Source organism: Dendrobates tinctorius, unplaced genomic scaffold, assembly GCF_039654945.1.
Source record: "Dendrobates tinctorius isolate UK_male_01 unplaced genomic scaffold, ASM3965494v1 ptg000040l, whole genome shotgun sequence".
Lineage (NCBI taxonomy): Eukaryota > Metazoa > Chordata > Amphibia > Anura > Dendrobatidae > Dendrobates > Dendrobates tinctorius.
The window spans coordinates 7,648,610-7,792,788 of NW_027361708.1; positions in this window are offsets into that span (position 1 = coordinate 7,648,610).

Here is a 144,179-nt window from a genome sequence, read left to right on the forward strand (position 1 = left end):
CAAGATTTCACAATGGGTGATCCTACCCAGACAAACCAATATTATCAGGTAACATTGAGGGATGAAGAGGATGATGAAAATGAGGAGGGAGAGGACTTCTTTTTCAGTGGTTCCGAGGGGACACGTCATGCTACAGAGGGGAATCCAAACCCCAGCTTCATGTCTGTCCAGCATGGGTGGGCTGAATAGGAGGAGGTGGAGGAGGAGAGTCAGTGTGAGGAAAGGATGGGTATTGTTCCTCCATCAGGGGTAACTGAACAATTGACTCTCTGCAGCTTGCCACACATGGCACACTTCATATCTGACTGTGCCAAGACCCTCGCATAATTTACATTTTCAATAGCAACCTATACTGGTTGGCCACCTTTCTAGACCCACGGTACAAGGACAAATTTCCTTCGCTACTGTCTGTTGCAGACACCAAGGGGTTTCACAATGGAATCCTTCAAGAAGGCCGTTGTCGATAATTTGATGACAACAGCACCCTCAGACATCACTGCTAGCAGAGATACCAGCTCTGTGCAACAGCATGCATTAATGGGGAGAGATACGCCAAGCAGGTCCAAACTGGGCCATGTTCAATAAACCGGCTCATCACCAAGGACCAGCTGGAACAGAAGCAATGTCAAGGAGTGAGAAGTTGAGCAAGATGGTCAACCACTATCTAAGTGACCATACCTGCGTCCTTCCTGTCGCTTCTGTACCGTTTAATTACTGGGTATCCAAGCTGCATAGTTGGCCCAACCTCTCCTTCTATGCCTTGGAGGTGCTGGCCTGCCCTGCTGCTAGTGTGATGTCAGAGCTTGTTTTCAGTGCCGCTGGGGCAATCATCACAGATACACGCACACGGTTGACAACAGAGAATGCAGACATGCTGACTCTGATAAAATTTAACAAAAACTGGATTTTGCAACAGCATTTAAGCCCTCCAGATGACAGTATCCCAACCTAAAGTCACCCTACATGTTTTTTTTTTTTTAAATGGTGATCACATCCATCCCTTCCCATACAAGCCCCTTTTCTCCTTTCTACACATGTTTTCAAAAACTGCTTCTGACATATGTACCTCATGGTCAATAAGCTAAAAACAATTTTACTTTAAATATTTCCCATCGGAGGCACTTGTGATGAGAGTGAGACCCCCTTCTTCCTTCATCAACCATGGTATCAATCATGCCCCTTGGGCTAACTTTTGGAGACACTATGGCTATGCCTCGACACTGGGCATGGCCACCTCTATGCTAGTAGTCCTAGCTTTATCTTAATTGTTTGGCCCTTCAGACCTGCCTTGCTTCCTTCATCAACCATGATACAGCCCCTAGGGCTAATGTTTTGAAGACACTATGGCTATGCCTGGAAACTGGGCATGGCCACCTCTATGCTAGTGGTCCTGGCTTTATCATAATTGTTTAGCCCTTCAGACCTGCCTTGCTTCCTTCATCAACCATGATACAGCCCCTAGGGCTAATTTTTGGAGACACTATTGCTATGCCTGGACACTGGGCACGGTCACCTCTATGCTACTAGTCCTAGCTTTGTCTTAATTGTTTGGCCCTTCAGACCTGCCTTGCTTCCTTCATCAACCATGATACAGCCCCTAGGGCTAATGTTTTGAAGACACTATATCTATGCCTACACATTGGGCAGTGGCACAACAAGGACGGTAATCCAAGCTTTTTAATTGTGAATCCCTTGTGATGATAATGATGATGATGATGATGATGGGTGGCTTCTTCCTGCGTTAACCATAACACAGCCCCTAGGGCAGATTGCTCTTCTTTCACACTTAACTGTGAGAAGATCGCCTCCATCATCTCTTACTCTTACGGTACTTCTGATATCACTGGCACTGCGTAAGTGGCTTATGAGTCCCGCTCTTCCGGCAATAAACCACAGGACTTCAAATAGTGTTTGTACATTCTAGTGAAGCAGTGGTATTAAAACAATCGTGCAGTCCCTGACCAGGTGCCACCATGCTATATTCATTTGTTTCCAGCATACATTTTTTAACATTAACACATTTTTTAGCCTTTTCCTCAGCCCCCAGACCGCTTTGTAGGGTACAGCAGACAATTACTCGCATTTTCCATTGACTATCATTGGACTCGCTATTTGTACTGAATACCCGAGTATTAGGGTATACTCAGTGCGAGTATAGCGAGTCCGAATACTTCAGTACTCGCTCATCCCTAGTGATACTTGCTCTTTGTTTGGTGTTGTTGTTGTTCTGCTGCAGGATAAGTTTAGAGCAAATCAGATGCCTTCTGGGTGATACTGCATGATAGATAAGTATCTGCCTGAATTTCTTACATTGTGGACACCATTAATCTTGACAAAATCCCATTTGCTGAAATGCAGTCCTAAACTTGCAAGTTGCGTCCACTGTGCTTCCTTATTGCCTACAGACATTTATTATTGTACTTCCCTCCAATCCTTTGCAGCACAAACTGCCTTCTGTTACAGGCAGATATGTCACATTTTGACTCTTCTGTCCATTGCACCGACTGACACTTTTTCTGCACCCTCAATTTAATTTTGTTTCTGAATCACCGAGTCCCTTTTGGATGAAATTCTTCTATGAAGACCACTTCTGAACAGAGTTTTCTGAACAGTAGATGGGTGTATCTGTGTCCCGCTGATTGCTGCCAATTATGAGCTGAAGGCATTTCTGATTTTTTTTGTTTTAATTTTGAAATGAAATAAAAATATAGGGGGGAGAGTTATAAAACTTTCTAAAAGGAAAATGTTTTTATTTCCTATAGCAACAAAATCACAGTGCAGCTTTAATTTTTCAAGAGCAGCATTTAAAATGAAAGATACAACGTGATTGGTTGCTATGAGAAATAGGGACACATTTTCTTTTGGACAGTTTCATAAATCTTAAATAATGCTTGGATTGGTGAGAGAGGAGAAAAGACTTCAAAAGACAGATGAGTACAAAGGTCCTTTCCAGAGATGCTTGTACAGTACAGCGGTGGATGTAGTCACTGGAGCTAAATGGGACTATCTCCTAGCATGCTGCCATCCCGGCCGGTGACTAGCGAGCAGCTGGAGATGTGGAGCGGCAGGCTGTAGGGGTAACAGTCGCCGCATGCAAAAACAGGCCTGCAAGGTGCAAAAACACTGAAGGACCTTGCGTGACATCACAGTCATGTGGTGTGTCACGTGACAGGCAGGAAGCGCTATGGAGCCCCTCCATGGGCCCCTTTAGCGCTCCATAGCGCTTCCTACCTTTCACGTGACACACAACGTTACTGTTACATCACGCAAGGTCCTTCAGTGTTTTTGGACCTTGCAGGCCTGTTTTTGCACGCGGCGACTGTTACCCCTACAGCCTGCCGCTCCACATCTCCAGCTGCTCGCTAGTCACCGGCCGGGATGGCGGCATGCTAGGAGATAGTCCCATTTAGCTCCAGTGACTACATCCACCGCTGTGCTGTACAAGCATCTCTGGAAAGGACCTTTGTACTCATCTGTCTTTTTTTGAAGTCTTTTCTCCTCCCTCGCCAATCCAAGCATTATTTAAGGTAATCTTTTCCCCTATACGGCAGTTTTTTTTTATTTTATGTTGATGATGCTCTCCCTTTTCCAGTAGGGCACAGGTCATTAGCGCAAGATATTTATTTAAGGCTAATATATTGTAGATTTTTTGGGACAATTTGAGTGGTGTGTTGTCCTATTACTTGAAGCTCTGTGCTCTTTTGTTTTCACGCGTAAGCGCCATTGGCTATATATATTTTTTATTTAGTTTCATAAATCTCACCCAATTGACCATAACTGTAAGGCCTCTTTCACACATCAGGTTTTCGCCGTCAGGCGCGATCCGGCGCTTTTGACAGAAACCGGATCTGGCGAAATGCAATGCCGGATCCAGTTTCCCCCCCATTGACTTGCATTTGCGCCGGATCGCGCCGGATGGCCATGCGTTTCATCCGGTTTTCGCCGGATCCGGCAATGTGTCGCGATCCGGCGTCTGGAAAAAACGGCTACTGTAATGTTTTTTGTCTCCGGCGAAAAAGCCGGACACGCCGGATCCGGCGCGTCCGGCTTTTTCACACAATGAAAGCCTATGAGCGCCGCAATGCGCCTGATCCGGCGAAAGCCGGATCCGGTGGCCGGATCCGGTTTTTTTGGTCTGAGCATGCTCAGTAGCTCTGCCCACAAGACATATATAAAAGCAAGACAGTGGGACCCACAGCCACACCCAACATGCCACCCAAGAAAGCAACCAAGTGCAGCAGGAGAAGGCAGGAGACCACTGCAGCACCATCAGCACCACCACCACCCCAAATGGAGCAGCAAATGGAACATGCTGAGGAGGGGAGGCCAGCAGCAGATGAGAGACGGTAATTATCAAATCCCCCATTCCTCCAAACTAGGGCTATTGAATATCAAGATATTCATTGGCCCTTTGTTTCTCTTTATTCAACAGCCGCCCAATAGATGCAGCAGCAGCAGCAGCAGCAATAGCAGCAGCTGGAACACCACCCACAGGCATGGAGTGTGGCCACCAGGAAGACAGCACATCATCTTCTGGGAGCCCTCCCTCGCATCGTCAGCGTTTGACGGTAAGTTTTTATTTCCAAAATCCATCATCTCTGTAATATATGTCTATTCATTGCCTTTTATTTCAAAACAGGATTCACAAGATGAAGAGGAGCTCCCAGAAGAAGAAGGAAGGGGTGGACAGACACTTGGAGTGGGCTCACAATTGGTAAGTTTTTTGCATCAAACGCAGAAACACAACATCACACTACACACAACACATAGAAAACAATGTTCTGCAGACTACACACAGCAAACAAATGCCTACATCCAAAGACATAACATTTTCTGTTTTCTTCTCTAGTCTTCCCAATCTGGTGCTCGGCCAAGAGGTCCTCGCAGTGCCTCCCAGGGTCGTCAGCGACAGCAACGCGGTGGTCACCAGCGTGTAAGTATAAATATTTTTGCTTTGTTTTTTTGCACTTTTTATTTCATTTCTTTTGTGGAGGCTAATTATGTTATTTTTGTCTTTTTCTTTAACAGCCTTCACAGCGTGCTCCCGACTCTGACGGTGAGGATGGAGGACTCGATGTGGACCACCTCATCGATCTCGTCAGAGAAAGGGAGCCGCTCTGGAATATGGCTGACCGCCGCCACGCTGACCTTATCGTTACCCGACGACTCTGGGAGGAAATCTGTTCGCTCCTTGTGGGCCGCTGGGAGGACCTCGATGTTCGGGCCCAGATTAAAGAGCGTAAGTATATACAGTACCGGTTGCTTGATGTAAACCAGTGTTTCCCGAACTCCAGTCCTCGTGGTCCCCACGGATCATGTGTTCAGGATTTCTATTTACTATGGAAATCCTGAAAACATGACCCCTGGGGACCATGAGGACTGGAGTTTGTGAAACACTGATGTTGTATACTAACCACTCCTTTCTCGTTTCAGGGAACAGAATTGTGAATCGGTGGCGGTCTGTGAGGGATCGTTTCAAGAAGGAGTTCAATAAAGAGATGCGGGCCCCGAGTGGATCTGGAGGACGCAGGAGCAAGTACAAGTACGCACAAGCCCTGTCGTTCCTCCGGGAAACAATGGTCACTAGAAGGTAAATATTACACACCACATGTGAAAAAAAATGTTAGATGTAACTTTTTTTTTTCAGCCAGGGCCATACCATGTCAGTATTTTAATTGTTTTTTTTTCTCTTTATTCCACAGCACGGTGAGCAGCACTCGGGAGCCTGCACAATTGGACCCTTCTGAGGCGATCCCTGAGGAGACCGGCACTGAGGGACACTTTGACCGCCCCGGTACATCTGCACCTTCCCAGCCTTCCCACACATTCGACCCATCTGTCCCATCCACCAGCACAGGAGCATCGTGGCCGCCTTCATTACATGAAGCTGCTGGTGAGGAGATCGCTTTCCCTTTACCCCACCCTTCTGCCCCTGCCACCTCTAGTACACCTGCGGGTACTGGGCGGCAGCGGCAGAGGGGTCAGGAAAAGAGTTATGCGCCAGAGTTCTTGCATCTGAATGCATCTTTCCAGAACTGTCTAAAAGTCTTGTCAGAGCAAATCTCCGCAGGCTTTCAGCAGATCAACTCCAGCATTCTGGAGGTGAAGACACTTCTGCAAACCATGCATTCAGAAGCAAGATCTTCGCCAAACCACACCTTTTTCAGGTCTGTTGTGGAGCGCATGGCAACACTATCTCCTACCCAGCAGATGCATGTAATGCATTCGTGCCACGGTGCTCTACAGCAGGTTACCTCCCAACCTCCACCTCCCACCACTGTAGTTCCTCCACCTGCACCCCCTCCAGCCACTTTCCATCCTCCCCCTCCTATTACATCTGCACCCCCTCCAGCCACTTTCCATCCTCCCCCTCCTATTACATCTGCACCCCCTCCAGCCACTTTCCATCCTCCCCCTCCTATTACATACCAGCAACCTCACCAGTACCAGCAACCTTCCCAGTACCAGCAACCTCCCCAGTACCAGACATCTCCCCACTTCCAGCAACCTGCCCCGTACCAAACTCCTTCCCCGTACCAAACTCCTTCCCCGTACCAAACTCCTTCCCCATACAACTTTCCATCAACATCATCTGCTCCTACAGTCCCTGCCCAACCCTCCACTCCACCGCCCACCACCTCTTCTGCCTCCCACATGTCCACCCATTCTGTAGCTTTTTCCACACCATCACCTCTAACTGTTCCTTCCCCACCATGATCCCAGTCCTCTCTCCACACTCCCATTGTCGAAGTGTCCCGCAGCCCCTACAGCAGTATTTCCACCCCACACTACACCGAGTTATAATGTTTTTTTTGTAATAAAAATGCCCATTTGGTTGGTTTCAAACCTTTATTAAAAAAGTTTTTTTAACTTTAAAAACAGTTTACACATAAAAAAATATTTTAAATAAAAGTTAAATTATTGTTTACACTGGTTGTCTGTCATTTCTTTCTGCGGCGAAATATGTTTAAAAAAAGGTTAAATACAGGGTATTTAAAAGGTAAAAAGGTATTCAAAACCAGGTATATAACTGTGGGTAAATTTTAGCTTTTTGCCACAGTTGTGTTCCTGGTTGTGTTTGAAGCAAAGTATTTCACCTGAAAAGTTGTGTTTATTGTTGGTGATTTCCTAACAATGTACACAACTTTTGTTAAAAGGTGAAATACTTTGCATAAAACACAACCAGGTACACACCTGTGGCCTAAAGCTAAAAATAGTAAGACCATGACAAGATAGCCAACTTTGGTTGGCAAAGGTATATACTGTTGGTCCAGAAGGTACACAAGTTTGGTTAGGGCACAAATCTTTCACACTCTGTCATCCTGCCAGTGTACTCTGCCTTGAGGTGACATAAAGTATAGTGCAAAATTGTCCCTCATTACTGAAACCGTCACAGAACTTCTAGTGGTAATATTTCCAATGACAACATCCATCTTCGCCAGTAACTTGCTCTTCTCTCCAACCTGCGCTTTCTCCTCTACAACCTGTCAAAGAAGGGCTGTAGGAACATGCTATATATAGTTTTCCAGTAGCCAATCCCGTTCGGAAGGCCACAAGGGTCAATTTTAAAAACCGGATCCGGCGTAATCCGGCGAAAAACGGATAGAAAAACGGATGAACCGGATGAGACGGATCCGGTTTTGTCTGTCAAGAACAAGACGGATCCGGCAGAAAACCGGATCCGGCACATCAGGTTTTACAAAACATTTGCCGGATCCGGCATTCCGGCACGACGCCGGATCGCGCCTGACACCGAAAACCTGATGTGTGAAAGTAGCCTAATCCATTATGCATAATATTTGTGTATCATCTGTTGCTGCCCTTATTTTCCATATATGGATCTTTCTTAATCACTGGTACAATCATTTAATTGTAAAAAATATTGATATCTTATTTTGAACCTCGTTTTTTCCTGGTATTTTATTTGGTATTCTATTACATACCCTCAAGTTGCTTTATTTTACTTGTTAATTATGAATAAATCAACGATGACCTGACCAGAATTCTTTGCCATAACAGACATTTAGGAATTAGTTTTGAAATGGTAGATTTGTCTTTTAAAATGTTATGGAAGGAAGTGTTATAGATTCTTTACCAACGAGTCACGACATAATTTGATTTATTAGATTACCTTATATTTGACTTAAAGTTTTAGAAAGTAGGAAGAATTTAATTAGCTTGCTGGCAATATGTTTTAAGTAATATTTCCTGAAGGCTAAAGATTGCTAAATTACATTATCCTATTAATATGAAATTAAAAAGAAAACCATATGTAATTTGCAATTACTTATAAATTCATGGATTGGTCATGGCAAGAATAGTTAATTTCATAACTCAAAGACAAGACTAATAATATGATTTGTAAAAAATAGACAAGAAGTGGTGAATAATGTAAAAAGAGATGAGTGAATGTGTTCGGAGAACGTTCACCAATCTCAAATTCAGCACGAACGTAGCACATTCAGATTCGCGTTCGCTTTCAGAAGCATTTTTACTCAAAGTCGGCAAAAGTCAGCCACATTTCGGTAAATGATCGCATTTCCACTAATGCTTTTGTTACTACTTTGCCTCTAATAGTGGTGCTGTATGATGAGCAGGGTGGTGGGGGGTGGAAGGATGAATTTGATGAGGGGAGAGGGGTGTGTCTAGGTCAGAGGCTACAGCACCGGCGCACGCTTTTTTTTTTCTTTTCTTCTGGGTCGCCCTCCATTAGGCCTAACAATTTTTAAGAGGAAATGTGGCCTTCTGATTCCTCACTGCAACACGATTTTTGCCCAAGAAATTTTGATTAGCAAATAGGGCCTCCTGAGACTGCAACACTAGTTAGATGCTAAAAGGCCGCTTTCACACTGGACAGGATACTATTCAACTAACTGACAAGTTCACATTCAGCAGCAGCAACAGTAGCACGAGCAGCCTCTCTGCACTGTGATACTAAGAATATGATAACAGCAAAACAGGATGCTCCCTTTTTTTAAGGACAGAGACATGTGACTTCGGAAGCCAATCACAGAAGACCTTGTGTCATGACGTTGTGGCTGGTTTCTGCACCCTGATTGGATGCTGGAATGTACACACATTAAGTTATTAACCCCTTAACCTCAGGTCAATTTCCATTTTTGTGTTTTTGTTTTTTGCTCCTCTTCTTACCAGAACCATAGCTTTTTAATTTTTCTGCCAATATGGCCATGTATGGGCTTGAACTTTGCAGAGCAAGTTGTACTTTTAAACGACACCATTGGTTTTAACAAATCATGTACTAGAAAATGGGAAAAAAGTAAGTTCCAAGTGCAGTGAAATTACAAAAAAAAAGTGCAATTCCACAGTTGTTTTTATTTTTATCTTTTGTTTTTATTTACCATGTTCACTAAATAATAAAAAATGACCTCCCATTATGATTCTCCAGGTCAACACGAGTTCACAGACACCAAACATGAATTGGTTCTTTTTTATTTAGAGTGGGTACGGAAAGTATTCTTACTCCTTTAAATTTTTCACTCTTTGTTTCATTGCAGCCATTTGGTAAACTCAAAAAAGTTCATTTTTTCTCATTAATGTACACTCTGCACCCCATGCAGAAGTGTAGATTTTTTTTCAAATTTATTAAAAAAGATAAACCAAAATATCACATGGTTGTATGTATTCAGATCCATTGCTCAGGCAAGCATATTTAAGTCACATGCTGTCCATTTCCTTGTGATACTCCTTGAGATGGTTCTACTCCTTCATTGGAGTCCAGCTGTGTTTAATTAAACTGATAGGACTTGATTTGCAAAGGCACATGCTTGTATATATAGGCCTCTTTCACACATCAGTTTTTTGCCATCAGTCGCAATCCAGTATTTTTGGAAAAAAAACGGATCCATCGTAGATTATGAAAACTGATGCGATTAATCCGTTTTTTCACTGGATCTGACTGCCCAATCTGGTAATAATGTTCAGTTTAACAAAAAAAATGGAATCTGTTGCTGGACTCTGTCATTTAACGGACAGCGATGGATCCTGCGTGTTAGGCATCTGGTTTCTGTCGCTGCACAGCAGGAATCCCAAGCCTTGCCTTCGGCGGTCTCCCATTCCTCTCCAGCTGCAGAGGAGGCTGCTCAGCGCTTATCGATCCCGGCGCTCTGCTCAGACTAGCACTGTGGATTTGGTTGCTGCTGCTGCCACCTCTGGTCCAGTTGTAGCAATGCATGCTGGTCAGCAGTGAGCTACTCCAGGGACTAAGTCCTCCTTTCGGTCCACTGAGCATGCCTGTGGGATGATCTCTTATTGGAGATCGGTGGTCACATGCTCAGGTCCTCCTCCAGCTCGGATTGGACCATCAGGAAGTCCCAGAAGGATGCTGCTATAAAAGGTTTGCATGGCCGCTTGGCCATGCACTAGTATTGACAGTTATTGTAACTTGTATGTGTGATGATGGATATATGGAACTGGTGATTGACTCATTAGGAAACCCCTTCCTTTGATTCGTATGTTGTAGGGTTTCTTAGTCTGAGTCAGCGCCTTGTAGTGGCTAAGTCTAGAGCCACAGTGCTTCCTATCCACAGCACGTCTCTTAGCGCCATATTGTGCCATCTAGAACTAGTCACCTAAGTAGCTGCATCCGCCAGCGCGGCGCTGTGCGCAGGTTGCGCTTTCCTTACCCAGTCAGGGTGGTTAGTGGCATCTGCCAGAGTGGTGCAGTGCAGTGTGTTAAATATATTCTGTTCCTCTCTTGCTGGCACTGCTGCTGCGGCGCCGGGCGCTAGTGGACTAGAGGGACTCTCACCCCTTGTCCTTGGGACAGAGGCCTGTATCTGTATCCTTGCGCTCATTCAGCCAAGCCCTGTGAGCTTAACAAGTTTCGGTATTTACTCTGTGCGGCACCACGGTTCTGTGAAGGAACAGAACTCACTCCTGTACACACCAGGTGACACTAACTCGCGTGTGTTCACTTATTATTTGCCGTAAAGCCTCCGCCATTACTGAGCAGCAGTTTTCCATCTCTGCATGGTGGACCCCGGGCTGCGAACGCACCTTACACCATCTTCATTATTTGGTGCGTTCCACCAGCTCCTAACACTACACCCATAGGCTTCCATTAGAGCCAACAACGGGCGGTGCTGGATCTGTCGCTGTCCTACTTTTCAACGGAGACAAAAAACATTACTTTGTCCGTCATCTCGGCCCGACGGACACAAAATTACCAACGGATCTAGTGAGCGACTGACAAAAGGTGAGGCCATCCGTCGCAATTAGTGTTGAGTATTCCGATACCGCAAGTATTGGGTATCGGCCGATATTAGCTGTATCGGAATTCCGATACTTAGTTCCGATACTTTTTTCATATTGAATACCGGAATCGGAAGTTCCCATAATGCTAGGAGCCCGCTCGATTTGATTCAGCCAATGGGGATCCTCAGAAGTGTGGGCATATCCTGTTAGGCATGTAGGCATGTTAACTACTGGCATGGCTGTGATTGGCTGCTGAAATGATGTCATGATGCACTATAAAAAGCGCTGCAGCCGCCATTTCTGGTCACTCTGCTGTGAATTCAGTTAGGGACAGGCTGCTGTTGAAGACTGTGAGGGACAGTTAGAAATAGCGATTCCACAAAACATAGTGCTTAACCCAGGCTACATAAACCACCACTGTAGCTTGCTTTTCCCTAGCAGCGCTGTTTTCACAGCTGTCTGCAAGGGCTGTGTGAGTGCAGACCCACGCTGTGTAGTGTGTCCTGCAGGCACGTCTGCTTGTAGGCCGGCCAGCGTGTCTCTGCCTCATACACATTTTTCTTTTATTGCTGCTTTTTTTTTCTCCTGTATAGTGTGCTTCCATACGTATCCATATACGTTGGTTGCAAACACTAAAGGAGTGGACAGCGGAGCCTTTCAGCAGCCTTTCAGTGCTATAGCCCATTTCTCTGCACTGTTTTTGGCTGTCTGATAGGTCTCTCTGTGTGTGAGTGCAGCTCACGTTGCAGTGTGTTCTACAGCCACCGCTAGCTGTAGTCCGCTCAGCGTGCGTCACTGCCTCATACATAGTCCTTTTTTTGCAGCTAATTTAGCCAGATTTTTGCTCCTATATTAGTGTGCTTCCAACCGCATCCATTGTCATTGGTTGGTTGCAAACACTACATAGGATTAGATAGAGGAGCCTTTTTGCTGGCTTGTGCCCTTCAGGGCCAGCCAGGCTAGTATCACCCTATTTTTTGGAGCCTCATCAATTGCATTGTAGGTTAGCTTCCTGCATTGTAATCGCTCCAAAAAGTTTGTGATACTATAGCTTTCAAACTTTGGTCACATCGTTTCCTTTCCCCCCACCCAAAAAAAAGGAAATAAAGTTCACCAAACACTCCACTTTACAGTTGTCTAGGCCACATTAGATCATATTAAAGTATAGTACACACACTCTTAGCCAAATTAGTGTTTCTTATACTGGTTAGCAGGTGTTCAGGAATAAGAACACTAAGCCACCCCTTTTTTACTTTTCTGCCTATCTTTATCAGTCTACCAAGATGAAGAAGGCAGGGAGTAAGGCACGTGGTCGTGGCCGTGGAGTTTCAGCAGGGAGAGGACGGGGGATTCAGCAGGGAGAGGACGTGGGGATTCGGTGTCTGCTGCGGCCACCAGTGACCCGGCATCCCCCACTTTTACCAGGCAACAGTCCTTCATGCGCAGCTTTGTAGGACCTCGCCGTACCCCACTGCTATGTGACGAACAAATTGAAGCCGTTGTCGGATGGATGGCAGCTAACGCATCCACTTCAATGACTTCCGCATCCTCCCAAGGCCAGAGCACTGAAGAGCAACCATCTGTCTCTTCACCACCTGCCAATTTGCCCAGGCAGTCTGAGAGCCCTGGACAGGAGCCATCTCAATCTTTACTTCGGTTCTCAGAATCTGTTGGCTTGGAAAGAGGTGGCCAGCCAAGCAGCATTCTAGAGCGTGAAGAAGAGGGAGTATGCAGTGATGCGCAACTGCTTTGTCCCTCTGAATTTGAAGAGGCGGGTGGGCCAGTGCCTATGGTCAGCACACCTCAGTATGCATCAGATGATGATGAGACTCAGTTGCCGATTTCTGGTGCGTGCGGTGCTGGCGAGACAACCCAGGACCAGCCGGTGCTTGAAGAGGGGAGTGGAGATGATGAGGTCCTTGACCCATCATGGCGTCAGCCACAGGAAGGTGGTGGGAGCAGCTCTGAGGAAGAGATTCCCCGAATGGCCAAAAGAGGAGGGAGAGGGCGGGGGCAGACTTGGTTGCCTGTAGCCTCCACTTTGGCACCCGTGAGGAGCAATCCTCTTCCAAAACAGAAAACGGGCGTTCCCAGGACTTGCAGTGCGTGGTCTTTTTTTGACACAGTTGCAGATGACATTTGCTTTGTCAAATGCAAGCTGTGTCATCAGAAAGTGAAACGAGGGAAAAATGTGACCAACCTCAATACCACAAATATGTGGAAACATGTGCGTACCAAGCACAAGGTGGAGTTACACAGACACACTGAAGATGTAGGCCAACCTTCAGCAGCACCTACCACCTCTTCAGCTCGTGTTGGGGCCTCTTCCTCCAGCTCACACACAGCTGGTTCGGCTTCCTCACTGGAACGCCATGGAAGAACCACTGCCACTGTTGTCCAGAGACCCAGTGAAATTCCACCCACTGAACCACGTTCGCAGTCATCAGCACACTCCCAGGCCACTCACCAGCAATCGGTAGCACAGGCATGGGAGAAAAAGCTGCCATACTCGGCAAACCATCCCCGAGCACTGGCTCTGAATGCCGGCATTGCCAAACTACTGGCCCTTGAGATGCTGTCATTCAGGCTGGTGGAGACTGACACCTTCCGGAACTTTATGTCATTGGCAGTTCCACAATACAATGTGCCCAGCCGCTTTTATTTCAGCAGGCAAGCTGTCCCTGCCCTGCAAAAGCATGTGGAGGGAAAAATTAAAAATACGCTACTAAATGCCGTCAGTAGCAAGGTCCACCTGACCACCGATGCGTGGACCAGTAGCCATGGACAGGGACGATACCTTTCCCTCACTGCCCATTGGGTCAATGTTGTGGAGCCGGGTACAGATCTGGAGAGTGGCTCTGTACGTATTCTGCCAACTCCAAGGATTGCAGGAATGCAGTCTGTACATATTGAGTCCTCCTCCTACTCTAGTTCCTCGGAATCAGCACTGCGTGAGCCTGTTAGGCCAGATATGAGCACAGGTGTGGCCAAACGTCAACAGGCCGTCCTTAAATTAATTTCTTTGGGGAATCAGAGCCACACAGCACAGGAGCTCTGGAATGCCATCAAGCAGGAGAGCGATGTGTGGTTTGTGCCAGCGAATCTCCAGCCAGGTTTGGTAGTGAGTGACAATGGCCGAAATCTAGTGGCAGCTCTGGGCCTAGGCAACCTCACTCACATACCATGTCTGGCACACGTGCTCAATTTGGTCGTGCAGAGCTTTCTGAGGGACTATCCGGATCTTGATGCACTGCTGCACAAGGTTCGCCTAGAGTGTGCTCACTTGCGGCATTCCAGCATGGCAAGATCGCGCATTGCATCTCTGCAACGCCGATTCCGCCTGCCAGAACATCGCATCATATGTGACCTCCCCACCAGGTGGAATTCAACGTTACATATGTTGGAGCGGTTGTGTGAGCAGCGGTCAGCAGTAATGGAGTACCAGCTGCATCAGGCGCAAACAAGTCGGCGCAAACAGTGCGCCGGACACACTTCACCACCACTGAGTGGGCCACTATGAGGGACATCTGCCAAGTTTTGCGTGCCTTCGATGACTCCACGCGGATGGCCAGTGCAGATGATGCACTAATCAGCATGACTGTCCCCCTCATCTGTCTGCTTCAAAAAACCTTACAAGCATTAAGTGAGGAGGTTTTTGAAGAGGTCGAGGATGAGCAGTCAGAAATGCCATCTGCTTCTGGCAAGTCTGCGCAACGTGCTTCCACACAAAGGCCCAGGCAGGGGACACTTAGTGAGGAGGATGATGAGGAGTCAATGGAGGAGGAGGAACACATCTCTCCAGAGGAGGGAGGTACACAAGGCTCTAGTAGTCAGTGTGTACAGCGAGGGTGGGGTGATGCTGAGCAGGCAGAGATGCTGCCTCAAGCTGGGGACAGCGTTTCCGGTCCAGTTGGCAGTCTGCAGCACATGGTTGATTTCATGCTGCAGTGCTTGTTAAATGACCGCCGCATCGCCAACATTCTCCACACGGCTGATTATTGGGTGTATACCCTCCTAGATCCTCGCTACCAGGACAACTTACAAAGCCTCATACCACAGTTGAACCGGGAGTGAAAAATGCGGGCGTACCAAGAAACACTTGTGCAGGCCATCATGTTCTCCATTCCCCCCACAAGTGTTGCTGGTAGTGCTTTTCAAAGCAGCCATGTGGGTAGAGGCAGTGGAGGAAGCTCTGCACAAAGAGGTAGCAGAGGCAGTGCCGCAGGACAAGGCAAGGCCAGTATGGCCCAAATGTGGGAAAGTTTTGTGGGACCGCCACAAACGGCTACACCATCACAGACGGCTCCAGTCAGCAGGAGGCAACGTTTCCGTCAGATGGTGACAGACTACTTATTGTGCCCTGTTAGTGTTCTCCCAGACGGCTCTTCCCCTTTCAAGTATTGGGTCTCTAAGCTGGATACATGGCCAGAGCTTAGCCAGTATGCATTGGAGGTGCTGGCTTGCCCTGCTGCCAGTGTATTATCGGAACGTGTCTTTAGTGCTGCAGGTGGTGTGGTAACAGACCGTCGCACGCGACTATCCGCCGATAATGTTGACCGGCTTACTTTTGTGAAAATGAACAAGGCCTGGATCTCACCTGAATTTGCCAGTCCTCTTCCAGAATAAATAATTGGCTGGCAACAGGATCCAGGTCTCCTGTTGTGTTCATGTTTCTATGACCTGAACTTTATTTCCTGGGCTACAGCAACACCCGTTGTTGCTCAGAAGTGCTGTCCACACAGACAAAACACTCGCTCATGTGTAAGTGGGGTTCGGTAACGTCAGCTGATCCCCTGCTGTGTGTACGGCAAACTCTCCTGCTGCCTACAACTTCTGACTACCTCTGATTTAATATGTTCTCTGATTTGCCCTCTGTCTCCACTCTGTTTTGAGTATTTCCTCCGGCCTACAACACGGCCTGTTTCTGCTCTCAAGTGCCGTCTGCACAATCCACACTTGTTCCTGTGGTACCTGGGTCCTGTAACATCTGCTCATCTCCAGAGTTGAGCACGGCAATGTCTCCTGCTTTGTCTACATTCCCACTGCTTGTAGTGGAAATGTGGACAGAGCAGGAGACATTGCCTGACTCACCTCTAGGGAGAAGCTGCTGTTACAGAACCCCAGTAACACAGGAACAAGTGTGGGTTGTGCAGACGGCATTTCAGAGCAGCAACTGGCGTGGTTGGAAGCCAGAGGAAATACTCGAAACAGAGTGAAGACAGAGGCCTAATTGGAGTACGTTGACAGTTAGTAGTAGTCTAGAAACAATCGCAAACTGCCACCAAGTAGGCCTCGGCCTACTACCTGATTTTCCCTGGGCTCCGACACCGCCAGTTGGTGCTCAGAAGTGCTGTCCGCACAGACAAGACACTCGCTCATGTGTAAGTGGGGTTTGGTAACGTCAGCTGATCCCCTGCTGTGTGTATGGCAAAGTGTCCTGCTCCCTCCACAGTCAAACAACCTCAGATTTACACCTGGCTCCAAGTAGGCCTCGGCCTACTACCTGATTTTCCCTGAGCTCCGACAATGCCAGTTGGTGCTCAGAAGTGCTGTCCGCACAGACAAAACACTTGCTCATGTGTAAGTGGGGTTCGGTAACGTCAGCTGATCCCCTGCTGTGTGTACGGCAAACTCTCCTGCTGCCTACAACTTCTGACTACCTCTGATTTAATATGTTCTCTGATTTGCCCTCTGTCTCCACTCTGTTTTGAGTATTTCCTCTGGCCTACAACACGGCCTGTTTCTGCTCTCAAGTGCCGTCTGCACAATCCACACTTGTTCCTGTGGTACCTGGGTCCTGTAACATCTGCTCATCTCCAGAGTTGAGCACGGCAATGTCTCCTGCTTTGTCTACATTCCCACTACTTGTAGTGGAAATGTGGACAGAGCAGGAGACATTGCCTGACTCACCTCTAGGGAGAAGCTGCTGTTACAGAACCCCAGTAACACAGGAACAAGTGTGGGTTGTGCAGACGGCATTTCAGAGCAGCAACTGGCGTGGTTGGAAGCCAGAGGAAATACTCGAAACAGAGTGAAGACAGAGGCCTAATTGGAGTACGTTGACAGTTAGTAGTAGTCTAGAAACAATCGCAAACTGCCACCAAGTAGGCCTCGGCCTACTACCTGATTTTCCCTGGGCTCCGACACCGCCAGTTGGTGCTCAGAAGTGCTGTCCGCACAGACAAGACACTCGCTCATGTGTAAGTGGGGTTCGGTAACGTCAGCTGATCCCCTGCTGTGTGTATGGCAAAGTGTCCTGCTCCCTCCACAGTCAAACAACCTCAGATTTACACCTGGCTCCAAGTAGGCCTCGGCCTACTACCTGATTTTCCCTGGGCTCCGACAACGCCAGTTGGTGCTCAGAAGTGCTGTCCGCACAGACAAAACACTCGCTCATGTGTAAGTGGGGTTCGGTAACGTCAGCTGATCCCCTGCTGTGTGTACGGCAAACTCTCCTGCTGCCTACGACTTCTGACTACCTCTGATTTAATATGTTCTCTGATTTGCCCTCTGTCTCCACTCTGTTTTGAGTATTTCCTCTGGCCTACAACACGGCCTGTTTCTGCTCTCAAGTGCCGTCTGCACAATCCACACTTGTTCCTGTGGTACCTGGGTCCTGTAACATCTGCTCATCTCCAGAGTTGAGCACGGCAATGTCTCCTGCTTTGTCTACATTCCCACTACTTGTAGTGGAAATGTGGACAGAGCAGGAGACATTGCCTGACTCACCTCTAGGGAGAAGCTGCTGTTACAGAACCCCAGTAACACAGGAACAAGTGTGGGTTGTGCAGACGGCATTTCAGAGCAGCAACTGGCGTGGTTGGAAGCCAGAGGAAATACTCGAAACAGAGTGAAGACAGAGGCCTAATTGGAGTACGTTGACAGTTAGTAGTAGTCTAGAAACAATCGCAAACTGCCACCAAGTAGGCCTCGGCCTACTACCTGATTTTCCCTGGGCTCCGACAACGCCAGTTGGTGCTCGGAAGTGCTGTCCACACAGAAAAACACACTCGTTCATGTGAAAGTGGGGTTCGGTAACGTCGGCTGATCCCCTGCTGTGTGGAGGGCAAAGTGTCCTGCTCCCTCCAAAGTCAAAATACCTCAGCTTTACAACTGGCTCCTAGTAGGCCTCGGCCTGCACCATGATTGTCCCTGGGTTCCAACAACGCTAGTTGGTGCTCGGAAGTGCTGTCTACACAGAAAAACACACTCGTTTGTAACTACTTCAGATTTAAACATTCTCTGATTTGGCCTCTGTCTCCACTCTGTCTCTAGTATTTCCCCTGACCTCCAACACCGCCAGTTCCTGCTCACAGTTGCCGTCCACGCATTCCACACTTGTTCCTGTGTTCCTGGTGTTCTGTAACGTGAGCTGATCCCCCAATGTGTGCCCGGCACTGTCTCCTGCGCTGTCCACCTTCCCACTGCAAGTGGTGGGAATGTGGACAGAGCAGGAGACATTGGCAGACAAACATCAGGGGATCTGGCTCCAACAACGCCAGTTGGTGCTCGGCAGTGTCTTTGGCACGGGGACTCCCTGTTGCACAGCCTGGTTCCAGCACGCCTGCTGTTTCCGGGTATTGTCAAGGTCACTATGCCACCAATCCGTTGTCCTGTTGTCTTGCGGCCGGGTTAGCCGACTCTACGGTGCCTGCAGTTTAGGTGACTCCTATGTGGGCTGCGGGAACTGGCACTGAAGGCTGGATCCGTAGTGCCAATGGGACATGGACCCCCTGTAGGACTGTGAGTTTCGGTAACTGCGGCCGGCTTGCGGCCTGGCTACTTTGCTTTGAATGGGTACCTTCTGCTACCCACCCGGGTTCCAGCACTGTCTGCTGGTTCTCGCCAGAGCCTTTGGCCTATGTGCCTCCATCTCGGTATCCGAGGTCCAGCACCGTCAGCTGGTCCTTGGTAGTGCTTTCTAGCACAGGTACCTCCTGCCTAGTAACCGTGGTCCAGCACTGTCAGCTGTTCCTCGGTAGTGCCATTGGCTCTTGTAGCTTTTGCTACCCATCTTGGTTCCAGCACCGTCAGCTGGTTCTTGGCAGTGTCTTTGGCATGGGTACTCCCTGTTGCCCAGCCTGGTTCCAGCACGCCCGTTGTTTCCGGGTAGTGTCAAGATCACTATGCCACCAATCCGTTGTCCTGTCGTCTTGCGGCCGGGTTAGCCGACTCTACGGTGCCTGCAGTTTAGGTGACTCCTATGTGGGATGCGGGAACTGGCACTGAAGGCTGGATCCGTAGTGCCAATGGGACATGGACCCCCTGTAGGACTGTGGGTTTCGGTAACTGCGGCCGGCTTGCGGCCTGGCTACTTTGCTTTGAATGGGTACCTTCTGCTACCCACCCGGGTTCCAGCACTGTCTGCTGGTTCTCGCCAGAGCCTTTGGCCTAGGTGCCTCCATCTCGGTATCCGAGGTCCAGCACAGTCAGCTGGTCCTTGGTAGTGCTTTCTAGCACAGGTACCTCCTGCCTAGTAACCGTGGTCCAGCACCGTCAGCTGTTCCTCGGTAGTGCCATTGGCTCTTGTAGCTTTTGCTACCCATCTGGGTTCCAGCACCGTCAGCTGGTTCTCGGCAGTGTCTTTGGCACGGGGACTCCCTGTTGCCCAGCCTGGTTCCAGCACGCCTGCTGTTTCCGGGTAGTGTCAAAGTCACTATGCCACCAATCCGTTGTCCTGTCGTCTTGCGGCCAGGTTAGCCGACTCTACGGTGCCTGCAGTTTAGGTGACTCCTATGTGGGCTGCGGGAACTGGCACTGAAGGCTGGATCCGTAGTGCCAATGGGACATGGACCCCCTGTAGGACTGTGGGTTTCGGTAACTGCGGCCGGCTTGCGGCCTGGCTACTTTGCTTTGAATGGGTACCTTCTGCTACCCACCCGGGTTCCAGCACTGTCTGCTGGTTCTCGCCAGAGCCTTTGGCCTAGGTGCCTCCATCTCAGTATCCGAGGTCCAGCACCGTCAGCTGGTCCTTGGTAGTGCTTTCTAGCACAGGTACCTCCTGCCTAGTAACCGTGGTCCAGCACCGTCAGCTGTTCCTCGGTAGTGCCATTGGCTCTTGTTCCTTCTGCTACCCATCCGGGTGCCAGCACTGTCTGCTGGTTCTCGCCAGAGCCTTTGGCCTAGGTGCCTCCATCTCGGTATCTGAGGTCCAGCACCGTCAGCTGGTCCTTGGTAGTGCTTCCTAGCACAGGTACCTCCTGCCTAGTAACCGTGGTCCAGCACCGTCAGCTGTTCCTCGGTAGTGCCATTGGCTCTTGTTCCTTCTGCTACCCATCCGGGTGCCAGCACTGTCTGCTGGTTCTCGCCACAGCCTTTGGCCTAGGTGCCTCCATCTCGGTATCCGAGGTCCAGCACCGTCAGCTGGTCCTTGGTAGTGTTTTCTAGCACAGGTACCTCCTGCCTAGTAACCGTGGTCCAGCACCGTCAGCTGTTCCTCGGTAGTGCCGTTGGCTCTTGTAGCTTTTGCTACCCATCTGGGTTCCAGCACCGTCAGCTGTTCTCGGCAGTGTCTTTGGCACGGGTACTCCCTGTTGCCCAGCCTGGTTCCAGCACGCCTGCTGTTTCCGGGTAGTGTCAAGGTCACTATGCCACCAATCCGTTGTCCTGTCGTCTTGCGGCCGGGTTAGCCGACTCTACGGTGCCTGCAGTTTAGGTGACTCCTATGTGGGATGCGGGAACTGGCACTGAAGGCTGGATCCGTAGTGCCAATGGGACATGGACCCCCTGTAGGACTGTGGGTTTCGGTAACTGCGGCCGGCTTGCGGCCTGGCTACTTTGCTTTGAATGGGTACCTTCTGCTACCCACCCGGGTTCCAGCACTGTCTGCTGGTTCTCGCCAGAGCCTTTGGCCTAGGTGCCTCCATCTCGGTATCCGAAGTCCAGCACCGTCAGCTGGTCCTTGGTAGTGCTTTTTAGCACAGGTACCTTCTGCTTAGTAACCGTGGTCCAGCACCGTCAGTTGTTCCTCGGTAGTGCCATTGGCTCTTGTTCCTTCTGCTACCCATCCGGGTGCCAGTGCTGTCTGCTGGTTCTCGCCAGAGCCTTTGGCCTAGGTGCCTCCATCTCGGTATCCGAGGTCCAGCACCGTCAGCTGGTCCTTGGTAGTGCTTTTTAGCACAGGTACCTTCTGCTTAGTAACCGTGGTCCAGCACCGTCAGTTGGTCCTCGGTAGTGCCATTGGCTCTTGTTCCTTCTGCTACCCATCCGGGTGCCAGCACTGTCTGCTGGTTCTCGCCACAGCCTTTGGCCTAGGTGCCTCCATCTCGGTATCCGAGGTCCAGCACCGTCAGCTGGTCCTTGGTAGTGCTTTTTAGCACAGGTACCTTCTGCTTAGTAACCGTGGTCCAGCACCGTCAGTTGGTCCTCGGTAGTGCCATTGGCTCTTGTTCCTTCTGCTACCCATCTGGGTGCCAGCACTGTCTGCTGGTTCTCGCCACAGCCTTTGGCCTAGGTGCCTCCATCTCGGTATCCGAGGTCCAGCACCGTCAGCTGGTCCTTGGTAGTGCTTTTTAGCACAGGTACCTTCTGCTTAGTAACCGTGGTCCAGCACAGTCAGTTGGTCCTCGGTAGTGCCATTGGCTCTTGTTCCTTCTGCTACCCATCCGGGTGCCAGCACTGTCTGCTGGTTCTCGCCAGTTTCTCAGCCTTCTTGTACCTTCTGCTACATTTCCAAGATCAAGCTTTTTGAAATTGTCTTTGGTAATCCTTATTGATCTCCATGACGACGACCCTGATGACGACGACCCTGAAGACCACACCAAAGAAGACCAGAAATATGACCCTAAATAATAAGACCAAGAGGACAAAGAACATGAAGACAACCACCAAGATACAGAACAAAAGACAGAAGAACAAGAAGCAGAAGAAGCAAAAGCAGAAGAACAGAAAGCAGAAGAACATTAAGCATAAGACTAAAAATCAGCATAGAAGAAATCAAAATTATAAGCAGAAGAAGACTAAGCAGTAAATGGGGGTGAGTCCGTTCCTCCTCGTGGTGCCCCTGGAAAATGCCTGCTGCTGCAGGCCAAACTGAACGCGGACAAATCCTGTTGTAAATCTTTAGTGACAGGCAGAACGTAAGGTGTAATCTTATAACTTTTATAGATAAGTACTACAGGAATGCCTGTCACCATAAGAAAATGAAGACAAAGAAGAATAGGAAGAAGATGAAGAAATAGCATATTAAAATTGATAATAGCTGAATAAGAAGAATATGAAGAATGGAAAAAAAAATTAATGGGAAGAAGATGAAGAAGAAGAAGATGAATAAGGTGAAGAAAAAGTTGATGAAAAAAATGCTACTGCTGCGGATCATGAAGGAGAAAGTGTGGGAGAAGTACAAAAGAACGTGAAGAGCATGGAAGTTGTGAAACATACATATCTGACAAAATATAAAAAAGGTTAACATAGTCAATATCTTTTTAACTCCGAACGTACTGAAAAAAAAAATTGGAATTAATGCTATGCCATGTGATTTGAATAAACCACTATGCTTTTAATGTCTCTTCCACCTCCCACAATACATTCTACATGATTCTTATTTGTTTTCAATTATGTAGAATTAGCCAACAAGGAAATAAAGGGCTTTTTTTAATTCTGATACCGGAAGTCCCATTGACTTGAATGGGACTTCCGGTATCGGAATCGGCGATACCCGATATTTTTTTTTGCATTGGGCGACACCATCCGATACGATATTTTTGGGTATCGAACGGTATCGCTCAACACTAGTCGCAATCCATCGCTAATACAAGTCTATGAGAAAAAAATGGATCCAGCAGCAGCAGTCGCTGGATGTTTTTTTCTAAAAACGACGGATTGCGACTGATGGCAAAAAACTGATGTGTGAGAGAGGCCTAAGATCTCACAGCTCACAGTGTATGTCAGACCAAATGAGAATCATGAGGACAAAGGAACTGGCCAAGGAGCTCAGAGACAGAATTGTGGCATGGCACACATCTGACCAAGGTTACAAAAGAATTTCTGCAGTACTAAGAGCACAGTGATCTCCATAATCCTTAAATGGAGGAAGTTTGAGACCACCAGAAGTCAATTCAGACCTGGCCATCCAGCCAAACTGAGCAATCGTGGGAGAAGAGCCTTGGTGAGAGAGTTAATGAAGAACCCGGATCACTGTGGCTGAGCCTCACAGATGCAGTAGAGAGATCGGAGAAAGTTCCACAAAGTTAACTATCCCTGCAGCACTCCACCAGTCGGGCATTAATGGCAGAGTGGCCCGACGGAAGCTTCTCCTCAGTGCAAGACATATGAAAGCCTGCATAGAGTTTGCTAAAAATAACACATGAAGGACTCCCAAACTATGCGAAATAAGATTCTCTGGTCTGAAGTTAGAACTTTTTGGTGATAATTCTGATATGTGTGGAGAAAACCAGACACTGCTCATCATCTACCCAATACAATCCTAACAATGAAACATGGTGGTGGCAGCATCATACTTTGGGGAGACCGTGGGTGGGCTGCAGAGACCGCGCCAGGGGGGGGTCAATATGATCTCTGACACCCCCGCTCCCCCTCCCCTACCGACCCCCAGGTATATGACTCATGTATAAGCCGAGAGGGGGACTTTCAGCCCAAAAAAATGGGCTGAAAATCTCATCTTATACACGAGTATATACGGTACTATTTAAATGATATAATAAAGGATATATTTAAATTTATATCTAAACCACTTAGTTACAGGTGTTAAATCCTACTGACTGATTCCTTTACGAGACTTAACATACCTATCACGAGATTTGACATACCTATATATCATGGTCGGAAAGAGGATCTCAACTAATGTCATATAAGGTACATCAAGGTAATCATGCATAGCACAGTAACTGTGCTTGTGCGGATGCCGCTGGGAGCTAAGCCCTGGTTCTCTCAGTCGGGAGTACTGACGCTACCTGTTTAACCCACTAAATGCAATTATCTAAATCGATTGCAAAATTTAGGAAGCTATGAGAAGGAGGGGGCACTGATGGTCATCATGGCAACTAGAGGTTATAAATATGACTATAACTGAGCAAATCTTTACAGGTTTGGTTTGGTTCGGCGAACATCCCGATGTTTGCCAAACACACCCGAACCCTATCAAATTCAATGGGAGGCAAAACCAAACACATAGGCAATACCATGAGGGGGCAAAAAGCTTCCCAAACAGCTCAAATTAGGAGCAGACACCAGGAAATGGGGCATCAATTGACCCAGAGTACAAATTGTATACAGTGGGTACAAAAAGTATTCAGACCCCTTTAAATTTTTCACTCTTTGTTTCATTGCAGCCATTTGGTAAATTCAAAAAAGTTCATTTTTTTCTCATTAATGTACACTAATGTGCAGAAATGTTGACAAATGTATTAAAAAAGAAAAACTGTAATATCACAAGTAGTGTTGAGCATTCCGATACCGCAAGTATCGGGTATCGGCCGATATTAGCGGTATCGGAATTCCGATACTTAGTTCCGATACTTTTGTCATATCGGATTCCGGAATCGGAATCGGAATCGGAAGTTCCCATCATGCTATGAGCCTGCTTGCTTTGATTAAGCCAATGGGAATCCTCCGAAGTGTGGGCACATCCTGTTAGGCATGTAGGCATGTTAACTATTGGCATGGCTGTGATTGGCTGCCGAAATGATGTCATGATGCACTATAAAAGCCACCGCAGCCGCCATTTCTGGTCACTCTGCTGTGAATTCAGTTAGGGACAGGCTGCTGTAGAAGACTGTGAGGGACAGTTAGAAATAGCGATTCCACCAAACATCTAGTGCTTTACCCAGGCTACATAAACCACCACTGTAGCCTTCTTTGCCCTAGCAGCAGTGTTCACAGCTGTCTGCAAGGGCTGTGTGAGTGCAGCTCACGCTGTGGAGTGGGTCCTGCAGCCACGTCAGGCTGTAGGCCACCCAGTGTGATCACTGCTGCCTCATACATCTTTTATTTTTTGAGCTGCATTTTTTACATAATTTCAATCTAGTGTGCTTCCATCCGTATCCATATACGTTGGTTGCAAACACTAGTAGTAGACAGCGGAGCCTTTCTGCAGCCTTTCAGTGCTAGTGTCCACTTTGCTGCACTGTTCACGGCTGTCTGAGAGGTCTCTGACTGTGTGTGAGTGCAGCTCACGCTGAGTAGTGTGTCCTGCAGCTACGTCTGGCTGTAGGACGCTCAGCGTGCATCAGTGCCTCACACATATTTTTATTTGAGTGCAGCTCATTTTTTCTTCTATTAGTGTGCATCCATCCGTTTCCATCTACGGTGGTTGCAAACACTATATAGGAGTACACAGCGGAGCCTTTCTGCAGCCTGTCAGTGCCAGTGCCCACTTAGCTGCACTGTTGACGGCTGTCTGAGAGGCCTCTGACTGTGTGTGAGTGCAGCTCACGCTGAGTAGAGTGTCCTGCAGCTACGTCTGGTTGTAGGACGCTCAACGTGCGTCACTGCCTCACACATATTTGTCTTTGAGTGCAGCTCATTTTTTCTTCTCCTATTAGTGTGCATCCATCCGTATCCATCAACATTGGTTGGTTGCAAACACTATATAGGAGTAGATAGAGGAGCCTTTTTTTCTGGCTTGTGCCCTGCCGGCGCAGCCAGATTAGTATTACCCAATTTTTTTGGAGCCTCATCTTTTGCATTGTAGGTTACCTGCCTGCATTGTAATAGCTCCAAAAAGTTGGTGATACTATCAGTTTCAATTCTTTGTTCACATACTTTGAGTTTGTTTCCAACAAAGAAACCACAAAAAAAGTTCACCAAACACTACATTTGGAACTTGTGTAGGCCACATCAGCTCCTATTAAAGTCTAGTCCACACACACACACTTCATAAAATTAGTGTTTCTTGTACCTGTAACCAGCTGTTCAGGAATAAGCACACTAAGGCCCCACTTTGTACTTTTTTGCCTATCTTAAGCAGTCTTGCAAGATGAAGAAGGCAGGGAGTAAGGCGCGTGGGCGTGGGCGTGGGCGTGGAGTTTCAGCAGGGAGAGGATGTGGGGATTCTGCAGGGAGAGGACGTGGGGATTCTACAGGTAGAGGACGTGGGGATTCTGGGCCTGCTGCGGGCACCAGTGGATCAGCATCCCCCAGTTTTAGCAGGCAACAGTCCTTTATGCGCAGCTTTGTAGGACCTCAACGTACCCCACTGCTGCGGGAGGAACAAATTGAAGCCGTTGTCGGATGGATGGCAGCTAACGCATCGACTTCAATTACTTCCGCATCCTCTCAGGGTCAGAGCACCGAAGAGCAACCATCTGTCTCTTCACCACCTGCCAAAGTGCCCAGGCAGTCAGAGAGACATGGACAGGAGCCATCACAGTCTCTACTTCTGTTCTCGGAATCTGTTGGCTTGGAAAGAGGGGGCCAGCCAAGCAGCATTCCTGAATGTGAAGAAGAGGGAGTATGCAGTGATGCGCAACTTCTTTGTCCCTCTGAATCTGAAGAGGCGAGTGGGCCAGTGCCTATGGTCAGCACACCTCAGTACGCATCAGATGATGACGAGACTCAGTTGCCACTTTCTGGTGCGTACGGTGCTGGCGAGACAACCCCGGAGAAGCAGCTGTTTGAAGAGGGGAGGGAAGATGATGAGGTCCTTGACCCATCATGGCGTGAGCAACAGGAAGGTGGTGGGAGCAGCTCGGAGGAAGAGGTTCCCCTACCGGCCAAAACAGGAGGCAGAGGGAGGGGGAAGACTTGGTTGCCTGTACCCTCCACTTCGGCACCCGTTAGGAGCATTCCTCCTTCCAAAGGCAAACCGGGCGCTCACAAGAGTTGCAGTGCGTGGTCCTTTTTTGACACAGTTGCAGATGACATTTGCTTTGTCAAATGCAAGCTGTGTCATCAGAGAGTCAAAAGAGGGAGAAATGTCAGCAACCTCAATACCACAAATATGTGGAAACATGTGCGCACCAAGCACGAGTTGGAGTTGCAGAGACACCCTGAAGACGTAGGCCAACGTACAGCACCACCTACCACCTCTTCAGTTCGTGTTGGGCCCTCTTCCTCCAGCTCACACACTGCTGGTTCGGCTGCCTCACAGGATCGCCAAGGAAGAACCTCTGCCACTGTTGTCCGGAGACCCTGTCAGATTACACCCATAGCAGCACGTTCCCATCCATCACAGCCATCGGTAGCACAGGCATGGGATAAAAGGCGCCCTTACTCGGCAAACCATCCCCGAGCACAGTCTCTGAATGCTGGCATTGCCAAACTTCTGGCAGTTGAAATGCTGTCATTCAGGCTGGTGGACACTGACACCTTCCGGGACTTAATGGCATTGGCAGTCCCGCAATACAACGTGCCCAGCCGCTTTTATTTCAGCAGGCGAGCCGTTCCTGCCCTGCAGAAACATGTTGAGGGCAAAATAAAACATGCGCTACTAAACGCCGTTAGTAGCAAGGTCCACCTGACCACCGATGCGTGGACCAGTAACCATGGACAGGGACGATACCTTTCCCTCACTGCCCACTGGGTCAATGTTGTGGAGCCGGGTACGGATCTGGAGAGTGGCGCTGTACGTGTTCTTCCAACGCCACGGATTGCAGGACTCCAGTCTGTACACATAGACTCCTCCTCCTACTCAAGTTCCTCAGAAACAGCAGAGCAGGAGCCTGTTACGACCGATATGAGCACAGCCGTGGCCAAACGTCAACAGGCTGTACTCAAATTAATTTCTTTGGGGAATCGAAGCCACACAGCGCAGGAGCTCTGGAATGCTATCAAGCTGGAGAGCGATGTGTGGTTTGGGCCAGCGAATCTCCAGCCGGGCTTGGTAGTGTGTGACAATGGCCGAAATCTGGTGGCAGCTCTTGGCCTAGGCAACCTCACACACATCCCATGTCTGGCACATGTTCTTAACTTGGTCGTGCAGAGCTTTCTGAGGGACTATCCGGATCTTGCTGCACTGTTGCACAAGGTCCGCATAGAGTGCGCTCACTTGCGACGTTCCAGCACGGCAAGATCGCGCCTCGCTGCTCTGCAGCGACGATTTGGCCTTCCGGAACATCGCATCATATGTGACCTACCCACCCGGTGGAATTCAACGTTACATATGTTGGAGCGGTTGTGTGAGCAGCAGGCAGCAGTCATGGAGTACCAGCTGCATCAGGCGCAAACAAGTCGCACTGTGCGCCGTTCACACTTCAGCACCATTGAGTGGGCCTCTATGAAGGACATCTGCCTCGTTTTGCGTGCCTTCGATGAATCCACGCGGATGGCGAGTGCAGATGATGCACTAGTCAGCATGACTGTCCCCCTTATCTGCCTGCTTCAACAAACACTGCAAGCACTAAGGGATGAGGTTTCAGAAGAGGTGGAGGATGAGGAGTCCCAAATGCCATCTGCTTCTGGACAGTCTGCGCTACGTGTTTCCTCACAAAGGCCTAGGCAGGGGACACTTTGTGAGGAGGATGAGGAGGAGTCGATGGAGGAGGAAGACATCTCTCCAGAGGAGGGAGGTACACAAACCTCTACTCAGTATGTACAGCGAGGGTGGGGTGATGCAGAGCAGGCCGAGGTCACGCCTCAAACAGGGGACAGCGGTTCTTTGGCAGTTGGGAGTCTGCAGCACATGGTTGATTTCATGCTGCAGTGCCTGAGAAACGACCGCCGCATCGCCCACATTCTCGTCTCGGCTGATTATTGGGTGTACACCCTCCTAGATCCTCGCTACCGGGACAGCGTACAAAGGCTCATACCAACGTTGAACCGGGAGCGTAAAATGCGGGAGTACGAAGAGTCACTGGTGCAGTCCATAATGTTTTCCATTCCACCCGACAGCATTGTTGCTAGTGCTTTACAAAGCAGCTCTGTGCGTCGAGGCAGTGGAGGAAACTCTGCACAAAGAGGGAGCAGAGGCAGCGCCGCAGCACAAGGCAAGACCACTATGGCCCAAATGTGGCAAAGTTTTGTGTGTCCACCACAATTGTCTACACCATCAGCGACGCCTCGAGTCAGCAGGAGGCAACGCTTCCGTCAGATGGTGTCAGACTACATGTCTTGCCCTGTCGCTGTACTCCCAGATGGCTCTTCCCCCTTCAAGTTTTGGGTCTCTAAGCTGGATACATGGCCAGAGCTTAGCCAGTATGCATTGGAGGTGCTGGCTTGCCCTGCTGCCAGTGTATTATCGGAACGTGTCTTTAGTGCCGCAGGTGGTGTACTAACAGACCGTCGCACGCGACTATCTTCCGATAATGTTGACCGGCTGACTTTTCTGAAAATGAACAAGGCCTGGATCTCAAAAGACTTTGCCATTCCTCTTACAGACTAAATTAGTGGTTGGCAACTGTATCCAGGTCTGCTGGTGTGTTCATTCTTCTACCACCTGAACTATAATCCCTTTGCTTCAACACAGCCAGTTGTCGCTCAGATGTGTCGTCTGCACAGAGAAACACACTAGCTCCTGTGTTAGTGGGGTTCAGTAATGCCAGCTGATCCCCTGCTGTGTGGACGGCAAAGTCACCAGCTCCATCAACATTCAAACCACTACTGATTTTTAACCGTGCCCAACTTAGGTCTCTGGCTCCACTGTCTCTACTATTTCCCCTGACCTCCAACCCCGCCATCTACATCTCTGAAGTGGCGTCAGCACAATCTACACTTGTTCCTGTGTTCCTGTGGCTCAGTCCCATCAGTTTATCCCCTGATGTGTGTCCGGCAAGGTCTCCTGCTCTGTCCACATTCCCATAACCAGTAGTGGGAATGAGGACAGAGCTGGCGAACTTGCCGGACAAACATCAGGGGATCAACAGACGGGACTGAGCACCAGTAACACAGGAACAAGTGTAGATTGTGCTGACGCCACTTCAGAGATGTAGCTGGCGGGGTTGGAGGCCAGGGTAAATAGTAGAGACAGTGGAGCCAGAGGCCTAAGTGGAGCATGGTTAGAATCAGTAGTAGTCCACAACCTCCATAAAAACCGCTGCCCATTGGCCTCTGCATGCGGCATGCGTAATCCTGGGCTCCAACAGCGTCAGTTGGTGTTCAGAAGTGTCGTCTCCACAGAGCCAAACACATTCGTTAGAGTGTTAGTGGGGTTCAGCACTGCCAGCTGTTCCCCTGCTGTGGAGATGGCAAGTCTCCTGCTGCCTTCACCTGCCAAAATCCAGTAGGCCCCAGCCTGCTCCTCGCCTAATCCTGGGCTCCAAAAGCGTCAGTTGGTGTTCAGAAGTGTCGTCTCCACAGAGCCAAACACATTCGTTAGAGTGTTAGTGGGGTTCAGCACTGCCAGCTGTTCCCCTGCTGTGGAGATGGCAAGTCTCCTGCTGCCTTCACCTGCCAAAATCCAGTAGGCCCCAGCCTGCTCCTCGCCAAATCCTGGGCTCCAACAGCGTCAGTTGGTGTTCAGAAGTGTCGTCTCCACAGAGCCAAACACATTCGTTAGAGTGTTAGTGGGGTTCAGCACTGCCAGCTGTTTCCCTGCTGTGGAGATGGCAAGTCTCCTGCTGCCTTCACCTGCCAAAATCCAGTAGGCCCCAGCCTGCTCCTCGCCAAATCCTGGGCTCCAACAGCGTCAGTTGGTGTTCAGAAGTGTCGTCTCCACAGAGCCAAACACATTCGTTAGAGTGTTAGTGGGGTTCAGCACTGCCAGCTGTTCCCCTGCTGTGGAGATGGCAAGTCTCCTGCTGCCTTCACCTGCCAAAATCCAGTAGGCCCCAGCCTGCTCCTCGCCTAATCCTGGGCTCCAACAGCGTCAGTTGGTGTTCAGAAGTGTCGTCTCCACAGAGCCAAACACATTCGTTAGAGTGTTAGTGGGGTTCAGCACTGCCAGCTGTTCCCCTGCTGTGGAGATGGCAAGTCTCCTGCTGCCTTCACCTGCCAAAATCCAGTAGGCCCCAGCCTGCTCCTCGCCTAATCCTGGGCTCCAACAGCGTCAGTTGGTGTTCAGAAGTGTCGTCTCCACAGAGCCAAACACATTCGTTCAAGTGTTAGTGGGGTTCATCATTGCCAGCTGATCCCCTGCTGTGGAGATGGCAGTCTCTCCTGCTGTCTCCGCATTCCAAAGACAGTAGGCCTCTGCCTACACCCTCCTATTTCCTGGGCTTCAACTCAGCCAGTTGTAGCTCGGAAGTGCCGTCCACATGGAAAGAGATACTTGCTCCCGTGTCTCAGTGGGGTTCAGTAACGTCAGCTGATCCCCTGCTGTGTGGATGGCAGTCTCTCCTGCTGTCACCTCATTCAAAATACAGTAGGCCTCTGCCTACACCCTCCTATTTCCTGGGCTTCAACACAGCCAGTTGTAGTTCGGAAGTGCCGTCCACACGGAAAGAGATACTTGCTCCCGTGTCTCAGTGGGGTTCAGTAATGTCAGCTGATCCCCTGCTGTGTTGATGGCAGTCTCTCCTGCTGTCACCTCATTCAAAATACAGTAGGCCTCTGCCTACACCCTCCTATTTCCTGGGCTTCAACACAGCCAGTTGTAGTTCGGAAGTGCCGTCCACACGGAAAGCGATACTTGCTCCCGTGTCTCAGTGGGGTTCAGTAATGTCAGCTGATCCCCTGCTGTGTGGATGGCAGTCTCTCCTGCTGTCACCTCATTCAAAATACAGTAGGCCTCTGCCTACACCCTCCTATTTCCTGGGCTTCAACACAGCCAGTTGTAGTTCGGAAGTGCCGTCCACACGGAAAGAGACACTTGCTCCCGTGTCTCAGTGGGGTTCAGTAACGTCAGCTGATCCCCTGCTGTGTAGATGGCAAAGTCTCCTGCTGCCTACACAGTCGTACCACTACTGATTTTTAACCGTGCTCCAATTAGGCCTGTGGCTCCACTGTCTCTCGTATTTCCCCTGTCCTCCAACCCTGCCAGTTACAGCTCCGAAGTGGCGTCTGCACAATCCACACTTGTTCCTGTGTTACAGGTGTTCAGTCCGGTCAGTTAATCCCCTGATGTGTGTCCGGCAATGTCGCCTGCTCTGTCCACATTCCCATAATGGGAATGTGGACAGAGCAGGCGACATTGCCGGACACACATCAGGGGATTAACTGACCGGACTGAACACCTGTAACACAGGAACAAGTGTGGATTGTGCAGACGCCACTTCGGAGCTGTAACTGGCGGGGTTGGAGGACAGGGGAAATACGAAAATCAGTGAAGCCACAGGCCTAAGTGGAGCTTGGTTCAAATTAGTAGTCTACAACCGATCTTAAAATTTCTTCAATGCAGCCTCAGCCTGCTCCGTGCTTGTCCCTGGGCTTCAACACAGCCAGTTGTTGCTCGGAAGTGCCGTCTTCACAGAGTAAAACACTAGCTCCTGTGTTTGTGGGGTTCAGTAACGTCAGCTGTTCCCCTGCTGTTTTGATGGCAATCTGTTCTGCTGCCTCCCAATTGACAGCACATCAGGCCTCAGCCTGCTAAGTGCTTGTCCTGGGCTCCAACATCGCCAGTTGCTGCTCATAACTGACTTTGGCACGGGTACTCCCTCCTGCCCAGCTTGGTTCCAGCCCTGCCTGCTGTTTCCGGGAAGTGTCAATGTCAGTTTGCCACCCCAAGTTGCCATGTCGTGTTGCGGTTGGGTTAGCCGAGGCTAGGGTGCCAGCAGTTTAGGTGCTTCCTATGTGGACTGCGGGTTCTGGTAAGAAAGACTTGTTCCATAGTGCCAGTAGGACAAGCACCCCCTGTAGGACTGTGTGATTCGGTAACTGCGGCCAGCTTGCGGCTTGCCAACTTTGCTTTTCAGGGGTAACTTCTGATACCCCTCCGGGTTCCAGCACCGTCAGCTGGTTCTCGTCAGAGCCTTTGGCCTAGGTGCCTCCATCTCGGTATCCGAGTTCCGGCAACGTCTGCTGGTCCTTGGTAGTGCTTTGTAGCACAGGTACCTCCTGCTTAGTAACCGGGTTCCAGCACCGTCAGCTGGTCCTCGGTTGTGCCATTGGCTCTTATTCCTTCTGCTGCCCCTCCGGGTGCCAGCACTGTCAGCTGGTCCTCGCTATTTCCATTTGCTCTTGCAGCTTATGCTACCCCTCCGGGTTCCAGCACCGTCAGCTGGTTCTCGTCAGAGCCTTTGGCCTAGGTGCCTCCATCTCGGTATCCGAGTTCCGGCAACGTCTGCTGGTCCTTGGTAGTGCTTTGTAGCACAGGTACCTCCTGCTTAGTAACCGGGTTCCAGCACCGTCAGCTGGTCCTCGGTTGTGCCATTGGCTCTTATTCCTTCTGCTGCCCCTCCGGGTGCCAGCACTGTCAGCTGGTCCTCGCTATTTCCATTTGCTCTTGCAGCTTATGCTACCCCTCCGGGTTCCAGCACCGTCAGCTGGTTCTCGTCAGAGCCTTTGGCCTAGGTGCCTCCATCTCGGTATCCGAGTTCCGGCAACTAGAGTTGAGCGATACCGTCCGATACTTCAAAGTATCGTATCGGATGGTATCGGCCGATCTTTAAAAAAAGTATCGGTATCGCCGATTCCGATACCGGAAGTCCCATTCAAGTCTACGGGACTTCCGGTATCGGAATAAGAAAAACCCTTTCCTGCCCTTGTACAGCCTCTCTGGGGTCTGTACGGGCCTTTCGGGGGGCTGTGCCGGCCTGCCAGGGGGTCTGTGCAGGCTCCGGTGGTCTGTGCCGGCCTGCCGGGGGGCTGTGCAGGCTCCGGTGGGCTGTGCCGGCCTGCCGGGGGGCTGTGCCGGCCTGCCGGGGGGCTGTGCAGGCTCCGGGGGGCTGTGCCGGCTTGCCGGGGGGCTGTGCCGGCCTGCCGGGGGGCTGTGCAGGCTCCGGGGGGCTGTGCCGGCCTGCCGGGGGGCTGTGCCGGCCTGCCGGTGGTCTGTGCAGGCTTCGGGGGTCTGTGCAGGCATCGTCCGATGGGACTACAAGTCCCATCGGGCGATGCCTGCTACCATGACAGTGATTGACACATTAGCCAATGATGGGACAGTAGTAGTCCCATCATCCGGCTAATGTGTTAAATGTAAAAAAAAAAAAAAAAAAAAATTACGTGCTACATACATACAACATGCATACTACATACATGCTACATTCATACTACATACTACATACATGCTACATTCATACTACATAAATACTACATGCAACATACATACTACATATATACTACATACATACTACATATATACTACATGCATGCTACATACATACTACATGCTACATACTACATACATACTACATGCATGCTACATACATACTACATGCTACATACATACTACATATATACTACATGCATGCTACATACATACTGCATGCTACATACATACTACATATATACTACATGCATGCTACATACATACTACATGCTACATACATACCACATACATACTACATACATACTACATACATACTACATGCTACATTCATACTACATAAATACTACATGCAACATACATACTACATATATACTACATACATACTACATATATACTACATGCATGCTACATACATACTACATGCTACATACTACATACATACTACATGCATGCTACATACATACTACATGCTACATACATACTACATATATACTACATGCATGCTACATACATACTGCATGCTACATACATACTACATATATACTACATGCATGCTACATACATACTACATGCTACATACATACCACATATATACTACATGCATGCTACATACATACTACATGCTACATACATACCACATACATACTACATGCATGCTACATGCTACATACATACTACATATATACTACATGCATGCTACATACATACTACATATATACTACATGCATGCTACATACATACTGCATGCTACATGCATGCTACATACATACTACATACATACTACATACATACCACATATATACTACATACATACAATACATTCATACAATACATACATAGACATACAGTACATATAACATAGAGTAACATACTTACCAATACTTGTCACATTGTTCCCCGAAGCCATTGTCGTCTACGGAATAAATATTAACATAACAAACCACAAAAATACTCACCCACGATCCGAAGCAGTCCACGAGTGTGTCCCACGACGATCTTGGGTAGAGAACTGCAGCATCAGATGATGCTGCCGTTCTCTACGGGCTGCAGGAATCCAATGACGGAAGGTAGGTATCCTTCCGCACTGTATTCCTCCGCCACTTAAAAAAAAAAAAGTCCCTAGTCTCACTTTATGCCATTGCTGTGTGGGAATTTCCCACGCAGCAATGGCATAAAGTGAGACTAGGGACTTTTTTTTTTAAGTGGCGGAGGAATACAGTGCGGAAGGATACCTACCTTCCGTCATTGGATTCCTGCAGCCCGTAGAGAACGGCAGCATCATCTGATGCTGCAGTTCTCTACCCAAGATCGTCGTTGGACACACTCGTGGACTGCTTCGGATCGTGGGTGAGTATTTTTGTGGTTTGTTATGTTAATATTTATTCCGTAGACGACAATGGCTTCGGGGAACAATGTGACAAGTATTGGTAAGTATGTTACTCTATGTTATATGTACTGTATGTCTATGTATGTATTGTATGAATGTATTGTATGTATGTAGTATATATGTGGTATGTATGTAGTATGTATGTAGTATGTATGTAGCATGCATGTAGCATGCAGTATGTATGTAGCATGCATGTAGTATATATGTAGTATGTATGTAGCATGCATGTAGTATATATGTAGTATGTATGTAGCATGTATGTATGTGGTATGTATGTAGCATGTAGTATGTATGTAGCATGCATGTAGTATATATGTAGTATGTATGTATGTATGTAGCATGTAGTATGTATGTAGCATGCATGTAGTATGTAGCATGCATGTAGTATGTATGTAGTATTTTTTTTTTTTTTTTTAACATTTAACACATTAGCCGGATGATGGGACTACTACTGTCCCATCATTGGCTAATGTGTCAATCACTGTCATGGTAGCAGGCATCGCCCGATGGGACTTGTAGTCCCATCGGACGATGCCTGCACAGACCCCCGAAGCCTGCACAGCCCCCCGGCAGGCCGGCACAGCCCCCCGGCAGGCCGGCACAGCCCCCCGGAGCCTGCACAGCCCCCCGGCAGGCCGGCACAGCCCCCCGGTAGGCCGGCACAGCCCCCCGGAGCCTGCACAGCCCCCCGGCAGGCCGGCACAGCCCCCCGGCAGGCCGGCACAGACCCCCACAGGGTGCACAGACCACCGGCAGGCCGGCACAGCCCCCCGGCAGGCCGGTACAGACCCCGGGCAGTCCACACAGCCCCCCCGGCAGGCCGGCACAGCCCCCCGGCAGACCGGCAGAGACCCCCGGAAGGCCCGAAATGACGGTGCATCATGATGCGCACACACCGCGCATCATGATGACGTCAGTCTGTCAATCAACTTTGAACTTCCGATTCCGATGCCGAATTCCGATATTGAAAAAATATCGGAAGTCGGTATCGGAATTCCGATACAGCAAGTATCGGCCGATACCCGATACTTGCGGTATCGGAATGCTCAACACTACCGGCAACGTCTGCTGGTCCTTGGTAGTGCTTTGTAGCACAGGTACCTCCTGCTTAGTAACCGGGTTCCAGCACCGTCAGCTGGTCCTCGGTTGTGCCATTGGCTCTTATTCCTTCTGCTGCCCCTCCGGGTGCCAGCACTGTCAGCTGGTCCTCGCTATTTCCATTTGCTCTTGCAGCTTATGCTACCCCTCCGGGTTCCAGCACCGTCAGCTGGTTCTCGTCAGAGCCTTTGGCCTAGGTGCCTCCATCTCGGTATCCGAGTTCCGGCAACGTCTGCTGGTCCTTGGTAGTGCTTTGTAGCACAGGTACCTCCTGCTTAGTAACCGGGTTCCAGCACCGTCAGCTGGTCCTCGGTAGTGCCATTGGCTCTTGTTCCTTCTGCTGCCCCTCCGGGTGCCAGTACCGTCAGCTGGTTCAAGAGGACAAAGAACAGGAAGACAACCACCAAGATGCAGAACAACAAGAGAGAGAAGACAAAGAAGCATAAAAAAAACAAAGCAGAAGAACATTAAGCATAAGACTAATACTCTGAGCAAATGATATTATCTTATTTATAAGCAGAAGAAGACTAAGCAGTGTATGGGGGTGAGTCCGTTCCTCCTCGTGGTGCCCCTGGAAAAGGCCTGCTGCTGCAGGCCAAACTGAACGCGGACAAATCCTGTTGTAAATCTTTTGTGACAGGCAGAACGGAAGGTGTAAACTTCTAACTTTTCTAGATAACAACTACAGGAATGCCTGACACAAACAAGAATATGATGAAGAAGAATAGGAAGAAGATGAAGAAGTTGAATATGTAGAATAATAATTGTTGAATAAGAAGAATATGAAGAATGTAAGAAAAGGAAGAAGAAGAAGAAGAAGAATGTAAAAAAAGGTAGTAGAAGAATTTAAAAAAGGAAGAAGAAGAAGAATGTAAAAAAAGGAATAAGAAGAAGAATGTAAAAAAGGAAGAAGAAGAAGAATGTAAAAAAAGGAAGTAGAAGAATGTAAAAAAAGGAAGAAGAAGAAGAAGAATGTAAAAAAAGGAATAATAAGAAGAAGAAGAAGGTAAAAAAAGGAAGAAGAATAAGAAAGAAGAAGAAAGAAGAAAGAAGAAGAAGACATACATGTCTGGCAAAATATAAATGAGGCTAACATAGTCAATATCTTTGTAACTCCTAACATCTTTAAAAAAAAAGTTTAATTCCTGCTATTTCATTTGATTGGGCTAAACCTCTATGGCTTTAATGTCTCCTCCACCTCCCACAATACATTCTACATTATTCTTAGTTGTTTTTCTTCATGTAGAATTAACCTACAAGGAAAGAAAGGGTTTTTTTTAATTCCGATATTTTGGCCCCATTGACTTGCATTGGTTGCCGGTATCGGAATCGGCGATACCGATACTTTTTTTTAAGATCGGCCGATCCATTCCGATCCGATATTTTCAAGTATCGGCTGGTATCGCTCAACTCTAATCACAAGGTCATAAGAATTCAGACCCTTTGCTCAGTATCGAGTAGAAGCACCCTTTTGAGTTAGTACAGCCATGAGTCTTCTTGGGAATGGTGCATCAAGTTTTTCACACCTGGATTAGGAGTTCCTCTGCCATTCTACTTGCAGATCCTATCCAGTTCCATCAGGTTGGATGGTGAACATTAGTGGACAGTCATTTTCAGGTCTCTCCAGAGATGCTCAATTGGGTTTAGGTCAGGGCTCTGGCTGGGCCAGTCAAGAATGGTCACAGAGTTGTTCTTTTGTTATTTTAGCTGTGTGCTTAGGGTCATTGTCTTGTTGGAAAGTGAACCTTTGGCCAAGTCTGAGGTCCAGAGCACTCTGGAAGAGGTTTTCATCAAGGATATCTCTGTACTTTCCTGCATTCATGTTTCACTTAATTGCAACCAGTCATCCTGTCCCTGCAGGTGAAGAACACCTTCAGCTGTCACTTGGTACCGCTCATTAAACTCATGAATATGCGCATATTCATGAGTTTAATGAGCGGTATCACGTGACCGCTGAAGGAAGAGCTGCCGGAGACTGTGGGAGTCAGAGAAGCGGGGCTGCAGAGACCGCACCAGGAGGGCTTAAGTATATCCAATATTCACCTGTCCTGGTTCCATTACTGCTCACTGCTGTCTGCTGCATCCTGTGTCAGTGACATTTAGGCAGCAGGGGGCACGGTTGGTGTGCGCCGCGCCCTCTGCTGGCTGAACAGGTACTCAGGTGCCAGGTCTTGAGCAGGAGAGGTGAGTATGGCATTTTGCTTTGAAGCAGCATATGGGGGCATAATATATGGAGCATCATATGGGGGCAGCACAAGGGGGCATATTCTATGGAGCAGCATATGGGGGCATATTCTATGGGGCAGCATAAGGAGGTAGCATATGGGGGCATATTCTATGGGGCAGCATTTGGGGGACATATTCCATGGGGCAGCCTATGGGTGTAGCATATGGGGGCATAGTCTATGGAGTAGCATATGGAGGCATATTCTATGGGGCAGTATATGAGGGCATAGTCTATGGAGCAGCATATGGGGGCAGCATATGGGGGCATATTCTATGGAGCATCATATGGGGGCATATTCTATGGGGCAGCATATGGGGGCATAGTCTATGGAGCAGCATATGAGGGCAACATATGTGGGCATATTCTATGGAGCAGCATATAGGGGCATATTCTATGGGGCAGCATATAGGGGCATAATCTATGGGGCAGCATATGGGGGCATATTCTATGGAGCAGCATATAGGGGTAGCATATGGGGGCATATTCTATGGAGCAGCATATGGGGGCATATTCTATGGGGCAGCATATGGGGCATATTCTATGGGGCAGCATATGGGGGCATATTCTATGGGGCAGCATATGGGGGCATAGTCTATGGAGCAGCATATGGGGGCATATTCTATGGGGCAGCATATGGGGGCATAGTCTATGGGGCAGCATATGGGGGCAGGATATGGGGACATATTCTATACAGTAGAGAAGCATATGGGGGCATATTCTTTGGGGCAGAATATGGGGGCATAATCTATGGAGCATCTTATTGGGGCATAATCTATGAAGCATTTTATGGGGCACAATCTATGCAGCATCTTATGGGCCATAATCTATGGAGCATAATCTATGGAGCATCTTATGGGGCATAATCTATGGAGCATCTTATGGGCATAATCTATGGAGCATCTTATGGAGCATCTTATGGGGGAATAATCTATGGAGCATCTTATGGGGCATATTTTATGGAACATCTTATGGGGCCATAACCTTTATGGAGCATTATATGGGGCATATTATTCTATGGAGCATCTTATGGGTGTATTATTAACCTTTGTGCAGCATTATATGGGGTGTATTTTGTATGGAGTATCTTATGGGGCCCATCATGAACTGTATGGAGCATTATATGGGGCTCCTGATTCAATATGTATATTCAAAAACATTTAAGCTACTGATGTCTCAATTAATTTTACTTTTATTAGCATCTATTTTTATTTTTGAAATTTACCAGTAGCTGCTGCATTTTCCACCCTAGGCTTATACGCGAGTCAATAACTTTTCCAAGTTTTGTGGCAAAATTAGTGGGGTAGGCTTATACTAGGGTCGGCTTATACACGAGTATATACTATATATCCCACTTCCACCATGGTAAGGTGCTGATATTATTCAGTAAACATCACCATTCAACTATTCATACTGAAATCCAACCAATGATAATGGAAAGAGTTTATATTCCACAACCACATAGTGGTTTATGGATTGATATTGTAATTAATTATTAGTTGCTGGAAATTAATGTTGCAATACTAGATATTAAGTATTCTGCAGCACAATATGTCTAATGAGGACAATTCATGCCTTATTATTCGGTATCCACTGTTAATATATTGTAGCACTTCTAAATGATACAGCCAAGGGAGAATTATATTTCCTATATTACCCTTTCCTGAAGTGCTCATTTAATTGTTAACCACATAAGGACCTCTACTTATTTCCCAACTATGAGACTTTATTCAAATTCTGTACTGACTATCTTTCATAGGCACTATACTACTGCATATTGTGTTTATTGTAACCTAATAGTATCTAATAATACTAGCAATGAATTGCATTCTTGAGTTCTTGAGTTATATTCTTATCGCTATCATCTCATATTGTGGCCAGCAGTTGATATAGTTAGAAAAAATGAAAAAGAGATCTAAATTTAAAAATAAGTCCATAATTTTCACTTCATCAATATACAGTATGCATTTCTTTATATGATGTAGCATAGATGATGGTCAGATTAATTATTAAAAAGTAAGACAAAATTATATCACTAGACAAGAGTGTATATTTTAATACCTTAGGACACTTAAATATATTCATAAGACTATGACATTTTTAAGCTAAGCCATGGCATATGAAATAGGCCATATTCAAACTTTGTCAAGGTAAATTATTTTGGAAAGGTAAGACAGCTGATTGCTGGAAGTTATTACTGTCACATTAAATTTGGTTGAAATCTTTTCAAAGTCAGAAATATTTATCTAAAATTGGAGCTTGCTTTACTTATAATATCAGATGAAGCTCCGGTTATATTTCCAGGGCCACAAACAGGGCCAGTTCCAGGTTTTTGTGGTCACTGGATGAAAAGTCTCAGTGGGCCCCTTTTCCACATACCACTATTCATAATGCACACATATTGCAGAGGAATATAGGTATAGTACATTATAGACTACACCCATGCTGTGCCCTAAATAAGCCCTACACTGTGCCCCGGGATAAATAATTGACCCTCACTGTCATCACTGCACAAAAATGACCACACATTGTCTCTCTTATGTTGCATATTTTCCACACTGTTCCCTCCTATAAAATATTCCCATCATACTGTTCCACTTTTTTTAATATGACTACCACCATATTGTATGCGCTGGTGAACTATAACTGCCACATTGTCCTCGATTATGAGATATGCCCAAATTACCTTCCTTCTGTGTGAACTATGACCTTGCACATTGTTTTTCCCCAATGATGACCCACCAACTTCATATTGAGCCTCCCTTCACACTGTTCCCCACACTGTATTTCCAATGCTGCCCCTTCTCCATTCTGATCCCCATACTCCCCTCCTTCATATTCAGCCCCGATACTGTCCAATATCCAATCACCGACTCCCCAAATTGATCCGTCTGCACACTGAGTTCCCCTTTACTGTCAAACCTCCACACCAAATCCTCACATACTGCCCCTAATTCCTACCGAAATACCCCCCATTCTTCCCGATCTTCATACTGAGCCCTGCATACTGTCTTATTTTCACACAGTGACCCCCATCTTTGGCCCATCTAAATATTGATCCTCCTATGTTGCCCCATCTCCATAAAAAGTCACCCGACACTGCGCAGTGAATCATTTGGCTGATCCCGGCGGCAGATGCGCAACGTGTCTACAGGCAGAGAAAGCCGGTCACATTAAATGGGTTTTCCCACGAACGAAAGTTTATTTTAAAAATTGTCTGTGTCTGACCATGTACGGAGCATACCACATCTCCTGGGCAGGGGAGGAAGCAAAAGACAATACTGACATTACAGCAGGTGATCACAGAGGATTCATGTTGTGAGGTAAAATATTTACCTCACTGTTTTTAAACAATATTTTACCTCACAAAATTTTTCTCCTGTGATCTCCTGCTGTAATGTCAGTATTGTCTTTTGCTTCCTCTCCTCCTCTTCCTCTCCTGCCCTGTTCTGTGCATGGTCAGACACAGGGGTGAGAGAGACAGAGCACAGAGGGGAGACAGCTCAAATGGGACAGCAGGGAGAACACAGCACAGGAAGGAGAGAGACAGCAGACAAGGGGAATAGCTCATGGGTAGACAGGTCAAAGAAGAGAGCACAGACGGGAGAAGTCAGCACATGAGGAAAGATAGATGGGTGAGCACATGGGGGAGAGGTTCTCAACGCTGCAAAGCCTGCCCCCATTGTGACATTACCGCCCTCCCAATGCGATAGCATCGGGCCTCCATTTAGTATATAATATCTGTCTTTTCATTTACCACATGTTTATATAATTCTTTGTAACTGGATTAATTAGCATTTATGTAAATCTTTGCAAGGACAGACAAATGAGACACTGTGGAAGATCTATAAAACGGGAAACAGCATGTTCCCAGGTTAGCTCATTATAAGATTAAAGTTGAAACGCGTTGATCGTGCCTTTGCTACTAGTGTGTCAAAGGGTTGGTTGCAATATGTTCGCCTTTTTTACTTCTATGGAATAAAAGGTATTTTTTTTAGCTATATATGCCATTCGCTGGATTTTTCGCTATTGGATGCAACTTTTTTACATTAAAAAATTCTGAAAGGTTAAATGCAAAAATTAAGAGCATTTTTGAATAAGTAAAAAAATTAATGAATCTCTTGCACAATTTTTAATAGTTTGTCACAAAAAAATCAACTAATTCTGATGATTATTTTGGGCTAACAGTCTTTTTCTCCCAAATGCAAAGACTGTATTTCCTTTTGCACGAGATTGTAAAATGTGGTGTTGAAATATGACCTCCTTAATAGAAAATGCTACAGTTATTTTACCTTGGGACAGTAATTGAGGTAAATAAATCTGCAGTACTGAACTTTAAATTTTCTTGGCTGCCAGAATAGAACTCCTTAAGACACAACTCTTTGAGAATGTCAAACTGTTTTCATTGTTAATGGTGGTGCATGATCATCCAACAGGTTGAAGTAACCTCTAGACTTCTATCTCCGAGACCTCCACAATGCTGAAGATCTCCAACTAGATGCTTCTATAAACTTGAAGGTGCCCATGGTGCATGAGAACTGCAGTCTCCAGTCTACACAGCATTTCAGGCATTTTGACCCTCTACTCCTTTGTCCCATTAGTCTGTATTTCAACAAAGAAAAACATGTAAGCTAAAAATATTCACTTCAGGCACAAAAGAAGCCTCTTTTCCCTTATGAGTAAACTTTTCTAATGGTTTGTCAGCATCATTGTTATTAGAACATTGTTCATTCACCCTGAGTTCACACTTTTTCAAACAGTGAAATGGAACCTATCATGGCTTTTAATAATATTACTGCTGCTCTTTTGTTGTGCAAGAGACATATTTACCTTTTGTCCTTTAAAAACCCTTGCCAAGCTGTATGTGTGTCAGCAGTTTCCATAGGAAGACTTAATCAAGAAAAATGATACTTTTGAACAATAAAAAATGTTAACATATGCTAAATTATGTGATGATACGAATTTTATTGCTTACTTATTAATTCAAACAGACATTTTTACATGTTTCAGTCGCATTTCTAACTTCCTGCCAATAGAAAAATATGAATCTATATAATTTGTTTGTTGGCACTTTGGGAGTCAAAATGCAGCATACTCTTGGTTTGACATTTATATAGGCTAAGTAAAACATATTTGAAAGTACCATTCAAAGCATTTACCCCCTTAACCAATTAATGACCGGAGTTTTTTTCGGTTTTGCGTTTTCGTTTTTCGCTCTCCTTCTTTCCAGAGCCATAACTTTTTTACCTTTCCGTCAATATGGCCATGTGAGGGCTTATTTTTTGCAGGACGAGTTGTACTTTTCAACGATACATTGGTTTTACCATGTCGTCTAACAGAAAATGGGAAAAAAGTTCCAAGTGTGGTGAAATTGCAATAAAAGCACTTGTTTTTTGTTTGGCTTTTTTGCTAGGTTCATTAAATGCTAAAAATGACCCGCCAATATGATTCTCTAGGTCATTACTAGATCATAGACACCAAAAATTTCTAGGTTCTTTTTTATCTAAGTGGTGAAAAAAATTCCAAAGCTTGCTAAAAAAATTGCGCCATTTTCTGAGACCCGTAGCGTCTCCATTTTTTGTGATCTCTGGTTTGGTGAGGGCTTATTTTTTCCGTGCCAGGCTGACGTTTTTAATTATGCCATTTTTGTGCAGATATGTTCTTTTGATCACCCGTTATTGCATTTTAATGCAATGTCGCGGCAACCAAAAAAAACGAAATTCTGGCGTTTTGACTTTTTTCTCGCTACACCGTTTAGCGGTTAATATTTTTTTATTGATAAATCGAGCGATTCTGAATGTGACAATACCAATTATGTGCAGGTCTGATTTTTTTATTGTTTTATTTTGATTGGGGCGAAAGGGGTGTGATTTGAACTTTTATGTTTTTTTATTTTTTTTAAATTTTTAAACACATTTTTTTTCTTTCGGCATGCTTCAATAGCCTCCAAGGGAGGCTAGAAGCATCCAACACTCAATCGGCTCTGCTACATAGAGGTGATGCACATATCACTTTTATGTAGCTGAATTACAGCATTGCTATGAGCGCTGTCCACAGGGTGGCGTTCATAGCAATCTGTCATGAACAACCATAGAAGTCTCCAGGAGACCCCCAATCATTTCTGGCCCGGCGGACAGAAGCGCTTGTTAAATGCCGCTGTCAGCATTTGACAGCGGCATTTATCTAGTTAATAAGCACTGTCGAATCACGATTCCGCTTGCACCTATTGTGGGCACATGTCAGCTGTTGAAAACAGCTGACATGTCGCGGCTTTGAGGTGGGCTCACTGCTGGAGCCCACCTCAAAGCGAGGGATACTGCCAGCTGACGTACTATTCCATCAGCTGGCAGTAAGGGGTTAATGACAGAGCCAATTTTGATCCTTATGACTAGAGTTGAGCGACTTTTGTTTTTTTAGGGTCGCGTTTCGTTTCGTGAAACCCGACTTTTCCAAAAGTCGGGTCGAGCAAGATCGCCCGATTATAGGGAAAAGTCGGGGTCGTCCCGAAACACAAAACCCAATGTAAGTCAATGGGGAATAAAAGTCGGCAGTGAGAGGAGGACAGGAAACACACCTACAGTGCCCATTTGAATGCCAAAAGCATCAATTCTTCTTTCTTAAGCTTGTCAACCTTAATTAACTTCATATTACAAGTTACGCACTGAAAAATGGGGGTTATTTGGCTACAAACTGTGGGGGGGGAGGGCTGGCTCCAGGTTTTCATGTGCCCTGGGCGAAAGAGCGCCCCTTTAACACATACCACAACTCATCATGCTCCGATACGGCAGAAAAATAGCGGTATAGTACAATGAAAAATACCTCACTTTTTACATCTCATGACGAGGCCCATCTATTTCTCCATACAGAATCATTGGTCCCATATAATGTTTGAAACAGTATATGATGAGCTCCACATAATGGTACAGTATATGTTGGTCCCCATGGATGAAGCTCCACTGTCTTATGGGCCCAAATAATGCTCCAAACATAATGGGCCCCATTTCTAATGCTCTAGTGTATAATGGGCCCTGTAAATGCTGCTCCAGTGTCTGATGTCCACCTTTGGAATGTTCCAGTGTATGGTGGGCCCCATCTATCATTCTCCAGAGTATAGTGCTCCCCAAAAATTGCTGTCCCAACATTGAAAACAATCAAATAAGTCTCCTCGCTAGGGAATCCCTGTACTTGTCTGGACAGGTGCTGTAGCTTGCTTAACAGCTCGCCAGCCGTTCTCACGCCCAGTATGGATTGCACGTGATTGCACAAAGGTTAGAAAGGGTACCGTATCCCTGGATAACATGTATGGATAGCGTACACATTCAAAATATATGTCTATACAGCATGAGGCAGGCTCAGACGGTGTTAGGCCCAGTATGGATTGCACGTCATTGCACAAAGGTTAGAAAGGGTACCGTATCCCCGGATAACATGTATGGATAGCGTACACATTCAAAATATATGTCTCAGGAGGCAGGCTCAGACGGTGTCAGGCACAGTATGGATTTGACGGCCCAGATTACACAGAGGAGGAGCAGGGAGAGGTAAAGATTGCAAATGCTGGGGCCCTGCCCAAGCAAGGGGGGCCCACTCGTGGGCGTCGGTACTGGCACTGGGCCCCTCATAGTACAGCGGTGTGTCTGACGGCGGGTGTGCACCACCGCCGTCAGAGACACTTGATTGCACTATGAGGGACCCTGTGCCAGTGCCCGCGCCCAAGAGTCGGCCTACCCACCTGTCCAGGGCAACGGCACTCGCACGGTGTCGTGCTGTAGGTGGTGACCCCGGCCATGGGGGGGGAGGCAGCACAGTTAGGGAGTTTTAGAAAGTGGCATATGTTGATGTTGGACATTCAGCTGATGCAAAAGGCGAAATAGGTGAAGTACCAGGAAGAGGTGGACCAAAGCAAGCCATTTTTCTGTCACCCTATGTGTCATCAGGGGAAGGTGGGACAAAATCCTTGGAAACCCATGCGTGGTTCATTTTAATGAAGGTTAGATCGTCCACATTTTGGGTTGACAGACGGGTCCTTTTTTCTGTAAGGATTGATCCAGCTGCACTGAAGACTCTTTCCGATAGCACACTTGCAGCTGGGCAAGCGAGCTCCTGTAAGGCATATTGGGCCAATTCAGGCCAGGTGTCCAGTTTAGCGGCCCAATAGTCAAAGGGGAATGACCTGTGTGGGAGAACATCGATATGGGAGGAAAAGTAGTTTGTAACCATAGTTGACAACTGCTGTCTCCTGTCACTTTCCATCGATGCAGTATTACCAGTTGTGTGAGCGGTATTTGAAAAATCAGTCCACAACATTGTCATGAAACCCCTGTCTCCAACGCCACTTCTGCTGTGTGCACCACGAACACCTCTGCCAAGCTGCCCCCAGCCCGTACGGCTCGTGTGAGAACCATCACCGCTGCTGTGTGCTGGGAATGCCTCAAGCAACCGATTTACCAGAGTTGCTTGTTTATTAGCCAATATTAGGTCAAGGTTCTCCTGTGGCATGATGTTTTGTAATTTGCGTTTATAGCGTGGATCCAGGATGCTGGCCAACCAGAAGTCATCATCGTTCATCATTTTGGCAATGCGGGGGTCCCTTTTTAGGATCCGCAAGGCATAATCTGACATGTGGGCCAATGTTCCCGGTGTCAATGATGCACTGCGAGTGCTGGGTGGAGGAGCACTTTCTGGCAAATCCACATCCCTCCAGTCACGTACAAACCCTGTACCAGACCTTGCCACGCCAACATTTTCACTTGCCCCACGAGATGCACCCTCCTCCCCTAAGTATTCATCCCCATCATCCTCCTCCTCCTCCTCCTCTTCTTCCTCCACTTCATCCAGGAGAGGTCCCTGAGCAGACAATGGCTGAATGTCATCAAGGATTCCCTCCTCCTCTTCCTCCTCATCAACATTGGCTGCAGACGCCTGCTCCTTAAGGTGCGTCAAAGTTTGCATGAGCAGACGCATAAGTGGGATGCTCATGCTTAGGATGGCGTCGTCTGCGCTTACCAGCCGTGTGCATTCCTCAAAACACTGAAGGACTTTACAAAGGTCTTTCAGCTTCGACCACTGCACGCCTGTCAACTCCATGTCTGCTCTCAAAGTGCCTGGCCGTGTATCCTCCCACAAATGCATTATGGCCTGCCTCTGCTCGCACAGCCGCTCCACCATGTGCAGGGTGGAGTTCCACCTTGTTGCAATGTCGATAATGAGGCGGTGGTTGGGAAGGTGGAGCAATCGCTGCAGCTTCTGCATACGAACGGAGTGTACAGGCGACCGGCGGATGTGCGCGCACAGTCTTCGCACCTTCTGGAGCAGGGCTGTTAACTCCGGATAATTTTTGAGGAAGCACTGCACCACCAGGTTCAATGTGTGAGCCAAGCAAGGTATGTGGCTGAGTTTTGAAAGGGCTATGGCTGCCACAAAATTACGGCCGTTATCACTAACTACCTTGCCTGCCTCAAGATGTACACTGCCCAGCCATGACTCAGTTTGTCGCTTCAAGTACTCGGCCAACACCTCGGCGGTGTGTCTGTCGCCCAAACACATCATCTGGAACACAGCCTGCTGACGCTTTCCACTAGCTGCTCGATATGGGGACACATCGTGTGCAACAGTGGCAGCTGCAGATGGAGTGCTCGTACGACTGCGCTCTGTGGACGAGCTTTTGCTTCTGGAGGAGGAGGAGGAGGAGGAGGAGGGTCGAACGCCTACAGCCAACTGTTTCCTATACCGTGGGCTAGGCAGCACTGTCCCACCACCGCTGTCCCCTGTGGACCCTGCATCCACCACATTAACCCAGTGCGCAGTGATGGACACGTAATGGCCCTGGCCATGCCGACTGGACCATGCATCAGTTGTGAGGTGCACCTTTCCGCTCACTGACTGCTTGAGTGCATGGACAATGCGGTCTTTCACATGATGGTGGAGGGCTGGGATGGCTTTGCGAGAGAAGAAGTGGCGACTGGGTAGGTCATAGCGTGGTACTGCATAGGCCATGAGTTCGCGGAAAGCTGTGCTTTCCACCAACCGAAAGGGCATCATCTCAAACGAGATTAGTTTGGCAATGTGGGCGTTCAAACCCAGTGTACGCGGATGAGAGACTGAGTACTTTCTTGACCTACTCATAGTGTCTGGGAGGGTGAGCTGGACTTGAGAGCTGCATATGGTGGAAGTAGCGGTGGACAGGGCGACTGAGAGAGGGTTGATGATGGTGATGGAGTTGGTGTTCTTTCTGATGGCCTAGAATCAGTCTTTCGTTGATATAACAGTGGTATTCCCTGACTGCTGTGGCCTTGCAACGACACCTCAACATTTGCTGCTGTGCTAACCGGTGGGCTTACAGTGGGGGAAACAATGTAGCGTTGCTGACTACCTTCGTTGTGATCAGTTGCACATGTGGCACTTGAGGTTTGGTGTTGTGTCCACGCTTGCAAGTGCATGCTGGTTAAATGTCTAAGCATGCAACTGGTATTCAAATTTTTCAGATTTTTCCCTCGGCTAAAGGTCTTTGCGCACTTCTTAGGCTAGTTTCACACTTGCTTTTTTTTGCAGCGCGTTTTTCCCGCAAAAAAACGCATTAAAAAAACGCATACAAATGCATACAAACGCTGCGTTTTTTTCCAGCATTTTAATGCGCATGCAGGAAAAAAACGCAGCGTTTTTGCGCGTTTGTATGCGTTTTTTGTGCGTTTGCGTTTTTTTACAGATTTTGGAAAAACCCCACAAAAAAGAAAAAACAACCATTCAACAACACACAAGACCAATGGGACTTCATTGTGGGTGTGGTATGTTAATATATATACACCCTGTCTACAGTATTCTTCACATTTGCTTGATTCTTCTCGTGACCATGGATCTGCGCTGGAAGAGTTTTCACTTCAACTTGGATTTGGACATCGCGATGGCTCAGGCGTATGCAGTTGCTTGCCATGAACAAAGGAAGAGAGAGAGGCAGCGAAGACGGCGGCGTATGTGGATACATCCGATTGTTGAACTCCGGGAGAGCCGTGGGGCATACCATACCCTCTACAGCGAGCTCCAGTCAAACCCGGAGAAATTTACAGATTATATCCGGATGTCCCACGAAAGTTTCATGGATTTGCTTGCTCGTGTCCAACAATCCATCCGGAGACAGGACACACAGCTCCGTCGTGCGATTCCTCCTGAGGAACGGCTACTGGTGACATTACGGTATGTTTTAAAAACAAAGGGGTGTGGTCTGATGTTTTTTTTTGTAAATTTAGTATTCAAAACCTTGGGTAATTAGTTTTCGTGAATGTACTAATATTTTTTTTATAGTTTTTAAAAATAATATACATAAATATTAATTTTACTTCTTTGTCTGTTCACAGATTCCTGGCGACTGGAGAAACCCTATCCTCACTACACTTCCAGTACCGTATTGGAATCTCTACCTTGTCTGGAATTGTTGCTGACACCTGCCGGGCTCTCTGGAATGTTCTTTGCCCAGAATTTATGCCCCTGCCCACCGCTGAAAAGTGGATGGAAATTGCTGACAAATTCTGGACAGTATGCAATTTTCCCAACTGTTTGGGAGCTGTTGATGGGAAACACATACGGATCATCAAACCCCAAAGAACGGGATCTGAGTACTATAATTACAAAAAGTACTTTTCAATAGTACTCATTGCAATTGCGGATGCCGGATGTATGTTTGTAGCAGTGGACATTGGAGCATTTGGCCGTGGTAATGACTCGCAGGCTTTTAAAAACTCAGACATGGGCCGGAGGTTGTATGGCAACCAATTTAATTTCCCTATGCCACGGCCTCTTCCTCACACCGAAGCTCCGCCACTGCCCTTTGTAATGGTTGGCGATGAGGCTTTTCAAATGTGCGGAAACTTACTGAAACCCTACTCCAGCCGGGACTTGGACCACACCAAAAAAATTTTTAATTACAGGCTGACCAGGGCCAGAAGAACTGTCGAGTGTGCTTTTGGGATTCTTGTTTCCAGATGGCGAATTCTGGGCACGGCCATTAATCTTAAACTTGAAACAGTCGATGAGGTGGTGAAGGCCTGTGTGGTTCTACATAACTTTGTGATGGCTAAAGAGCACCCGACCTTTGAACTGGACGATGATGCTCCTAACCCATTGCCTGAATTCACTCAGCACACTCTCAGGTCATCCGTTGAAGTTGGCCAAATGAGGGACAAATTTGCGGCCTACTTTATTTCTGATGTAGGACGGGTGCACTGGCAAGATGAAATGGTGTAATGTTGTTGTTTATGGTAATAAAAATCCTTATTTGATACCATTACTGAGTGCACTATATTTTTTAAACTCCGATTAATTAAAAAACTTCCCATGTATAACTGAATTTTGTTATGTTCACACACCTGGGCAGGTAAATACACATACGAGTTAAAATGCAGCATTGCTAGTCTGCGTGAAATATATTGGAATGAGCAAAGCTGCAGGCCATGAATCAGGAAACCATTTTTTTTCAAGATAAAATTGTGCAAATAGTTTAAAACAAAGTATGTGATTTTCTCAAAACACAACACTCAAAACCCAACCCCAATGAAAGTCCATGGGGAATACAAGTCAGCATTGAGTGGATGAATGTAATCTGCTCCATTAAAAGTTATTACACTAGGCCTTGGAATGACTATACTAGGCCGTGGTATTTCAAATATGAGTATACTAGGCCTTGGGGCTAGTAGTATATGTGAAATACCACGGCCTAGTATAGTCATACCAAGGCCTACTGTAATAACTCGATTTTTAACAACTAGCATCTTGTTTCAACAAAAACAAACTGGTGAAACTAGAAAGAAACTTATTTTTTAGACAAGTTTCAACAGTTTGTTTTTCATGAAACCAGATTCTATTTGGTAAAACTAGAGTTATTACACTAGGCCTTGGAATGACTATACTAGGCCGTGGTATTTCAAATATGAGTATACTAGGCCTTGGGGCTAGTAGTATATGTGAAATACCACGGCCTAGTATAGTCATACCAAGGCCTACTGTAATAACTCGATTTTTAACAACTAGCATCTTGTTTCACCAAAAACAAACTGGTGAAACTAGAAAGAAACTTATTTTTTAGACAAGTTTCAACAGTTTGTTTTTCATGAAACCAGATTCTATTTGGTAAAACTAGAGTTATTACACTAGGCCTTTGAATGACTATACTAGTCCATGTTATTTCACATATGACTATACTAGCCCTTGGGTTGGTTTTTAACATGTATTTACCCATCAGTGTGTGTGAGCGGCGCAAACAACATTAATGAAACTTATTAATGGTGAACCACAAATGTAAATTTATTTTTTATCACAAAAAAAAAATTTAAAAATTATTTTTTACGGCGTTTGGGGGCAGATGGTTTCAATTTGGGGGTGTGCAGGGAATATGCAACACTTGCAGTTGAAGACGGTGTTTGAGGGGAAGGGGCAACAAAACTTGTGGGGGAAGGTAGTCCAGTTAAGGGAATTAAACTTGGAACACTTGTAGGAGAGGAAATCTGTTCAGTTACATTAGTTGTAATGGCATGTCGCCGTAGGCTTGTGTGCCTGGACCGACTTTGGCCCAATGCCCGCCTTGATTGATTTCGCCTTGAAGTAGGGGCAAATATGGAATGTAGGTCCCCCGTCTGCTGGTATGGCTGCTGCTGCTGAGGTGGCGGCTGCTGCTGCAGAGGTTGCGGCTGCTGCTGAGGTGGCGGCTGCTGCTGAGGTGGCGGCTGCTGCTGAGGTGGCAGCTGCTGCTGAGGTGGTTGCTGCTGCTGCTGAGGTGGCGGCTGCTGCTGAGGTGGTTGCTGCTGCTGCTGAGGTGGCGGCTGCTGCTGAGGTGGTTGCTGCTGCTGCTGAGGTGGCGGCTGCTGCTGAGGTGGCTGCTGCTGCTGAGGTGGCGTCTGCTGAGTTGGCTGCTGCTGCTGAGGTGGCTGATGCTGCTCTTCTTGTTCAGTGCTCGTCCTTGCAGGAGGACTGGTGGCGGCAGTGATGGCCCAGGTTTGCAGAGTGGTGGTGGCAGGGCTACTACATGTTGTTGTAGCGGCAGGGCTGTTCCATGTTTGCCTAGTGGTGGCTGAGCTCCACGCATGCATGGGATTGGCGGTGGTGCTCCAGACAGGAGCAGCGCTTGCCATGGTGGTGTCGGTGAAGTGACCAGCTGCACTCAGACTTGTGGTGGTGTAACGGTGGGTGTCCAGCCTTTGAAGAGAGGTGTCCGTGCAGTGGTATGCAGCACAAGTCGGTAGTGAGGTGAAGCGAGTCAATGGTGGCACAGGTGGAAAGGACACCACTGACTGCTGACCGTACCGATTATGCTGCATAGCCTGCAAGAAAGCATTGTTGCAGGCCTGCAGCACATTCAGCTGTTGATCAGGACTAAGGTGTTCCGCCATGCCCTTTTCAATCTTACTAAAAAAATGGTGTGCTGGTCTGTTGAGGTCGGCCTCCAGACGGTCAAGGCGCTGTTCTACAGAATTGAAGCGGTGTTCAAAGTGGTTAAAACCACGTTCCATCAGTGCAAAACCGCTTTCAACTCTGTCGGACAGTGACTTGAGGCTGGAATTAAATGTCTCGCTCAAATGCATAAACTCGGGCAAGACATTCCTTTCCAAGGCCCTCTGCCGCTGGCGGGTAGTGCCCGCATAACCAGTGGCAGAGACCTGGGACAGGGGAACACCTGATGGCCCAGCTTCCTGGTCACCAGCTGTGTGTGTGTGGGACCTGCAAGGTGCTTCCTGGCTGTCGGATGGCTGGGACGGGTCAGAGGACGTCCGACGAAGGACCGCTCCAGGGCCAGGTTGCAGGGTGCTGCTCCAGGTGCTGTGGAAGAAAGGAAAATCATTACTACCATGCCTTTACAAGAAGCATCAGCTGTGGATTAGAAAAACACAGATTAATAAAAATAAAAACCCAAAATGTATAATACTTACGATCTTGTGGCAAGGACCGGTCGTAGGAACTGCAACGCGTGATAGTGACGGTATCTAGTTCTGGTCCTTGACGCAGATCCACTGCGAACCTGGCCCTCAGCACGAACATCACTGTTGAAGCGGTCCTTGATCGAACGCCAACGTGTTCGGACTTTGTCCACTGTTGATAAAAAAAAACAGTGCCGTCAAGTACAACAGTCACTGCTTCACAATTTAGCAATACAATACTCAAAGCAGTCACTGTACACCCCGATGACACTGTTGGGTTTCCTGCTAGAATACACCTAGCACGAAACCCAACAGTGCCGTCAAGGACAACAGTCACTGCGGCACAATGTAGCAATACAATACTCAAAGCAGTCACTGTAGACCACGATGACACTGTTGGGTTTCCTGCTAGAATACGCCTAGCACGAAACCCAACAGTGCCGTCAAGGACAACAGTCACTGCGGCACAATGTAGCAATACAATACTCAAAGCAGTCACTGTAGACCACGATGACACTGTTGGGTTTCCTGCTAGAATACGCCTAGCACGAAACCCAACAGTGCCGTCAAGGACAACAGTCACTGCGGCACAATGTAGCAATACAATACTCAAAGCAGTCACTGTAGACCACGATGACACTGTTGGGTTTCCTGCTAGAATACGCCTAGCACGAAACCCAACAGTGCCGTCAAGGACAACAGTCACTGCGGCACAATGTAGCAATACAATACTCAAAGCAGTCACTGTAGACCACGATGACACTGTTGGGTTTCCTGCTAGAATACGCCTAGCACGAAACCCAACAGTGCCGTCAAGGACAACAGTCACTGCGGCACAATACAGAGCAGGGAAATACTCACTAAACGCCTTTTTGGCGGATGCTGTGGCGCTGTCCCAGCCATCCATCAACGCTGCGGCCACCTCATTCCATAGCCGCCGTGTCACCACATTGTCCTTGTACAGCCGGTCACGGCTGTCCCACAACGGCGAACGCTCCTGGACCAGGCTGATGAGCTGCTCATTATCCAGGTAGACGTCTTCATCCCGTTGTGGAACCTAGACAAAACACATTCATTAGAATAATCAAATTTAAATTGACTAAAAAGTTACAAAAAAAGAAAAAAAAAAAAGAGTAAAAATAGAAGATAAAAAAAAAAAAAAAACATTACAAATCATTTGATACTTACATTACGTATCACCACCGGGACTTGGCTTCGCTGCTCCTGCTGTTCGCCCTCACTATTCCCGTCCGCAGATGATGATGACGATGTCTGAAAGTTGAAAAAAACGTAAGAGATTTGGAGAAGCAGCAGATATACTTACCAGATGCACGAAAATAATCACCTCACGGTCTGCTTGCGCCAATTCCTGCCGCGATGGGGAATACTCCGATTCTGAAGACATACTGCATGTAAAAATAATAAAAATCATTAGTACATACATAATTTAAAAGGACAGGCATATAATGTAATATACTCACATTCTTCGCTGATATAATGTGTTCTTGGTTGAATGTCTGCTCTTCAATCTGTCTAGTGTAGTAGTGGCAGAGTTTTGGCAGGCACCTCCTTTATATAGCCTTTTTTTTTTGGACTTTAGAAGATTCTAACTAGGATAAAAAGTGGACACCACCCAAAAAACGCTGCGCTAAAAAAGCGCATACCTGCGCATGCCAGTGCGCACGTATGCGCATCCATAGGCTATAATGGCCATTTTTAGCGCAAAACGTGCGCATACGTGCGCATGCGATTTTTTCAAGGGCCAAAAAATGCAACATGCAGCGTCTGGAAAATACCATCGCACACCCCAAAAAAACGCAGCGCATGAAAATCGCATACATGCGCTTACAAGTGCGCAGGTATGCGCACCCATGTTAAATATAGGGGAAAAATCGCATGCGCACGTATGCGTTTTTTTCCAGCGCTAAAAAACGCAAATGTGAAACCAGCCTGACAGATAACCTTGGCCTGATCATGAGGATTTTGTTCAAAAAACTGCCACACTGCACTCTTCCTACTTTGGCAGACATTTTGCGGCCTAGCACGCTGTGATCTTTTGACCCTCTGGACAAGCTGTCCAGCAACTCTTTTGATGCTTGGAACCTGTCTTTGGAGTGCTCCGGGCCTGCCAGATAACAGCTGTTGCGATGTCGATGTCTGCTGTGGATGCTCCTCATCTGAGCTATTGGAAGCAGCACCCTCTTCCCCCAATGGATGCCAATCTGGGTCAACAACTGGGTCATCCATCACCTCCTCTTCTATGTCATGTGAACCTTTCTCTGTGTCACCGTGTATGGTGGTATAGTGTGCGGGAAGGGGCACCTGAGTCTCATCAGGGTCAAAATCTGGCTCTGTACACTGCGAGGACAATGTAGTGCTCTGAGTGAATGTACCAGCAGAATCATCCATCAGCGGCTGTGCATCAGTGCACTCCATGTCAGATTCATCTTGGCCTGGGTAATTCACCATTTGACTTGATAATCCAGGCATGGTATGTGAAAACAGCTCCATGGAGTAATCAGTAGTATGGCCTGCGTCATCCTTCAATCTTGGTTGGGGTGAAGGACACAAGGAAAGGTGTGGTTCATGAACATGAGCCTCCAATGACGACTCAGTGCTTTTACTTTTTACAACTGAAGAAGAGGAGGCGATAGAGCTGGAGGCTGAGTCAGCAATGTAAGACAAAACTTTTTCCTGATGCTCTGCCTTTAAAAGCGGTTTGCCAACTGCTAGAAAACTAAGCGTTCGAGGCCTTATGTAGCCAGACGATGACGCAGGGTCAGCACCTCCTGCATTCGGTCCTATTTTGCTCTTGCCACTACCATCAGATCCACCACCAACACCATCATTACCAGCTGCCAACCCCCGCCCAATTCCACGGCCTCTTCCACCAGCCTTCCTCATTTTTGGTAGAAATGTAGACAAAATCCAACAAACTATATAGTAATGTAAAACAAGGTAAAAGGTGTCTATAGCACAGGGGAGATTTAAAATTTCTGCACACACTTGTGGACAGTGGACACTTTTGGATTGTGTGAGGCCCACTGATATCTGAGCACTATGTGACACGCTCGATGGCACAGCTGCCTGTGACCAAAGTGACGAGAGGATAATGGAGATTTTGAATCTCTGCGTACACTTTTGGACACTGGACACTTGTAGATTGTGTGAGGCCCACTGATATCTGAGCGCTATGTGACACGCTCGATGGCACAGCTGCCTGTGATCAAAGTGACGAGAGGATAATGGAGATTTTGAATCTCTGCGTACACTTTTGGACACTGTACACTTGTGGATTGTGTGAAGCCCACTGATATCTGAGCGCTATGTGACACGCTCGATGGCACAGCTGCCTGTGACCAAAGTGACGAGAGGATAATGGAGATTTTGAATCTCTGCGTACACTTTTGGACACTGGACACTTGTGGATTGTGTGAGGCCCACTGATATCTGAGCGCTATGTGACACGCTCGATGGCACAGCTGCCTGTGACCAAAGTGACGAGAGGATAATGGAGATTTTGAATCTCTGCGTACACTTTTGGACACTGGACACTTGTGGATTGTGTGAGGCCCACTGATATCTGAGCGCTATGTGACACGCTCGATGGCACAGCTGCCTGTGACCAAAGTGACGAGAGGATAATGGAGATTTTGAATCTCTGCGTACACTTTTGGACACTGGACACTTGTGGATTGTGTGAGGCCCACTGATATCTGAGCGCTATGTGACATGCTCGATGGCACAGCTGCCTGTGACCAAAGTGACGAGAGGATAATGGAGATTTTGAATCTTGCGTACACTTTTGGACACTGGACACTTGTGGATTGTGTGAGGCCCACTGATATCTGAGCGCTATGTGACACGCTCGATGGCACAGCTGCCTGTGACCAAAGTGACGAGAGGATAATGGAGATTTTGAATCTCTGCGTACACTTTTGGACACTGGACACTTGTGGATTGTGTGAGGCCCACTGATATCTGAGCGCTATGTGACACGCTCGATGGCACAGCTGCCTGTGACCAAAGTGACGAGAGGATAATGGAGATTTTGAGTCTCTGCGTACACTTTTGGACACTGGACACTTGTGGATTGTGTGAGGCCCACTGATATCTGAGCGCTATGTGACACGCTCGATGGCACAGCTGCCTGTGACCAAAGTGACGAGAGGATAATGGAGATTTTGAATCTCGGCGTACACTTTTGGACACTGGACACTTGTGGATTTTGTGAGGCCCACTGATATCTGAGCGCTATGTGACACGCTCGATGGCACAGCTGCCTGTGACCAAAGTGACGAGAGGATAATGGAGATTTTGAATCTCTGCGTACACTTTTGGACACTGGACACTTGTGGATTGTGTGAGGCCCACTGATATCTGAGCGCTATGTGACACGCTCGATGGCACAGCTGCCTGTGACCAAAGTGACGAGAGGATAATGGAGATTTTGAATCTCTGCGTACACTTTTGGACACTGGACACTTGTGGATTGTGTGAGGCCCACTGATATCTGAGCGCTATGTGACACGCTCGATGGCACAGCTGCCTGTGACCAAAGTGACGAGAGGATAATGGAGATTTTGAGTCTCTGCGTACACTTTTGGACACTGGACACTTGTGGATTGTGTGAGGCCCACTGATATCTGAGCGCTATGTGACACGCTCGATGGCACAGCTGCCTGTGACCAAAGTGACGAGAGGATAATGGAGATTTTGAATCTCGGCGTACACTTTTGGACACTGGACACTTGTGGATTTTGTGAGGCCCACTGATATCTGAGCGCTATGTGACACGCTCGATGGCACAGCTGCCTGTGACCAAAGTGACGAGAGGATAATGGAGATTTTGAATCTCTGCGTACACTTTTGGACACTGGACACTTGTGGATTGTGTGAGGCCCACTGATATCTGAGCGCTATGTGACACGCTCGATGGCACAGCTGCCTGTGACCAAAGTGACAAGAGGATAATGGAGATTTTGAGTCTCTGCGTACACTTTTGGACACTGTACACTTGTGGATTGTGTGAGGCCCACTGATATCTGAGCGCTATGTGACACGCTCGATGGCACAGCTGCCTGTGACCAAAGTGACGAGAGGATAATGGAGATTTTGAATCTCGGCGTACACTTTTGGACACTGGACACTTGTGGATTTTGTGAGGCCCACTGATATCTGAGCGCTATGTGACACGCTCGATGGCACAGCTGCCTGTGACCAAAGTGACGAGAGGATAATGGAGATTTTGAATCTCTGCGTACACTTTTGGACACTGGACACTTGTGGATTGTGTGAGGCCCACTGATATCTGAGCGCTATGTGACACGCTCGATGGCACAGCTGCCTGTGACCAAAGTGACGAGAGGATAATGGAGATTTTGAATCTCTGCGTACACTTTTGGACACTGGACACTTGTGGATTGTGTGAGGCCCACTGATATCTGAGCGCTATGTGACACGCTCGATGGCACAGCTGCCTGTGACCAAAGTGACTAGAGGATAAGGGAGATTGGATTGCTTTTAAAAAAGCAGTTTGCGGAGCAGTGGGTAAACAGCAATGCCAGCGTGTCAGGAAGCCTTAGAAGGCAGCCCAACAACCAACACCACTGATACACCACAATATAGCCTCCCCTTGCACTGCACACACAGTGACTTGTGTGTTGTGCAGGCCAAATCGCTAGCAGCAGAAGCAGTTCTTTTGTCTTCTTCCCTGCCTAACGCTCTCCCTACAGAATCAGCAGCAACCTCTCCCTATACTAAGATCGGCAGAAGTAAGATGGCGGTCGGCGTGCACGCCCTTTTATACCCCCTGTGACGCCCACCAAAGCAAGCCAATCACTTGCATGCCCTTCTGAAAGATGGTGGTGACCCGTGCCTAGGTCATCACGTTGCCCACAGTGTCCGTGGATCCTGATTGGCTGAAAAAGAGCGCAAAACAAACTTTTGAAACGCGACTTTGGCAATTTTACAATTTTGACTCCTGTTAATTTATGAGGTAGTAACTCTGGAACATTTCAACGTATCCCACTGATTCTGGGATGGTTTATGTTACACCGCTCCGCCATACTCACCTGGCCTCCGCTCCCACGCCGCAGCCTCTCTCCAACCGACGGCCGCGGCGGTCACCTGAGACGGGCTTGCGACCGATGCCTTCTCTGCATGCTATGCACATGCGCCATAGGTCGCGGCTGTGCCTCCATCCTGCTTCTTATGCTCCGGCTGTGCCCTGACCTGGAAGCACCTTTGGACCAATGACTGACCAGACTGGGCCATATCAGGCCGCTTCCCCCTGAGGGAGGCGTCTGATCATTGTGTTTCCTAGCACTCTGGCCTCGCTTCATCGTGTGCACTCTACTCCTGCAGTTCCAGTCTCGGCTGCTCTTCGCAGCAGATTCTCAGTCCTGCTACCCCTGTTCCTTGTTCTCTTCCGCAGTTCTGTCTCCAGTGTTCCTGCCGTCCTTCTCCAGTCCTGCCTTCAGTATTCCTGCCATCCTACTCCATACCTGCCTTCAATGTTCCTGCCATCCTGCTCCAGTCCAGCCTTCAGTGTTCCTGCCATCCTACTCCAGCCCTGCTTTCAGTGTTCCTGCTGTCCTACTCCAGTCCAGCCTCCAGGGTTCCTGCCATCCTACTCCAGTCCTGCCTTCAGTGTTCCTGCTGTCCTACTCCAGTCCTGCCTTCAGTGTTCCTTCCGTCCTACTCCAGTCTCAGTCTTACTCCGGTCCATCCTGAGCCGCCCCTCTCGGTACCGGCTACCGTGGTACTCAAACCCCAGGGCCTGCTCCTAATGGTCCCTGTATAGGGGTCGGTTCCACCTGGCAGCTCACCCGGGGTCCCTCGGTGCCACGGTCCAATCCCAGAGTTTCCTGCTCCAGACCACCCAGGCTAACAGTTTATTTGTGCCATATTGTACTTCATGAAAGTGGAAAAATTTATTCGATAAGACTCGGGATTATTTGTAAAAAAAACTGAAATTTGGCAAAAATTTAGAAAATTTCACAATTTTAAAAATTTTAATTTTTATGTCCTTAAGGCTATGTGCCCACGCTAGCGTTTTTAAACGCTCAGGAAAAGTATCCCCTTTCCCAGAAAACGCACGGAAAAAGACGCGCGTTTCTTGCGCGTTTTTTATGTGTTTGACACGTTTTTTGACACGCGATTTCTGGGAACATTGGGGATGGCTAAAAATGCTCAGCTATGCGGAAAATAATGTGCATGCTGCGTTTTTAGCCTCTAAGCGATTCCTGAGCGGTTAAAAACGCATGCATTGGCACAAAAAGCCAAAAACGCATGCAAATGAATTAGAACCATCTTGTAAGCATTTCTGCAGCGTCTGAGCCGGCACCACTGCTGCGGAAACGCTGACAAAACGCAACGTGGGCACACAGCCTAAATTAGATTTGTCATACAAAATAGTTAATGAATAACATTTCACACATGTTTAATTTACATTAACACAATTTGAAACATAATTTTTTTTAGAAAGTTTGGCCTGTTTACAGGCCGTTTTCTTTTTTGTCCTGAGTGAAACTGTACTTATATACAGCACTAGATAGCCCAAAAATAATAAAAAGCAGGGCACACATTTATCGTAGTGGTATCTCCATGGCAGCTCATATCTGTGTGTGCTCAAAGTTTGGCCAGTGTACGGTGGTTTTCTTTTTTTTGGCCTGGTTGTCACTGTAGTTAAATACAGCAGTATTTATAAAAAAAAAATACAGACCACACATTTGTCGCAATGGTATCTCCATGGCAGCTTATATCTGTGTGTGCTCAAAGTTTTGCCAGTTTACGGTGGTTTCCTTTTTTTTGTCCTGGGTGAAACTGTACTTATATACAACACTAGCTAGCCCAAAAATAAAAAAACAGGGCACACATTTGAAGTAGTGGTATATTCGTGCAGCTCATATCTGTGCATGCTCAAAGTTTGGCTAGTTTACGGCAATTTTCTTTTTTGTCCTGGGTGTCACAGTTCTTATATATAGCACTATGTTGCATTATTTTTAAAAACAAGCCACGTTTTACAGTGGGGTCTATCTGTGACATGCGTCATACATCCGTGTGATAAAAATTTGTGGATTGTAGGGCGGTACTCCAGTGTTTTCCTGTCTGGTACTCAAGTTATATACAGCACTCTGTTGCATTATTTTAAAAAAAGGCCACATTTTACAGTGGGGTCTATCTGTGACATGTCTCATACATCCCTGTGCCAAAAATTGAGGCATTTTAGGCCTAACTTCTCTTTTTTGAGCAGTCTGTCACTCTTGCTATATACAGCAGTCTTTTTTATCCAAAAAAAAAAAGAAAAAAATAATACAGTCTGTTATCTCAGGCTGAGGCCTAATGTATCTGTGGTGGAAAAATCTTTCCTTCGCAGGCATACGTTGTATAGTTCTGTCTGCTAGCCTTGTTCTACTCATTTTTTTGGGTTTTCAAAAGTGAACACAAACCCTCCAAAAAAAATAATATAGTCTGTTTTCTCAGGCTGAGGCCTTGTGTATCTGTGGTGTAAAAATCTTCGCTTTGCAGGCATACTGATCACATATAATTTTTCTCCAAATAAATCCATTTGTATTGAGCTTTTAAAATATTTCAGCAGTCCATTTAAAATGGGCAAGGCAAGAGGAAAGGGACGGGGAAGTGGACGTGATGCTGATGGTGCATGCAGAGGACGAGGCCGTGGCCAAGCTGAAAGTGGGCCACAGCAAAGACCTACATCTTCACGCTCGACCTTCCTGTCCCAGTTTCTAGGGAACCGCACCACACCACTATTGAAGCCAGAGCAGTGTGAAACGGTTGTTGGTTGGATAGCAGATAATGCTTCCAGTCGCTTAGCCACCACTACCACCATGTCTTCAACACGGTCAAGTCTGAGTAGCTGTGAGTGTAGACCGGATATTACTCACCCTGATCATCCTTCCTCCCACCATGCCAAGTGCCCTGAGACAACTGATCCCACACTCGGACACTCCGAAGAGCTGTTCAGTTTTCCATTTGGAGATTCCTGCATCTCGCCCTCTCCACTTGAAGCAGGGCAAGATGATATTCCATGTTCCAATGCACAAATCTTTGAGCAGCCACGGTCACAAGAGGTGGACGATGATGAGACACAATTGCCAGAAAGTCAGGAGGAGGAGCAGGATATGGAAGACGAGGTGGTGGATGACATAGTGACTGACCCAACCTGGCAGGAGGACATGCAGAGCAAGGACAGCAGCACACATGGGGAAGGAGGCATATCACCCAAATAGGCAGGAAGAAGCAGTGTGGTGGCCACAGACAGAAGGCACGCATCCATTCCCTGTAACACCAACAGGACAGAAGTTGCCATTACAACTGTTAGATCTTCCAGAGTCTGGTTATTTTTTAAAGAATTAGAATAGACAAAGTGCCAAATACCTTAGTAGGAAAACATGGCGGACATATATCATGATGTACCGCCATATTATTATATATTCCACTCCTGGAATCTCTCTCAGGCAAAACTAACAGGTCAAGGAAATTCTTATCCTCTCTTGCTGACAACTTTATCTTCCAAAAGGTAGGGGAGAAAACAAGGGGAACTGCTACCTTGGATCTAATCCTTATAAACAGGGAGGAAATGGTTGAGGAGGTAAAAGTGGCTGGAACCCTAGGAGGTAGCGACCATGCTATTTTAGAATTTTGGATAACTAGAGGCGGAAGACCTGTGAAGACTCAGACGTCAAGGTTAGATTTCAGAAAGGCAGATTTTAAGGGATTCAGAAAGAGAATTGGAGGAATCCAATGGCTGGATATCCTTAAAGACAAAAATGTCCAGGAAGGATGGGAAATCTTGAAAAATGAAATTCTCAAAGCACAGTTGTTAACAATTCCGAAAAGAGGGAAGAATAGGAAGCATTTAAGGAAACCAGGATGGGTGAACACAGAACTTAAGCACATGCTAAAAAGGAAGAAAAAAATGTTTATAAAATGGAAAGAGGGAGGCATATCTAAAGAAGAATATAATGCTGTCTGCAGAATCTGCAGGGCACAAATCAGATTAGCTAAAGCTGAAAATGAATTGAGGCTTGCAAGAGATGTCAAAAGCAATAATAAAGGATTTTGGGGATATGTCAAAAGTAAAAGAAAAGTCAAAGATGCTATAGGATTTTTACAGGATGAAAATGATGAAATGGTAAGACAGGATGTTGAGAAGGCTGAACTTTTAAATTCCTATTTTGCATCTGTTTTCTCTCAGAAAGGAAATGTAACACCAACTGTTATTCACTGTCCTATTAAGGGAATAGAATAATCCAGGATATCTATAAACAGAAAGATAGTGAGGAAACACTTAGCTAACCTAAATGAATTCAAGTCTCCAGGTCCAGATGAATTACACCCCAGAGTACTGAAGGAGATAGCAGAAGAAATTTCTGAACCACTCTCCATAATCTTTGAAAATTCTTGGAGAACAGGAGAAGTACCAGAAGACTGGAGAAGAGCAAATGTTGTTCCTATCTTCAAAAAGGGGAAGAAGGTGGACCCAGGCAACTATAGGCCGGTGAGTCTGACTTCTATACCAGGAAAGATCTTTGAACAAATTATTAAACAACATGTAAGTCAATACCTGGATAAGAATGAAGTGATCAAACAGAGTCAGCATGGGTTTGTAACTAATAAGTCATGTCAGACTAACTTAATTTCCTTCTATGACGGTATCACTGATTGGGTGGATCAAGGAAATGCTGTAGATATAGTATATCTTGACTTCAGCAAAGCATTTGACAAAGTCTCTCATACAATCCTTATTGAAAAAATGACTAAGTATGGAATGGACAAGGCAACTGTTAGGTGGATTCATAGCTGGCTTAGTGATCGGACCCAAAGAGTGGTCGTAAATGGCTGCACATCCAGTTGGAAGAATGTCTCAAGTGGGGTACCACAGGGCTCTGTCCTGGGCCCTGTATTGTTCAACATCTTTATCAACGATTTAGATGAAGGAATTGAGGGTAAACTGATTAAATTTGCTGATGACACAAAGCTAGGAGGGATAGCTAATACTAGAGAAGAGAGAGAGAGGATTCAAAAAGATTTAAATAAACTGGAGAAGTGGGCAGTAACTAACAGAATGGTTTTTAACAGGGAGAAATGCAAAGTACTACATCTGGGCAATAAAAATGAAAAAAGCATATATAGAATGGGAGGAATAGGGCTAAGTGACAGCACATGTGAAAAAGACTTGGGTATACTAATAGATCACAGACTGAATATGAGTCAACAGTGTGATGCAGCAGCAAAAAAGGCAAATGCAGTTCTAGGATGTATTAACAGAAGCATACAGTCTAGATCACGTGAAGTCATTATTTCCCTCTACTCCTCTTTGGTCAGACCTCATCTGGAATATTGTGTCCAGTTTTGGGCACCACATTTTAAAAAAGACATCAACAAACTGGAGCAAGTTCAGAAAAGAGCGACCAGAATGGTGACCGGTCTGCAAACCCTGTCTTATGAGGAAAGGTTGCAGGATTTGGGAATGTTTAGTTTGCAAAAGAGAAGACTGAGAGGAGACTTAATTGCTGTCTACAAATATCTAAAGGGCTGTCACATTGTAGAAGGCTCAACTTTATTCTCATTTGCACAAGGAAAGACTAGAAGCAATGGGATGAAACTGAATGGGAGGAGACACAGATTAGATATTAGAAAAAACTTTTTGACAGTTAGAGTGATCAATGAGTGGAACAGGCTGCCACGAGAAGTGGTGAGTTCTCCTTCAATGGAAGTCTTCAAACAGAGGCTGGACAGACATCTGACTGGGATGATTTAGCGAATCCTGCTTTGAGCAGGGGGTTGGACCAGATGGCCCAGGAGGTCCCTTCCAACTCTACGATTCTATGATTCTATGATTCCATATACATTGTATCCAAAGGAGAACAAACGGAGTAACAGATTCTAATATTTATAAAAAAAATATATGGTCATTTTATTAAATCACAATAGGTATAAATAGAATACAAAAAGCATCATAGCAAAAACATAGGACATACAATAAATGGGGGAAAGTAGGACTAAAGGTCCTGGCCGGCCGCTTATACCTCACTTCCCTTGAGAAAGCGAGCAGGGTGGACTCGAAATGCGCGTCAGGGGCGTTTTATCCTCTTCCTGGGTGCCCGTGCATATCTCCTTTGGTAAGCGCTCACTAGTGACAGTGCAACTTCCCCCATTTGGGACAATTTTTATAGTGGTTGCTATGTCCGGCATACTATTCTCTTTCAGAAGGGTTGCCACACTATGTGGCTTATACTGTTGTTAATCCTATGGGTATGGGCGTTTATGCATGGTTTACTTACCCCCATTTATTGTGTGTCTTAAGTTTTTGCCATGATGCTTTTTGTATTCTATTTATACCGATTGTGATTTAATAAAATGACCATATATTTTTTATAAATATTAGAATCCGCTACTCCTTTTGTTCTCCTTTGGATATTATTTTTTAAAGACTCTGCCGATAACCCCAAACAGGCCATTTGCAGCAATTGCCATGCCCGCATCAGCAGGGGTAGCAAAACTACCAGCCTGACCACCACCAGCATGATTGGGCACATGGCAGCAAAGCACTCGACTTTGTGGGCCGAACCTCAGGCTCCAGGAACACTGTCTGCAGGTAACAACACTGCTTCTTCCACTGTTTTGCGTACAAGCCAATCCCAAAGGCCCATGCTTGTGAAGATGCCTCGGGCCCTGCACATGTTGTTGCCCACAGTAAACCAGCACTATACACCATTAATTGGAATGCAAGTGGAAATGCCCCACAGGCCACAGTACTTAATTCACACTTTTCTCGTCTGCTTGCGCTCGAAATGCTGCCTTTAATGCTCGTTGAGACGGAGGCTTTCTGCAACTTGATGGCAGCGGCCGTCAAAAGGTACTCGGTCCCCAGTCGCCACTATTTATCCTGTTGTGCCATACCGGCATTACACCAGCATGTGTCCCACAACATTACCCATGCCCTCAACAATGCTGTTACTTGGAAAGTCCACTTAACCATGGACACGTGAACAAGTGCTTGAGGGCAGGGACGGTAAATCTCACTGATGGCACACTGGGTTAACATAGTGGAAGCTGAGACCCAGTCTGACCTTGGGATGGAACACATCCTCTACATCAATCAGGGTTGCCCACACAGTCTACAGCTCTGGCACCTCCTCCTCCTCTTCAGCCTCCATCTCTGAAGTGAACACATCAGTCAGAAGCTGGAAGCACTGCAGCACTACCTCAGCAAATTAACAACAGGCTGTGCTGAAGCTAATTTGCATAGTTGACAAACCGCACAATGCAGAAGATTCGTGGACAGCGCTGAAAGAGCAGTCAGATATTTGGATGACACCGCTGAACCTACAGCCAGGCATGGTCATGTGTGACAATGGCCGGACCTGGTGGTGGCTCTGAGGCAAGGTGAGCTCACACACGTACCTTGCCTGGCCCATGTGCTTAACATCGTGCTTCAATGCTTTCTCAAAAGCTACCTGGAGCTGCCGGATCTGCTAGTGAAAGTACGCCATCTGTCTGCCCATTTTAGAAATTCAGCTACAGCTTCAGCCCCCTTGTCATGCTTCAGCAGCGTTAGCAGCTTCCGGCTCACCGACTGGTGTGTGACGTCCCCACACGTTGGAACTTTACACTGCATATGTTGGAAAGGATTTGTGAGCAGAAGAGGGCAGTTGTTGACTACCAGCATCATCAAGGCCATCGATATTCAGTTCAGACTCCACACATAAGACCTCAGGAGTGGACATGGATGTCACACATATGTACCATCCTCCAGAACTTTGAGGACTGCATCAAGATAGTGAGCGGCGATGACGCCATAATTAGCGTCACCATCCCGCTTATCAGCATTCTGAAAACCTCTCTGCTCACAATTAAAGAGGATGCACTGCAGGGAAAACATGAGGACATGGAGCAAGGAACCATACAGGGTGATTACACTCAGTCCAGTCTCATGTTGTCGCAACGTGGATTGGTGGACAATGAGGAGGAGGTAGAACAGGAGCTACTTTCATGCGCTATAGATGGTACTACAAGCACAGCTGTCATACCGTCTGTTCAGTGGGGATGGCCTAAGGACAGGGAAGAGGAGGATGAGGAGGAGAAGGACAGCATGGTCAGTCGTCCTGTTGGTGGTGACATGGAAGTCTTGCCTGTTAGCAGTCTGGTACGTATGGCTGACTTTATGTTGGACTGCGCTTCCTGTAATCCTCGCATTATAAAAATTTTCGGTGACACTCATTACTGGTTGTATGAGATTCAATGGCTAGCACATGATAGGTACAGGGGTATGGTGCTAGTGAAGGAGGGTCATGAGTCCCACATAAATGTTTATTAGAATCACTGCACACATACACTTAAGAAGTATTTGCTTCTTAGTGAAATTTATTGAAAACAAGTGCTCTTATAGTGATTGCGACAGAATGACGTTTCGGTCATTCAAGACCTTGATCACATAAGTCGCCTTGAACAATGTAGTGGTTCATGAAGGATGTGGTCCTTATGATCAAAATAGGGACAGCGAGTATGCCCGTAGTAGTTATGAACTAAGGCCTGTCCTGAATTAGGTAATGGTCACTTATGCCTTTAGGTTAGCCAGGGTCAGAGCGGTCGCTCTATGTGGGGTGGTGGCGAGACGGTGGAGTGTGTTACAACTGAGTGTTAACATACTCCACCGTCTCGCCACCACCCCACATAGAGCCACCGCTCTGACCCTGGCCAACCTAAAGGCATAAGTGACCATTACCTAATTCAGGACAGCCCTTAGTTCAGAACTACTACGGGCATACTCGCTGTCCCTATTTTGATCATAAGGACCACATCCTTCATGAACCACTACATTGTTCAAGGCGACTTATGTGATCAAGGTCTTGAATGACCGAAACGTCATTCTGTCGCAATCACTATAAGAGCACTTGTTTTCAATAAATTTCACTAATAAGCAAATACTCCTTAAGTGTATGTGTGCAGTGATTCTAATAGACACTCATTACTGGTTGGTGACACTTCTAGACCCACACTACAAGGAGAACTTTCAATATCTTCTTCCAGAGGCAGAGAAGTGTACAAAAATGTTGCTGTACCAGAGGGCCCTTGTAGCGGAATTACTGAAAAAATTCCCATGTGAGAACGCTGGCAGCAGACGTCAGAGTTTGTACTACAACCAAAGAGTCCAAGCGAGAGAGACAGAAGTACAATCCAGCTCAGGAAGGGGAACAATGGCAAAGTTCTGGGACAGTTTTCTCAGATCCCTCCATCGTGACGCCACAGAGGCAAGGGGTGCTGTCACAAGAAGTACAATGTTTGGGAACATGGTGAGGGAGTACCTTGCAGATCGTACAAATGTCCTCCGGGATTCCTCTGTGCCTTTTAATTATTGGGCATCCAATGAGGACACGTGGTATGAACTGGCTCTCTAAGCCTTGGAGGTCCTGGCCTGCTGTGCAGCTAGCGTTCTGTCAGAGCAGGTTTTTAGTGCCACTGGTGGAATTATAACTGATAAGCGCATCCGCCTGTCAACTGACAATGCTGACAGGCTGACTCTTATAAAAATGAACAAGGGCTGGATTGGGCAAGACTTCTGTACTCCAAATGAAAACAGTGAAACATAACCTCAAATACATTGTCTTTTTTGTGGAGGTGTATTCTCATGCACCTCTTCACAACCACACATGGCTATTCGCTTCCTGATTTGGTCTGTTTGGTGTTATCCTCCTCCTCATCCTCATCATCCACAACCAGTAGAACACCAGGGTGAACGTATTCCGTGATGCAAAAGTCACTCATTTTTGGCAAGGGTGTTTTTATGATGCCCGTTACTAATTTGAAACCAAAACAAATGTTACTCCCCCCCAGGGGGAAATCTCATAAAAATGAGATGTCAATTCAAAAAGGAACAGCACAATACTTATCTTCGAGTGCAAGGACCCCAAGCAACCAGTCTTCTCTTTTCTCTGAATATACAAATTTCAAAAAATGAAGGCAGCACTCCATTTTTTTTTTCATGATAGAAAAAATGTGCTAAATTTATTCAACCCCCATGTCTGGGCCGGGGGACGTTTCAGCTCTAACTGAGCCTTTCTCAAGCAGTGGGTGCTACAGCAAAGTATATATTTATAGTGTCTTAACCATCCTTAATTACAACCAATCATATAGTGATTAATCTCATAATATATTCATAAAATACATCATATCATGTCATAAAGTGCATTACATCATGTTTACAACACTCTTACTAGTGCGTTCATATATCATACTGAATACATATAATAGAAAGTGCTCTGTGCTCATATTAAAAAATTACTTCACTTGTCCATATCATTAAATTGCTGTGCAAACATTCCATACAGTATGTGTCATAACACATCTTACCCCAAGGAGTCACATGTATTCTCATGGATGACGCCTTTATCGCTATACAGCATTCTCTGACATCCACTGCGCATGTATGAAGTGCATCATCTCTGAGTACTGAGTTACTGGCCAATCACTAACCTTGTTTGGCATTTTTTGGACTGCACATGCGCTCTGTTGCTCTATATCTCCATATTGGTTGTGGCACACAAATGTTTTTCGGGCAGCAGCATTATCATGCACATTTAGCAGTTTTAACACCTTCTAGCATTAGCATAATACCGCCTATTGTCACTCTGTTCAATGAGACAATCCTCTTATACTGTCTATTCTTTAACAGGGAATATCTTATCTTATATTTACTTAATCTTTATTTTTGTGCTTAATCTACCCTGACACACTGGATGGCACCTTATTTAGGCCTCTTTCACACATCAGGTTTTCGCCGTCAGGCGCGATCCGGCACTTTTGCCAAAAACCGGATCCGGCGAAATGCAATGCCGGATCCGGTTCCCCCCATTGACTTGCATTAGCGCCGGATCGTGCCGGATGGCCATGCGTTTCATCCGGTTTTCGCCGGATCCGGCAATGTGTCGCAATCTGGCGTCTGGAAAAAACGGCTACTGTAACTTTTTTTGTCCCCGGCGAAAAAGCCGGACACGTCGGATCCGGCGTGTCCGGCTTTTTCACACAATGAAAGCCTATGAGCGCCGCAATGCGACGGATCCGGCGAAAGCCGGATCCGGTGGCCGGATCCGGTTTTTTGGGTCTGAGCATGCTCAGTAGCTCTGCCCACAAGACACATATATAAAAGCATGACAGTGGGACCCTCAGCCACACCCAACATGCCACCCAAGACAGCAACCAGGCGCAGGAGAAGGCAGGAGACCACTGCAGCAGCACCATCAGCACCACCACCACCCCAAATGGAGCAGCATGCTGAACAACGGGAGGGGAGTCCAGCAGCAGATGAGAGACGGTAATTATCAAATCCCCCATTCCTCCAAACTAGGGCCATGGAATATCAAGATATTCATTGGCCCTTTGTTTCTCTTTATTCAACAGCCGCCCAAGAGATGAAGCAACAGCAGCAGTGGCAGCACTGGCAGCACTTGCAGCAGCAGCACCACCCACAGGCATGGAGTCTGGCCAGCAGGAAGACAGCACATCTTCTTCTGGGAGCCCTCCCACGTATCGTCAGCGTTTGACGGTAAGTTTTTATTTCCAAAATCCATCATCTCTGTAATATATGTCTATTCATTGCCTTTTATTTCAAAACAGGAATCACAAGCTGAAGAGGAGCTCCCAGAAGAAGAAGGAAGGGGTGGACAGACACCTGGAGTGGGCTCACAATTGCTAAGTTTTTTGCATCAAACGCAGAAACACATCATCACACTACACACAACACATAGAAAACAATGTTCTGCAGACCACACACAGCAAACAAATGCCTACATCCAAACACATAAATTTTTCTCTTTTCTTCTCTAGTCTTCCCAATCTGGTGCTCGGCCAAGAGGTCCTTGCAGTGCCTCCCAGGGTCGTCGGTGACAGCAACGCGGCGGTCACCAGCGTGTAAGTATAATATTTAAGTGAAATTTTGGTACACTTTTTATTTCATGTCAGTGTGGTGACTAATTTTGCTATTTTTCTCTTTTACTTTAACAGCCATCACAGCGTGCTCCCGACTCAGACGGTGAGGATGGAGGAATTTATGTGGACCACCTCATCGATCTCGTCAGAGAAAGGGAGCCGCTATGGAATATGGCTGACTGCCGCCATGCTGACCTGATCGTTACCTGACGACTCTGGGAGGAAATCTGTTCGCTCCTTGTGGACCGCTGGGAGGACCTCGATGCTCGGGCCCAGATTAAAGAGCGTAAGTATATACAGTACCGGTTGCTTGATGTAAACCAGTGTTTCCCGAACTCCAGTCCTCGTGGTCCCCACGGATCATGTGTTCAGGATTTCTATTTACTATGGAAATCCTGAAAACTTGACCCCTGGGGACCATGAGGACTGGAGTTTGGGAAACACTGATGTTGTATACTAACCACTTTGTCCTTTCTCGTTTCAGGGGACAGAATTGTGAAGCGGTGGCGATCTGTGAGGGATCGTTTCAAGAAGGAGTTCAATAAAGAGATGCGGGCCCCGAGTGGATCTGGAGGACGCAGGAGCAAGTACAAGTACGCACGAGCCCTGTCGTTCCTCCGGGATACAATGGTCACCAGAAGGTAAATACTACACACCACATGTGAAAAAAAAATGTTTAGATGTAACAATTTTTTTTCAGCCAGGGCCATGCCATGTCACTATTTTAATTGTTTTTTTTTCTCTTTATTCCACAGCACGGTGAGCATCAATCGGGAGCCTGCACGATTGGACCCTTCTGAGGCGATCCCTGAGGAGACCGGCACCGAGGGACACTTTGACCGCCCCGGTACATCTGCACCTTCCCAGCCTTCCCACACATTCGACCCATCTGTCCCATCCACCAGCACAGGAGCATCGTGGCCGCCTACATTACATGAAGCTGCTGGTGAGGAGATCGCTTTCCCTTTACCCCACCCTTCTGCCCCTGCCACCTCTAGTACACCTGCGGGTACTGGGCGGCAGCGGCAAAGGGGTCAGGAAAAGACTTATGCGCCAGAGTTCTTGCATCTGAATGCATCTTTCCAGAACTGTCTAAATGTCTTGTCAGAGCAAATCTCCGCAGGCTTTCAGCAGATCAACTCCAGCATTCTGGAGGTGAAGACACTTCTGCAAACCATGCATTCAGAAGCAAGATCTTCGCCAAACCACACCTTTTTCAGGTCTGTTGTGGAGCGCATGGAAACGCTCTCTCCTACCCAGCAGATGCATGTAATGCATTCATGCCACGGTGCTCTCCAGCACGTTACCTCCCAACCTCCTCCTCCCGCCCCAGTAGTTCCTCCACCTGCACCCCCTCCAGCCACTTTCCATCCTCCCCCTCCTATTACATACCAGCCACCTCCCCAGTACCAGCAACCTCCCCAGTACCAGCAACCTCCCCAGTACCAGACATCTCCCCACTTCCAGCAACCTGCCCCGTACCAAACTCCTTCCCCATACCAAACTCCTTCCCCATACAACTTGCCATCAGCATCATCTGCTCCTACAGTCCCTGCCCAACCCTCCACTCCACCGCCCACCACCTCTTCTGCCTCCCACATGTCCACCCATTCTGTAGCTTTTTCCACACCTTCACCTCTAACTGTTCCTTCCCCACCAAGATCCCAGTCCTCTCTCTACACTCCCAGTGTTGAAGTGTCCCGCAGCCCCTCCAGCAGTATTTCCACCCCACACTACACAGATTTATAATGTGTTTTTTAATAAAAATGGTAATTTGGTTTAAAACATTTATTAAAAAAGTTTTTTCAGTTTAAAAACATTATACAAAAAAAAAAATATTTTAAATAAAAGTTAAATTATCGTTTTACAATGGTTGTCTGTCATTTCTTTCTGCGGCGAACTATGTTTAAAAAAAGGTTAAATACAGGGTATTTTAAAGGTAAAAAGGTATTCAAAACCAGGTATATAACTGTGGGTAAATTTTAGCTTTTTGCCACAATTGTGTTCCTGGTTGTGTTTAAAGCAAAGTATTTCACCTAAAATGTTGTGTTTATTGTTGGTGATTTCCTAACAATGTACACAACTTTTGTTAAAAGGTGAAATACTTTGCATAAAACACAACCAGGTACACACCTGTGGCCTAAAGGTAAAAATAGTAAGACCATGACAAGATAGCCAACTTTGGTTGGCAAAGGTATATACTGTTGGTACAGAAGGTACACAAGTTTGGTTAAGGGCACAAATCTTTCACACTCTGTCATCCTGCCAGTGTACTCTGCCTTGAGGTGACATAAAGTATAGTGCAAAATTGTCCCTCATTACTGAAACCGTCACAGAACTTCTAGTGGTAATGTCATGGTAATCTTGCAAGGTGGTTTCTTCAGAGGTGTCCTCAATGGAAATGGGTTCCTTGCAGATAACAAAATTGTGGAGTACCACGCAAGCTTTGATCATCTCGTCCACAGTTTCTGTCTTGAGGTTGATCGCAGTCAATAGGACCCGCCATTTGGCTGTCAGAATACCAAAGGTACATTCAACCATTCTTCTTGCTCTGGTGAGGCGGTAATTAAAAATGCGTTTTGTTCTTGACAATCCTCTGCTACCGTACGGTTTCAAAAGGTGTTCTGACAGCTGGAAGGCTTCATCCCCTACACAGACAAATGGCATAGGTGGACCAGATGTTTGCGGCAGCGGTCTAGGGGGTGGTAACTGGAAGGTGTTTCCATACAGTTTACGCCCCATGGCAGACAGTTTGAAAACTTGAGAGTCATTGGAGCGGCCATAGGCCCCAATATCAACAGCAATAAATTTGTATTCCGTGTCAGCGATGGCCATGAGGACAATTGAAAAATATTTCTTGTAATTGAAATATTCCGATCCCGATCCAGCTGGCTTTACAATGCGCATATGTTTCCCGTCCACAGCGCCCAAGCAGTTCGGAAACTGACATATCTGTTGAAACTTTTCTGAAATTTCAATCCACCTCTCTGTTGTGGGCTCTGGTAAAAACTCTTCAGCTAAGGAGTCCCACAGTGCATGGCATGTGTACTTCACTATTCCAGATATGGTGGAAATCCCGAGTCTGTACTGGAAATGCAGTGACGAAAGGGATTCTCCAGTTGCAAGAAATCTGTGGGGAATTAAAAAACAATTAGTTTAAAATCACAGCATTACATACCAAAACTCAGCTATAACACTTGGAGATACAAACTACCACCAACAAGATTGCAGTGAAAGTGTGCTCTGATGCGATCACATCCAATAAATGTGGCTTACCTTAAAGTCACCATCAGACGCTCTGCGGGTGAAACAGAGAACCGGCAATAGGTGTCCGCTTTTCTTATGAGGTGTGCAATGTGCTCCACCAAGTAATCAAAATTCTCCATTTTCATCCGAACATATCCCAAAAATGTATCCGGGTTTCGTCTAAGGTCCATGCAGAGTGTAGAATAGACCCCACGCATCATTCTCTTGGCTGTGATGGGGTGGATCCACAAACGTCATCTACGATGCCTGATGCACTGCTGTCTCGCTCTCTCCTTCTCCAGAACAATCACCCTCAAACGATTCGCCTCCGCTGTAAAATCCGCCAAATTCTTCAAAATATTTCCAATCACAACATCCATCTTCGCCAGTAACTTGCTCTTCTCTCCAACCTGCACTTTCTCCTCTACAACCTGTCAAAGAAGGGCTGTAGGAACACGCTGTATATAGTTTTTCAGTAGCCAATCCCGTTCGGAAGGCCACAAGGGGCGATTTTAAAAACCGGATCCGGCGTAATCCGTCGAAAAACGGATCGAAAACCGGATGAACCGGATGAGACGGATCTGGTTTTGTCTTTCAAGAGCAAGACGGATCCGGCAGAAAAACGGATCCATCACATCTGGTTTTACGAAACATTTGCCGGATCCGGCACTCCGGCACGACGCCGGATCGCGCCTGACGCCGAAAACCTGATGTGTGAAAAGTAGCCTTAGGTTGTCTCCGGGAGCCAAATAATGTCCAAATGGCACAGATGGCCCTTATGGTCCAACTTGTCACAGATGTGATCACTAATAGGTAGTTGCACCATACTTTTGGCAAATACATTCAAACCAACAGATATTCCTTAGACATATTGTATTATGCTTATTTTTTTGGAATACTTATTTTTTACCTCAAATTCATTGGCCAGCAATTCAGTTCTCATTGACAACGTATTTCATTACTATATATACATCCAAAAAACTTTTAGCAAAGAACTTTTTTAAAGATTACATTGTTCATAATATTGCAGTTTTTATGCAAAAACATTATTTTTAGTCCTCCATGCTATTTTGTTCTCCCAAGGTGAGATAATGACACATCTGAAAAAAATTAAACAAAATATACAATTAGGATCATTTATAATATACAGGGCATTCATATATTCATACTGATAAAAGAAAAAATTCAAGAAAAAAAAAAAAAAAATTCAAGAATAAATTCGGCTTGAGTCATCACATAGGTGGACAAATGAGACCTTGTCACTCAAATAACATTGTGTATTTTAAAATCAGCATTTAATCCTCTCGGTCTAAGCGTATTAAGCTCATATATCCACATAAGTTTTCTTTTTTTCAAATTTTGGTTCTCTATCGCCCCCTCTTTTGAAATTGGAACTACATCTATTATTCTGAACTTCAATTTTTTTTTGTGCGATTATTTTCAACGAAATGTTTAGGAACTGGAAGATCCATTCTTTTCTTCCTTATGATATACCAGTGATGATTAATCCTAGTTTTAAACTCACAGGTTGTCTCACCGATATACCATAAGTTGCATGGGCATGCAAGAAGATAGACTACATGGTCTCAACTGCATGTGAAGTATTGTTTGATCTCATACTTTTTATGTGTTTCCAGGTGTTCAAATGTTGAATCTTTGATCATGTAGGCACAGTTCACACAAGATAAACATGGGTAACATCCTGTTTTTTATTACCAGTCATAGTCATTTGGAAGCTCTTTTTCAAGGGCCCAATATCAGATTTAATTAGATAATCCCTAATATTTTTACTTTTTTTAATATGAAAACAATGGTGACCTTAAAAACTCTTTTATCTGTGGGAGACATCTCCCCAACATTCCCCAATGCTTATTAATAATTTTAGCCGCTTCCTTACTTTCTTCAGTATATGTTGTTATTATAGGTATCCAATTTAAATATTTTTTATGATCTCTTGATTCATTATTAATCAAACTACTCCTTTCTATTTCTAACACCCTATTTTTCGTTTGTTATAATAAATTTTTCTGATATCATCTTTTTTAGGAATTTTTTAATTAAAGAATCAATGACTTCATCTTTTTCCTCTGTTTTTTTTTTACTATTCGGCGTACCCTAAGAAGCTGACTTAGAGGCATCGATCTCACCATGTTACGGTACTGACTATCATAAACAAGCAAATTATTTCTATCGGTACTTTTCACAAATAGTGTTGTCATCAGCTCACCATTTATCTGCTGGATAAGAACGTCTAGAAATTGTATCTCTGTACGAAATGATACAAGTGTGAACTTAATTGTCTCATCAATAGTATTAAGAAATTGATAAAATTCCATTAATCCATCTTGAGATCCTGTTCATAGGAGGAAGACATCATCTATGTATCTCCACCACACCAGCACATGCTGTTAGTGGTGGGACACATAAGCGAGGCCTTCCTCCAGGACCTCCATGACCAAATTTGGTATGCGGGGGCCATATTGGCCCCCATTGCAGTCCTTTGGCATTGTATATAGAACGTTTCATCAAATAGAAAATAATTCCACTTTAGAATTATTTCTAATATTTTTAATATAAATACTTTACCTTCCACTGTATACTTCACTGAATCTAGCATATTTCCAACTGCATTAAGTCCACATTCATGATCAATAGAAGTGTACAGTGAAACTATGTCAAATGATGCAAGTGTAACTTCCCCATCTAACTGTATCCCCTCTAACTTCTTTAAGAAGTCTGTAGTAGTCTTGTATAAATGACCTACTGTCGTCGTCATGGACAAGTTCTTGCAATGCAGAAAATTCCTTTCAAAAAATTAGGATGCCTATATACACTTACAGCATTAACCTCAGATGTTCTATATCACACCTAACTGCTTTTTCCAGTGCATCAATCACAGCCGAGTTTACAGGTGGGACAAAATTACTTTTCCTAATCAAATCAATTGTATTACAATCAAATTTACTTGTTCTATTTTTCTTGACCACTTTTTTATCAAAAAAACATTCTTTCAATTTGACATTTCTAAAAAAATGCTCACAATCCAATTGTGGGCCAAACCAGTTCATATGTGAACATGGGCTAAAGGATAAACCTTTGCTTAAAACTGCTATTTATCTATCGGTCAATACCTTATTCAATATACAGTGGGGAAAAAAAGTATTTAGTCAGTCAGCAATAGTGCAAGTTCCACCACTTAAAAAGATGAGAGGCGTCTGTAATTTACATCATAGGTAGACCTCAACTATGGGAGACAAACTGAGAAAAAAAAATCCAGAAAATCACATTGTCTGTTTTTTTTTCATTTTATTTGCATATTATGGTGGAAAATAAGTATTTGGTCAGAAACAAAATTTCATCTCAATACTTTGTGATATATCCTTTGTTGGCAATGACAGAGGTCAAACGTTTTCTGTAAGTCTTCACAAGGTTGCCACACACTGTTGTTGGTATGTTGGCCCATTCCTCCATGCAGATCTCCTCTAGAGCAGTGATGTTTTTGGCTTTTCGCTTGGCAACACGGACTTTCAACTCCCTCCAAAGGTTTTCTATAGGGTTGAGATCTGGAGACTGGCTAGGCCACTCCAGGACATTGAAATGCTTCGTTGCCCTGGCGGTGTGCTTTGGATCATTGTCATGTTGAAAGACCCAGCCACGTTTCATCTTCAATGCCCTTGCTGATGGAAGGAGGTTTGCACTCAAAATCTCACAATACATGGCCCCATTCATTGTTTCATGTACCCGGATCAGTCGTCCTGGCCCCTTTGCAGAGAAACAGCCCCAAAGCATGATGTTTCCACCACCATGCTTTACAGTAGGTATGGTGTTTGATGGATGCAACTCAGTATTCTTTTTCCTCCAAACACGAAAAGTTGTGTTTCTACCAAACAGTTCCAGTTTGGTTTCATCAGACCATAGGACATTCTCCCAAAACTCCTCTGGATCATCCAAATGCTCTCTAGCAAACTTCAGACGGGCCCGGACATGTACAGGCTTAAGCAGTGGGACACGTCTGGCACTGCAGGATCTGAGTCCATGGTGGCGTAGTGTGTTACTTATGGTAGGCCTTGTTACATTGGTCCCAGCTCTCTGCAGTTCATTCACTAGGTCCCCCCGCGTGGTTCTGGGATTTTTGCTCACCGTTCTTGTGATCATTCTGACCCCACGGGGTGGGATTTTGCGTGGAGCACCAGATCGAGGGAGATTATCAGTGGTCTTGTATGTCTTCCATTTTCTAATTATTGCTCCCACAGTTGATTTCTTCACTCCAAGCTGGTTGGCTATTGCAGATTCAGTCTTCCCAGCCTGGTGCAGGGCTACAATTTTGTTTCTGGTGTCCTTTGACAGCTCTTTGGTCTTCACCATAGTGGAGTTTGGAGTCAGACTGTTTGAGGGTGTGCACAGGTGTCTTTTTATAATGATAACAAGTTTAAACAGGTGCCATTACTACAGGTAATGAGTGGAGGAAAGTGGAGACTCTTAAAGAAGAAGTTACAGGTCTGTGAGAGCCAGAAATCTTGATTGCTTGTTTCTGACCAAATACTTATTTTCCACCATAATATGCAAATAAAATGAAAAAAAACCAGACAATGTGATTTTCTGGATTTTTTTTTCTCAGTTTGTCTCCCATAGTTGAGGTCTACCTATGATGTAAATTACAGATGCCTCTCATCTTTTTAAGTGGTGGAACTTGCACTATTGCTGACTGACTAAATACTTTTTTCCCCACTGTATTAACTACAAGTTCTGTTCCCGCTTCCTGAGATTCACCTCTCTTGTTGTTGAAGCTTGCTTTTTTGTGGTTTCTTTTTGCCTCCGGTGGTGGTGCTTGCCTCCTCATCTTTTGGGTCTTCTAACCCATTGGTTTCTATAGGAAACAGATTAATTTGTCACATATTTGTTATTCCTCATGCAGTCATACTTTCTTTCCAAATGACCTCTTTTCCTCCATGGAGTTTTAACATGATCTTTTTGCCAAGTGTATGCATGACTAGTCTCATAATCTCCAATCATCAAATCTTGAAGTGTCTTTTCAGCATCACCAACACTCAGTTGCAGTTTTTTAACTTCCAATTGCAAATACTCAATGTTTAACAGAATAACATCCATAGCATACTTATTGGATATCATAGCAAAGCATGTTCAAAACGTCGAATTGCCCAAAAACAGGTTAGGACGTACGTTTGACCTCAGTCCTCTAGGGATTTTACATTCTCTATAATACTGTCCCAAGGTATAAGAGTCAGTGATAAGCGGTCATAGAGGAGCGCTTAGGAAGCAACCCAGGGGCAGACAAAAATGTCAGGTCTCCACCGCAGCTCCAGCCGAAAACTTCCAATGGAGGATAGGAGCAATGAGAAAATGGAAACTGTCTTAGGAGCGCAGGAAAGAGACTCAGACAAGAGATGGGGTTAAACCACAATGTGTTTCGACGGAGGATCCGTCTGATGAAGACGGATCCTCCGTCGAAACGCATTGTGGTTTAACCCCATCGCTTGTCTGAGTCTCTTTCCTGCGCTCCTAAGACCGTTTCCATTTTCTCACTGTCCCAATGTAGTCAGATGTAACTGGGAGCTTGTCAGCTGTTTTAATATCTACGTTTCATCTCTAAGACTGAAGGTGTTTTCAAAAAAGCATGATCACCATCAATATTAATGAGTATGCGCTCCTCATCCTCCACCGTATAATTGAAGACTCTTGGTTCCATGAAGCCTCCCTCCATGGTTCCAAAAAAATGGCTTAAGAATATTCAACACTTGGAGTGTTGGAGTGCTACCTTCGCTTTTTTAAATTTATAAAAATAAGATGTGCATTTATTCTTCCCATTTATTGTTATAGTTTACATTTTTCCTATCTGTGGAACATCCTCTTATGACCTAGTATATACCTACAGTCCAATTTGTGGCAAGGATGTTTTTGATGCCCATAGTATATTTTTAAAAAATGTACCCCATGGGGAAATCTTTGTCATCCCATGCACTGCGTGTATGGGCAATACAAGTATTGGGTTAATGGGTTCTGTTCTGCTACAGGCAGTCCAATTTGTGACAATGATGTCTATGATGCTCATAGTATATTTTAAAAACATGTACCCCACATGGGGAAATGTTTGTCAGCCAATGTATGTCAGCGTGTATGTTTGCCAATGTTTGTCAGCGTGTATGTGTGCCACCCCAGAGTCCCGTTGTCACAGTGACATTACCTCCCTCTAATGGGTAAAGTCATGCTTGGAGGCAGAAAGGGACCCCCATGCCAGGTAATAGATTAAATCACAATTTTCTGCTGCAGGTCAGAAAAGAGAGATGCCTTATAAATTCTAGCCAGCAGAGGGGGTTGGTGAGTGAGCTAGAAATCAGCTGAGGGGGTTGTCATGGAAATGAAACAGCTGTGAGCTGTGAGGAGAAATAATGACAGTTACAATGTGAGGAGGTGAGGTAAAGAGATCTTTCTGGAAGATCCTGTCAGATAAAGACATGGAGCCATTCTGTGAAGAGGGAAAGGACAAGAGCAGGGACTAAGAGACTCTAGGGGAGCTAAAATACTGCATATAGCAGACCCCTGAGTGAAGCGCTAATAAAGAGAAAAGGGACATCAGAGTCCTAGGCTGACAGGAGCTGCAAGTCCTGATAGCCGAATCTGAAAGTACAGGGGATTGTAAATTCCTGTGCACATTAATCACCTGAGGGCACGGCAGCGGATAAGGAGCCCGAGGCTGACGGTGAAGAGAACGGTACCCGTGGAATAGGCTCACGCTGACAACCGTACAGGTTAGTGAAACCATCATGAATAGAGGGTCGCAGCATAGTTATGGTCGCAGTTAGGGTCACAGCATGGGCAGCATGGTGGCTCAGTGGTTAGTGCTGCAGCCTTGCAGCACTGGAGTCCTGGGTTCGAATCCCACCAAGGACAACATCTGCAAAGAGTTTGTATGTTCTCCATCATGAATAGAGGGTTGCAGATGGAGAACGCAGATGGAGTACTCTGGTTTCCTCCCACATTCCAAAGACGTACTGATAGGGAATTTAGATTGTGAACCCCATCGGGGACAGTGATGATAATGTGTGCAAATTGTAAAGCGCTGCGGAATATGTTAGCGCTATATAAAAATAAAGATTATTATTATAGTTATATACAGCGGAGACCCACACACAAAGCGCAGAAAGGAAGGTCATTAATCCCCACCTGGCAAGGTGGATCCCCTGAATGCCTCCAGGCGAGCCAGACTCATTCTATCACCTGTATGTGGTACTCCGGACTGCAACCTATTACCAGTAAAAGGTAAATAAGCTGCACCTCTCTTTGGCTTTCTCTCATTTATCTGCACCCCAACGTTTACAGCCATTTTTACTATTTATTTAACATCTTTGCCCTGGGACTACAGCCCTACCTGTGGAGGGCTACAACATCATAGCTGCGCCCAACATCCATCCCAGAGAAGCAACACCGCAGCGCTGGTCACCTCTGACTAGAATACAACAGGTGGCGTCACGTATTTCACCATCTATAAACATTATCTTTATTTTTACCACAAAAATACCACACAACTTTCCCCTATTTTATTACTGGACGCCTCTGGGCCACGGACCGGGTCGCCGCCGCCGTGACACCGTCCCCCATGGAAGTCGACGGACCGGTACTGAGTACCCCCAGGCCCCGCGGGGCACCCCATATGTGCATTACAAGTCTAAGAGACCCGCTCCTTTACATTTGGCCTAGTTTTTAATGAGGCCTTCATCAATGTCTCCTCATTCTCTGCCACTAGATGACCAGGGTTAATGTGTTTTGTGCTGCTAAATTTTGTGCTGCTGATATTGACTTAAAGGGCCACTTAATATGGTGGTAATGGTGGTTTTGGAAAGGAGCTACTCCTTGGCTGGGTCCTTTCCCTGTGGGAAGATCTGGCTAGTCCCGTGTTTGAGACTCTTAAATGAGGCTCCAAGGACTTTATTTGCATATTCATATTTCCCAGGGAGCAATGCACCTAAGATTTCACTGTGATTGAGCGCCTTTGCCGGCTGCCGCAGTGTTTTCTTTGACTGGTTTCCCTGAGGTCAGTGATTGCTTCGTGATGTTTCTTCCCATATCTTGTTATATTTTACATTTCTCCTATCTGTGGGACATACTCTTATGACCTAGTGTATACCTCTCCAATATAAAAATAGTGAAATCCTACTATATTATATTTTTATTTATATCCCTGTCTCTGAGCTGTTGCTAGGGACAAGCATATCTCGTTGAAAACATTCTGGCTTCATATCTATGAACCTGTGTTCGCCCCTCCCTTTTTGTTATTTTCTTTCATAGGTGGGTTCACATTTTTTATTTATTTGTTTGATTTCAGTATGATTTATCATTATGTCTCCTCATTCTCCACCACTAGATCACCAGGATTAATGAGTTCTGTGCTGCTACAGCCAGTATTATTTTTGGCAAGGGTGTCTATGATGCCCATAAATATTTTTAGCAATTTTACTCCCCCAGGGGCAAATGTTTGTCAGCCCATGCACTCAGTGTATGGGCATTCCAAGTCTATGAGACCCACTCCTTTCAATTGGGCATAGTTTTTAATCAGGCCTTCCTCCACGTCTCATCATCGGCTGCCACTAGATCAACAGCGTTAACATGTTCCGAGCTGCAACAACCAGTGTCAAATTCCGTACTGTTATGCCGCTCTCACCGCATCCCTCTGGTGCAGGTGCATGCCACCCGACTTCTTCACTTATGGTCTTGCATCCGGCGCTGAGGTCCCGTAGGGTGTGCGAGCATGTCCACGCTCTTGACTCTGTGGCTGCACGCCCGGTACCAGGTCCCATCCGGCAGGCTTGTGAACAACCCGCAGCTCTAACTGTGCTCGCACTGACTCTGACGTCTCTATGATCCTGGAAGACCTGACCTGAAAGTCCAGGCACGCATTCCCTATATCAGGATGCCTCTTCCTGTAGGCGGCGCCTGATTATCGCTTTTGCTTCCTTGCTAGGCCTTCTTGGTGCCTGCATGGTGGCTCTCTGTACTTAGGTCCACTACCTTGTTCTCTGGCGTGCTTCCCAGCATGTGTTCTGCTCTGTCATGTACTCAGGAGTACTTCCCAGCACGCGCTCTGCTCTGTCTTGTACCCTGGCATGCTTCCCAGTACACATCCTGAACCATCCTGTACCCTGCGTGTCCCCGTGTACTTGGGGCACGCTGTGTTCGGAAGTGCGTAGAGCGTGTACACATATTCCCATACCCTGTGTGCCCCTGTTTTCATCCTGCTAAACACGGTCTCTCGTGCCTCCTTCAAGCTGGCAACTTGGTTCCAGCAGTGGTGTTACTTTAATCCCCTGGGCCTGCGCCTGACACTCCCTGTATAGGGGTGGTCCTCACTAGGTCAGCTCACCCGGGGTGGGTTGGTATCTTGGCCCAGAGGGTCCACTTCTGGAGTCGTCACACGAACAAGGGTGGGTGGTGTTATGAATGGGTCACCGAGAAGGAGAACAGGTCCAGGCTAAGCCACAAAAAAACAGAGAGGTTGGTACCTAAGCGGATTGCAGACCCCTAATCCTATCCACACAACTAGCAGTAGCCCAGGAGCGTACCTACGATTATCCTAGATGCCTCAGCACAGCCGGAGAGCTAACTAAGCCTAAAGCAAGAAAGGGGAAATTTAAACTGCCCCAGAGCAGACCCCAAAGGAATAGATAGCCCCCAATCATATATTGTCAGTGAGTCAAGACAAAAACACAAACACAGTTAGGAAAATAGACTGAGCAAATGATGGGGCCCACACTGACTAGACAGGATAGGAAAGACACTGTCTGCAATCACGCAAAAAACCCTGCATAAAGACCAACACGTCTGATGCAAAAAACACTGAAGTCACACGACTTCGCCCCCCACTATATCAGCACTCTGGCATAATCTGAAAGCAGAGCAAAAAGAGACCAATCTAATAGGGGATAAAACAAACTGGCACAAGCAGTAACATATGGGCGGTGATTGAGCACAGCCCCAGCCGGAGATGGCTGACCCGCACCAAGAAGAGATAGACAAAACCAGATCAAATGCAAACAGAATAGCAAATAAACCACTTAGCTGAACATGCAGGGACAGAGCTGGAGAAATCAGACCTCAGGAGGAACAGGAAACAAATCACCAGCAGGGATAGAGGGAGTCGGCTGTTTTAAATCCCTATCTGAAGCCCCAGATCTCCAATCGTCATCATCATTATCAGGTGGCAAGCCTCTGTCAATCAGATCAGCTCCATTACCTCCAGTAACCACCAGAGGGAGCCCAGAAAGAGAACTCACAACCCCTCTGTCGATCTGACCTGCTCCATTACCTTCAGTAACAACCAGAGGGATGCCAGAAAGCAAATTCACAACAGGGTGGTTTTGCTGGGCGTAAAAGATTTGTTATGGAAAAGGTTCAGGTTTACCCCACAGGGGAAAATGCTTGACAGCCAACACACTTTGTGTATGGGCATTCCAAGTGTAGGAGACCCGCTCCTTTAAATTGGGCATAGTTTTTAATCAGGCCTTCCTCCATGTCTCATCATCTGCCGCCATTAGATCACCAGCCTTAACGTGTTCTGTGCTGCTACAGCCATTGTCAAAATCCTAACAAGGTTGGGTGTTTTGCTGGGAGTTAAATAATTGTTATGGAAAAGGATGAGGTGTACCCCACAGGGGAACATGTTTGCCAGCCAACACACTTAGTGTATGGGCATGACAAGTCTGTGAGACCTGCTCCTTTTTAATTGGACATTTTTTGTTAAGTGGCCCTCCTCCATGTTTCTTCCAAGGGAGATTGGGGTTATTGGGGTGCATATGACTTGGTTGCAGGGTAGGCCTTGCATTCAATGCAATATTTTTTATGGAAGCCATCCTGGACATCTCGTGAAAGGGGTTTTGGGGTGTATTGTAATTCTTGGCAGCCCATCCACTCACTGCATAGGTTATAACAGTTTAGGAGACCCACTGTTTAATAATGGCCCTTTAAGCAGATTAATGTTGCCTGATACCGCTGTAAAAACAAGCTCTGTGACTTTAAGAGTCCCTCCTTCATAAATTAGACAAGATATGTCTGCTTATGTGTCACACACCACATGGCCAGCTAGGGTTGGTAAATGTTACAATGACATTTCCCAGTGAATGCATCTGTTTTGGTTTAAAGCAATGTTAAAGTTGAAAAATGCTTCAAAAACGCTGCGTCTGAGCATAGCTCAAGTGGTGGAGGAACATTTTGGTCTGGGGTTATTTATTTTGCCTTGTATACAAGTCATTATCCTGGAAAAGATGTACCTTAACATATTTCCCAGCAACATCCGTTTTGGTTTCGTTTTGGTATGTTTTTTGGTGCACCAGTAAAAAGGACATGAAACTCTGACAAAATTGTTTAAAGCTGTGAAGTAGGAGTCAGGAATGCTTCCAGGAGCGATCCCCATGATGTCCCCGTGTCATTTGAGCAGTGTTTCCATCATTTTCAGACATTTTTAGACCTTTAACCCCTTCCTGACATGAGACGTACTATCCCGTCCACGGTACCCGGGCCCGTATGACCGGGGACGGGATAGTACGTCTACCGCGATCAGCGGCGCCCACGTGGTGAGCGCCGCTGATAGCGGCCGGGTGTCAGCTGATTATCACAGCTGACACCCGGCACAATGTGTCAGGGGCGGTCACGGACCGCCCCCGACACCTTAACCCCTTGCACACCGCGATCAAACGCGATCGCGGTGTACCGGGAGTTAAAGGGAAGCATCGGCAGGGAGGGGGCTCCCTCCGTGCTTCCCTGAGCCCCCCACGGCAGCGCAATGTGCAGCGCTGCTGCGGGGGGCTCCTATCCTCCAGGCCCCCGGATCCAAGATGGCGACGGGGGCCTTCGGGGGCCTGGGGAAGCTGGCTTCCTCAGTGCCTGCAAAGCGCAGGCATGAGGAAGCCTTGTGCACTGCCTGTGACAGATTGCTGATCTGTCACAGTGATCTGTGATGTGACAGATCAGCGATCTGTCACAGGACAGTGATGTCCCACCTGGGACTATGTAATAAAGTAAAAAAACAATTAAAAAAAAGTGTAAAAATAAATTTAAAAAAATCGCCAAATAAATTAGTAAAAAAAAAAAAAAATATTCCCCAATAAATTCATTTTTTGAAAATAATAAAAAAAAAAACAATAAAAGTACACATATTAGGTATCGCCGCGTCCGTAACGACCTGCCCTATAAAACTGTCCCATTAGTTAACCCCTTTAGCGAACCCCTTAAAAAATAAAAATAAAAAACGAAGCAAAAAATAATGATTTATTATCATACCGCCAAACAAAAAGTGCAATAACGCGCGATCAAAAAGACGCATATAAATATCCATGGTACCGCTGAAAACGTCATCTTGTCCCGCAAAAAACAAGCTGCCACACAGCATCATCAGCGAAAAAATAAAAAAGTTATAACTCGCAGAATAAAGCGATGCAAAAATAATTATTTTTTATATAAAATAGTTTTCATTGCATAAAACCGACAAAAACATAAAAAAACGACCTAAATGAGGTATCGCTGTAACCGTACTGACCCGAAGAATAAAACCGCTTTATCAATTTTACCGCACGCGGAACGGTGTAAACGCACCCCCCCCCAAAAGAAATTCATGAAACGCTGGTTTTTGTTCATTCTGCGTCCCAAAAATCGGAATAAAAAGCGATCAAAAAATTTCACGTGCCCGAAAATGGTACCAATAAAAACGTCAACTCGTCCCGCAAAAAATAAGACCTCACATGACTCGGTGGGTCAAAATAAGGAAAAATTATAGCTCTCAATATGTGGTGATGCAAAAACTATTTTTACAATAAAAAGCGTCTTTTAGCGTGCGACAGCCGCCAAACATAAAAACCGCCATAAATAGTAAATCAAACCCCCCGTTATCACCCCCTTAGTTAGGGAAAAATAATAAAATAAAAAAAATGTATTTATTTCCATTTTTCCATTAGGGTTAGGGCTAGGGTTAGGGCTAGGGGTGTGTTGGGGTAGGGTTGGGGTAGGGTTAGGGCTAGGGTTAGGGCTAGGTTTAGGGCTAGGGTTAGGGCTAGGGCTAGGGTTAGGGCTAGGGTTAGGGTTAGGGCTAGGGTTAGGGGCGTGTTGGGGTTCGGGTTGGAGTTAGAATTGGGGGTTTCCACTGTTTGGGCACATCAGGGGCTCTCCAAATGCAACATGGCGTCTGATCTCAATTCCAGCCAATTCTGAGTTGAAAAAGTCAAATGGTGCTCCTTCCCTTCCAAGCTCTGCTATGCGCCCAAACAGTGTTTTACCCCCACATGTAGTGTAGCAGCCTACTCAGGACAAATTGCAAAACAATTTTTGGGGTCCAATTTCTCCTGTTACCCTTAGGAAAATAAAAAATTGGGGGCAAAAATATCATTTTTGTGGAAAAAAATGATTTTTTTATTTTCACATCCGAGTGTTATAAACTTCTGTGAAGCACTTGGGGGTTCAAAGTGCTCACCACACATCTTGATAAGTTCCGTGGGGGGTCTAGTGTCCAAAATGGGGTCACTTGTGGGGAGTTTCAATAGTTTAGGTACATCAGGGGCTCTCCAAATGCACATGACACCCGCAGACCATTCCATCAATGTCTGCATTCCAAAACGTCACTGCTTCCCTTCCGAGCCCCGACGTGTGTCCATACAGTAGTTTTCTCCCACATATGGGGTGTCAGCGTACTCAGGACAAATTGGACAACAACTTTTGGGGTCCAATTTCTCCTGGTACCCTTGGGAAAATAAAAAAATGGTGACTAAAAGATCATGTTTGTGGAAAAAATATGAATTTTTTATTTTCACGCCCGGGCGTTGTAAACTTCTGTGAAGCACTGGGGGGGTCAAAGTGCTCACCACACATCTAGATAAGTTCCTTGGGGGGTCTAGTTTACAAAATGGTGTCATTTGTGGGGGGTTTCCACTGTTTAGGTACATTAGGGGCTCTCCAAAGGCAACATGACACCCGCAGACCATTCCATCAAAGTCTGCATTCCAAAACGTCACTACTTCCCTTCCGAGCCCCGACGTGTGCCCATACAGTAGTTTTCTCCCACATATGGGGTAGCAGCGTACTCAGGACAAATTGGACAACAACTTTTGGGGTCCAATTTCTCCTGGTACCCTTGGGAAAATAAAAAAATGGTGACTAAAAGATCATGTTTGTGGAAAAAATACGAATTTTTATTTTCACGCCCGGGCGTTGTAAACTTCTGTGAAGCACTGGGGGGGTCAAAGTGCTCACCACACATCTAGATAAGTTCCTTGGGGGGTCTAGTTTACAAAATGGTGTCATTTGTGGGGGGTTTCCACTGTTTAGGTACATTAGGGGCTCTCCAAAGGCAACATGACACCCGCAGACCATTCCATCAAAGTCTGCATTCCAAAACGTCACTACTTCCCTTCCGAGCCCCGACGTGTGCCCATACAGTAGTTTTCTCCCACATATGGGGTAGCAGCGTACTCAGGACAAATTGGACAACAACTTTTGGGGTCCAATTTATCCTGGTACCCTTGGGAAAATAAAAAAATGGTGACTAAAAGATCATGTTTGTGGAAAAAATACGAATTTTTTATTTTCACGCCCGGGCGTTGTAAACTTCTGTGAAGCACTGGGGGGGTCAAAGTGCTCACCACACATCTAGATAAGTTCCTTGGAGGGTCTAGTTTACAAAATGGTGTCATTTGTGGGGGGTTTCCACTGTTTAGGTACATTAGGGGCTCTCCAAAGGCAACATGACACCCGCAGACCATTCCATCAAAGTCTGCATTCCAAAACATCACTACTTCCCTTCCGAGCCCCGACGTGTGCCCATACAGTAGTTTTCTCCCACATATGGGGTATCAGCATACTCAGGACAAATTGGACAACAACTTTTGGGGTCCAATTTCTCCTGGTACCCTTGGGAAAATAAAAAAATGGTGACTAAAAGATCATGTTTGTGGAAAAAATACGAATTTTTTATTTTCACGCCCGGGCGTTGTAAACTTCTGTGAAGCACTGGGGGGGTCAAAGTGCTCACCACACATCTAGATAAGTTCCTTAGGGGGTCTAGTTTCCAAAATGGTGTCATTTGTGGGGGGTTCCACTGTTTTGGTACATCAGGAGTTTTCCAAACGCGACATGGTGTCCGATCTCAATTCCAGCCAAAAACGTCAAATGGCGCTGCTTCCCTTCCGAGCTCTGCCATGCGCCCAAATAGTGGTTTACCCCCACATGTGGGGTATCAGCGTACTCATGACAAATTGCACAATAACTTTTAGGGTCCTGTTACCCTTGGAAAAATAAGAATTGAGGGTGAAAAGATCATTTTTGTGGAAAAAATATGATTTTTTAATTGTATGGCTTTATGTTATAAACTTCTGTGAAGCCCATGGGGGTTCAAAGTTCTCACCACACATCTAGATAAGTTCCTTAGGGGGTCTAGTTTCTAAAATGGTGTCATTTGTGGGGGGTTTCCACTGTTTTGGTACATCAGGGGTTTTCCAAACGCGACATGGTGTCCGATCTCAATTCCAGCCAAAAACGTCAAATGGCGCTGCTTCCCTTCCGAGCTCTGCCATGCGCCCAAATAGTGGTTTACCCCCACATGTGGGGTATCAGCGTACTCAGGACAAATTGCACAATAACTTTTAGGGTCCTGTTACCCTTGGAAAAATAAGAATTGAGGGTGAAAAGATCATTTTTGTTGAAAAAATATGATTTTTTAATTGTATGGCTTTATGTTATAAACTTCTGTGAAGCCCATGGGGGTTCAAAGTTCTCACCACACATCTAGATAAGTTCCTTAGGGGGTCTAGTTTCCAAAATGGTGTCATTTGTGGGGGGTTTCCACTGTTTTGGTACATCAGGGGTTTTCCAAACGCGACATGGTGTCCGATCTCAATTCCAGCCAAAAACGTCAAATGGCGCTGCTTCCCTTCCGAGCTCTGCCATGCGCCCAAATAGTGGTTTACCCCCACATGTGGGGTATCAGCGTACTCAGGACAAATTGCACAATAACTTTTAGGGTCCTGCTACCCTTGGGAAAATAAAAATTGGGGTGAAAAGATCATTTTTGTGGAAAAAATATGATTTTTTAATTGTACCGCTGTACGTTATAAACTTCTGTAAAGCCCTTGTGGGTTCAAAGTTCTCACCACACATCTAGATAAGTTCCTTGGGGGGTCTAGTTTCCAAAATGGGGTCACTTGTAGGGGGTTTCCACTGTTTAGGTACATCAGGGACTCTCCAAACGTGACATGGCGTCCAATCTGAATTCCAGCCAATTTTGCATTGAAAAAGTCAAACGGCGCTCCTTCCATTCTGAGCTCTGCCATGCGCCGAAACAGTCGTTCCCCCCACATATCAGGTATCTGCGTACTCAGGACAAATTGCACAATAACTTTTGCAGTTCAATTTCTCCTGTTACCCTTGGTAAAATAAAAAAAATTGAACCTGAAGTATTTTTTTTATGAAAAAAGTTAGATGTTCATTTTTTTTTAAATATTCAAAAAAATTCCTGTGACGCACCTAAAGGGTTAATAAACTTCTTGAATGTGGTTTTGAGCACCTTAAGAGGTGCAGTTTTTAGAATGGTGTCACTTTTGGGTATTTTCTATCATATAGACCCCTCAAAGTGGCTTCAAATGTGATGTGGTCCTAAAAATAAAATGGTGTTGTAAAAATGAGAAATCGCTGGTCAACTTTTAACCCTTATAACTTCCTAACAAAAAAAAATTTTGGTTCCAAAATTGTGCTGATGTAAAGTAAACATGTGGGAAATGTTAGTTATCAAGTTTTTTGTGTGCCGTATCTCTGTGATTTAAGGGCATAAAAATTCAAAGTTGGAAAATTGCGAAATTTTCAAAATTTTCGCCAAATTTCCGTTTTTCTCACAAATAAACGCAAGTTATTTGAATGAAATTTTACCACTATCATGAAGTACAATATGTCACGAGAAAACAATGTCAGAATCACCGGGATCCATGGAAGCGTTCGAGAGTTATGACCTCATAAAGGTACAGTGGTCAGAATTGTAAAAATTGGCCCGGTCATGAACGTGCAAACCACCCTTGGGGGTGAAGGGGTTAAAGGACCCCGGGGGGGATTGCGGTCTAAATGCTCGGGTATCCCAAAGACTTACATTTAGCTCATTGTTCTGTTCGAGTACCCAAATATTCCAATTTGCTCGACCCGAACAACAAGCACCCGAGCATTTTAGTGCTTGCCCATCACTAATCCCATTATTTAAATTGCTTTTGCAGCAGTTGCCTGACACTGGCCACTAAATGTGAGTTTGTCATCTACCCATACAGCCAGGTCTTTTTCAGTGACAGCTTTGTCCAGTATTTTACAATTAAGCATGTAATTATACATCTTGTTTGTTCAACGCAAGTGCATGACCTTACATTTATCCCCATTAAAGCTCATTTGCCATTTATCAGCCCAATTTTCTAGTTTACATAAATCCTCCTGTAATATAAAATTGTCCTCCTCTGCATTGATTACCCTGCAGAGTTTAGTGTCATCTGCAAATATTGAAATTCTACTCTCTATGCCAACTACAAGGTCATAATAAATATGTTAAAAAGAAGCGGGCCCAATACTGACCCCTGTGGTACTCCACTGTTAACTGTGATCCAGTCCAAGTGTGCTCCATTAATAACCACCCATTATTTTCTATCCCTGAGCCAGCTCTTTACACACATTTTCCCCTATCCCCATTTTTCTCATTTTATGTATCAACCTTTTGTGTGGCACCGTATCAAAAGCTTTTGAAAAGTCCATGAACACCATGTCCGCTGCATTCCCTTAGTCCAGTCCGGAACTTACCTCTTCATAAAAGCTGAGTCTGCATTTAACCTCTTACCTATTCACCTGTACATTTTCAGGACTCTTGTTTTTCAGTTTGTCGATTTATATTACAGAGATATGTGCCTACTTATAGGATGTTCATTGTCGTGTTTCTACTTTGAGTCATTGTCCTTCCTTATTGAATGGATGGTTGCAGTTCAGTGCATGAAGGTTGGAATAGCGCATTATTTAGATGATCTCTTGCTTGTTGTACCAAGCAAAAATAAAGTGTGTAATCACTCAGGCACTTTTGAATTAGTGTGTAGTCATTTTGGCATCCCTTTAGCCAAAAATTAAACAATCCTTCCTTGTAGGTGCAATGAACAAATGAGGATTGTCATTGACACCTTTAACCCCTTCACGACCCATGACGCCTACGTAGGCGTCATGAAAAGTCGTGCCCAAACGACCTATGACGCCTACGTAGGCGTCATGCTATAAATAGCCCCCCTGCGGGTCGGGTGACCGGGGTCACTGAAAGGTCACCCGACCCGCACACATAGGACACTCTACAGTTAATCCCTGGGGGCGTGGCTTAGCCCCCACGTGCCTACGATCGCTCTGATTGGCTGTTAAAAGTGAAACAGCCAATCGGAGCGATTTGTAATATTTCACCAATGAAATTTGGTGAAATATTACAATACAGCCATGGCCGATGCCGCAATAGCATCGGACATGGCTGGACACTGACCCCCGACCCCCCCACACACCGACTGGCGGGGCCGATCGGCCCCCGCCACCGATGGACGGCGGCGATCGTTCGCCGCCGTCATCATCTGCTCCCCCTCCCCTGTCTATCGCTCCCTCCCACCTTCCGATGCCCCCAGGACCTCCGATCATGCTCCCGGTGTCCCGCCGTGGCTCCCGGCGTCCGGATCATGGGCGCCGCCATCTTGCAAAATGGCGGGCGCATGCGCAGTGCGCCTGCCATTGTCCAAGATGGCGGCGCCCATGAATTTGCCGGTTGCCCGTTCATTTTTCATTTTGATCACTGTGATACACTCTCACAGTGATCAAAATGAAAAAAAAAGTAAATACACCCCCCTTTTATCACCCCCATAGCCAGGTGCAAATAATAAAATAAAAAAAATATTTTTTTTTCCATTTAGGGTTCGAACTAGGGTTAGGGTTGGAATTAGGGTTAGGGTTGGAATAAGGGTTACAGATAGGGTTAGGGTTAGAAATAGGGTTAGGGCTAGAATTAGGGTTAGGGTTGGAATTAGGGTTAAAATTAGGGTTAGGGTTAAAATTAGGGTTAAAATTAGGGTTAGGGCTGGAATTAGGGTTAGGGCTGGAATTAGGGTTAGGGCTGGAATTAGGGTTAGGGGTGGGTTGGGATTAGGGTTAGGCTTGTAGTTAGGGTTAGAGTTGGGATTAGGGTTAAGGGTGTGTTGGCGTTAGGGCTGTGGTTAGGGTTATTATTAGGGTGGGATTTTGGTTAGGGGTGTGTTGGAGTTAGGGTTGGAGTTAGAATTGAGGGGTTTCCACTGTTTAGGCACATCACGGGGTCTCCGAGCGTGACATGGCGCCACGATTTATTCCAGCCAATTTTGCGTTCAAAATGTCAAACAGCACTCTCTCTATTCCGAGCCCCGATGTGTGCCCAAACAGTGGTTTACCTCCACATATGGGGTATCAGCGTACTCAGGAAAAATTGCACAACAACTTTGGGAGTCTAATTTCTCCTGTTACCCTTGGGAAAATAAAAAATTGGGGGCTAAAAAAATGATTTTTGTGAAAAAAAATGATTTTTTTTTTTTCACGGCTCTGAGTTATAAACTTCGGTGAAGCACTTGGGGGTTCAAAGTGCTCATCAAACATCTAGATAAGTTCCTTGGGGGGTCTAGTTTCCAAAATGGGGTCACTTGTGGGGGGTTTCCACTGTTTAGGCACATCAGGGGCTCTGCAAACGTAACATGACGCCCGCAGATCATTCCATCAAGTCGGTATTTCAAAACGTCACTACTTCCCTTCCGAGCCCCGATGTGTGCCCAAACAGTGGTCCCCCCCACATATGGGGTACCAGCGTACTCAGGACAAACTGTACAACACATTTTGGGGTCGAATTTATCCTGTTAACCTTGTGAAAATAAAAAATTGCGGGCTAAAAAATCATTTTTTGAGGAAAAAAAAGATTTTTTTATTTTCACGGTTCTGCGTTATAAACTTCTGTGAAGCACTTGGGGGTTCAAAATGCTCACCACATATCTAGATAAGTTCCTTGGTGGTCTAGTTTCCAAAATGGGGTAATTTGTAGGGGGTTTCCACTGTTTAGGCACATCAGGGGCTCTGCAAACGTAACATGACGCCCGCAGACCATTCCATCAAGTCGGTATTTCAAAACGTCACTACTTCCCTTCCGAGCCCCGATGTGTGCCCAAACAGTGGTCCCCCCCCACATATGGGGTACCAGCGTACTCAGGACAAACTGTACAACAACTTTTGGGGTCGAATTTATCCTGTTAACCTTGTGAAAATAAAAATTTGCGGGCTAAAAAATCATTTTTTGAGGAAAAAAATAGATTTCTTATTTTCACGGTTCTGCGTTATAAACTTCTGTGAAGCACTTGGGGGTTCAAAGTGCTCACCACACATCTAGATAAGTTCCTTGGGGGTCTAGTTTCCAAAATGGGATCACTTGTGGGGGGGTTTCCACTGTTTAGGCACATCAGGGGCTCTGCAAACGTAACATGACGCCCGCAGACGAATCCATCAAGTCGGTATTTCAAAACATCACTACTTCCCTTCTGAGCCCCGACGTGTGCCCAAACAGTGGTCCCTCCCCACATATTGGGTACCAGCGTACTCAGGACAAACTGGACAACAACTTTTGGGGTCCAATTTCTCCTGTTACTATTGTGAAAATAAAAAATAGCGGGCTAAAAAAAATCATTTTTTGAGGAAAAAAAATATTTTTATTTTCACAGCTCTGCGTTATACACTTCTGTAAAGCACCTGGGGGTTCAAAGTGCTCACTATGCATCTAGATAACTTCCTTAGGGGGTCTAGTTTCCAAAATGGGGTGATATGTGGGGGAGCTCCAAAGTGTAGGCAGACAGGGCCTCTCCAAACACGACATGGTGTCCGCTAACGATTGGAGCTAATTTTCCATTCAAAAAGTCAAATGGCGCTCCTTCCCTTCTGAGCCCTGCCGTGCGCCCAAACAGTGGTTCCCTCCCACATATGGGGTGCCACCGTACTCAGGACAAACTGAACAGCAACTTTAGGGGTCCAATTTATCCTGTTACCCTTGTGAAAATAAAAAATAGCGGGCTAAAAAATCATTTTTGAGGAAAAAAAATGATTTTTTATTTTCATGGCTCTGCGTTTATAAACTTCTGTGAAGCACTTGGGGGTTCAAAGTGCTCACTACACATCTAGATAAGCTCCTTGGGGGTCTAGTTTCCAAAATGGGGTCACTTGTGGGGGAGCTCTAATGTTTAGGCACACAGGGGCTCTCCAAACACGACATGGTGTCCACTAACGATTGGAGCTAATTTTCCATTCAAAAAGTCAAATGGTGCTCCTTCCCTTCGGGACCCTGCCGTATGCCCAAACAGTGGTTTATGACCACATATGAGGTATCTGTGCACTCAGGAGAAATTGCCCAACAAATTTTAGGATCCATTTTATCCCACTGCCCATGTGAAAATGAAAAAACTGAGGCTAAAAGAAAATTTTTGTGAAAAAAAAGTCCTCTTTTTTTTTTATGGATCAATTTGTGAAGCACCTGGCGGTTCAAAGTGCTCACTATGCATCTAAATAAGTTCCTTGGAGAGTCTAGTTTCCAAAATGGGGTCACTTGTGGGAGAGCTCCAATGTTTAGGCGCACAGGGACTCTCCAAACGCGACATGGCAACCGCTAAATATTCCAGCATATTTTCCATTCAAAAAGTCAAATGACGCTCCTTCCCTTCTGAGCCCTGCCGTGCACCCAAACAGTGGTTTATGACCACATATGAGCTATCGGTGTACTCAGGAGAAATTGCCCAACAATTTTTAGGATCCATTTTATCCTGTTGCCCATGTGAAAATGAAAAAATTGATGCTAAAAGAAATTTTTTATTGGAAAAATTAAAATGTTCATTTTTTCCTTCCACATTGCTTTAGTAGCTGTGAAGCACCTGAAGGGTTAATAATCTTCTTGAATATAGTTTTCAGTAGCTTGAGGGGTGCAGTTTTTAGAATGGTGTCACTTTGGGGTATTTTCTGCCATATAGACCCCTCAAAGTGACTTCAAATGTGAGGTGGTCCCTAAAAAAATGGTTTTGTAAATTTTGTTGTAAAAATGAGAAATCGCTGGTCAACTTTTAACCCTTATAACTTCCCAACAAAAAAAAATTTTGTTTCCAAAATTGTGCTGATGTAAAGTAGACATGTGGGAAATGTTATTTATTAACTATTTTGTGTCACATAACTCTCTGGTTTAACGGAATAAAAATTAAAATTGCGAAATTTTCAAAATTTTCGCCAAATTTCCGTTTTTTTCACAAATAAATGAAAACATTATTGACCTAAGTTTACCACTAACATGAAGCCAAATATGTCACGAAAAAACAATCTCAGAATCGCTAGGATCCGTTGAAGCGTTCCTGAGTTATTACCTCATAAAGGGACACTGGTCAATATTGCCAAAAATGGCCAGGTCATTAAGGTCAAAATAGGCTGGGTCATGAAGGGGTTAAATGTGGATATAAGTTGTCTGTGTCAAATATTGTTCAATATAGACATGCCCTGGTTGCTTTGAGATATAAAACAAAAGCAACAGTTAAAGAAGTTGCAATCTGTAAAAATAAAAAAAAACCTGATCAGCTCCTCCAAATAGTGTGAACAGGTGCAAGCTGCAATGACTGCATAACAATCAAAAAAGGGCCACAGTAGCAGTCTGTAAGGATACAGGAATATATGCAAACGCAAGATGTAGACTGCACTCTTGCTGAATAAAATCTACTAGCAAAAAGAAGTACTTACAAAAATGAAGGTTCTAAGCGCAAAAATTGGCCACGTCATTATGTGCCTATCAATCATGTCAAGGTGACACTTCTCTGATGGGTCTTATTATCGTAAACATGTCTCTCTTGGGCTATAAGCCTACAATTTAAATGGAAAACGTTTCTCTCTGATTATAAGCCTACAATTTTAAATGGGCAAGAAGCATCAATTTTCCACCAGATCAACTTGTCATAATATTTTGTTATTCGTAGTTAAGAATAAGTAATTTATTGCGTAATAAAGAGTGACACCATTTGCACAATACAGGAATTTTAGCTTTCTAGTTAATCCAGGAAACCCTAATCTGATATGTTTGACAATAAGATACTGCTGGTCCATACATCCCTGAATCTGATGTAAGATTTAAACATTTTTTAAACACTTAATCAGTTACATAAAGTTACATGGGCAAAATTAGTTTATTTAATGACCTTTACTGGGTATCCTAATTCTGTAATTCACAAAGAGAAGTAATGGATACTGTATGATCTATCTGTGGTTTAGGTTTTTAATTAATTTGTGTAGCAGTAAAAACATGAAATAGCTAATAAAAACATTTGACAACATATAGTTTAACGGTAAACTCTGTAGTTATTTGGTACAGCACGGGATAAATGGAGGAGAAAAGGAAGGAGAACTTCCATATTCAGAGAAACAAAAACCAGCAAATAATTCCAGCGGATGTTTCCTACTTGGCCATAAAATCCATTTTATTTTTATCTTTTAAAATAGTTCCATGTTTCTGCCACATGGAACTATTTTAAAAGATAAAAATAAAATGGATTTTATGGCCAAGTAGGAAGCATCCGCTGGAATTATTTGCTGGTTTTTGTTTCTATTGCAACATGGGTGTGCCTCTCCCATTACAACTCCGTGCGGCTTCCTGGCAGTGAGCAGAACCACTAAGGATGTCTAACTGGGTGAGCTGGCTATAATTTTTCTTGTTTGAATCCATATTCAGAGAATCCCTAAATTTTCAATCTGCACTGTATCTGTGTAGAATTGGGTGAAAATATTGTGGACCCTGAATAATAGCATTGCAATATGATACCATGAACCATATTTGCATAGAAAAACTATATTTTTAAGAGCATGTTTGAAGATTTGACCAGAAACCAGAAACTGTTTTAGGTGTTACTTGTGTCTATCCTGTTATGCCACTACTTCTGCTAACATTGTCTCAGTCCCTATAACAATTTTCTGGTGAAATTATACCCTGGCGTAGAACACCATCAAATAATCACAAGTCTCACATGTCCCTTTGAAGGGATAAAATCAATACCACAACATCACTACCACTAGTTACGGACATCAAATTTGCTTATAATATTTCTTAAGGAGTTTCTATATTTAACAATACATGTGGTCTTTAAGTCAAGAACCCCATTATTCATTACATAAGGACCAGCTTGAAACATTTTTGCATTTCTTTTATGTTGTTTCTTAAAATGTTTACAATAAAACTATTGAACTGTTCATTTGTGCTGAATGCAAATTACACTGTTAAAAATCCAGAAACTATCCTTTCCCTAAAATATGTAAGATATTTTAATGTTACCAAAAGAATAAGCATTTTACATATAAGCAATTCTTTAGATGTAACATTTTTTGTGAAAGCTTCATCATACACTTGAGTTGAAATAAAACATGTTTGCCAGATAAGCAGACATACTTGAGGTATTGCAATGAAAATATAGCCTTCGAAGGAAGTAGCATTTTGCAATTTCATAATATATGTATATTATAGATGAGAGAACCTTAAATTGCTTGTTACTAGTGTTGAGCATTCCGATACCGAAAGTATCGGGTATCGGCCGATACTTGCTGTATCGGAATTCCGATACCGACTTCCGATATTTTTTCAATATCGGTAGTCGGCATCGGAATCGGAAGTTCAAAGTTGATTGACAGCCTGACGTCATCATGATGCGCGGTGTGTGCGCATCATGATGCGCCGTCATTTCGGGCCTTCCGGGGGTCTCTGCCGGCCTGCCGGGGGGCTGTGTGGACTGCCCGGGGTCTGTACCGGCCTGCCGGGGGGCTGTGCCGGCCTGCCGGTGGTCTGTGCACCCTGTGGGGGTCTGTACCGGCCTGCCGGGGGGCTGTGCCGGCCTGCCGGTGGTCTGTGCACCCTGTGGGGGTCTGTACCGGCCTGCCGGGGGGCTGTGCCGGCCTGCCGGGGGGCTGTGCTGATGTCCGGGGGTCTGTGCAAGCATCGTCCGATGGGACTACAAGTCCCATCTGGCGATGCCTGCTACCATGACAGTGATTGACACATTAGCCAATGATGGGACAGTAGTAGTCCCATCATCCGGCGAATGTGTTAAATGTTAAAAAACAAAAAAAAAAATACTACATACATACTACATGCATGCTACATACATACTACATGCTACATACATACTACATGTTACATACATACTACATACATACCACATGCATACTACATACATACCACATACATACCACATATATACCACATACATACTACATACATACTACATACATACTACAAACATAACACATATATACTACATGCATGCTACATACATACTACATGCTACATATATACTACATACATACTACATACATACATACTACATATATACTACATGCATGCTACATACATACTACATGCTACATACATACTACATATATACTACATGCATACTACATACATACTACATGCATGCTACATACATACTACATGCTACATACATACCACATACATACTACATGCATGCTGCATACATACTACATGCTACATACATACTACATATATACTACATGCATGCTACATACATACTACATATATACTACATGCATGCTACATACATACTACATGCTACATACATACTACATATATACTACATGCATGCTACATACATACTACATGCTACATACATACTACATATATACTACATACATACTACATACATACTACATGCATGCTACATGCTACATACATACCACATACATACTACATACATACTACATGCTACATACATACTACATATATACTACATGCATGCTACATACATACTGCATGCTACATGCATGCTACATACATACTACATACATACTACATGCTATATACATACCACATATATACTACATACATACTACATACAATACATTCATACAATACATACATAGACATACAGTACATATAACATAGAGTAACATACTTACCAATACTTGTCACATTGTTCCCCGAAGCCATTGTCTTTTACGGAATAAATATTAACATAACAAACCACAAAAATACTCACCCACGATCCGAAGCAGTCCACGAGTGTGTCCCACGACGATCTTGGGTAGAGAACTGCAGCATCAGCTGTTGCTGCCGTTCTCTACGGGCTGCAGGAATCCAATGACGGAAGGTAGGTATCCTTCCGCACTGTATTCCTCCGCCACTTAAAAAAAAAAGTCCCAAGTCTCACTTTATGCCATTGCTGTGTGGGAATTGTAGTCCCATCGGACGATGCCTGCACAGCCCCCCGAAGCCTGCACAGCCCCCCGGCAGGCCGGCACAGCCCCCCGGAGCCTGCACAGCCCCCCGGCAGGCTGGCACAGCCCCCCGGCAGGCCGGCACAGCCCACCAGAGCCTGCACAGCCCCCCGGCAGGCCGGCACAGACCACCGGAGCCTGCACAGACCCCCTGGCAGGACGGCACAGCCCCCCGAAAGGCCCGTACAGACCCCAGAGAGGCTGTACAAGGGAAAAACAGGATTTTTCTTATTCCGATACTGGAAGTCCCATAGACTTGAATGGGACTTCCGGTATCGGAATCGGCGATACCGATACTTTTTTTTAAGATCGGCCGATCCATTCCGATCCGATACTTTGAAGTATCGGACGGTATCGCTCAACTCTACTTGTTACTCGAATCAAGGAATTTCTAATGCTTGGGTGCTCGTTTTGAGTAACGAGTTTAATGTGAGTCAATGGGAAAGCCAAGCATTTTTCTGGCAGACCATACAAGGAGGTGTGGAGGGCTTTGAAAATGTTGAACGGTATGAAAAAAGAAGTGCTGAATGAAAATATAACATCATGTGAAGACTCCTGAAAGCATCTGTGACTCCCAGATTTCTGCTGAGAACAATGGTGTCACATGTTTACTCCACTTTAAGGACTGACAAAAAACATTTAAAATTAAAGAGAAATTGTTAAGAAACATTTTTTTACTTTCTTCCTGTATAATAACTTGTATATAAGGCAAAACCTAAAAGGGATTTGAAAAAAATATATAATTTAAGTAAAACAAAATTGAATTTTTTTAGTAAAAAGTTGGAAATTTCAGTATAATTTATGAAGGAACCAAAAAGTGCCAAAAGATTAGGGACTCAAAGGGACTCTAATACACCCTGTATTAGACAAAAGGGGGGGGGGCGGGCTCATACATATTCTGTTTAAACAGTCATATTGTAGTACTCCTAGACTCAAAGGTTATCCACTAATTGCAAATCCTGCCAAAAATTTCAAGCAGAGTCAATCATGCATCCTTGAAGGCACCAACTGCAGAACCTATATTAAAAATTGTGAAGAAATGTGTAGCTGTGTTACTCCTACAGTCATAAAAGCTATGCAAAAAGGGTCATCCATACATCCTTGAAGTCACCATCTGAAAAGCTTCATATATAGAACTAAGAAAGTGTAGTTTTGGTATTTACACGCTCAAAAATGCTTTTCACAAAGTGCAAATCCCTGAAAAAAATTATAAGTAGCATCATTCAGTCATCCCTAGACCCTAGAAGGTAACATCTGGGCGCCTCATTCAAATATTGAACTTTAAAAGCACTTTATGTGCTGCAATTATCTAGTAGTGTGGAAGCTAAAAACCCGCTCATACAAGATGCTAGTAGAAGGACAGCACAACACTTCATAGGAATAGAGGGACAGCTCATGCCAGGTGTCCAGCTATGAGACTCAAAAGCTGAAGGTCGCAGAGCAATTAGTGAGTGTTAGGGTTGCGGATCACACTAAACATAAAATATAAGGAAGTGCGATTGCAACCCGGGGTCCACCGTGCAGAGATGGAAAACTGCTGCTCAGTAATGATTGCGCACTAACTGAACACAAGCGGGATAACTACTGAACTGGTGTGTACAGGAGCGAACTCTGTTACTTCACAGAGCCGCTGGCACAAATGCCAGAGCCTGTTGACTTCACAGGACTCGGCAAAGGGAGCGCTAGTGTAGAGTCTCAGGACTCTGCCCCCAAGACACAGGGTTAGAGTCCCTCTTGACTCACTAGCGAGTGGCACCGCAACTGCAATGTCAGGAGAACGGAGCTAAAGAAAACCGCTACTGGAGCATGCAGCATCGCCCAGGCAGACACCACTAATCAGCCTAGCTTAGAGCAGGAAAGTGCACTATCTGCACACGGCGCCACTCTGACAGATGCTGCAGTATATACGGTAACATGGTACATTGTGCTGAATGGTCCACTCTGGCGCTAGCTTGTGTGAAGAGGTGGGAGCACTGCGGCGCTAGGCAGTGCCACAACTAGGTGCTGACTCTGACTCTAAAATATCTATCTCATGCACAACCAAGGGAGGGAGTCATAATGAGTCATTCACCTCTCACAGGCATCCATCATCACACACACACACACACACACTTAGCCATTAGAGTCTATACTATCACATGTCCTAGCAGCCATGTGAAACTTTTATAGCAGGGTCCTTCCAGTGCCTTCCTGATGGTCCAATTGGAACAGGCAAGGGACCTGAGCATGTGATCCCTGAACTCCAATGGGAGTTTGAGCCACGGGCATACTCAGTGGAGAGAAAAAGGGACTTAGTCCCAGGAGCTGCTCGCCGCTGGCTAGTGCAGCCTGCTATAGCTGAACCAGGGATGGCAGCGGCACCCAACCTGTCAGCATTAGCTTGAGCAAGGCACCGGTTATGACGGCTTTGCTGAGCAAGCTCCTCTGTGGCTGGGACTGAATGGGAGACCGCAGAAGGCAACGCTCGGGATTCCTCTTGTACAGAAGGAGAAAGCCAACGCCTAGCAGTGAGTATGCTGGTTTTGTTAGCCAAGTATTGCTAACGTTTTCCTTATTAAAAATACTCAGTCATCAGGGCATGGATGGTGAGAGGGCGTCATGAAATTACTCCTGCTTCTACTGTACCTGGCATGTGTCTCCCTTGCCTCTTCTCCTTGGTTGGGCTAAGAAGATTGCTCCCTGTCGCTAGCATTGTCTGATGTGAATTTTTTCAACATATTTTCCATCATGGCCTCCAGGTATAGCACCATTTTAAAAAACACAAAAATTGAGCTTGGTTTGAGTTGGTACACATGCAGCATAAAAATGCATGTTCACATGGCCAAAAAGCATACAAAACCTACAAAAGACAAAATGAAAAAAACCCTGCTATAATTAAATAAGTAAAAAGCAAAAGTGCATTTAAATCATACAGAGTTCTTAGTAATACTGCATTTGATCAAACATAGCATAAAAGCCGTCCCACCATCAACAAGGTGACTCTTTGGTAGGGGCGGTCCTACACTGTCTAGTATTATTAACCTTATCATGTGTCAAAGTTGACGTCTGTGTGAATAAGGGCAGACAAGGACCGGGTCCCAACCACTGGACACCAGTCGATGGTGGGACAGCTTTTATGCTATGTTTGATCAAATACTAAGAACTCTGTATGATTTAAATACACTTTTGCTTTTTACTTATATAATTATAGCAGGGTTTTTTTCATTTTGTCTTTTGTAGGTTTTGTATAGCACCATTTTAGTAGACTAATCAGCCTCAAGAAGAATAGATTCAAAGTTCTCCTTGTAGCATGGGTCTAGCAGGGCAAACAAACAGCACTTTTTTTGGCTGGGCTGGGTTTATTCTCCCAGTTTTATGTCTTCCTCTGCCTCCATCTGGTCTGCATGCTAACCTTCATGTTTAACTGCCAGTAGTGACTGTTAAAGTAGTAGTGTTGAGCAAATTTGTTTGGATTGCCACTTATATGGCCTGCTATGGTGCATACCAAATAAGCTACAGAGGGAACCTAAATACATAGAGCGCGCTGGCTGATCGGCTGATCAGCGCCGCAACTGCATGTGTCATGGCTGTGTCACAGTCACAGCACATGCATGAACAGTCTGTGTGTTGGGCTCTCTGTGCATGTGCTGTGACTGAGACACAGCCGCAACACATGCCGCTGTGGCGCTGATCAGTTGATGAGCTGATGCACTCCATGTATCTGGGTTCCTGTTCTAACTTATTTGGTAATAATAGCTTGCCGAATAAGCGGGGACCCAAACAAATTCGCTCAACTCTATTAAGTAGGCACAGAAGTGGGATTGTTGTGCTGATGATGACTTCATCACCGCTCTCTATCTTTTTGAAGTCCACAAAGTTTTGGAGAACTGCACAAATGTCAGACATCCATGCTCATTCTTCTTTTGTTATGAATGGAGACTAACCAGAAAACCAAAGGGTGTGTTGGAGATTGTATTCCACAACTGGCCTCTGCTGATCACAAAGCCTTACCAGCATGTGCAGTGTGGAGTTCTAGTGTGTGGTCATGTGGCACACCGGTCAGTGAGCTGGCACTTGTATGCACTACTGCAGCACTTCCAGTGAGGTAGCAATTGTAGCTCACCTGCAGAAATGGGTGCTGACATACCTTCACCAGAGGCTCTAGCAAATCTGGGCTGGTTTTCTGAAACTACTGAACTACCAAGTTGAGCACTTGGGCCAAGCACGGTATGTGTGTGAGGTTGCCAAGCTTTACAGCTGCCACCAGGTTATATCCATTATCACACACGACCACGCCTGATTGCAGATTCAGCCATGAGAGGCACAGATTTGTGTGGTCTGTAGTGTTGAGCATTCCGATACCGCAAGTATCGGGTATCGGCCGATACTTGCTGTATCGGAATTCCGATACCGACTTCCGATATTTTTTCAATATCGGAATTCGGCATCGGAATCGGAAGTTCAAAGTTGATTGACAGCCTGACGTCATCATGATGCGCAGTGTGTGCGCATCATGATGCGCCGTCATTTCGGGCCTTCCGGGGGTCTCTGCCGGCCTGCCGGGGGGCTGTGTGGACTGCCCGGGGTCTGTACCGGCCTGCCGGGGGGCTGTGCCGGCCTGCCGGTGGTCTGTGCACCCTGTGGGGGTCTGTACCGGCCTGCCGGGGGGCTGTGCCGGCCTGCTGGTGGTCTGTGCACCCTGTGGGGGTCTGTACCGGCCTGCCGGGGGGCTGTGCCGGCCTGCCGGTGGTCTGTGCACCCTGTGGGGGTCTGTACCGGCCTGCCGGGGGGCTGTGCCGGCCTGCTGGTGGTCTGTGCACCCTGTGGGGGTCTGTACCGGCCTGCCGGGGGGCTGTGCCGGCCTGCCGGTGGTCTGTGCACCCTGTGGGGGTCTGTACCGGCCTGCCGGGGGGCTGTGCCGGCCTGCTGGTGGTCTGTGCACCCTGTGGGGGTCTGTACCGGCCTGCCGGGGGGCTGTGCCGGCCTGCCAGGGGGCTGTGCTGATGTCCGGGGGTCTGTGCAAGCATCGTCCGATGGGACTACAAGTCCCATCTGGCGATGCCTGCTACCATGACAGTGATTGACACATTAGCCAATGATGGGACAGTAGTAGTCCCATCATCCGGCTAATGTGTTAAATGTTAAAAAAAAAAAAAAAAAAAAATACTACATACATACTACATACATACTACATGCTACATACATACTACATATATACTACATGCATGCTACATACATACTACATATATACTACATGCATGCTACATACATACTACATGCTACATACATACTACATGCTACATACATACTACATATATACTACATACATACTACATACATGCTACATACTGCATGCTACATACATACTACATACATACTACATGCATGCTACATACATACTACATGCTACATACATACTACATGCTACATACATACTACATATATACTACATGCATGCTACATACATACTACATATATACTACATGCATGCTACATACATACTACATGCTACATACATACTACATGCTACATACATACTACATATATACTACATACATACTACATACATGCTACATACTGCATGCTACATACATACTACATACATACTACATGCATGCTACATACATACTACATACATACTACATACATGCTACATACATACTACATGCTACATACATACTACATATATACTACATACATGCTACATACATACTACATACAGTATATACTACATGCATGCTACATACATACTGCATGCTACATGCATACTACATACATACTACATACATACTACATGCTACATACATACCACATATATACTACATACATGCTACATGCTACATACATACTACATACTACATATATACTACATGCATGCTACATACATACTGCATGCTACATGCATGCTACATACATACTACATACATACTACATGCTACATACATACCACATATATACTACATACATACAATACATTCATACAATACATACATAGACATACAGTACATATAACATAGAGTAACATACTTACCAATACTTGTCACATTGTTCCCCAAAGCCATTGTCTTTTCCGGAATAAATATTAACATAACAAACCACAAAAATACTCACCCACGATCCGAAGCAGTCCACGAGTGTGTCCCACGACGATCTTGGGTAGAGAACTGCAGCATCAGATGATGCTGCCGTTCTCTACGGGCTGCAGGAATCCAATGACGGAAGGTAGGTATCCTTCCGCACTGTATTCCTCCGCCACTTAAAAAAAAAAAAAGTCCCTAGTCTCACTTTATGCCATTGCTGTGTGGGAATTTAGGTGTGCATTTTGTTTTCTACACAAATTAGCTTCAACAAAACCTGTTGCCGATTTGCTGAGGCAGTGCTGCAGAGCTTGCAGCTGATGTGGATAATGTGCTCTGAGATAGCACGTTGGAGATGGAGGATGAGGAGAAGCAGAAGGGGGTGCAGGAATTCATGTAGGAAGTGGAGGAAACCTTAACCCCTTCATGACCCAGCCTATTTTGACCCTAATGACCTGGCCATTTTTTGCAATTCTGACCAGTGTCCCTTTATCAGGTAACTGGAATGCTTCAATGCATCCTAGTGATTCTGAGATTGTTTTTTCGTGACATATTGGGCTTCATGTTAGCAGTAAATTTAGGTCGATAATTTTTGTGTTTATTTGTGAAAAAAATGGAAAATTGGCGAAAATTTTGAAAATTTCACAATTTTCACATTTTGAATTTTTATTCTGTTAAACAGAGAGTTATGTGACACAAAATAGTTACTAAATAACATTTCCCACATGTCTACTTTACATCAGCACAATTTTGGAAACAAATTTTTTTTTGTTGCGAAGTTATAAGGGTTAAACATTGACCAGCGATTTCTCAATTTTACAACAAAATTTACAAAACCATTTTTTTTAGGGACCATCTCACATTTGAAGTTACTTTGAGGGGTCTATATGGCAGAAAATACCCAAAAGTGACACCATTCTAAAAACTGTACCCCTCAAGCTACTCAAAACTACATTAAAGAAGGTTATTAACCCTTCAGGTGCTTCACTGGAACTAAAGCAACGTGGAAGGACATTTTAAATTTTCCAACAAAAATTTTCTTTTAGCATCAATTTTTTCATTTTCACATGGGTAACAGGCTAAAATGGATCCTGAAATTTGTTGGGCAATTTCTCCTGAGTACACTGATATGTCATATGTGGTTATAAACCATTGTTTCGGCGCATGGCAGGGCTCAGATGGGAAGGAGCGCCATTTGACTTTTTGAATGGAAAATATGCTGGAATATTTAGTGGTTGCCATGTCGCATTTGGAGAGTCCCTGTGTGCCTAAACATTGGAGCATCCCCACAAGTGACCCCATTTTGGAAACTAGACCCCCCAAGGAACGTATCTAGATGCATATTGAGCACTTTGAACCCCCAGGTGCTTCACAGATTGATCCGTAAATAAAGGACTTTTTTTCACAAAAATTTTCTTTTAGCCCCAGTTTTTTCATTTTCACATGGGCAACAGGATAAAATGGATCCTAAAATTTGTTGGGCAATTTCTCCTGAATACACCGATATTTAGCGGACATCATGTCACGTACGTTTGGAGAGCCCCTGTGTAACTAAACATTGGAGCTCCCCCACAAATGACCCCATTTTGGAAACTAGACCCCCCAAGGAACTTAACTAGATGTGTGGTGGGCACATTGAACCCCCAAGTGCTTCACAAAAGTTTATAATGCAGAGCAGTGAAAATAAAAAATCATTTTTTTTCCTCAAAAATGATTTTTTTAGCCTGCTATTTTTTATTTTCACAAGGCTAACAGGAGAAATTGGACCAATAAAGTTGTTGTGCAATTTGTCCTGAGTACGCCAATACCCCATATGTGGGGGGGAACCACTGTTTGGGCACATGGGAGAGCTCAGAAGGGAAGGAGTGTGATTTTGGAATGCAGACTTTGATGGAATGTTCTGCGGCATCATGTTGCATTTGCAGAGCCCCTGATGTACCTAAACAGTAGAAACCCCCCACAAGTGACCCCATTTTGGAAACAAGACCCCCCAAGGAGCTTATCTAGATATGTAATGAGCACTTTGAAACCCCCAAGTGCTTCACAGAAGTATAAACGCAGAGCCATGAAAATAAAAAATATTTTTTTTCCTCAAAAATGATTTTTTTAGCCTGCTAGTTTTTATTTTCACCAGGGTAACAGGATAAATTGGACCCCTAATGTTGTTATTAAGTTTGTCCTGAGTACGCTGGTACCCAATATGTGGGGTAACCACTGTTTGGGCGCACGGCAGGGCTCAGAAGGGAAGGAGCGCCATTTGACTTTTTGAATGGAAAATTAGCTCCAATCGTTAGTGGACACCATGTCGTGTTTGGAGAGCCCCTGTGTGCCTAAACTTTGGAGCTCCCTCACAAAATGACCCCATTTTGGAAACTAGACCCCCTAATGAACTTATCTAGATGCATAGTGAGCACTTTGAACCCCTAGGTGCTTCACAGAAGTGTATAACACAGAGCCATGAAAATAAAAATAATTTTTTTTTCCTCAAAAAATGATTTTTAGCCCGCTATTTTTTATTTTCACAATGGTATCAGGAGAAATTGGACCCCAAAAGTTGTTGTTCAGTTTGTCCTGAGTACGCGGGTACCCTGTTGTGAGTTCATTTTTCACTGCACCGTTGAGGTCTGATGAACTCCCTCCTCTGGTGAAGGAAGGTAGTGAGGCTGATTACCAAACACCTGGGCAGCTAGATGATGACTGGGTGGCTGGAATTGAGGACTGGATATAAGGCAGCCGACGCCCTTCTTCCTTGCTGGTGGCCCTGCTGGATTCTTGGAGACCAGTCTGATTCCTGCGTCTCAAAGCTAAGTTTTTCTGCTCTGCTTTGTACACTTCAGTTTTGTTTTTGTTTTGCCTTGTTTTTTGGGAATTCTTCCATCCCCGGCCTGGGGTGAGCTGAATTCCATTTTTGTCTCTGATCTGTTGATCTTTTGCTCTGTCTTCAGAATATACCTGAGTGCTGATATAGTCTTTTGAAGCCTAGCGACTTCAGGGCCTGTTTTTCCTATCAGTCGGTTGGCACATTTTGGATAGGGTTTTTGCAGATGGCAGACAGCGGCTTTCCTATCCTGTCCTATTTAGTTAGCTTGGGCCCCATCATTTGCTCAACCTATCTTTCTATCTGTGTTAGTGTTTTCATCTTGCTTCACCGTCATTATATGTTGGGGCTGCCTATTGCTTTGGGGTCTGCTCTGGGGCAGTTTAGTTTTTCCCCTTTCTGTCTTTAGGCTATGTAGTTCTCCGGCTGTGATCGAGGGGTCTAGGGCACCATAGGAACCCCCCACGTCTACTGCTAGTTGTTGTGGATAGGTTCAGGGGTCTGCAATCCGATAACTGCCAACCTCTCTGGTTTTTCTGGACTTAGCTAGTATTTTGTTTTTTCCTCCTTCGGTGACTCATCATAACAGTACCCCATATGTGGGGGGAACCACTGTTTGGGCACACGTCGGGGCTCGGAAGCGAAGTAGTGACGTTTTGAAATGCCGACTTGATGAAATGGTCTGTGGGCGTCATGTTACGTTTGTAGAGCCTCTGATATGCCTAAACAGGGGAAACCCCCCACAAATGACCCCATTTTTGAAACTAGACCACCCATGGAACTTATCTAGATGTGTGGTGAGCACTTTGAACTCCCAAGTGCTTCACAGAAGTTTATAACACAGAGCAGTGAAAATAAAAAATCATTTTTTTTCCACCAAAATCATTTTTTAGCCCCCATTTTTTTATTTTCCAAAGGGTAACAGGAGAAATTAGACCCCAAAGTTGTTGTGCAATTTTTCCTGAGTACGCTGATACCCCATATGTGAGGGTAAACCACTGTTTGGGTACATGTTGGGGCTCGGAATGGAGGGAGCGCTGTTTGACTTTTTGAACGCAAAATTGGCAGGAATAAATTGTGGCGCCATGTTGCGTTTGGAGACCCCGTGATGTGCCTAAACTGTCGAAACCCCTCAATTCTAACTCCAACTCTAACCCCAACACACCCCTAACCCAAACCCAACCCTAATCATAACCCTAACCACAACCCTAACCCCAACACACCCCTAACCCTAATCCCAACTCTAACCCTAACCACAACCCTAGCCCTAATTACAACCCTAACCCTGATTCCACCCCTAACTCTAATTCCAACCCTAACCCTAATTCTAACCCCAATTCCAACCCTAACCCCAATTCCAACCCTAACCCTATTTCCAACCGTAACCCTATTTCTAACCCTAACCCTAATTCTAACCCTATCTCTAACCCTAATTCCAACCCTATCCCTAATTCTAACCCTCTTGGTAACCCTCTTGGAAAAATAAAAATATATTTTTTATTTTATTATTTGTGCCTACCTATGGGGTGATAAACGAGGGGTGTATTTACTTTTTTTTCATTTTGATCACTGTGAGAGTTTATCACAGTGATCATATGTCCGCCTTTTTCCAAGATGGCGGCGCCCATGATCCGGGATGGCGGGACCCCGGGAGCCACAGCAGGACATCATAGGTACCTGGGGGTGAGGTGGGATCGAAAGGTGGGGGGAGCAGATGATGACGGCGGCGACCGATCGCAGGCATCGGTTGGTGGACGGGGGCTGATCGCCCCCGCCAGTCGTCGGGGGTTGGGTCTCAGTGTCTAGCCATGTCCGATGCTATTACAGCATCGGCAATGGCTGGATTGTAATATTTCACCAAAATTCATTGGTGAAATATTACAAATCGCTCTGACTGGCCATTTCACTTTTAACAGCCAATCAGAGCGATCGTAGGCACGTGGGGGCTAAGCCACACCACCTGGGGTTAACTCTAAAGTGTCCTCTGTGTGCGGGTCAGGTAACCTTTCAGTGACCCCAGTCACCCGACTCGCAGGGGGGCAATCAATTCATGACGCCACATAGGCATCATGGGTCGTATTGGCACGACTTTTCATGACACCTACGTGGCGTCAAAGGTGGGGAAGGGGTTAAAAGAAGTAGGGCCAGCAATCCACAGCATTGGTAGTGCATGTGACATGCCAGTTTCAGACTCGATCGCAGACCCCACAATGTTCACCCAGTGTGCCAAGGAAATGTACCATCTCTGTCCATAAGCGCTAGTCCACATGTCAGTAATTGGATCTACAACACTAGTATCCTCGTTGATATGGGTACAAGTGCTGCTCCTGGACACGTGCAATAATTGAATGCAGAAAAATGTTTCATAGTTTTGGTGGAGTGTTATATAACACAAAAATCTCGCACAGACTATGTAACAATACATGGATGAATAATTGAATACAAAAAAGTTTTATTTTTTTTAATTGTTATATAACACCGAAATGTACCATGTAATAGCATATAGATGAGCAATTGAATGCAAAGAAATATTTCAATGACTTTTTAGAGTGATTATATGACACAGAAATACTTTACAAAGCAAGCAATGCGCTATAGATAGCAATATAGACACATTTTTTACCAAAAAAATAAAAATGTGGTCAACTGCCGCAAAGCAATATATTTAACAGCTAATTGCAAAATCATAATCACTGCCTATAACCACTCTCCCTGCTTCTGTAACTCTCTCCCTCCCTAGGCTAACTGCAGATTGTGTCTGACACAAACAGGAAAGCACAAGATTAGCCCTTAGAAAGACTGTTATATGATGTTTTAGTTTCAACACCAGTATTAACACTACAGGCCTCCGATTCATTAAACTGTACACACACAGTTCCTGGACAAGAACTTTCTCTCTCCCATAAAATACGCCACAGAACTGTGCAATAGCATCAGGTTGCCGAGCCTGGTGGCGACTGTCCTTTTGTAGCCCCTGGTGATATCAGACAGACAGCCAATCATAGCAATGCCATTAACAAGATGGCTACGGCATTACAGTGATTTGTAGGCAATCCCCTTATGCTTATTGGCTGTGTAACTGGCACAAAACATAGAGTGCCACCTCATGCTCGCTGAGTGACGAGCACATCTGACTACCCAGATACCCGAGTCACATCCGGTACCGCAGAGTACATTCACTCATCCCTAATGTATATTTCATAATTTTGATAGGTCTGTCTATTCTGGTCTATTCTAATACATAATCTGAGAACTAGAAGAAAGGATCCTATATGTGTTATATATGGTGTTATACCTAGAAACATATTGAAGGATTACTACGATATATGTTTCATTGCTTTTGAATTAAACTCACTTTATTACTGGTCTGTTTTTGTTACATTTATAACTAGTCCTTTGAAAACTGGACTTGATTTTCTTACTGTTTACAATGGTGGACTTCTATCCATTACTACAAACAAATCAAGAAGTTTGCTTGTGTCAAAACTGTCTGTTATGTAATAAGGTGTAGAGATGAGCGAATCTTTCAAGGATCGGTTTGGTTTGGTTCACCGAACGTCCCGATGTTCACATAACATGCTCAGAGATCAGTTTGACGAACGTACCTGAACCCCACTAAATTCAATGGGAGGTCAAATTAAATGTATACATAACACCCTACAGCTTGACAAAAATTTTTCCAAACAGATAACATTAGGGACATTCACCATGAAAAGTGGAATCACTTGACCCACAGTAGAAATTTGCTAATGCCACCTCAGTCAGCCATTGGCCATGCATGAGGCATCAGGGCCTGGTCCAGCATTTAGAGTTTTGAATTGAAATTTTAATTAAGACCTGGTGGTTAATTGAGCGGTGTAATCCTTCTTTGCTGGGAGCCCTAATACCTCATGAAACACCTTCATTTTTTTACCAAGACACACTCAAATAGCACAAACATCAGTTTCATAGAGTACTATTGGAAGAAAAATGTAAAAAAAAAAAAGTAACACAGGCAGTTGACTTTATCATTTTGGTCACATTAGAACATTTTATAATTGCACAGAAGCAGTCAGCCATGGGCCATGCATGAGATATCTGGGTCTGGACCAGCATTTAAAGCTTTGAACTAAAGTTTAAATTAAGACCTGGTGGTTAATAGGGAGGCATATGCCTTCTTTGCTAATGAGCCCTGATACCTCATGCAACAGCTTTTTTTTCCCAGCCACACTCAGATGTCACAAACATAAGTTTCATAGAGTACTATTGATAGAAAAATGTAAGGAAAGTAGCACAGGTAATTGACTGATCAACTGACCTACAGTAGAACATTTTATAATGGCACAGAAGCATCCGGTCATGAGCCATGCATGAAGTATCAGAGTTTAGGCCAGCATTTAGAGCTTTGAATTGAAGTTTCAATTAAGATCTGGTGGTTAAGGTAGTGAGGTAAGCCTTCATTGATGGCAGCCCTGATATTTCATTCAATATCTTTTTTTTCCCAGTCACACTCAGATGGCATAAACATCAGTTTCAAAGAGTGCGATTGGTAGTAAAATATGAGGATAGTAACACAGGTAGTTGAGTGAAAGTGTAGGCCTGTCTGCCTGTGAGTCTGACTTCTACAGGCAACATACAAGAAGGAGACCCAACTTGGATTCTAAACATTTCAAAAAATTATTGTCACACAGCACTAAAGTGGCATCAATTTCCACAGAGTACATATAGTATAATCATCCTCTGACACACCTTCCACTACAGGCAACCCATCAGATGGAGACCCAACTTCGAGTCTCCTCCAAAAAAATGTTTGTAACATCAGCAGCAGTAGCAACAGTAGGCACAGAAGCAAGAAAGTGAGATCATTGCATGACTCTAAAAACGACACCATCACCTAATCTGTACTGTCTATTACTGGGGTGCAAAAGTCATTTAAGATCTATGACTTGTTCATTTTGATGAAAGCTAGGCAGTCTGCACTTTCAGGGGCCAGTCAGATATACTTATCTGTCAGGACACCACCAGCAGCCCAGAAGACACATTCTGAGAGAATAGTGGCTGCCAGGCATGACAAAACCTCCAAGGTGTGACAGGTGAGCTCAGACCACTCTTCCATTTTTGAAGACCAAAATTCAAAAGGCACAAATTCCACCTGATTGCATTGATATTGAGCTCAAGATATTCTGGAACCATCCTTTCCAGTCATTCACAACATGTCATACTTGTACTCTGCTCTGCTGGTGCACGCGTTGGTTTAAAAAATGTGTGAAATGACTCACAGAAATTGCTTATGCCCCTTACACTGCTACTGCTAATATTTTTGAGATAATGCCTTGATGTCCCCAGGGTTTGAAGTCTAGAACTGTGATGCACACTATCTGTCTCACTGCTGTCTTGGGGAAAAACACTCTTAAGATTGTCTACAAGTGTGTTTTGATACTCCAACATGTGTATGTCTCCTTATAAAGGAGAAAAGAAACTGGCAAAATTTACTCCTGTAACTTTGATCTATCAGAGTGGCAACCCAGTAGTCAGCACTATTTCTAACCATAAGAATACAGGCATGATGTTGAAGATAGTACAGCAAGAAGGTGCTCAGGTGATTCCATGAGGTCCAAGTCCGTGGTGAGTTGGTGGTGCGGTAACACTCAAGGTTGCTTGCTCCAACCCCTACCGCCAACCACGGACAACAGAGAGGGGATCATTATCTTCATCATCTTCCTCATCCTTACCAAATTGTTCCTTGGATCCTGCACCTTCACTTACAGATTGTCTGGTACCATGAGACCTCTTTGATTGCTGTAATCCACCCTCACATGGCACTGCCTGTGCAATTGCAGTTCGTAACTTAAAGATATTATTGTCCCTTTCACATCCTCCTCTGCTTCCACCTCTTCCACTAGGACCAACACCTCCTCATGCAAACTATTCAAAGTGTACTGCAGCATGTAGATGACCGGAATAGTGATGCTGATGATGGCATTGTCAGCGCTAACTGTTGTGAGTTCATTTTTCCCTGGTGATTTTCCTGCTGGATTCTTGGAGACCAGTCTGATTCCTGCATCTCAAAGCTAAGTTTTTCTGCTCTGCTTTGTACTCTTCAGTTTTGTTTTTTGTTTTGCCTTGTTTTTTGGGAGTTCTGCCATCCCTGGCCGGGGGTGAGCTGAATTCCATTTTTGTCTCTGATCTGTTGATCTTTTGCTCTGTCTTCAGAATATACCTGAGTGCTGATATAGTCTTTTGAAGCCTAGCGACTTCAGGGCCTGTTTTTCCTATCAGTCGGTTGGCTCATTTTGATAGTGTTTTTGTGGATGGCAGACAGCAGCTTTCCTATCCTGTCCTATGTAGTTAGCTTGGGCCCCATCATTTGCTCAACCTATCTTTCTATCTGTGTTAGTGTTTTCATCTTGCTTCACCATCATTATATGTTGGGGGCTGCCTATTGCTTTGGGGTCTGCTCTGGGGTAGTTTAGTTTTTCCTCTTCCTGTCACATTTAAAATTCATAATGTGTTTCATAAGTCCTTGTTGAAGAGGTTTGTTGAACCAGTAGTTCCTGTGGTGGTACCTCCTGACCCTATATTGGTTGAAGGTAACATGGAATATGAGGTAGAGAAGATACTGGATTCCCGTCTGGCTAGACGGAGACTCCAGTATTTGGTTAAGTGGAAGGGTTATGGTCAGGAGGATAATTCCTGGGTCTCTGCCTCTGATATTCATGCCGAAAGATTGGTACGTGCCTTTCATCGGGCTCACCCGGATCGCCCTGGTGGCATGGATGAGGGTTCGGTGACCCTTCCTCAAGGGGGAGGTACTGTTGTGAGTTCATTTTTCCCTTCACCATTGAGGTCTGATGAACTCCCTCCTCTGGTGAAGGAAGGTAGTGAGACTGATTACCAAACACCTGGGCAGCTAGATGATAACTGGGTGGCTGGAATTGAGGACTGGATATAAGGCTGCCGACGCCCTTCTTCCTGGCTGGTAATTTTCCTGCTGGATTCTTGGAGACCAGTCTGATTCCTGCATCTCAAAGCTAAGTTTCTCTGCTCTGCTTTCATAGAATCATAGAATCATAGAATCGTAGAGTTGGAAGGGACCTCCTGGGCCATCTGGTCCAACCCCCTGCTCAAAGCAAGATTCGCTAAATCATCCCAGTCAGATGTCTGTCCAGCCTCTGTTTGAAGACTTCCATTGAAGGAGAACTCACCACTGCTTTGTACTCTTCAGTTTTGTTTTTTGTTTTCCCTTGTTTTTTGGTAGTTCTGCCATCCCCGGCCGGGGGTGAGCTGAATTCCATTTTTGTCTCTGATCTGTTGATCTTTTGCTCTGTCTTCAGAATATACCTGAGTGCTGATATAGTCTTTTGAAGCCTAGCGACTTCAGGGCCTGTTTTTCCTATCAGTCAGTTGGCTCATTTTGATAGTGTTTTTGCGGATGGCAGACAGTAGCTTTCCTATACTGTCCTATGTAGTTAGCTTGGGCCCCATCATTTGCTCAACCTATCTTTCTATCTGTGTTAGTGTTTTCATCTTGCTTCATCGTCATTATATGTTGGGGGCTGCCTATTGCTTTGGGGTCTGCTCTGGGGCAGTTTAGTTTTTCCCCTTTCTGTCTTTAGGCTATGTAGCTCTTCGGCTGTGATCGAGGGGTCTAGGGCACCGTAGGAACCCCCCACGGCTACTGCTAGTTGTTGTGGATAGGTTCAGGGGTCTGCAATCCGATAGCTGCCAACCTCTCTGGTTTTTCTGGACTTAGCTGGTATTTTGTTTTTTCCTCCTTCGGTGACTCATCATAACAGCTAACCATTTTAGTAGCCATTTTGAAATTGTGCAGATAGGTGCAGAAGTCTTTCATTTGTAATCACTCTACAAGTGTGATTTGCACCATTTCCGTCCAGCGTTGGCACAGGATTTGCAAAAGACATACTGAGCCAGAGCTCATCACTGCTGCCCTAGTCTCTGCAACTGCGTAGTAACTTCACAAATCAAACATTTAACCGGTAGGCCAAAAGACCTCTGTAGCAATTTAATTTGATGACCTGCGGTGTGTGATGGTCGGAAATGAGCAGGCAGTGACCTTGCTTTCTGCAGCAACGCATCCAGGTAAGGATAGTGAAGGAGAAATTGCTGTACCACCAGGTTGAGGACGTGAGCCAAGCCAGGCATGTGTGTTAGGTTGCCCTGATTTAGGGCCGCCACCAGGTTTGCACCACTATCACACACAGGCTGCTCTTGCTCCAGGTTCAGTGGAGACAGCCAATGCTCTAACACAGCCTGGATAGCTGTCCATAACTCTTGAGCTGTGTGACTCCGATCTCCAAGGCATATTAATTTTAACACTGCTTGACTGTGGTGAGCCCTGGCTGTGCAGTACAGAGGAGGGTGGATTCTCTCTAGACTGTTGGAACGAGTGTCTCATCAAGGGAAATGTTGAGGGCACAGATGGAGACACTAGAGGAAGTGGAGGAGACAGATGCAATGGAAGAACTGTTAGAACCAGAAAAATGTCCCTCAAGTCTTTGGAATTCCAAAACTTGTGGAGCAGCCCCTTGACCATCTTCCACTACAGCCATCAGAGTCACCCAGTGCCTGGACAGTGAGATGTAATGTCCCTGCCCATGTTTGCTTGCCCAGGTGACAGCAGTAAAATGCACTCTAGCTGACATAGATTTTTTCAGGGAACGAGTGATGTTTTCTGCGACACGCTGGTGTAGCACAGTCACAGCTTTCTCAGAGGTAATGGCGACTGGGCAACTGGTACTTGGGGACTGCGATGGCCATCATTGTTCTGAAACCGACAATATCCATCAGGTGGAAAGGAAGCATTTTCATGGCTAACAGATTGGAGACAGTGGAGTTCAAGCTATTAGCTTTGACATGTAAAGGAATAACTGCAGGCCCGAGGGCTGACTGCTGTGCTAAGAGAGGGTGTAGTAGGGTGAACAAGGCAAACTGCTGGACTGTGAGTTGAGTTTCTCTGGCCAGAGACTGATGTGAGAACACTTGGCACAGTGATGAAGGAGGAAGAAGCAGCAGATTTCGTTGATGGGACAGACAGTGGTTAGCTAGGCCTATTAGTCTGCATTTTAGTGGATTGAGAGTCCCAGACTAAGGCATGTTGATTGTGTGTGCCGTTTCATACATGTAGTTGTGAAATTTTTGGAATTTTTGCCTCTGCTGAGTTTTTTTTATTCAAACCCAAAAAAGGCCCAGCCTAGGCAAACCTTGCTGCCCCTGTGAACTGCATAATCGCGACTGGTGCTGGCCACAACAAGGCTTGTGGATGAGAAAGCAGTACTTGTCATGGTTTCATCACTCCAGGTCTGTGCAGGAAGCCCCAACATAACCTCCTCTTCTTCCTCTTCTGTACCTCCTCTGCTGAGCTACTCAGCTGCGTACCTATGTTTTCTAGCTAAGCGGGATCTACAAACTCATCATCATCATTCTCTCTGTTCTCCCACTACTCACCCTGAGAGTCACCCTCCTACTCTTCCTGCCTGACATGACAATACAATACAGTCCACGTGCACTTCTGGTATCTGAGTATCATCAGGATCACCTTCACTCACAGGGGTTAACGTCTGGTGACAAGAGTCTGGATTGTGCTCGGACCCTACTTTGTCCAGCCCCATATCCAACAAGAAAAAATTTGGGGCATCGGTGCAGATTGTTTCCTCCTCTGGAGTCTGTGAATCATTTCAACAGATCTCTAATGCCCATGGAATATAATGTGTCAACAGCTCTATAGAATGGCTCATACTTTTGTGGTTTCCTTATGAAGGAGTCACAGTCCTCCAAAACACGCTGAATAAAGTCACTTTTTCACCTGAATATCCATTTGGACTTCTATCTGTCAAGCAGTGTGGAGTTAATCCACCTTTTTATCCCATTTTTTTACACTGAGAAAATGGTGACAGCCTAACAAGGATTCCGGTTTTTATATGGACTTTGGCAGCCAATCACAGAAGACCTTGTGTCATGACATGGTGGATGGTTTTTGCGCCATGAATTGCTGCCAGAATGTATACACATTAAATTATTACAGAACAAAAGAAAAACAAAACAAAAAAAATTACACTCTGCCCCTCCTCTAACTCAGACACATGCCTTCCCCTCATAAAACACGTCCCGTCATGCACCCTTATCCTAGACAAAGTCAAAACAAAAGCATTAGTGGAAATACGATCATTATCGATCTGTGACCGAATTTTGTCGACTTTGAGATACGTTTGTGCCGAATTTTAAATTGGCGAATGTTTTCCAAACATTTTCGCTCATCTCTAGTAAGGTGTTTATACTATGTTTACAATTAAACACTAATTTGAATAATCCTATCAAAAATCCGTGAAGCAGTAATTTGTGTTTTATCTGTTTGATTTCAATTTCTTGCCTCTGGTTTGATGATTATTTTGGTTTCAAAGATCCACTGTATACATATATTTATACATATCACTTACCTACCAAGGATGTTCATAGAACAAGTGATATATTAATCTTTGTGTAGCAGCTGGCTGGCCCCACAGTATAGAAGTAGGATTAAGTTGTGACCATGAAAGCCTGATCTCAGAATTTCAGTGATACATGAAAAACCTTTAGTCTTTCAACTTAAATATTCCAGTTGTAAACTGTAAAGGAAATGATGATTTCTAGTCTTCCTAAACTACAGAGTTTCTTAATAGTGATGAATGAGCACTAATATGCTCGGGTGCTCGTTGCTCGAGTCGAGCAAATTGGAATACTCGGGTACTCGACCTGAGCAACGAGCCAAATGTAAGTCTATGGGAAAACCGGTATTTTAACCGCATCCCCTCAGGAGTTCTTCTAAAGTCTAAAAACGTCTGAAAATGATGAAAACAGTGCTCCAATGACATGGGAACATTATGGGCAATGCCTCTGGAAGGATTTCTGACTCCTAGGTCACAGCTATGAAAAATGTCTGAGTCTTACGACATTTTTACAGGTGCACCAAAAAACATACAGAAATGAAACCAAAATGGATATTCCTGGGAAATATATTAAGAAACAACCTTTCCAGGATAATGACTTTTATATAAGGCAAAATAATTAACCCAAAACAAAAATGTTCCTCCACAACTTGGTCTATGTTCACACGTAGCGTTTTTGATGCATTTTTCAAGTTTATGCATTCACTGGGAAATGTCATTCTACCATTTTACAACCATCTTTGGCCATGTGGTGTGTGACACATCATCAGACACATCCTGTTTTATTTATGAAAGAGGGACTCTGAAAGTCACAAAGTCTATTTTTAGAGGGCCATCAGCTGGATATGCGTTGTTGTTATTGTTACTGCATATGCAGTGAGTGGTAGGGCTGCCCAAAATTTGGATGCACCTCAACAACCCATTGAACAGACGTCATGGATGACGACATACAACCATAGTTCCCAGTATTCATTTGGTACTCCCATACTGTTTGCTTATGCATTGAATGCAAGGAATGTCATGCCCCAAAGTTACATGCACCCCAATAAGCCTATGAACACACGTACTGGATGGCAACATGAAACAAAAGTTCCCATTATTCTGATTTTTTTAAGTTACCTAAAGTTTGCCCAAGAAGTGAATACAAGGTCTGCCCCAAATTTGCACAGACCCCAATCACCCAAGGAAGAAATATGAAGGATGGTCTCCGAAAAAAAGTTTCCCCATTTTACAGGAGCGGGTCTCTTATACTTGTAATGCCCATACACTAAGTGTATGGGCTGACAAACATTTCCCCCTGGGGGACACACATCAACCCACTGTGTAAATATTTGTTTAAGGCCATCATAAACACCTTTGCAAAAAACTATAGTGGCTGTTACATCATGGACCATGATTACCCTGGTGATCTAGTGATGGTGTCAGAAGAGACATGGAGGATGGCCTCTGAAAAATGTTTTCCCAGTTTACAGGAGCAGGTCTCCTATACTTGTAATGCCCATACACTTAATGTATAGGCTGAAAAACATTTTCTCCTGTAGCGGACACCTCAACATAGAGTGTAAACATTTTTGGAAAGTTCATCATAAACACCCTTGTAAAAATTTCTAGTGGCTGTTGCATCATGGACCACGATCACCATGGTGATCTAGTGTTGGTGCATGATGAGGATGAGGAGAAGGAGGAGGATAACAGCAAATATCCAAAATCAGGAAGCGTATACCCATGTGTGGGTGTGAAGAGGTGCATGGGAATATACCTCACAAAAAAAGACACTGGGTTTGAGGTTGCTTCACTATTATCATGCGGTGGTGTACAGAAGTCTGGCCCAATCCAACCCTTGTTCATTCTTATAAGAGTCAGCCTGTCTACATTTTTGTTGACAGTTGGATGCGTTTATCAGTTATAATTCCACCAGCAGCACTAAAGACGCGCTCTAACAAAATGCTAGCGGAAGGACAGGCACGAACCTCCTAGGCATAGAGAGCCAGTTCATGTCACGTATCCAGCTTTAAGACCCAATAATTAAAAGGCACAGAGGAATCTTGGAGGTCGTTGGTACGGACAGCAAGGTACTACCTCACCCTCATCCAAAACTTTGCACTCCTTGTGAGAGTACGCTGCGCCTCATGGCCACTGTGATGAGAGGGTCTCAGAAAACTCTGTCAGAACGTTGCCAGTGTTCCCCTTCCTCTGCTGGAATGGAGTTGTGTCTCTCTCGACTGTAATCCTTGGTTGTCCAATGAACCTGCCGCCATCGTTTTCAGATGGGAATTTTTTTAATAATTCTGCAACAAAGGCCTTCTGGTACTGCACCATTTTAGTACCCCTGTTTGCCTCTGGAAAAAGAGATTGAAAGCTCTCCTTGTAGCATGGGTCTAGAAGTGTCACCAAGCAGGAGTGACTGTCAGCTCAAATTATGACAATACGAGTGTCACGGAAAAGGCAGTGCAACATAAAGTCAGCCATGCATGGCAACTGCTAACAGGCAAGACTTCCGTGTCCACACCAAGAGGATGACTGACCATGCTCTCCTCCTCCCTGTCCTCAGGCCATCCATGCTGAACAGATGATATGACAGTTGTGCTTGTAGTACCATCTATAGCACATGAAAGTAGCTCCTGTTCTTCCTCCTCCTCCTCTTCCTCATTGTCAACCAATCCACATTGGGATGACATGAGACTGGACTGTGTGTAATCACCTGTATGCTTCCTTGCTCCATTTCATCGTGCTCAGCCTGCAATGCCACCTCTTTGATTGTGAGAAGAGAGCATTTTAGAAGACAGAGAAACAGGAAGGTGATGCTAGTTATGGGCTAAGACTCAACAAAAACAATTCTATGGAGGCCTGAAATGGCACAATTTTGACCGCAATGATATGCGATACATATGGCGGACAAAACCTGGTGGAAAATATCTGCCCTGTAGCTAAATTTTTTTGAAGCTAAATATATTTTTGGCAGCAAAATGGTGTCAAAAAATTGTATAAGACACTCCAAAAAATGTTACAGTACCACAAAAATGGCCGAATTTTCTGCGCACTCAGATGTGATCGCTGGGACAGGCAAACCCATTTAAAATAGCTAGAAATAGCTGTACTATGAAAAGGATCAGACTGTATTCTTCAGTGTCAACAAGCAAATAAAGAAAAAAAATGTGTGCTCTGGATTGCTTTTGAATAAAATAATCAGGATTAAGATGCAAAAATAATTATTCCTGGCCACTAATACCTGGGGCTATATATAGATGTGGTCAATATGTTAAATAGGCAGAAGCAGACAGTAATGGAATGGACCCTCTTGATGTATGCAATGAAGTGTGCCACATACAATACCTGCCTGACTAGTAGTGATATCTATATACCCACAAACAGTGCCTGCATGCCTTGCACTGATATGTATATACCCACATACACTCCCTGCCTACCTTGCACTGCAATCTATATACCCCATAATTAGTCATTAGAAGGACTGTTGATTTAGCTGTATTTGTGAATTCAACAATGGTTTACCCACACTGATACCCCACATATTCTGTCCCTATCGCTGCAGCAACTCTCCACTGGTGATTCCAGAGCTGACTGGGATGAGCAGGGCGGTGCCAGGTATGATATAGACCTGATGATGCTGCGCAGCCATCCAATCACTGTAATGCCACAACCAACATGGCTGCGGCATTACAGTGCGTGGCAGACAATTCATGCATGTTGATTGGCCCTCTAAAGAGTGCCAAACATGCAGGGCGAGGACCAAGGACTCACCGAGCAAACCTGGAAATGCTAGCTAAAGAGCCCAGCGTTGCCTTGGCATAGTAATCAGCTGTGGTTAGTTATAACAAATTATAATGATTATATTGCACGTAAAAACATTTCACATCATATATTCAACACTACAGATTTGCAACACAAATTAACTAAACAATTACCCAAGTATTGATAGCATTTTATTTTAAACTCATTCAAGAGCCTTTTGATAAACAACATTTTTGGATTTTCCTTTCGGTGCAAAGATGAACAGATTTTTGTCAGTTCCAACTCTTGAATAGGCCACGTAAAGTTGACCATGAGAAAATCATGGAGATTGTAAATCAATCCCTACTACTTTCAAGGACTGTCCCTGAGCCTTGTTATTGGACATTGCAAATGGCAGTCGAACTGGAAACTGGAGGCGATTAAAATCAAAAAACAAATCAGATGGAATGAGTGGAATTCTTGGAATGAAAATGTCCTCTCCTTTGGCACAGGCTGTTGCTGAGCCAAGTATCTAATCCTATCCTGTGTGATACTGACTGCTGAGCTGTGTATCTAGTCCTATCCTGTGTGATACTGACTGCTGAGCTGTGTATCTAATCCTATCCTGTGGGATACTGTCTGCTGAGCTGTGTATCTAATCCTATCCTGTGTGTTACTGTCTGCTGACCTGTGTATCTAATCCTCTCCTGTGTGATACTGTCTGCTGAGCCATGTATCTATTCCTATCCTGTGTGATACAGTCTGCTGAGCCGTGCATCTAATCCCATCCTGTGTGATACTGACTGCTAACCTGTGTATCTAATCGTATCCTTTGTGATACAGTCTGATGAGCCATGTATCTAATCATATCCTGTGTGCTACTGTCTCCTGAGCTGTGTATCTAATCCTATCCTTTGTGATACAGTCTGATGAGCCATGTATCTAATCATATCCTGTGTGCTACTGTCTCCTGAGCTGTGTATCTAATCCTATCCTGTGTGATACTGACTGCTGAGCTGTTTATATAATCATATCCTGTTTGTTACTGTCTGCTTAGCAGTGTATCTAATACTGTACTGTGTGTTATTGTCTGCTGAGCTGTGTATCTAATCCTATCCAGCATGATACTGTCTGTTGAGCCATGTATCTAATACCATCCTGTGTGATACAGTCTGCTGAGCTGTTTATTTAATCCTATCCTGTGTGTTACTGTCTGCTGACCTGTGTTCCTAATCCTATCCTGTGTGATACTGTATGCTGAGCCGTGCATCTATTCCTATCCTGTGTTATACTAACTGCTGAGCTGTGTATCTAATGCTATCCTTTGTGATACTGTCTTCTGAGCAGTGTAGCTAATCCTATCCTGTGTGATACTGACTGCTGAGCCATGTATCTAATCCTATCCTGTGTGATACTGTCTGCTGAGCAGTGTAGCTAATCCTATCCTGTGTGATACTGACTGCTGAGCCATGTATCTAATCCTATCCTGTGTGATACTGTCTGCTGAGCAGTGTAGCTAATCCTATCCTGTGTGACACTGACTGCTGACCTGTGTATCTAATCCTATCCTATCATCACGAAACAATCACTGACCTCAGGGAGACCAGTCAAAGAAAACACGGTGGCAGCCTGCAAAGGCGCTCAATCACAGTGAAATCCTAGATGCATTGCTCCCTGGGAAATACGAATATGCAAATAAAGTCCCTGGAGCCTCATTTAAGAGTCTCAAACACGGGACTAGCCAGATCTTCCTCCAAGGAAGGACCCAGCTAAAGAGTGGCTCCTTTCGGAAACCACCATATTAAGTGGCCCTTTAAGTCAATATCCAGCTCTTTACGAGTTTACAGATATGACAAGGGAAATACCAGGGCCTGGTATCCATCCACAGACAGCTGTTTCAGGGTGTTGCCCCTCATCAGCATGGAGTAGGATTCTGGCTAGGTGGGAGCAATGCCTAGTAGACCAACATCACGAAACAATCACTGACCTCAGGGAGACCAGTCAAAGAAAACACTGTGGCAGCCGGCAAAGGCGCTCAATCACAGTGAAATCCTAGGTGCATTGCTCCCTGGGAAATACGAATATGCAAATAAAGTCTGTGGAGCCTCATTTAAGAGTCTCAAACATGGGACTAGCCAGATCTTCCTCCAGGGAAGCGCCTTTGAGCGTCTTTGCCGGCTGCCGCAGTGTTTTCTTTGACTGGTTTCCCTGAGGTCAGTGATTGTTTCGTGATGTTGGTCTACTAGGCATTGCTCCCACCTAGCAAGAATCCTACTCCACACTGATGAGGGGCAACTCCCCAAAACAGCTGTCTGTGGGTGGATACCTGGCCTTGGTATTTCCCTTGTCAAAATGACTCTCCACTGACCGTTATGACCGTCATCTTATTTGAATGTTACTCAGCAACCGCAGGATGACGTCAAGTGAACTACAAAAGGAATGGAAAATGGCAGCTGGGGTGAATTGTATGGTAAGAACAGTTCGTAACAGGCTCATAGAGGCAGGGCTCAAGTCATGTAAAGGTAGAAGAAAGCTTTTCATCAATGAGAAGCAAAGGAGAGCCAGGCTGAAGTTTGCCAAAGACCATAAGGATTGGACCATAGAGGACTGGAGTAAGGTAATCTTCTCTGATGAGTCTACTTTTCACCTTTGCCCAACACCTGGTTGTCTAATGGTTAGATGGAGACCTGGAGAGACATACAAGCCACAGTGTCTTGCACCCACTGTGAAATTTGGTGGAGGATCGGTGATGATCTGGGATGCTTCAGCAAGGTTGGAATTGGGCAGGTTAATCTTTTCACAGGATGTACGAATCAAGCCACATACAAGGTTATCCTGGAAAAACAGTTGATTCCTTCTGCTCAGGCAATGTTCCCCAACTCTGAGGACTGGTTTTCCAGCAGGACAATGCACCATGCCACACAGCTAGGTCAATCAATGTGTGGATGAAGGACCACCACATCAAATCTCTGTCATGGCCAGCCCAATCTCCAGACCTGATCCACATTGAAAACCTCTGGAATGTAATCAAGAGGAAGATGGAGAGTCACAAGCCATCAAACAAAGAAGAACTGCTTATATTTTTGTACTAGGAGTGGCATAAGGTCACCCATAAGCAGTGTGAAAGACTAGTGGAAAGCATGCCAAGACACATGAAAGCTGTGATTAAAAATCATGGTTATACCACAAAATATTGATTTCTGAACTCTTCCTGAGATAAAACATTAGTATTGCTGTTTCTAAATGATTATGAACTTGTTTGCTTAGCATTACTTGAGGTTTGAAGGCACTGATTTTTTTTTTTTTTGTACTTTGACCATTTTGCTTTGTCAGAAAAAAAATACAAAATTTTTTGTCTGGAAATTCGGAGACATGTTGTCAGAAGATTATAGACTAAAAGAACAATTTACATTTTACTCAAAAATATACCTATAAAGAGAAGAATCAGACAAACTGAACATTTTTGCAATGGTCTCTTAATTTTGCAGAACTGTATATATATATATATATAAATATAATAAATATATATATTTATTATACGTGTATATATATATATATATATATATATATATATTATATATATTATGCAAGAACTACTTAGGGAAGAAGCAGGCAGCTGGTATTCTATCTGTAATGGAGTGACCAGCGCAGTCACTAGATCTCAACCCCATTGAGCTGTTGTGGGAGCAGCTTGACCGAATGGTATGCAAAAAGTGCCCATCAAGCCAAACCAACTTGTGGGAGGTGCTTCTGGAAACACGGGGTGCTCAGAAAATTAATTGCTGGAATGCCAAAGGTCTGCAAAGCTGTATTTACTGCAAATTTGCTGCTGAATTTACTTCATAAGAAAATGGTAGCTCTTGGAGTCCCTCTCAACTTATGCTTGTGGATTTATAACTTCCTGACAGCCAGGATACAGAGTGTAAAAGTTGGACCATTCACTTCGGACACCTTGGTCACAAACATCGGGGCACCTCAGGGGTGTGTTTTGTCCCCGTTACTGTTTTCTCTCTATACGAATGATTGCATCTCTTCAGCAGACTCAGTAAAAATCTTGAAATTTGCCGATGATATGACACTAATTGGTCTCATCAGGGGAAATGCTGAAGACTTGTATCGGAGTGAGGTGAAAAGAATATGTGACTGGTGTAATGCCAATAATCTTGTACTCAACACTAAAAAAAACTGCTGAGATGGTTGTGGATTTTAGGAAAGATCAACATGAGATACTTCCAATCTACATCCATGACGAAGTGGTTCTTAGGGTCACAGAGACCAAATTCCTTGGTGTTATCATCTCTCATGATCTTAAATGGGGGAAAAATGTGGATGCTGTTATAAGAAAAGCACAACAGAGGATGTTCTTCCTGCGTCAGCTGGAAAGATATGGTTTGTCTAAGAATCTGCTGATCTTATTCTTTAATGCTGTCATCAGATCTGTGATTTGTTCCTCTCTGATAGTCTGGTATGGGGGAGCCACTGTGCATGACAAACTCCGCTTACAAAGGACTTTCATAACAGCAGAGAGAATTATAGGTTCCCCCCTGCCTAAAATCCAGGATCTTTATGATAAGGGTATTTGATCCCACGCATTGAAAATTTCATCCGATCCCTCTCACCCGGGACACTCCTCATTCCATAACTCCCTTCAGGACGTCGCTTCAGAGTCCCCAAATGCAGCACCAACCGCCATATGAACAGCTTCTATCCACTCTCTGTTTAACAATTAAATCGTCATGTGTAGACTATATACTGTATCTCTCTTGTTAGATGTTACTTGTTGTATCTGTTGTTATATATTATGTTGCCTCTTTGCCACAAAGAATTCCTTGTATATATGTAATATGTACTTGGCGATAATAAATTTGATTGATTGATTGATTGATTGATTGAATTCTTTGACGAAAGCAAAGTTTGAAGGAGAAAATTATTATTTCAAATAAAAATCTTTGTCAATGTCTGGACTGGATTTTAAACTCATTTGGCAACTCATTTGATTAATAAAAGTATGAGTTTTCATATAAAACTATATTATATGTACAGTACAGACAAAAAGTTTGGACACACCTTCTCATTCAAAGAGTTTTCTTTATTTTCATCACTATGAAAATTGTAGATTCACTTTGAAGGCATCAAAACTATGAATTAACACATGTGGAATTATATGTATAGGCAAAAGGGCCAACAAATGCTAAGCATCTCTGGGAACTCCTTCAAGACTGTTGGAAGACCATTTCCGGTGACTATATCTTGAAGCTCATCAAGAGAATGCCAAGAGTATGCAAAGCAGTAATCAAAGCAAAAGGTGGCTACTTTGAAGGACCTAGAATATAAGACATATTTTCAGTTGTTTCACACTTTTTTTGTTAATCATATAATTCCACATGTGTTAATTCATAGTTTTGATGCCTTCAGAGTGAATCTACAATTTTCATAGTCATAAAACTAATGAAAACTCTTTGAATGAGAAGGTGTGCCCAAACTTTTTGCCTGTACTGTATATAATATATATATATTATACTAAATGGAGGCCCAATGCTACAGCATTGGGAGGGCAGTAATGTCACAATGAGGGCAAGCTTTGCAGCATTGAAAATTTCTCCCCCCCATGTCCACACCCACCTATCCAGTCTTTCTTTTCCCATGTGCTGACTTCTCCTGCCTGTGTTCTCTTCTTTGACCTTTCTACCCCATGTGCTATCCCCCTTATCTGCTGTCTCTCTCCTTTCTGTGCTGTGTTCTCCCCTCATGTGCTGTCCTGTTTGAGCTGTCCCCCCATGATATGTCTCGCTCACCCCTGTGTGGTTTCTCTCTCCCCCATCTGCTGTCTTCTCCTCTCATGTCATCTCTTCTTTGACCTGTGTACCGGCTGGTACCACCAGCAGTTTCCATATTGAGACACCCATCACTTGGGTGTCCCAGTATGGCGGTCGGTGAACTTCTAGGATTTTTCCTCACCGTTCTTGTGATCATTTTGACGCCACGGAGTGAGATCTTGAGTGGTGACCCAGATCGAGGGAGATTATCATTGGTCTTGTATGTCTTCCATTTTCTTATTATAGCTCCCACAATTGATTTCATCACTCCAAGCTGCTTGCCCATTGCAGTTTCAGTCTTCCCAGCCTGGTGCAGGGCTACAATTTTGTTTCTTTTGTCCTTCATCAGCTCTTTGGTCTTCACCATGCTGGAGTTTGGAGTGTGACTGTTTGAGGATGTGGAAATTTGTATTTCATACTGATAACAAGTTCAAACGGGTGTAACTACTGCAGGTAATGAGTGAAGGACAGAGGAGCCTCTTAAAGAGGAAGTTACAGGTCTGTGAGAGCCCGAAATCTTGCATGTTTTTAGGTGACCAAATACTTATTTTCCACCATAATTTGAAAAATAAATCTTGCTAAATCAGACAAGGTGATTTTCTGGATTTAATTTCTCATTTTGACTCTCATAGTTGTGGTCTACCTATGATGTCAATTACAGGCCTCTCTAATCCTTTTAAGGGGAAGAACTAGCACAATTGGTGGCTGACTAAATACTTTTTTCCCCACTGTACATGATTGCCAAAACTATTGAGTGTGTTTACTAAGGGAGAAAAATATGGGTGTTGGCGCTGGGAATAACCAGAATAATCAGAGTGTACAAATGTATAATATAAATGGGGATTCACAAGCCAGATTATTTTTGCTTGGAAATTCGGAGACATGTTGTCAGAAGTTTATAGATTAAAAGAACAATTTACATTTTACTCAAAAATATACCTATGAAGAGAAAAATCAGACAAATTGAACATTTGAAAGTGGTCTCTTAATTTTTGCCAGAGCTGTAATATATATATATATATATATATATATATATATATATATATATATATATATATATATATACATACACACACAGTTGTGGACAAAAGTATTAACACCCCTGCAATTTTGTCAGATAATGCTCAGTTTCATCCTGAAAATGATTGCAAACACAAATTCTTTGGTATTATTATCTTCATTTAATTCATCTTAAATGAAAAAACACAAAAGAGAATGAAGCAAAACGCAAAACATTGATCATTCCACACAAAACTCCAAAAATGGGCCAGACAAAAGTATTGTCACCCTCAGCCTAATACTTGGTTGCACAACCTTTAGCCAAAATAACTGCGATCAACCGCTTCCGGTAACCATCAATGAGTTTCTTACAATGCTCTGCTGGAATTTTAAACCATTCTTCTTTGGCAAACTGCTCCAGGTCCCTGATATTAGAAGGGTGCCTTCTCCAAACTGCCATTTTTAGATCTCTCCACAGGTGTTCTATGGGATTCAGGTCTGGACTCATTGCTGGCCACCTTAGAAGTCTCCAGTGCTTTCTCTCAAACCATTTTCTAGTGCTTTTTGAAGTGTGTTTTGGGTCATTGTCTTGCTGGTAGACCCATGACCTCTGAGGGAGACCCAGCTTTCTCACACTGGGCCCTACATTATGCTGCAAAATTTGTTGGTAGTCTTCAGACTTCATAATGCCATTCACATGGTCAAGCAGTCCAGTGCCAGAGGCAGCAAAGCAACCCCAAAACATCAGGGAACCTCCGCCATGTTTGACTGTAGAAACTGTGTTTTTTTTCTTTGAATGCCTCTTTTTTTCTCCTGTAAACTCTATGTTGATGCCTTTTCCCAAAAAGCTCTACTTTTGTCTCATCTGACCAGAGAACATTCTTCCAAAACGTTTTAGGCCTTTTCAGGTAAGTTTTGGCAAACTCCAGCCTGGCTTTTTTATGTCTCAGGGTAAGAAGTGGGGTCTTCCTGGGTCTCCTACCATACAGTCCCTTTTCATTCAGACGCCGATTGATAGTACGGGTTGACACTGTTGTACCCTCGGACTGCAGGGCAGCTTGAACTGTTTGGATGTTAGTCGAGGTTCTTTATCCAACATCCACACAATCTTGCGTTGAAAACTCTTGTCAATTTTTCTTTTCCGTCCACATCTAGGGAGGTTAGCCACAGTGCTTTAAACTTCTTGATGACACTGCGCACGGTAGACACAGGAACATTCAGGTCTTTGGAGATGGACTTGTAGCCTTGAGATTGCTCATGCTTCCTCACAATTTGGTTTCTTAAGTCCTCAGTCAGTGCTTTGGTCTTCTTTGTTTTCTCCATGCTCAATGTGGTACACACAAGGACACAGGACAGAGGTTGAGTCAACTTTAATCCATGTCAACTGGCTGCAAGTGTGGTTTGTTATTGCCAACACCTGTTAGGTGCCACAGGTAAGTTACAGGTGCTGTTAATTACACAAATTAGAAAAGCATCACATGATTTTTCGAACAGTGCCAATACTTTTGTCCACCCTCTCTTTTATGTTTGGTGTGGAATTATATCCAATTTGGCTTTAGGACAATTGTTTTTGTGTTTTTTCATTTAAGACAATTTAAATGAAGATAATAATACCAAAGAATTTGTGTTTGCAATCATTTTCAGGAAGAAACTGAGTATTATCTGAAAAAATTGCAGGGGTGTCAATACTTTTGGCCACAACTGTGTATATATATATATATGTATATATATTATATATGTGTGTGTTTTGAAGAGAAATTTTGTTTAAAATGATGTTAAAATTGCGTTGCATACGGATTGCATACGCATGTCATACAGATGTCATATGAATGTTCCATTTAACCCCTTAGCGACAGAGCCAGTTTGCAGCTTAATGACCAGGCCAATTTTTACAATTCTGACCACTTGCCCTTTATGAGGTTATAACTCTGGAACGCTTTAATGGATCCTGCTGATTCTGACACTGTTTTTTCGTGACATATTGTACTTCATGTTAGTGGTAAAACTTCTTTGATACGTCTTCTGTTTATTCATGAAAAGATGGAAATATGGAGAAATTTTTGAAAATTTTGCAATTTTAAATTTTTATGCCCTTAAACCAGAGAGATGTGTCACAAAAATTTCTTAATAAATAACATTTCCCACATGTCTACTTTACATCACCACAATTTTGGAAGCAAAATTTTTTTTGTTAGGAAGTTATAAGGGTTAAAAGTTGACCAGTAATTTCTCATTTTTACAACTAAATTTATAAAACCATTTTTTTTAGGGACCACATCATATTTAAAGTCATTTTGAGGGGTGTACATGACAGAAAATACCCAAAAGTGGCACCATTCTAAAAACTAGACCCCTCAAGGTGCTTAAAACTACATTCAAGAAGTTTGTTAACCCTTTAAGTGCTTCACAGGAACTAAAGCAATGTGGAAGGAAAAAATTAACATTTAACTTTTTTTTTGCAAAAAATTTACTTCAGAACCAACTTTTTTATTTTCACAAGTGTTAAAAGAGAAAATCAACCACATAATTTGTTGTAGAATTTCTCCTGAATACGCTGATACCCCATATGTGGGGGTAAACCACTTTTTCAGCACACGGCAGAGCTCGCAATGGATGGAGCGCAGTTTGACTTTTTCAAAGTAGAACTGGCTGGAATTGAGATCGGATGCCATGTTGCGTTTGGAGAGCCCTTAATGTGCCTAAACAGTGGAAACCTCCAACAAGTGACCCCATTTTGGAAACTAGACCCATTAAGGAACTTATCTAGATGTGTGGTGAGCACTTTGAACCCCCAAGCGCTTCACAGAAGTTTATAAACGCAGAGCCGGGAAAATAAAAAGTCTTTTTATTTCCACAAAAGTGAATTTTTAGACCCAATTTTTAGACCCCCAAAGTTGGTAAATAGTGGAAACCCCTCAATTCTTGCTCCAACCATAACCCCAACACACTCCTAACCCTAATCCCAACCCTAACCTTAATCCCAACCCTAATCCCTAATCCTAATTCTAACCCTAATCCTAGTTCGCCCTTACCCTATTTCTAACCCTAGCCCTAACCCGAACCCTAACCTTAGCCCTAGCCCTAACCCTAACCCTAGCCCTATCCCTAGTCCAACCCTAACCCTAACCCTAGCCCTAACCCTAACCCTAGCCCAACCCTTACCCTAGCCCAGCCCTAACCCTAACCCTAGCCCTAACCCTAGCCCAACCCTAACCCTAACCCTAGCCCAACCCTAACCCTAACCCTAGCCCTAGCCCTAACCCTAACCCTAATGGAAAACTAAAAATAATATTTTCTTTATTTCGTTATGTTGGCCTAACTAAGGGGGTGATAAACGGGTGGATTATGTACTATTTTTTTATTTTGATCACGATGATAGTTTATCATCGTGATCAAAGTGAATGAATGGAATCTGCCAGCCAGAGCCAGCAGATTCGCAGTGGGTGCACTGCGCATGCGCCCGCCATTTTCTCCGGATCCAAGATGGCGGTGCCCACCGGAGGACGTCGGCGAGACGCAGGACCACCGGGAGGGGACAGAGGAACATGGAGAGGTACTGGGGGAGGATCGGGGACCCTCTTCCTCTCTCCTCTGATGTGCGATCACAACAGAGGAAAGAGAAATTTAATGCACAATCGCAGCTTTTTTTGCGGTCGACGTTATAGGGTTAATAACGGAGATCACAAAAGCGGTTTTACTGACCGATTCATGTTCTCTGGGGTCTCGGCTACCCCCGGCAGCCGAGACCCCGGAGAAAATCCGACACTAGGGGGCGCTATTCACTTTCTCCACAGCGCCGTGAATTAGCGGCGCAGTGGTTTTAGTAGTTAAATACCGCCGTTAAAAGGCGTAGCGGCGGTCGCTAAGGGGTTAAAAATCGCACAGAAATCGCATTGCACTTGCATGACAAATGCACGGCACTCGTCCGTTTTTTTGGTCAGGAAATCAAACCGTTTTTTTCTCACAGTTGGGTATGAGCCGTAAAGATGATCCTTCTACAATGTGACAACCCTTGAGGTATTTGTAGAAAGCTATTAAGTCTCCTCTAAGAGCACCAGAAAAAAATACTCATGAATAACTAACATCCCTTCAAGTAATTCAATGACAAAAAAGAGTAGAATATTTGGTATTCTATTCTATTGTGCTATTTAATGTAGTTTTTATGTGTTATAATAAAATCTGTATTTTTATATTCTTACACATTTGATCTTTGTCCTTCATTCTGCTCTTTTTGGTCATTAAGTCTCCTCTAAGTCTACTTTTTTTCAAGCTATACATTCCCAAACCCTGTAACCGTTCCTCATGGTTTGCAGACCGGTCACCATTCTGGTCGCTCTTCTCTAGTTTGTTGATGTCTGTTTTAAAATATGGTGCTCAAAACTAGACACAGTATTTCAGATGAGGTCTAACCAAAGAGGAGTTGAGGGCAATAATGACTTCACGTGGTCTAGACTGTATGCTTCTGTTAATACATCCCACAATTGCATTTGCCTTTTTTTGCTGCTGCATCACACTGTTGAGTCATGTTCAGTTTTTGATCTATTAGTATACCCAAGTCTTTTTAACGTGCTGTTGCTTAGCCCTATTCCTCCCATTCTGTGTATGCTTTTTAAATTTTTATTGCCCATATGTAGCACTTTGCATTTTTCCTTGTTATAAACCATTCTGTTAGTTGCTGCCCACTGCTCCAGTTAATTTATATCTTTTTGAATCCTCTCTCTCTTCTCTAGTTTTAGCTATCCCTCCTAGCTTTCTGCCATCAGAAAATTTAATCAGTGTTCATTGATAAAGATGCTGAACAGTACAGGGCCCAGGACAGAACCCTGTTGTATTTCACTTGAGACATTCTTAAAACTGGATGTGCAGCTATTTACTACCACTCTTTGGGTCTGATCACTTAGCCAGTTATGAATCCACCTAACAGTTGCCTTGTCCATTCCATACTTAGTCATTTTTTCAATAAGGATGGTGTGAGATACTATGTCAAATGCTTTGCAGAAGTCAAGATATACTATATCTACAGCATTTCTCTGATCGATCCAGTCAGTGATTCTGTCATAGAAGGAAATTTAGTTAGTCGGACATGACTTATTAGTGACAATCCATGCTGACTCTGGTTAATCTTTTCATTCTTATCCAGGTAATTAGATACATGTTGTTTAATAATTTGTTCAAAGATCTTTCCTGGTATAGAAGTTAAACTCACCGGCTTATAGTTCCCTGGGTCCACTTTCTTGCTCTTTTTGAAGATAGGAACAACATTTGCTCTTTTCCAGTCTTCTGGGACTTCTCCTGTTGTCCAAGAATTTTCAAAGATTATTGAGAGTGGTTCAAAAATTTCTTCTATCTCCTTCAGTGCTCTGGGGTGTAATTCATCTGGACCTGGAGATTTGAATTCATTTATGTTAGCTAAGTGTTTCCTCACCATCTTTCTGTTTATACATATCCTGGATTCTTTTACTTCTTTAATAAGACAGTGAAGATCAGTTGATATTACACTTCCTTTCGGAGAGAAAACAGATGCAAAATAGGAATTTAAAAGTTCGACCTTCTCAACATCCTCTCTTACCATTTCTTCATTTTCATCCTCTAAAAATCCTATATCATCTATGACTTTTCTTTTACTTTTGACACATGCAAAAAATCCTTCTTTATTGCTTTTGATGTCTCTTGCAAGCCTTAATTCATTGTCAGCTTTAGTAATCTGATTCATGCCCTGCATGTTTCTGCAGACATAATTATATTCTTCTTTAGATATGCCTCCCTCTTCCCATTTGATAAACATTTCTTTCTTCCTTTTTAGCATGTGTTTAAGTTCTGTGTTCATCCATCCTGGTTTCTTTAAATGCTTTGCATTCTTCCCTCTTTTTTGAATTGTTAACGATTGTGCTTTGAGAATCTAATTTTTAAAGATTTCCCATCCTTCCTGGACATTTTGGTCCTTAAGGATATCCAGCCATTAATAATAATAATAATAATAATTTTTATTTATATAGCGCCAACATATTCCGCAGCACTTTACAATTAAGCGGGGACATGTACAGACAATAAATTCAATACAAGTTAAGACAATTCAAACAATGACATTAGGAGTGAGGTCCCTGCTCGCAAGCTTACAATCTACAAGGAAATGGGGGGACACAGTAGGTGAGAAATGCTTGTTAATTCAGGTCTGGCAATTATAATAGGGATTTTCATATAAAGCTGCATGATCCGGTCATCAGCCCGTGTGTTTAAGTGCAATAGACAAGTATCAAGTGCAGTTATCATGTGCATGAAGGGTGTGGAGACAGATGAATAGTAGGGTGCAGATTCAGAATAATATTTGGAAGGAGGGAACAGGGCAAAGTTAGCTTGCTGAGTAGTTGATGTGATAGGCTTCTTTGAAGAGATGGGTTTTCAAAGCGCGCTTGAATAGGTCAGGGCTAGGTATCAGTCTGATCGTCTGGGGAAGTGCATTCCAGAGAGCTGGAGCAGCACGAGAGAAGTCTTGGAGACGGAGGTGCGAGGTTCGGATTACGGGGGATGTTAGTCTTAGGTCATTTGTAGAACGGAGGGCACGTGTAGGGCGATAGACAGAGATGAGAGAGGAGATATAAGGCGGTGCAGAACAGTGGAGAGCTTTGTGGGTGAGAGAGATGAGTTTATACTGGACCCTGTAGCGAATAGGTAGCCAGTGTAATGACTGGCACAAGATGGAGGCATCGGTGAAGCGGCTGGACAGAAATATGACCCTGGCTGCCGCATTCAAGATGGATTGGAGAGGAGAAAGTTTGGTAAGAGGGAGACCGATCAGAAGAGAGTTGCAGTAGTCCAGACGAGAATGAATAAGAGCGACAGTAAGAGTCTTAGCAGTTTCAAAGGTGAGAAAAGGTCGGATTCTGGAGATGTTTTTAAGATGCAGGTGACAAGAGCGACTGAGTGATCGGATGTACGGAGTAAAGGAAAGTTCAGTGTCGAATATGACCCCAAGACAGCGGGCATGCTGCTTGGGAGTTATGGTTGAACCCTCCAGGGTTATTTCGATGTTAGGTAGAGTGAGGTTAGTAGAGGGGAGAAACACAAGAAGTTCAGTTTTAGAGAGATTTAGTTTCAGATAGAGGGAGGACATGATGCTAGAGACAGCAGACAGACAATCCTTGGTATTTTGAATTAGGGTAGGGGTGATGTCAGGGGAAGAAGTGTATAATTGGGTGTCATCAGCATAGAGATGATACTGGAACCCAAATCTGCTGATTGTTTGTCCAATAGGGGCAGTGTATAAAGAGAAGAGGAGGGGGCCTAGGACTGAGCCCTGCGGGACCCCGATAGTAAGGGGACGAGAAGAGGAAGAGGAGCCGGAAAAAGATACAGTGAAGGAGCGGTCAGAGAGGTAGGAGGAGAACCAGGAGAGGGCTGTGTCCTTGAGGCCTATAGAGCGGAGCATAGTGAGGAGGAGCTGGTGATCCACAGTGTCAAATGCGGCAGAGAGATCCAGGAGAATCAGCAGGGAGCAATGACCTTTCGATTTAGCTGTTATTAAATCATTAGAGACTTTAGTGAGGGCAGTTTCAGTAGAGTGTAAAGAGCGGAAACCAGATTGTAAGGGGTCGAGAAGAGAGTTATCCGAGAGATAGCGGATTAGACGGGAGTGGACCAGGCGTTCCAGGAGTTTAGAGATGAAGGGAAGGTTAGAGACAGGTCTGTAGTTAGCAGTGCAGTTCTGGTCCAGGGATGGCTTTTTAAGTAAAGGGGTTATGATGGCATGTTTAAATGAGGAGGGAAATATACCTGAAGAAAGAGAGAGGTTAAATATTTCAGTCAGGTGAGTGGTGACCACTGGTGAGAGAGACTGCAGGAGCTGTGAAGGAATAGGGTCACTGTTGCAGGTTGTAGGCCGAGCAGAAGCGAGGAGCTTGGAAACTTCTTCTTCTGAAACAGGCTCAAAGATGTCTAGTGAGCTTGAGGTGCGGCAGGGAAGGGGATCCAGGCACTGAGGAGATAGGGCTGAGATATCCTGATGGATGTGGTTGATTTTTTCTAGGAAATAAGTGGCCAGATCCTCACCGCTGAGGTTGGTGATGGGGGCCTGTACTTTAGGTTTCAGGAGGGAGTTTAAGGTTTCAAAAAGTCGTCTTGGGTTGTTGGATAGTGAGGTGATGAGGGTGGTGAAGTAGGATTGTTTGGCCAGATGAAGGGCAGAGTTATAGGTTTTGAGCATGAACTTATAGTGGATGAAGTCTTCTGCTAAGAGAGATTTTCTCCACTGCCGCTCTGCACACCTCGAGCAGCGCTGAAGAGAGCGTGTTTGCGTTGTGTGCCAGGGCTGCTTTTGTCTGTGTCGGGTCTTTCTGCGTATAGAAGGTGCTGCTTCATCTAGGGCATTCTTCAGTGTATTATTGAAGTGTGACAATGCTATGTCTGGACAGGAGAGGGTGGAGATGGGGGCTAAAGATGTGTGGAGATTGTCCCTAAGCTGTTGGGTATTAATGGTACGTGTATTCCGATAAGTGTGGTAAGTGGGGGTGTCCCGGGTGAGGAGACAATTCTTGACAGAGAGCCATTAAAGCCCTTTGATTCTCTTTCTGAGTCTCTTAAAATCTGCCTTTCTGAAATCTAACCTTGAAGTCTGAGTCTTTACAGAAATTTATAACACAGAGCCATTAAAATAAAAAAATCACATTTTTCCCACAAACATGTGGTTTTAGTCCCAACTTATTTATTTCACAAGAATAACAGGAGAAAATGAACTCCAAAATTGTTGTGCAATTTCTTGTGTATACACCGAAACTGCATATGTGGGTGCAAACTACTGTTTGGGTGCATGACAGGGCTTGGATAGGAAGGAGGGACGTTTAGGAAAAGCAGACTTTGATGAAATGATTTGAGGGCCTCATGTCACTTTTGGAGAGGGCCTGATGCTCCTAAACAGTGGAAATCCCCCACAAGTGACCCTATTTTGGAAACTAGACCCCTCAGGGAATCTACCTAGTTATGTGAGAAACTTGAACTCACAGGTGCTTCCCAGAATTTTACAATGTTGATTTTTCTAAAAAATAGCAAGAAAAAAATGGACCCCAAAACAGTTGAAACCCTCTACAAGTGAGCCTATATTCAAATTGATCTAGTGTTTTCCTGGTATGTGAATTTTATAAAGTAGTGGCATACATGAGTTGTGTAGAGTGCATCAGTTTGGCATGCGTGAGTAGTGTAGCGTGTATCAGGTTGACATATGTGACTGGTGTAGCCTGCATCAGGTTGGCATATGTGAGTTGTGTACAATGCATCAGGTTGGCATACGTGAAAAGTATAGAGTGCATCAGGTGGGCATACATCAGTTGTATAGAGTGCATCACATGGGAATATGTGAATAATATAGAGTTCATCAGGTTGACATATGTGAGCTGTATAGATTCTATCAGGTTGGCTTATGTGAGTTGTATAGAGTCAGAAATTAATTTTGAATGTGTAGTACTGTTTGAAGCATTATTTTGCACAGACAAGTGTCGCATTGATATGTGGTGTCCTTTCATATCCCCCTTCTGTAACACACTTAGAAACTCTTTTGTGACTTTTCTTTATTTTTGGTTTGATGTACCTCACCTGGGAAATGTTACACTGGTATGATACAGCACCATCAGTTCCAGAAGTACTGCACCTTTCCCTTACCTGACTTTCAAATATTAGGGCTTGATCACATCATGATAGGACATGCCACACCTTGTACCACACCTTAGCTTTTCTTATGACACTGTAGGGCTAGATGACTTTATCAGAGAGATCAACTCCCCCCATACTTTTATTGTACCCCAGAACACATTCTGGTTTGGTGACTTGTGCAGAGGAACCTCGTTGTCATACCCACAGGGCGTGTTGATGTATAGTGAACTCACTATATGATGGTGCAGTGGTATCTGTATACCCGATACTCAAGAGACAGGAGAATAAGCTTCATAAAACCAAAGATATCTATTAATGAAAGTTTAACAAAAGGGAAAAAGTGTCTGGATCCGTTGTGGTGCACCGGGCAAAGTATACCCCTATACAGGGATTCCTTCATCACTATACCAGGAGACCTAAATGCTGTGAATCCAGGACCAGAGAAATGACCCATACAGACTGGATAGAAGAGACTGTGGAATACTGGTTCTGTCGGTGTAGGAAATCCCGGAAGCTTCGTGTAATCCTGAAAAGGCTGATCCAACCGGCAGTGGTATCTGGAAGGTTCCATCAGGTTAGACTTGGTTGGATAGGCCTGGAGTGGGATCTGGAGTGTCCAGAGGGATCCAGGACAGAGAAATGCCTGCAAAGAATTCTGTGGAATACAGATGTATTAGTAAAATCCAAAGCAGCAGTCTTCTAATCACAGAGCTCAGCAGAATGTGGCCTGAGCCGGAGGCAATGATACTACAGAATGAACACATTGTCCAGGCACCTCCCTTAAGGGGAGGATGCCTTTTATGTACAGAGCATCACAGCAAAGACAGACCTAATAGAGAACAGGTGCCCTGCTGCATGAAGCGGGACGTGCCTCCTAAAAGCATTTTCCAGGAGACCTGCCAAAGGGACGCAGGTTCCTAGCAGAGAAAGGAGCTGCTGATCGTCTGGAAGTATGGACAGGGTGAGCAGTTCCTGTGGAGCTGCGTGATAGGCACCGGTCTCCCAGCACAGGGGACACTGGACCCGCAGCAGGGACAGATCAGGTGAAGTGCATAGCACCGCGTGATGCGCTCCGGTCTCCCTGTCCATGAGAGACCAGACCTGCAGCTGAGGGCATGACACCCGTACTGCAGTGGGGGTGCTGCCATCATCATGTATGGTGGTCAAGAAAAGGACATCCTTCTTGTTTATGTACTTTACTACAACTGCCAAATTAGCATCTTAAGGAGGCCTCTCTGATTTTTGCTAACAGTACCTCAAGCTGCGGTAGCTCACACAGAGAAGTACTTGGAAGAGTTGGATGCTTTTATAAAAGTTATCTACATAAAAGTGATAACTTTCATCCAGCAGTGTGTACACAAAATCGCCCTCTTACTCCCCGACAGGGGGCATTCAGAGTGTTTAATCCGGGTGTCCTTCCATTCATGAACTTCCAACCTTTGGTGTACCCTGAGGTAATCTCGCTCAGCTTGCAGAGTTTAATTCCACACCAGGCCCTCTTACTGTGCAGGTATTCCTTAATTTGAGACTCCCCTTGCAATGAATTGGGGACTCATCTATGCAAATGTCCCTTTGAGGAATGTACATCTCAGGAAACCTGTTGCTGAAGTGATCAATGACCAGCCTAACTTTGAAAATTCGGTCAAAGTTGGGGTCATCTTGGAAAGGATACAGTGCATTATCAATGTAATGCAAAAATGTGTTGATGACCTCAAGTCATTTACCGGTCATAGCGATTCGGAACAGTGGTGTTTTGTATAAAACATCTTCACTTCAATATTGATGAAGTTCTGGCTTCTTCACTAACCGCATGTGAAGGAAAAGGCCACAAAACAGCATTGTTTCTTTTGTGTCTACAGGTGTAACATAGTAATATAATAACATAGTTTTGAAGGCTGAAGGAAGACCTTATGTCCATCTAGTTCAGCCTATTTTTAGTGCAGCTGTTCTGCATTGTTGATCCTGGGAAAGGCAAAAAACCCACAAAATAGAAGCCAATTTTCTCCATAGGGAAAAAAATTCCTTCCTCTAAGCTGGGTCAACCATCTACCTATAATATTATGTTATTCGTAACCTTCTATACTGTTACTCACAAGAAAAGCATCCATTCCTTTCTTAAATTCATTCAGTGAGTTGGCCATCACCACTTCCTCAGGAAGAGAATTCCAGAGCCTCACTGCTCTTACCGTGAAGAACCCTCTTCTATGCTGGTGCAGAAATTGTCTTTCCTCCAAATGAAGAGAATGCCCCCTTGTTCTTGTCACAGTCCTTGGTACAAACAGTTCATTGGAGAGATCTCTGTATTGCCCTCTGATATACTTGTACATATATATTAGGTCTCCCCTAAGTCTTCTCTTTTCTAAAGTAAATAGAAATAATTTTGATAACCTTTCTGGGTTTTGGTGTGAACCAACTCCATTTATCATTTTAGTAGCCCGCCTTTGAACCCTTTCAAGTTCAGTAATGTCTTTCTTGAGCAACGTTGTCCAAAATTGCACACAATACTCCAAGTGTGGTCCCATTTAGAAAATAAAGGACAGTTTTGGTCCCAAAACTGTAGAGTGAGCAAATTTGTCTAGGCCGCTATGAGGTTTACAAAATTCTGACTGAAAAGGTGTTTTTCTGTGAGGTCAGTAATATCAAATTTGATTCCTGATTGTGTCACAAAATCAGGAATCTGTGGATCATATATTAAAATAAAGGAAGTTGGCATCCTCTCCCTCACTATCCGTGTCAGAGGCAAGAAAGAGAGTGACATTTTTTTCACATATGTGGTGTTTGTGTGTTTACTAAATTTTATTCAGGTGTGTGCATGTGAGTATTTGGTGTAAACTTTTTTATATAGAAGTGAAAAAAAGAAAAGATAAAAGAATACAGAAGGAAAAAGATAAAAATAGAATAAAAAGAACATAAATATTTGGTAAAATAAAAAACAAGCTTACTAAACGGACGTCAGTAAAAAAAAAAAATGTACTGAGCACCCACAACCATCTGACACTAACCCTGATTAAATTCAGTAGAAGATACTGTGGTAAGGCTAATTACTACAGCATATTTTACTGTCCCTAATTTAGTCCTACCAATTTATCTAAATTATTATTTTCTTATTTAACAACAAAAGTATGCCAATCAGTGTTGGACATCACTGAGCTCTCAATAACTGTGGAATGCACTCACGGATGTGATTTTTTTATGCTTTGCAAACCAACATCAACCCTGACTATAGACAGTAAAAAATGCTGTAGTAGACACAGATTGCTATGGTATATTTTTACTGTCCTTAAACCTATCAACTAATCTAAATTTATTTTTTTATTCATTTTTTTCACACAAAAAGAAACAACTGGATGCCAATCAGTGAT